Raw genomic sequence first — 136709 nt, 5'->3', positions numbered from 1 at the left:
AATTGTAAATTATGTCATATATTTTCTTTAAGATCTTTCAAGTTTGTTTGCAAGTGTGTTTCAATAAGAGTTTAAATTAATTTCCTTGTATATTTTATTTTAACATAAGTACCAGAGGAGATGATGATTAAAAAAATAACAGTAAAGAGATTGAATTTAGATGGTTATAAAGGTAGAGGAAGACCGAAGAAAGTATGAATGGATTTTATGGAAGAGGATTTGTCTAAGAAACAAGTGAATAGAGATATGACGGCTGATAGAGATATATGGAAGAGTAGTACATTGTACCTATCTCTCGTAGAGACAAGGGCAGGTTGATGATGATATTAAAAACCAGCGTAATATTTCGTATTGAAACTGCAAATCGTATAAATAAGAAAGGAAAATCTCATGTTGACAATTTATTGACTTTTATTTTACAAGAAGCCGCTGTTATTTATGCGCAGTCAGGTATTTCTATGTTAATATTGCTTGGTCGTCGCCTTTGATCTCCGAAGCACGCGGCGGCACTTCACCGATACTTGTCTCTGTTAAAAATAATAAATTTTGTTTTATAAATTAATTAAATTAAAATTTTCAAATTAGGTTAATTTATTTTAAATTACTTTATTCGAATCAATTGATAACAAATTATTAAAAATATTATTATACTTTACAGATCAAGAAAGCTTTTTAAAATCTTAAGAAAATAGAATTTTTAATAAGTGCCAGGAGTTGTCAGCGACTTTTTTATCGCTCAATTAAAAAATCTAATAATAAACATAACCTATGTCACCCGGTTATAGTGTAGCTTCACAGCAGTGAAAGAATTTTTCAAATCGATTCAGTAGTTTCGAAGCAAATTCAATGCAAACAAACAATCAAATTCATTCTTTTTATAATATTAGTATAGACGAAAAATGCGACAATATGATTATTTCCTTTAATAATATAAACAACTAGCTGTCTCCGGCGACTCCGTCCACGCGGAAATAAAAAAATGTACAAGTAGCCTATGTGTTCTTCCAGACTATCTTCTACATCCGTGCCGTTTTTATCGAGATCCGTTGAGCCGTTCTGGAGATACCTTCTAACATCCATCCATCCATCTAAGCATTCGCATTTATAATATTAATAAGATTGAATCTGATAGACTCATGATTTCCTATATTGGTATTAATCCTACATGTGTATACTCAATTGTACCTTAAAGTCCATAAATATTGTGTTTTAACAATGACTAAGTTTAAGCAACAATTACTAATGACGAACTTAGATTATTCCGTTATATACTATTAAATTGTTGTATATTTTGTTAGCAGTTTACGGGACTTTACAATTCTAATAGCGCGGTGGTCACGACAGAATGCTATCATAAAACTAGTGGCCAAAGACGTGTGTTTTATGACGTTATAAACACGGTTTGTAGTCATAAATGATATTAAAATTATTTTGAAAACACTTATGTTTGTGTATCTTACTCGTATAAAAGTTAGGAAGATATTCGTAGAAATAACTTTAAACGATACTCATTATTTTATGATGTCTTTGAATGTTACGCATAAATAATATATAATCTAAACAACTTATGCCCCGGAGTATGTGGTACCTTTTCCCCGTGAACAAAAATAATACCCCGAACTCGTGCGAATATCGACTCTTTTTCTCTTTTGCTTTACATTTGAAGATTTTTTTGTTAATGAATATATGTATGTAATAAAAAGTGTTTTTATTAATTGAGAAGATTTAAGTCGTAAGATTTCCAGTCCATTTGTAGCAGTAAATCAAAATGTGTTGTTAAAAAACAAATCACAACCTTCATTACAAAATGACAGATATTAACGCTTATAAATTCAAAGTGTATCTAATATAAACATCATACCGCAAACACGGCACTTTAATAATACATATTTGATCAATGACTAAAGGATAATTCCGCTCATTTAATGCGTTTAACGATAAAAGGTGCGCTCGATTGTCGGTATAATGAATGCTTCATTGTCTGTCATTAGAACCTAAAGACTTACGTTCGAATAAACATTCCGCGGATATAAGATGCTGTTTACCGCATTTGATGTCGTGTTGCCAGTTTAAATATTTCACAAAAATATTTAGTTCATAATTCAGAAAGTTTTTTTTTTATTTAAAAGTTAAGTAATATAGAATAGGAATCGAATGAAACTTCACTCGTTAAAATTGTTTCCGTTTAGGTTACACAGCAATCACAATGGAAAATATACAAACCCACATATACTCAAACAAAAATACCCGCGGAATACTGCGAAGTTTGACTGGCAAATATTAGGTCCTTACATATGAAATTGGCGTTTTTCGTACTGGCCACTTTAATCACGAATTTCTCCTCTTTGGTAAGGAATTCCAAATTCAAATTTGTACAGCTATAGACTCATGTATTTGTGGTTCGATGACCGTCATTCATTTGTTTTTTTCTTCTGTTTTTTTCTGTTTGGGTCACTCATTTTGCAAAATGGAAAACTTAAAATATCGCATTATTTACGAGTACGAGTTCCGCCGTGGCACTAGTGCTGCGGAAACGACTCGAAGGGTGAATGATGTGTATGGCGGTCGTGTTGCAAAAGAAAACACAGTTCGTTTTTGGTTCCAATGTTTTCGTTCTGGAAATTTCGATCTGCAGAACAAGCCCCGTGGACGGCCTGAGACTCAAGTTGATAATGAAGAGTTGAAGGCTATTGTGGAAGCGGATCCATCGCAAACCACGTCCGAGTTAGCTGCAGGCTGCGATGTTAGTGATAAAACTGTTTTAATTCACTTGAAGCAAATTGGGAAGATTAAAAAGCTTGAAAGGTGGGTACCTCACGAATTGACTGAAGCAAACCGGCAAACGCGCGTCGACTGTTGCGTTACATTACTAAACCCGCACAATAATGAAGGTATTTTAAACCGAATCATTACCTGTGATGAAAAATGGGTTCTTTACGATAATCGGAAGCGCTCAGCGCAATGGTTGGATCCTGGCCAGCCAGCCAAATCCTGCCCCAAGCGAAAATTAACCGCAAAAAAGTTACTTGTAAGCGTTTGGTGGACTAGTGCCGGTATTGTTCATTACAGTTTTCTCAAATCTGGCCAGACTATTACGGCTGATGTCTATTGTCAGCAATTGCAAACCATGATGGAAAAGCTAGCGGATAAACAACCTAGGCTGGTCAATCGCTCCACGCCACTGCTGCTTCACGACAACGCTAGACCACACACTGCGCAACAGACGGCTACTAAATTAGAAGAGCTTCAATTGGAAAGTCTAAGACATCCTCCGTACTCCCCGGATCTTGCTCCAACAGATTACCATTTTTTTCGAAATTTGGATAACTTCTTGCAAGGGAAAAAATTCAACTCCGATGGGGCAGTCCAAATCGCCTCCAAAGATTTTATTGATTCCCGTCCGACTGGTTTTTTTAGTAAAGGGATCAATGAACTACCTATGAGATGGCAAAAGTGCATAGAAAATAATGGTTCATACTTTGATTAATTAAATATATTATATTAAAAAATGTTCGACTTTTTGTTCCTCCCATACAAAACGCCAATTTCATATGTAAGGACCTAATATATAGACATATATAAGGAAATCACTGATAAATTTTTGGTCATGAGAGAAACTCAAATTTAAGTAAAGTCTAATATTTGTTAACATACAATTATGTGATGGCATTATTTAACATAAAAGAAAAATTTGTAGGTAGTTATAAAACAAACGATACGCGCTTTTTACATATGTTTATACATCCAGTTGTATTTGTCTTTGCCATTAAAGTTAGGAGTAGTGTTTACTGATTTCACACCCATTTTTAATTAAATGTACATTAATTTAAACATTTTAGTTTAATTTCCTCTTATTTATGACACAGTTTATTATATTGATAAATATTTAAGTGTCCAGCGTATGGTCAATCTTTAATACAATTCTAAGTTATGAGGTCATGAAAATTATGTTAATAATTATAATTTCAAAACGAAATATTGGCAAAGCTTTCATAATTTTACAAATCCGAATTCAAATTAATGATCCGAGTTGAGATTATCTTTTGAAGGGGACACTGACATCGGACTTATTCAACCCTTAACATTGATTTTAGGGGTTGGTTAATGTCTACGATATGACATACGAAAAAACACCCTATCGATTTTATGAAATTACAACGACGTAGACATGGATTTTTAAAGTAACCTGTAAGTTTTTAGTACACACACTGCAAACTCAATATTTTAATATATAAAAGAATAGATAATAATTAAAGATATTGTTTCAAGTAAGTATTTAGTTGGGTATATAAAATGTTGAAGAATAATTGAATGGCTTTGTCAATTGGCTTTGTCAATTGTGTAAGCTTGTTTGACATTTCTCTTTTACAGTTAAATCGTAAAATTTACACACATATTCTAAAATTCGATATTATACTTTATCTGTATTGTTTTCGTTAAGATTAAAACGGCTTTGGACCACTTGGGAGTTTTACAATTCCATAACATGGCAACACAATGAATCATTTATGTTGCGCGATTGTGTTTACAGCAGATAGCTCGCAGCTACTGACACGCATCATTTTCTGTTATTATCAATTACCGCGCAAACGTATCCTCCATATTGGCTGGGAAACATTTGCGGCCTCTATCGGTGTTGCCAGAAGCATGATTACCCGCTACACGGGGAGAATGTCTGTGTTTTATTTCAACTATTTTCAAGCTTTCTTCGTGTTTGATTTTCTTTGTAGTTTTACATTGTTGCTTTTTAATGTAATGGTACATATTAGTAGTTATAACATATACAACAGGAAAAACACTCTATATTGTTTTCTATACATATTAATAAATTGGTATACATGATGATTAACCAATTTTGAAAATTTTGTCTGTCTGCCTGCAAGGTCGCGTTTGTTCCGCGTAATCTTAGACGGCTGGACCGATTTTGACGGGACTATAACACGAAGGTAGTTGATCCACGGGAATATTAACGGCTACTTTTTCACTCCCGCGGTGAAGAAGATGACTTTAGGTTTATATATGATTGGTACCGTAAGAATTCTGCTTAAATTATTTTATCACTTGCAAATATGTTTATTGACTAGGCCTTGCCATCGAGCTTAATGAGGTTAAGTTCAACAGCAATGTGTTACTTTATTCAAGTTTAAAGTCTACTTATTAAGTTTCCAATAAAATAATAGCATCATAGAAATTAAAGGACTTTAAAATGTTAAAGAAAATGTTCGAAATTTCTGTCTTAAAAATATGGCAATTGTTCTCCGTTAAATGTCAGTTCCAGTAAAGAGACTTATCAGTAATTTGTATTAGTAATTATAGCTTTTACCCGCGACTCCGTCCGCGCGGAATAAAAAAAAAAAGAAAAAGAAAACGGGGTAAAAATTATCCTATGTCCTATTCCTGGTCCTAAGCTACCTGCCCACCAATTTTCAGTCAAATCGATTCAGCCGTTCTTGAGTTATAAATGGTGTAACTAACACAACTTTCTTTTATATATATAGATTAACAAACTAAATTGTTTACTTCGGTCACTTAAAAGTGTATTACTGTTTGCTAATAACCGCTAATTTCATATCATTTAATTACCATTAATAAAATTAATTATATTAGTAGACCACACTAGTAGCGCTATGTTGACTTTACAATGTAAACAAACACTGATGTACTTTGTGATAAATTTAAATTAAATTTTCTTTTTTTAAAAGTAATGAAAATTACTCTAATATGAACATATAGAAAAAGATAAAACACATTTATAAATTAGCAATTAAACTTCGATTCTAATTTCATGAACTAAACCGTTGGTTTATAACTTCAGACTTTCGTGGTTTTCACTAATATAATGTTCGTAAGAAACGGGATTCTTACTACGATTAGGCTGTTTGAGCTCCCGATATTTCGGCACAGTTGCATGCGCCATGCTCGCGGGTTGACTGGTCAACCGTTGGTTTCTGAAACGATAATCTCAATATAAAACATATCGTCATCCCTGTCATTATTTTTGACAAAACAGAGATAATGATTAGTTTTTAATTCAGGATTTTAGTCTTAGAAACCCATGGTAAGAAACATTAATAAACTTATTTTATTAATATGTTTTTTATATGGTAACCCTTATTAATATCGAAAATTAAAAAGTTACACGGTCCGTTTCATTAGTGTGTTCTCATAAGGCCACGCTAATTGTACTAAAGTTTGTAGAGAGGCACGATGTGAGCACGATTTGAAATTTTTAGGGGGCAATATACAGGGGCTATAAATCAACGGAGGGTCGAACTCGAGATTTAAATTGGAACGCACACTGAACATGGAAAATATTGATCTACAATTATTTATACAAAAACAATATGAATTAAGTACATTTTTTTGTTTTCTTTCTGTCTTGTAAAATGCGGAAGCCATTTAAAAATACTAAACTAATTCCGCAATGTTAGAGTAAAAGTTACCGACAAAGCTTGGAAAATGGCAAAGTCACTTGATCCCAGCAATACTACGAAGACACAAAGGTAGGCGTGAAGTGGAAGTAGTTACGCGTTTAGGAAATTGTAGCAGGTTTTTGCTTTAATTTCAATTGTGGTAACAGCAGGACTTAGTCATAACTGGTTACCATATTAAAGAGTCATATCGATTCAGTTATCGCCAATCGCATAGTAAAAACTGTGCCTTCAATTAAGAGTTAAGATTTTTTCTATTGACTATCACATTTTGATAAGGTTGAGGTCTGAGCTCTATTAAACATAGTTACTCTGCTTAGTGTGCGACGATCCTAAATCAAATCCTATAAGGTTTATACTCTGTGGCGTAGTCCACAGATCGCTAATAGGGTCCGGTTGTTGTTACCGCGCTATGGTGTGCGGGCGCGGGCCCATCGAGCTCGAGGCGGGACCTCGTTAGCATGTGTATGCGACATTTCACATGGGCTAATTGCAAGCATTTAGCCATCTTAATAAATGCCCTTGCTGCACTGTGGCTCTGCATTTCGCAGATACGTTGACGCATCAAACAGGTCAAGAACTGGCACAAAAATTAAGGTAAATCCCGTAGCTAGCTTTAAACATTGGGTAATGTCCTCATTTAGATAGGGGTATCATAGACCTAGAATATGTCGAGATGAGATTATACGCAAATACGCATTATGTGCGAGATATATATCACCATCAGCTCACTATACGTCCCCACCGAGGGGCTCGGAGCCTACCCCAAGTTAGGGGAGACTAGGCCATAGTCAACCACGCTGGCCAAGTTCGGGTTGGTGGACTTCACACATCATACATCGTTCTTACGGTGAAGGAAAACATCGTGATGCAACCTGCATATATCTAAGAAGATATATATATATATATATATATATATATATATATATATATATATATATATATATATATATATATAAGGAAAGGTGAATTCACCTAGCTCTAGCATTTTAGTAACAGTATATATATATATATATATATATATATATATATATATATATATATATATATATATATATATATATATACTGTTACTAAAATGCTAGAGCTAGGTGAATTCACCTTTCAGAGTACAAATGGTAGATAGTTTATTCATAAACAACTTTTATTTCAATACCGCGGTCCATCGAATAAAATCAATAATTTTCACTTAATGCCTATTAGCGCGTCTGCAGTTAACCGTATCACCCGACTTGGTCTAGTATCTCGCGCATCGATTCCCTTCCATTAGCATCCTCATGCCCACTTGCTAAGCCCATTGATAATTGAAATACGGCCATAAACTTCGCTTCGTATGAACCGACTATTTACATTTATATTTTTATAGCTGCTAGTTCTTTCATTATTTGTTAATTTACTTATACCTTTTACAGGATGTTTCGTAATAGAAATGTGTATGTCTAATGAGTTTAATGCATTCACAACTGCGTCTTTTAGTATTCGATCCTTTTAAGTCACTTCTTAGTTGTGTAATGCGACTTCGCACTCTAGCATAGAGTATAGATTTAAAAGACGTGGACTTCTAATAATTTTACCTGTTTCTTTTGCACCTTACTTACCTTCACTTATTTTTCGTTAAAAAATAATTTGTCACAAAACATAACTCAGCCCTGTGTTTTCCATTTTTCTTATCTCTTAGTCACGCTTTCTTTTACTCTTCCAAAAAATCTAGCTATATTAAATTTTGTTACATGAAATCAGGATACCCATTTGTTTGTTGTCTTACTTTATAACCAGGATAAGGCCAATGCAAGTGTATAAAACATAAATAAAACTGATAAATCGTAGAAGTACGTCAATAGATTCCAACGATACGCAATGTGTCTCGAGCGTGTAGTCTACAATCAGACGAAGGCATTCGGGCCGTCAGCGAATGCCGCGCGTCAGTGATTTATGTTCCCTGCTCACATGCCGCGGAGGCCGCTTGTGCACTTTATTTAATTATCTTCTTTAACAGGCTACATTGCAGTTCAAACGTTATTAAATGAAGGATGTGTTTTTTATCTACTTAATATCATGGACATTTTTTTTCTTAAATGCCACGAATGCAAGTTTTGATAACGGGTACATACCCGTAACATATATGTTGTTTATGCAATACGTGAACATATTCCAATCTCTTATTAATCTAGTGCATTTCATTTAATTAATTTAAAGTTGGTTGCTTGCACGTTTACCTTAACAAGTTATACACTCGATGGGTTACGCTTAAGTTAAGGTTAAGATTTTATGTTACTTTTGTAGACAATAAGTTAAAAATGATTACTAATTACTCTATGCCTCGATTCATAGTACTTACGATGTGCGAAAATGCAAATGCGATTAGTCATTCAAGGAGTAGAAACCATTAACCGAATAAGCAATCAGTCTGAAACCGAAGTCGTCAAAGCGAAACGCAAACGCAATATCAATGGTAGGGATCTGTGGCCCATTGAAGCGGGTAGGGCGCCCGGCGTAATTTGTCAGTGGTACTGATCGTATCAATATCTCCACTCGTCGATGCTCCAATCGATACGTTTATCACGTTAATCGATCTAATTTCGTCAGTTCGCCCGGTGAGCGGTGAACGATGAGCGGTGAGCGATGAGTACGCTGGGAAAGCCACCGCGGGTGCGCAGTCATTCCATTTGCCTTAGATTAATTGAGATAGGCGTTCAAAATACTTTGTTTTACATTGCTGTTTTGGTCTTGTTAATTTTAAACTCTATATGTTACTTATTTTGTTATATCAAAATGGGACAAGCGAGAGATGGGTCCACCAATATTAATTCACCAGATTGTATCAATCCCAAAATTCCTTCACCTTTTAATTTGTTTTTTTCAATACCCACAAAGAACTTTTTTCAGAAATGACGGATATTTTTTAATTTTTAGTACAAGTTCTTCAAATTCATTAAATAATTTAGTCGAACATGTGAATCAATGTTTACCATTCATCGAGCTCATAAAATCAATCGACACTATCAAAATTTCTTTTTTTTCATAAATGTCATCTGAGAGACAACGCCATTGTGAGCATAAAATGACTCGGTGCAGGTCTATTTTGCTCTTTGCGCTTATTATAATATCGCGACCACCGTGAAGACATCCGCCTAGACACGAGAATATTTGGATTGTAGTTTAATTACCTCCTATTGTGGCAGTGATTCGACTCTATTGTGATTGTGTGCGATTCATTTCAACTTTATTATTCCATTTCATTTTATTGTTCATTGAACTTTGAAAAGTTTGAATCATCGAAATGCGTAATTAACTTTGTATAATTTGGAAATACACAGAATCAAGAATGCTTCAAATCAAATCAAACGAATACTTTGAATTCTATGAAATAACCTTTCAAGGTTGTTGTTGAAGATATTTCATCAAACAGAAATGTCAGGAACGTTCATAAAGACATTACTTTTAGTCTTTTACAGATTAAAAAACTCTTGAATTTATTTTACGAAACGCTTCGGGCCGAATTGTTTCGCGTCGAGTTATTTTGGAATTTGTAACATCGGAATTTGGAATGGAAAAACCGGGAAATGTTGTTCGTTGTGCTGGGAGGGGTAGAGGGGGGAAGGGCCAAGGGAGGTAGGCGTGGCGGGGGGCGGGGCGAGCCCTAGCGCACATATTCCACAGACTATAAAATAGATACTCTATGGTCGCGCCACAGATAATTAAATACCTATTAACTGGCCACTTAATGTTATTGTAATCTAAGGATTGTTGTAAATATAAACTTCCTACTTCTTAATTCTTGTCTTATGTGAACATTAAAAGAAGACAAACATAATCGTTAAATGAATAAACATTTTAAGTCATTATATGTAGTGACACATAAGAGTTTTTATTTATTTATTAATGACTCGCTTTAAATTAACTACAATTTACACACGGATATATTATGTATTCGTAAATAAAGATATGACGCGTCAAACTAGTCATATATTTCCATTATATGATAAATACTAATAATCTGATTGTTACGGAAGCAAAATAACGACGTATATTACGGTATTTCATTTCTTTAAGCTTAATACACCTTTGGCAAAACGGTATGTTACAATACTTTTATGTATCCCAATAAAATAACTAACTTAAAAGCCTTTGAGAAAAAATGTGTAGTCAAGTTTGACGAAGATAAGTTTTTTTTAATGTTTTAAGCCTTAAAATCATCGTCTTATTAAAATATCGGCAATGTCACGCAAATAATTAAGTTATGACATGTCAAAATCACTGTCTCATAGTCTGTGACGCTTGAAAATTGTGGTCTCACGGACCGATTCACTGATACGATCGCTTGATCTCGCACAAACTTTTAATCTGCTAGTGGACTCACCTTTATGTCCAAGTGTATAAAGTTTATTTTGTCTTTATTAGTTACTGTTTAAGTTTGTGATCGGTATATTAATGTGTCAATCGCTCCTCCTTCGAGACGTCCGATATTAATAATCATGTCAATCCGTTCGTGAGAACTCTCCGAAGTGACGCGGTAACTATTAATTTGGGTGGTATTACAACGATTATTGGGTAATTGTCGGTGTGGGTTTGCGTCCGTGTTATTAAATTTCATTAAATTTTTGTATTAGTCTGGGAGTCCGCTGAGTCACTGAGGTGTTTTACGCTCGCTTTTGTATTCACTTTGACGTTTCTTTTTATTCTGTCAATTTCTGTTGTGACTTTATTGTTTTAATTTTTTGTTCCACGGCTCCCTCGAGTTCTTTTAGTTAGATCAACAGAAATAAAATGATACACAAGAAAAGTAGCTTCAGATTTTTTTTCCAATTTTTGGATTAAACAATACACTCATTCCGATTCTTCGTAAATATCTATTTAAAAAATGATGTCATGATATATTTTGGATAAATATAAACAAACAAGCTGTTGCCCGCGACTCCGTCCGCGCGGAATTAAAAAAAAAACTTAAATGTAGCCTATGTGTTCTTCTAGACTATGTTCTACATCTGTGCTAAATTTTATCAAGATCCGTTGGGCCGTTCCGTAGATACCTTCAAACAAACATCCATCCATCCATCTTAACTTTCGCATTTATAATATTAGTAAAATTAATATATTGGCCATAGTGGCTAAACATAAGAAATAATGAAATTCTAAAAAAAAAACAAAAAAATTTAATCATGAAGCTGAAAGTGTAACTCACTTGGTTCATTAGTCGAGATAACATTTTAAAGCCCCAATAAAAAGTTCCAAATCAGCAGTATTATAATTGAAATAAAGCTAAAAAGTAACTTATTAATGTCGAAAACTAAGTAAAATGACTAATCGGTTAAGCCTTAATGATATCGATGACTAATTTAACACGATTTCACACTGAAGCTGTGTAAAATTCGCGCCAGTAAAATGCCGCTTTTATTACTCGGATGAATATTTTATTAACAACTAGCAGTTGCCCGCGAGTTCGTTCACGCTGAATTGAAATCTTACTAATATTATAAATGCGAATGCTTAGATAGATGGATGGATGTTCGTTTCAAGGTACCTCCAGAACGGCTCAACGGATCTTGATGAAATTTGGCACAGATGTAGAACATAGTCTGGAAAAACACATAGGCTACTTAATTTATAGTTTTATTTTTCTAATGCCGCGCGGACGGAGTCCCGGACGACAGCTAGTAAGTAATAAATGTAGCCTATCTCACCCGGGGATAGTGTAGCTTCCCAAAAATGTTTTTTTTTTTCATATCAGTTCAGTACTTTTAGAGCCTATTCAATGCAAACAAACAAACAAATAATTCTTCTTTACATAAATAGTATAAATTTACATGCATATATCTGACTTATTATGAAAATAATATATCCGTACCAGACCATAAGTGGGCATATTAATTTTCAAGGAAAAACTATATATTCACACCAGTGACTTACAGAGGTAGGCCGAGATCGCAGTATTACACAGCACAGCCCTGCCACACATTTCTCGTCTCTTCCATAATCGTATTGTCCTGGTGAAACACGATGCTTAAATTTTCTATTAGTGTAATTTTCATGATTCCTTTGCTGCGTTTATTGCATGCGAATAACGAAATAGATTAGCTGGTTAAAGTTATTGAAATGCAATTTGGAGCAAAAAAGGGTTTATAGATTTTCAATAGTTTAAGTGCTAAATTAACCGAACACGGATTTAAAAGTTACATTAATATCAAGTTTGTTTATTTAGGAGCACAATTTAATTGAGTTTTAAAAAGTTTAGCAGTATTTTAGTCGTCATTATGTTGGGCTATTAGCGATCCATTAGGTTGAAAATTATATCGATCCGCGTCGGACCGTTCGCATTCCGATGAAATTGTTAATGCGATAAGAATCTAGGGGTCGTTACCTAAAGCCCGCGTTAAGGCGAGACCTCCGATACGTGAGAGACAGGTGCGTTTTAATTTAATAAGTAAATTGCTTTATACGGGAGTGAGAATGCAAATTTTACACCCATTAAAAATGCATCGAAGTTGTAACTGCAATACATCTTAAAAAACTTAATACCCGTCATGTATATGATTATCAACTTACATGGTAATAATACTCTAATTAGCTTATTCTAGCTTCTTTGATATTGTGATTCGATTACAATACTGATGTATTCCACCGACAAACATCTGTAGACAAACATATATTTGTCCTATTTATTCCCTTTGAAAAAACAGAGATGTCAATATTATTTTGTTCTGGTATTTCTATAAAAAAAAAAAAAAAAAACTGTCAAATGACGCAGAACATTGTGTATATAAAGGTAGAGACGTAAGGCGATCAACTCTCTTGTGTCGATGGGTCCTATGCATAAGGGCCAAAGTAACAAATTGATGATTTTTACTTTTTTATGTTAAAAGCTACGCCTTAGTCTAGTTAACAATAAAACACAAATACACATTTACAGGTGTAAACGTGATTTTTTTGTTGAAGTAAAAGGGCCTATGCTGCCTATTTTCCTATATGGTTAAAACTTTGAGAACCTCTCCTGATTGAAAAGTTGTCTATTTGGCAAGATTGGCCCTTATTCGTAGGTGCCATCGATGTAGTTGTAGTTGTTCATCGCAACGACAGACGTTGTTCATCATCAGTTTAGTTTAGTCTAGTTCTGTATCTTTATTATTTTTATCACTTGACACCTCATCCTTGCGCCAGTAATCACGCACTAAACCTACAAGATTTACTTTCAAAGTCACATTAACGTCAGACGTGCTTCGGAACTTCTGCTTTGTGTAAAGTGCATTGATAATCTAAGCCATTCTTAGGCGAGCGGGATGGAGATGTTATTTGTTAGAAAACTGAGAAGGATGGATGATGTTGAATTGAACATCAAAATTTTACAGCGTTTTTATTACGCGCGATGGATCTCTGTGTTTACACAAGGCGTCCGGTGAGGCACGCGCCCGACGGGGTGTAGGAGTGCTTGTTATTCTAGTTATTTTTTTAATTTAATACAAAATAAATTTCACGTCCAATTTAAGTTCGCAGAATTTTAAAGATGTTTATAAAGTACGTTAGAATGTACAGGCCCATTAGTCTTTAGTGCTAGATATAATTTGTCTAATTTAAATTGATCTATACAAAAGAGAAAGATTACTACAAATAGGCCTTCAAAGAAAATACGTTCATTAGTAAGTCCTTTTTAAGCTTTCACTTAAAATAAGCATGTTGTCTCCATTTTCGTTCAAGATAAGTAGTACTTACAATTATTTATTGAGTGTTCTCTATCTTAATTATTTTTCTGTCATGTCCAATTTTATTTCTCAGTGTCTAGAGTCTAGAGTGCAGTAAAATACATCTAAAAAATTCAAGCATTGCACACAAGCACTGCTGGTGTAGTGGTATCATGCAAGATTCCCATTCTTGCGACCCGGGTTCGATTCCCGGGCAGTGCAAACTTTTTTGTAGTTTTTTGTACCTCTTTTATCTGACTTAATATTTTGACATAAATGAAACCTATCTTCTTAACTTCTTTTTTTTTTTTTTTTGGAAAATTTATTCATTATGATCTTTACGAGTGACCTAAGCTAAAATAACATGGTTGGATACCAATCATTCTTATACCGTGTGAATGCGGTAGGTGACATCAGAACGAAGCGCCAACCGAACTTACGAAGCCAAGGATTCCTGCGGCCATGGGAATGAAACAAATTAAAAGAATTCCCACATAAATTCCAACAAAATTCATTCGCTTAGTCATCCGTTAATTGTATACCAATTTATAGGTAATTCTTTGTGCTAAAATAAGAGATAAGAGTAATGTCTTATATTAAAAATTATAAAAAGAAAAAACGGATAAAAAGAAGTTCGGTTAGTAACAAGATATTTCGTTAGCGTAAGCGCAACAAAATTACTCAAGAAGAGATAAAGAAAAAAAAGAAAGACAAGATATGAATTAGCTTTTTTTAAATGAAGTAATAGCAAAGATAGTAATCGAGAAATATAATTTCCTTAGGTATATCCACATTTTGATATAGCAACGTAAGCGTTTCATTTTATTTAATTAGCCGCGCGTAAAGCAAAGCACGCTCAATGGGTCAACCACCATTGTTTAAACACAACTAATTAACTAACTCATTTCACCGCGAACTGGCACTAATAAAATATTATTTTGCGTTATTAAGAAATTATTGGTTAGCTTTTGTAGCACCGTTGTTTTAACGCGCTTGTACCTTACCGCTGTCGTTAGAATAATATGGATGTGACTTTTTATTTATTGAAATCTAGCCTTTTCTCAATATAAGGTCAATTGATGTTCAATTATTTATCTTATAGTGACTGTCAATAAGGCTATTGAAGGTATAGTTAATATAAGGCCACAAAATATTAGAAGAAGGTAGAGCCTTGTAACGTGGGACAACAAAAATTACAGAACTTAACTTACTTCAAACAAGGGCCATGAATTTGTTGACGAACAGAATAGTAAAGTAATATATAGACCGTTAATTAATTAATTACACAAGTTCATAATTTAACGTTATCTATATACTATATCCTGTCTTATTTACGATAAAAGAAACTAGTCTAGTTATTGTCACCTTTAATATTTAAACATTAAACACATATAGATGAAATATAATTCTAATTGCGTTGAAATATACGAATCGGATTAAATAGCGGTAATTTAAATATAATCTGTGCCATATATTTAATGAAGCGTTCACGGTGAGATGCAACAGGTACGAGTGTACTCGATGTCCACACAAGATTATTATTACTCTAGGCATATTGCCAGACGTTTAACTCTCGTTTGTAGATCTAAATTTGGTTCATAATAAAAAACAACTGCAACAGATACAGTTAAATCATGAGAAGAAGAAGTAGTTAAACTGAGTAACCTGGTGCTAACGGGAAATTAGAACTTCTACGCCTAAAATGACTAAATTTTCTGTTTTCGAATAGATTTCTTTTAGTTAACTATATTTTCACTTTTTTCACATTAAAACCCACAAAGCACTAACAACTGTAAGATTTCGTTTGAATTCGCTAAGTCGTGAGTGAAAAAGAATTATTAGAAGGAAGCTCCACATGTTTCTTTCGTTACATCAACGAACAATAACTCGTAAATATTTATCACGCGTAGTAAATGAGTATTTTTAAGGGGGCACTAATTATTTCACAATTCAATCCGATCGAGACGGCCGTAAAAACAATTTACTTTTCATTATAGTGCACCAAGTTTATTGTAACGCCGGGTAATTCATTGTACAGTCAAGTATACTATGATAGTTGAAGAAAACTTGTCATAAATACGGAAACATTGATTAAGAATTTATTAATTTTATATATTACCTATTAAGAAATGTGCCTACAAGATTATTTTTAATATAAACCCTACTTTACTAAACCAACCTACTTAACATGATAATAAATATCAAAGGAGATATTACAATAGGCAAAACGATTCTTAACACCTAATTAGTGCAATTTCAAATATTAAATTTAAAGTGCATGTTATAAGAGAAAAATATAATGTTATCGCTATGATAAAGTAAACAGATGTTTAGTTTTGCCCATTGTAACATCTCTTTTGATCTTCAATAACATGTTAAATAGGTCGCCAAACGGATTTTGTTATCGGTTACTCTCATTCGCTACCTAACAGTAATTGCTTATCGGAACTTACGTTACATATCTCTAAATATTTTATATGATAGGTCAAAGCCCAGTTGGACATTTCGTGTACAACTTATTCTAGAGAAAAAGCTCAACTTCCTGTTATATACTTATCGATACCTACCTTGTAACAAAATAGCAATTTTCATTTGCATACACAAGATATAGTTTCATTATATGGTGCAATGACAGCTTAACTATAGATAGTGAACAAGACGTATACTTAGTACAAAACACAATCAATTGACGCGCAAGTATTTAAATATTATAAAGAAATAAAACACACCATAGCTCTGATCACATCTCTACTATCCTTCCATTAGACTGTCCGCAGTCAATATCCTTTCTACACGCGTCATTATAAGTCACAATTCATTAAATTTTTCGTCAAGCTTACAATTTCAATAGGGCTGTCGGGTGTTCGCCGGCGAGACATATCGACATCGAGATCTCAGATCGCTATCGATACCCATTCCCGCACAGTCACTTGACCGGGGTGGCATCATGTCTCATTGTGTTACAGCTATCTAGTACCATATTAAGCGTCTAATGTATGGAATTTAATATCAAGATCCTGAACCGATCCGTAAGCGTATAATGTTTTAAGTTCATTTTAGCATTGAAACGGTCTTTCTCAGATCACAGATTATGACATAGCTCGTAAGTTGAAAGCTAATCAAAATGTTTTAATCGATGATGAGATAACATTAGTGTTGTACTCTGACCTCGGAACTAAATATCGATAAATTAACGTTCAATCACAAGAAGATGAGCATAACATTTTATGTGTTATACTTATCTTGATTAATATAAATTTCACATGATACGGGATTGTTTTTTACTTAAAATCTTTTCTTGATGGTTTAGACTACGTTGATGTTACAATTAATTTGTTACTTGTACTTATAATTGTACACTTTTATATAAGTAAAAAATAATTCTCATAATCAATATGTTTACTGTAAAAATAATGATCGTTTTATAACACTAAGTAAGGTGACATAAACTAACGTAATGTAATACTAAATTTTTTCATACAATTTTTTTATATCGATAGGATTGAAACTACATCGATGTAATAATTTTTAAATCCAGATACTTCACTAAAGGTGAATGAATTCTTTGCATTACTTTAATTGATTTGTGGGATATTTTTAGTTGAATGAGACGCCATTAATTGTGATGTTTATACAACTTATTATTTCGTACATCGGGACGCTCTAAGGTTGAGTGACATTAGCCATATAAAGATTTATTGTAATTTTTGTTTCTTATTTAGGATAATGTCGAACTTGACTTCAAAATAAATTGGAAAAACAAAGTTTGAACCAGAAAAAAGACATAAGATTGAGAGACTCTGTATGACACTAGTGTTGTACCTAATATCGACACATGATATACAAATGTTTTAAAAATTATTATTAAAATATAATATTGTAAGATATTTGATGCAAAAGTATTTTAAAAGAATTAAACTAACAGCGAAATAATGAATTTAACTCTACTTCATAATAATCCTCGCTGTAGTATAAACTCAAACCGAACGTAAACAAACAAAAATGTCAGACGTTCCGCAATGACCGATGGAAAGAGACTGCCTCGAGCAGCAGCGCATACTTCCTTATAAAACCTTTTTTTTTGTGTGGCTACCCTCAACAGTCCTAACACGGCCTCTCCTGACTGGAGGACGTCCTCGTCCTCCTGTACTTCTTTGCAACTTTGCGAACCATAGGCACGACGTTTGCATAGTTCGTTTACAACAACATAGTGAACCATAGGCACGACGTTTGCATAGTTCGTTTACAACAACATAGTGAACCATAGGCACGACGTTTGCATAGTTCGTTTACAACAACATAGTGAACCATAGGCACGACGTTTGCATAGTTCGTTTACAACAACATAGTGAACCATAGGCACGACGTTTGCATAGTTCATCTACACAGCACATGACATAGGCACGACGTTCGCATATCATGTGTCATCTACATGTGCATAACATAGGCACGACGTTCGCTTATTACACACATGTCAGATACATAACTACTCGTATAACATAGGCACGACGTTCGCTTATTATACGCAAGTAGTATCACACAATCGTTCGTATAACATAGGCACGACGTTTGCGTGTCATACGAACATAAGATGTCTCAACGTTAAAAAAAAAACAGAGCATGTCTCGGGAGTCCACTCCCCTCACCGTGGCACCATGTAGGGCAAGCGTCCCGCAGTCCGTCCTCTACATGATGTTAATGGCAACCCGCAGTTTGTCAGTCCTGAAAATACACTAGAAGCATCTCCTGATACAGAACGTCTCACATTCCGTTCACAATCACACTTCTGCAGTAGGGTATCCCGCAGTCTACGCAACGCAGAGCATCTCGACAATACATGGACAAAGCAAACTCAACTGATAAAGGGCATCAATGACTATTATGACATAATGACATACGTCTGACTCAGGTAATGGCTTAACACGCTCAGGGCAACCGACTAGCCTTACAAGTTCACTTTAAAATGAAAAAATCATGTTGGCATGTAACGTGTTAAATCTTGCCACGACTCGGCTTTACCTGACCCTCACTAATAAACTGATCGAGGTATTCAAATTCAGTATTTAATAAAGAACACATCTTTAAATTAACTGAAAAGTCTGATGTTGACTTATTTGGCATCAAAACTTGAAATATAAAAATATTGGTTCGATCTTACCGCAGTACAAATTGAATAGATCGCGTCCACAATCCTTTCTGCTGTGAAATACACAGACAGCGGGTGAGCCTCACTACTCACATATTCCCATGCAGAATACACGGCTTGGTCCACGCTACCCTTGTTTCGCGAACACTGGTACGACTTTGATATCGACTCAACTTGCTACGACTACAACAATTATCACGGTAACGATCTGACATTTTTCTCTTTGCATTTATTTTTTACGAAAATGCAAACACAAACACAGAGTGAGCAAAGTGGATAGAATCACGCGGATCCTATCCCACTTCTGATGTAAGATATTTGATGCAAAAGTATTTTAAAAGAATTAAACTAACAGCGAAATAATGAATTTAACTCTACTTCATAATAATCCTCGCTGTAGTATAAACTCAAACCGAACGTAAACAAACAAAAATGTCAGACGTTCCGCAATGACCGATGGAAAGAGACTGCCTCGAGCAGCAGCGCATACTTCCTTATAAAACCTTTTTTTTTGTGTGGCTACCCTCAACAGTCCTAACAATATTATATTACAGTGGGATTTCAATTGGCTAGGGTTATCAACCATTACTTTAACTTATTTTTACTCAAATTCTAGTCTAATAGTTTAGCTATGATGTCATTGCCAGGTGGGCTACTTAAATACATATATCAATCGATTTGTTAGCTTTACGGTCAAGTGGCAAAAAAGTCGATGCGTTGACTCGGACATCGGAATCGTTTTAACTGGAGAGCACTCGAGGCGTTTTGTTAGCTCGAGAGTGTTAGCCCTTTGCATTCTAGAGCCGAGTACCAGAGAGGGCTTATTTAGTTTACCGTGACAAGAGCACGTAGCATTGTATGAAGACTCGCTTCTAAAAACGAAAAATATAATCAAAAACAAATCATTGCTTATCACCATTTGCATGGTGATTGATTTTATAGTAATAAAGTTTTTAAATAAATTTGTTAAACAAATATACTTCTTGATTTAAATAAACGTTTGACAGACATTACACAATACAAAAGATATTGTAGCTACCGACAAGTTTAGATATTGTAATTAATTATATCCTTCCAATAATTATGGTCTATCTTTACACGAAAATAAACTTTAAAATATTTTTCTCACTTTACTGTTTTAAGTTTTTTAAACTATTAGAAACTTGCTTTTACCCGCGACTCCGTCCGCGCGGAATAAGAAATAGAAAACGGGGTAAAAACTATCCTATGTCCGTTTCCTGGTTCTAAGCTACCTGCCCACCAATTTTCAGTCAAATCGATTCTGCCGTTCTTGAGTTATAAATAGTGTAACTAACACAACTTTCTTTTATATATATACAGTGAAACTTGGTTAAGTGGGACCTGGATAAGTGAGAAACCTCCATAACTGGAACTCATGCTGAGGTCCCAACACTTTGGCACTGAATTACCTCTGTTAGTGGGACGAGGTAAACCTCTATATCTGGGATTTGTTCTTTCGATTTATCATCATAGTTACCTCTATAACTGAGACAGCGAGTAAATTTTATATGCATAAACCTCTGTAACTGAGATAACATTGTTTGTTTACTCATTCTTATTCTACACACAAATTCCACACGTAATTCCAAGTACGTAAGTACAAATTTTGAGCTTCAATTACCTTCAGTTTTAGTTTCGCTTTACTATCATACAGATGTTTATTTGAAAAATGTCAAAACGAAAGCTACAATCGCTATCTCGTATAACTGAAATAACCTGTATTCTCACCTCTATTAATGGAACCCTCTGTAAATGAGACAGATATTTATTTATACCTGTATATCTGAGACACTGGGTAAGTGGAATACCTCTATAAGTGAAACGACATTGCAGGTCCCTTGATGTCTCACTTAACCAGGTTTCACTGTATAGATAATAAAAGACATCTCTCTCTCTCTACTCTTTGGGAATACATTATCATCAGCTCACTATACGTCCCCAATGAGGGGTTCGGAGCCTTCCCTAAGTTAGGGGTGGCTAGGCCATGGTCAACCACGCTGGCCCAGTGCGGGTTGACTTCACACATATCATTAAATTTCTTCTCAGATATGTGTGCAGGTTGCATCGATGTTTTCCGTCACCACAAGAACGTCAGATAGATGTACATATGTAAATCGAAAAATACATTGGTACATGGCGAGATTCGAACCCAGGACCTACAGATTATAAGTCAAGTGCTTAACCCCTGAGCCACCGACGCTCTTGCGGGAATATAGTTAGGGCAAAATAATATAACTTGTACGTAATGTTCAAGGCGGTGTGAAAATATCCTTTGTCGAATTCTTGTCAAACAATGCTTTGTAGTAATCATTCTTTGATGTTGCTTAAAGAAGCGATATGTACGTAACCTGAAATATTCCTTTGAAAACTGTTTACAAAATGTAAACAATATTATTTCATAACTTTTATTCTATCCCAAATATTCGTGTTTATATAATTTTTTTGATTAACATTTTCTGCAATTTTTAAACACTGAATTTAATATTAATTTGTTTATTACATACTTTAGTAATAAGATTACCTATTGAAATAGTAAAAACTCAAAAATTTCGTGATTTTATAAAAATAAATATAATTTTTCAAAAACAAAAAATTAAATATAATAGCAATTTTATCACTTAAAAGGGGAAAAATTGAAATTGCTTTATAAGACAAATACTTTAAACCTGACAACAATGATAGAGTAACTTTTTGCTAGTTAAGGCCCTTCATACACAAAGCAATGTATCTTCGAAACCATGCGAGTTTAGTCGCCAAGCAACTTAAGCAATGCAATGTCGCAACCCGTTTTGTCACGATCGCTGCAATTTTCGATGCAAAGATGTCGGAGCAAAACTATACAGTTGACATGATGACACGTCCTGTATCAACCGAATACACGAGTCATGTCCATAATACGAGTACAACGTTGTGTGTACGGAGCGCGTGCAACGCTGCTCTCGCGACACAACCATACAGTATTAGTTTCGATGATTTAGGTTACCTTGTGTACGAAGGACCTTACAGTTATTGCGTGACATTTAAATAAACTACTTATAAGTAGTAATAATAGTCTTGGTAAGACTTATCGTTGGTTTCTGATCTAAGAACATACACAAGAACCGGTGGCCTAATTTTAGTCCTCTTTCCCTTCCCACCCTTTTCTTATTAGTAAAGGATGGGAAGGGGAAGTGGATTTGGCGGAAGAGGGGAAGCATAGGAAGGAGAAATATTCTCTTTCTGTTGCGTTCCCTTCTCTGTTGATTAAAGGTAGGCAACGCATCTGCATTTGCGGATGTCTATGGGCAACGGTCGCCTCGCTATTGCGGCGAATCAAGGTGGCCGTTTGCTCGTTTGCCTCCGTATGATATAAAAAAAACATGTTCGTTCCCTCTCGTTATCTTTGACAAAAGGGAAATAACAATATGTTTATACATGGATTACGGTCTCAGAAACCAACAATAAATCTGCTATTGCATAATGTTATTATAACTTTCGATAAAAAGGTGTAATAACTTAAGTAAATATTATGTTAAGTTATGCGAAAAGTGTTTAGGCAATAAAACGGCCAATCGATGTAAATAAAGCCGTCTTGGAAACGCTGAATGACTGAAAAAAAAGTATATTCAATGCAGGCGATTTCGCTACACATTTGTGGCCTCATAAATATATAATGTTTACAAGCAACATCGCTTTTGACGTTAACAATTCAATAAAATACATTTATCACTTTAATGGCTGTTTTAGCAGCATTTTAAACCCCACCTTATTTTATGTTTGAATTTTTCATTTCATCTATCTGACATTTGTTATGAAAATATATATTTTATATGAGAATCTTGATCGGAGAGTTATTGCTTGGAAATAAATTATAGCACGCTTAATTCTCTTCTAAGATACTTAAATCTTTTTATGAAAGTGTTGAGTGAAAAATGATCAGTTAATGTAATTTTTATTTTATTAGAGACTAAGCAAATTTGTACTGCATTATACTCGTATGTAGACAAAATTTCATAATTGAAATAAAGTTGTAGCAAATTAAACAAGTTTATCACTCAACTATTTAACTTTTATATCTAATAATTATAGGTACATAGCCACTGAACGATTGTATGATTCCTTTTTAAAGACAATCACAAACAAACATATGACCCACTAGCTGTCGTTCGCGACTCCGTCCGTGCGAATGAAAAAAAATAACTTAATAAGTGGCCTATGTGTTCTTCCAGACTATGTTCTACATATAGATGTAGAACAAACCAAAATTCATCAAGATCCATTGAGCCGTTCCGGAGATACTTTCAAACAAACATCCATCCATCCATCTATACATTCGCATTTATAATATTAGTAAGATTTGATTACTTAACATTTTAGCATTTCGTATGAAATAAATTCTGTTAAATGTGAAAGCAGACGCTAGACATATTGCTACCTCTGTTTATTCCCTGATTATTAGGTCGTGAAGATTTTATTTTAATTTTTTAAATGTTACATTTGTCGCGTCTCTCGTCCAGTCGTCGGTTCAAATCGGTGGCGTCAGGTGCATGTACACGCGATTGTTTGTTTAACACAATTAGCGTTTCGCACGTGTTTTCTATTAATAGATGTGTATCGTACACCTCACTGTCCATCACTCGTTCCCATTCAGAGAGTGTCTGTTTTGTATTACTATTACCGTACTGAAAGCCGAAGGGCTGCACCAATAACCATGCATATCCGTACACACCATTCAATCAACCGTCAAACCATCAACGATCTATTAACAAACTTATTCGAATGCAATTAGAACTATTATCGCGTGCGGACGCGACCTAAACTTCATCACACATATCCACTAATTGTTATTTATGCAAAATTTTTATATCAATTTTAGCCCACGGCCCCGATATAAATGCCAAATATAGCCGCGGGACTGATAATTAACAAAATTTAGAAGTTCGATCAGTTTTAAATTGGTATTACAAACATGAGTTTTAAAAAGACCAACAAGTCGCGTATTTAATTATACCCCGTCTCGATTATTGGGGCCCCGTTTGTGGATTGATCGTAAGTTTTAAAAAATATCGCCTACACTATTCCTTATATTATATAGTTTATCAGGCTTTAGATATGTTTAAAAGTAGAGGTTAATCTGTTAAATATTAGTCAAAATAGCGCGAAAATCGTTTTGCGGTGCGCGTGCGCCGGCCGGGGTGGGCGCAGGTGAACGTCAGTCTGCTCTGGGAGCTCCCGCCGGCTGGGATCCACTCACGCAACGCCGCGAAATTCGGTACTGTTTTTCGAAGTACATCGAACGAGAACTTTAAGAATTATCGCGAGATATTGAGCATTGTTATAGGACTGGTATGTGTTCAATAAGGATTAGAGAGGCGATAGCTGGGGGAGGGGTGGTCGGCCAGTGATGTCCGTCGAGCGATGCGGCCGGTGGTCATCGCCGCATGTTTGCTGCTGCTAGCGCCCATCACCGACTCCTGGTGGTGAGTTAACGATGACTACAAGCTTAATTAAATTCCAAAAAAGGTTTTTTTTAAGTAATTACTGATTATCAACAGCCTCTAAAAGGTTATGTCTATTTTCAGAAGCTTGTAAGTTTGTAATTTTATTCAACTATAAAAACCTATTTAATTTTAATAACTTCAAATGTATGGACATAAGTATTTAATTATATGAAATCGTTAAACGTGATTTTATCATTACTTGACTTGTAAACATTGCTCTGTGAACATTGCCCTTTATGAGAAAGAAAAGTAAAAGTTTCAAGTTAAAGCTTAACACGTACGGATTTTGTTTGGTTTCGTTTTCCTTTCATTGCCTTTTGTATATAAATACAGCTCTTTTGCTAATGTTTTAGTATATTCTAAGCGTAGTATGGATTTAAAATATTAGATGATTTCATGCCATATACAACGCAGACTTGTAAATTACAATTCACTATCGCTTTCAAACGACTCGACGATGAAAACGTTATAGGCATGGTCTATAAATTATTTTTCAAATGTTATTATTTTATAGATTGTTTAATATATTACATGCATAATATTAAAATACTTGTTGTGTTTTTATTCTTAATACCAAGATATCATACTTAATTCTCTACCCAACTTATTAGTGAAAAGACTAAGATTTTTTTTTTAAGCCAAGTCAAAAATTCATCAATGTATTCAGTGTTATTAAAGCATTGTTCTGTAACTTAAAAAAATATATATATCTAAGTGCAACTTATATAATCTGAGACCAGAATTAAGATTAAAAGTGACCCGAACAATCAAGCCTATTGCCGTTTTGATAGCCCAAAATTTATTTTAGTTTTATTGCATCCAGATGACGTAAAAAATCTCAAACCCGTCGATCAAGTTTCGTTTCGAAATCACAAAATTTGTTTGATGCGTAACAATCATATGAGTATTGTTACAATTTCGATTTCGCTTTACATTATGTTAAATCATGAATAATTGTTTAACTTAATGCATACAATTATAAAAAAAAAAACATATTTCCTATCGTGTATTTTTATTACGTAATTTATATTTCGCTTAGTTTAAGAATTAGTGGTCTAACATTGAATTTATATAGTGAATCAAATTCTGTTATTGAAAATGAATTTTCGCACGGCTATAGGTACTTGTACTGGTATTAATACTGAGAATTGGAGCTTTAGCAGTAGGTGGCGAGGCTCCAAAGTAAACTTCTTGCTCAATGAGCCAAATTTCTCTGAACATAGTTCTGTAACAAATAACAATCATTAAAACAAAATAGAATCGTCTGTGGTAATTTTTATCATCGTTCAGTCGAAATTAGACATTCAAATCTTTACAATTTTGCACAACTTAATGATAATGTTTGAAATCTATATGAAGAAATATGAAAGGAATCTTTAACCTTTTATCAATATTGGAAGTGAATAAAACCTAATTTGCACATTAGTAATATAATTATGCACATATGCAAATAATAAAATTTAAATTAAAATGAATTGGTGATCTTGTTCTATTGAAGTCTTTTGTGCTTCATTTTTTCCTGCTTTTGCTTTCTTTTGTTTCCTTGTGGTTTCTTTTGTTTTGCATTTAAATTATTTAAACATTTAAATGACATACTCTAAAAAGTTTTTACTAAACAAAACTTCAAAATGCACTATGGCGGTAGAAATACACCTTCAGTTAGAATACAGTCAACATAGAGGAACATCATCATCATCAGCTCACTGTACGTCTCCACAGAGGGGCTTGGAGTCTGCTCTAAGTTACGGGTAACTAGGCAACCACGCTGGACCAGTGCCGGTTGGTTGACTTTACACATATCTTTGAGTTTTCTCTCAGATATTGCATTGCATCACGATGTTTTCCTTCAGCTACACGAATATACAAATAAATTAAAATAGTTTGTTCTTTATAAAATTTCCAACCATTAAACGGGTTACAACAACCAGTAACAAATAGCTATTCTGGTATAAAAAAAAGGAATATATAATGGAGTAGCCGATATAATTACACGATGAGATTTATGACGAGGAAGTGTAATTAAGGTGATTTTCAACGGACTTTATTCGCGTCTGCCTTTATTTGCACGTGCCAAATGTGGAGCTTAGTGGGTCTTTATTAATGAACAGCTGAGTTGTATTGTTAATTAACATGTGTGACGAATAGATACAATAGTTGATAGATTGATGTTCAGTGGTAATTAGAAAACGAAATGATGTAGTCGTTAACTCTTTTTATTATGACTATTATTTGAGGTATATGCAATTTTTTAGTTTTTTTATAAACTCCACCAGTTAATAATGCCTTTCTTAAAAGTTTACTTTTTACAATTTCGAATTTGTTTGCTCCATGATTATATCGGTTCATTGAATAAGCGATGCTCATCAATGATGGAAGGTGATGTGATTAGGTCATGTATCATAATCCATATAAAGTTAGTTAGGTACCTATAACATTTAGTCAAAGTTAATTCGGATATTTATCGCTTTGAAATACTGATTATACGCACTTACAGGTTTTCAAATTATATTAAAGTTGCATTTATTGTAAAAAAATCCGTTTCAAAATTCATTGTGCTTTTACCATAGTATGCAGACACAATAACGTTAAGTTATGTTGGCTTTGGTATAAAAATCAATTTAAGTGCATTACAGAGATAATTTCATTTCATATTAAAGTATCAGATGTTGTCTGCGAACGGATCGATTTCTTTTGTTAGAAGTATTATTAACTAGCTGTCAGCCGCGACTCTGTCCGCGTGGCCTTGTAACTTATTAAATAAACTATGTGTTCTTCCAGACTATGTTCTGTGACAAATTTCATCAGGATCCGTGGAGCCGTTCCGAAGATACCTTCAAACAAACATCCATCAATCCTTCTAAACATACGCATTTATAATATTAGTAAGATGAAAGTAAAGTATAGACCAATGTTTGTAGCGATTCTTACGAAGGCTCAGTAAAGAACTTCTTTTTAGCAATAATGACATTTTTATTAAAATACGAGTTGGTTATATGAGATATTGTTATACGTTAATCCGTATGTAATTTTCCTCGGTCCGCATTTGATAATAATAAATTCAAAATCCCGATGCATAAATCTTTAAGCTTGAAATTCAATAAAGTCATACCGACTGGCGAACCACCGCAGAGGGCAGTTTAATTTGCAATTAATCAAGTGCGGGCTTAAATTAGGCGATTCGAGCACGATCAACAAAAATTGATGTTGCGCCTAAAGGTCCGGGCAGTACGTTCAGAAACGTGTTCCAGCACTTTACGGTTAACTTATAAAGATAACAGGACGATATTTTTTTTTTCATTATTTTAATTATTGATTGAATTTCTTTTTCATTTCACAGGAGGACCTAAAGCTCCTAATCATAAATGAGGTAGAGGTGGTAATGTAGAGTTTTAAAAAGCTATACATTTGTACGTCGGGGAAGGGCAGCGCGATGACGATTTGTAGAGCTATGATTAGTTGAATCTGTGAAAATGGCAATGATTTAAAATTTCTGCACAAATAGTATTATTGAAGGCCTTTAAATTAAAAAAAAACAAATGCGTTAAGTTCTAGAAAGTCTTAAAAGCTCTCGCAAAGCTTTTTTAGTAAATACGACTGTGTTGTAGGATTTCTTATACGAAGTTGGAAAATTCAATGGCTTGCAATTTGACAGCCAAATTCGCTGATGTCACTTGAAGCGTCGTTTTTATATAGAATAATAAGTCATTTCGACAAGTTTGCGTCTGACACGTGATAGATTGATTCGGACGACGGGACTCGTAATTTAAGAGTGATTACTGTCATTAATGATTCTTGAACCTTTATACGAAATAAATAATGTTGTTTTGATTGTACGATGTCTTTGACCCGTCTAAAGTATTTGGTAATTAGCAAATTATAAGGCAGAAAACATACATAAAAAAACTTATTTCAAAGTAATTATATCTGCATATTTATCTTAATTGTCGCATTATTAAATTGATTATCATTAAACTTACACATTTTATCCATTACATATATTACACTATATTTTATATACTATCAACTGATTTAAATTTATTAGAACGACTATCTATGCAAGAGAGCAGGGGTGTCCAACCGACCAATGATCAGTCTATCAAAGCAACGCCAAAAATCCGTAAAACTACGCAAGATACTCAGATGTAATTCTCACATTAAAGTATATACAATAAACAGTAGGTTTCTGGTCTGTTGAAGTTGGCTACCCCTGCAATTGTAGGGTTTTTTTACACAGGTTACAATAATAATACCTATTTAACACGCTTTTGTCGTAAGTTGTAAGTATGTCTTACGAATATGTTGAATAATTTGGCACGCAATAATGCGGTCACGTAAATTTTCAAAAAGATAAGTCGAGCTAAAGATAATATCCAAGGCACAGACTATAACGGATATGATTTGCCGACGTGATAATGCGTATATCTTCAGAAATTTAATGGAATCTCCAACTATATGAGCGACATTCTTGGACACATTCGCTTAAGTCATTTGTGAAAATGTACCGCCAAGATTGTAACATATTATACCAGTTTAAGAAGCCAAAGGAGCTGCTACGAGAGAACAGTATTTAAATTCTCACAATCGTACGTACATATATTTAAATTTAGTATTACTTCAGTTAGTTTCATTTAAATAAATATATTATCTAACACAAAGTTAGTTAGAACGAAATAGGTTTAGCTGATAAAAATCTATGTTTATTCATAAATAACATTCGTTTAGTTTCGTTTCCAGAGAATAAAATTACACTACTGCATTTCAAGTTCAACTTTATAAAACATACCAGACAAGATGCTAACAAAGAACATTTTTTTAAACATATTACAAGAACCAGGAATTAAATCAAAATTAAATTAACACAAACTAGTCTATCGTACTGCAACTTACTATGTTTGTTATCTGTCCGTCTATTACGATTGAAACGAGGGAATACATTTTCCAGAAGCGATCCGAAGTATATACGCATAGAGACATCGACTGGCTAAAGTTATAAAAAAACTGACAAACTGACCTTGATTTTATATTTTAGTAGCGGAATAGCATAATACGTAACTCAATCATTACTAATCAAGAAATTGATTGAAATGATTGCCCATAAAAGTTGATGACAGATGTAGGCGCGGCCGGTCCATGCGCCCACGGCGTCGTTTCTAACTAAAGCATCGATTAGCTAATTAACTACGTTTTTATTTTAATGTCTAAACTATAGATAAGTAAACGTGTTGACCGATCAGGTGGTTTGAGTTGCAGCTTTATTGAGGAACTAGTTTTTGCCATTTCACATTTCATTAACAGATTAAAATGTAATAGTTTGATAATTAAATTTGATCAAGATTCTTCCGTTCATTCACGGCTTTCTAGAGATTTAAAAATATTTATTAGTATTATTTTATATACGTTCTATAACATGGAAATTATAATGTTCACGTGATGTATAGTTATTTTTTTTTTATTTTCGTAATTTGTCTTTAAACGTAACATTTTTTTTTATTTACCCAAAAAGGTTTTATTTCTTAGTTTTGAAAAAAAAAAGAAAAAATTAAAAAAAAGTTTCACTATCTTTCCAGTGTGGATCAACATTAATGTCATCAAGGTGTATGTGAAATAAGTTGAGATAAAGTCAAACAAAATTATTTACGCTCCTCAAGATTGAATTCAATTAATTTGTTTGAAATGTTTCATTAATTTGTGTATCTGTATCAGAATTGTAATTAAAATACCTCGGAAATATTTTAACATTAATTTGTGACTGCGATTAGAGTTTGCTGACATTTTATTTTAATTAACAAGGAATACGAATTTAAAGTGTCACTATATTTTTTTGTAAGAAATTAAATGCGACTCCATTTGGTAACAGTTACTTACACTTATTTGGATTATTATAATCACCGTGAAAATCGACTTTTTTAGACTAGAAGAGGACAAACGAGCAGCGGATCGCCCAATAGTAGTTGAACCAACATCCATAGATTTCCGCAACACCAGAAGCGCAGATAAAATATAACTCATTGCTAATTGGTTACTTTGTTAAAGGAGCGAATTTTGTCACATTGCAAGAAACAAGAACACCGCGAAATTCCCTGACTGTACGCTCTTTTCTTGAAGGCCCTTAAGTTGTATCGGTTTGGAAATACCGACTGCCGTAATGTAATAAACACAAATGTGTGCAAACTTATTACTTCTGATTTTTCAAAGAGAATAAAGTTAAAACAATATGTTTATAGACATGTGTTTTAACAGTGGAAACCATTAGTATAATACCATCGTAATACGTCATTTTATATAATTTACCGTTGAATATATAAAGTGAAACGGTCAGAGTAACTGACTCAATCATTTTCCAGTTTAACTTCCGTTTTCCCTGAACTTCAAATGATTTTGATTCTATTATTAGAAATGATTAAAATACTTCACAGATGTTAACTTCTTAGATTTTTTATTAAGTAGTAAGAAGTGGGCTGATGAATCATTTTTTTCAATTCCAACTAAATATGAATTATGTATTCTTTTGTTTAACATAATAAAAGTTGTAATTTTATAATCATTACGGTCCATTTACATAACAAGTATAAGATTTAATCAGACATAATTTAAGAGAAAACATCAATGTATGTTTTTTATAATACGGTACAGGTGGTCATTACGTTTTAATTCCATTTTCTGACGACAATAAAACTTAATAAAATTAGAGGCACCATTTCTCTTTTCACATCTAAGTAATAGGGAATTTATGCCCGTATCCTTTGAGATACGGCGCTGTCTGATTTGTTTATAAGCTTTAACAAACTACGTGTTAATGGAATCTTAAATAAAAACAATAAAAGTTAATTTAAAATATAAATTACTGTAGTTTGTGATGGATTTTGGTTAGTAACACTCAAGTCTCAATATTTCAATCCTTAGTTATATATTTTTGTAGTTTAGTAAATTAAAAATTTTCCTTTACATTGATAGAGTTTCTTATTGCTATCAGTCATAGAAGGTAGGTGTAAAATGAAGATTTTATGCACTTTCCATGAATTACATATTCCATTTTTTTTCCATTCCCCTTGTCCTCGAAGTTCTTCCATATCTTTTTTATATAATAACCGACATTAATGTATGTACTATTTACAATTGCACTGATGAATCAATTAACACTCGTGCTAATACAGAGACACTACGTGTGTAGTGTCTTAGGCTGAAATTTATAGTCGGTACTCGGACTTAGCTCCGACTTGACTTAGGTTTATCTTATGGCAAACTCATCTAAGCATTTGCTTAAAGTTATCTCAGATTCGAATTTATAGTCGTTCTGGGCTGAGATTTTGTCAGTGTTGCCAATTTAGCATATTTTATGCAAAATTTGGCAGAATTTTAGATCATTTAGCACATTTTTCTTCATTTAGCATATATCAATATTTTTTATACCATATTAACTTATATAGATATAAATGAAATTTAAAAATGAACATGATGCATTTTAGGCGTATTCAAAAAATCACAAGGTAATCATTATATATTTTTTAATATAATTTAGTTCGGCATTCATAACAACGAGTATAGCAGATCCACTTTAATAGGCCACATTTAATACTTGGAGGACTTTTTAAAAAGATAGTATATTTAGGCATATTATAACAGGTCTTTATGCACATTTTGAAGTAGCCGAGGTGGCAACAGTGATTTTGCTAAGCAAGAGAGTTTGACAAAGTTTCTATTTGCACAATATCTTCTTGGTACTTCTCAGTATTTAGAAAAAATATATTTAAAATACATGATCCATATATCATTTAACTTATTGATTTAATCGAATCATTATATTTATTTATAATTTGCTAGCGAAATTATAAGCAAAACGACGAAATTAACATTTTTAAATTAACACTTTTGTAAAATTATGGTTACGTATACGGTAGAACGGAACAAGACTATTTGACTTGTCAAAGTAAATGACAACGTCAAACCCATAACAACAAAATAAAATAGATTTTGTTATTGTTGAGGTTAATATCTTTTCTATCATATTATGCATTTCTTCTGGAATTTGGATTATCTACCTGGACATATAAAGATTCCATCCTTTGATGTTTACCCTGGACCCGTATTCTTACTGACTTTCCATACTTTATCTTTAATTTGGATTTGACTAACGAACTAACAAAGATTTTCGAATGGATTTTATTGAACGGACAAATTGGATATTGTCTCGATTAGATAAAATGGACAAGCTTGGAACCCAATATTTGTTACATTTACACCATAGATCTTTACCTACGAGTATATCAGCTAAACGTGAATACACGAGAGCCCCGTATAAAATACGTATGGACAATGTTCATTAACTCTGTACTAATTTTCTCCTTTCTGTTGTAGACTGTTTGTGGTGATTTACCAGGCTTAAGCCAACCTACACTGTACATCATCATAAATAAAGTTTCAAGAAAATTGAGTCAACTTCTACCGCAATTTTATACGTTTCCCTATCCACCTACATACGCAATTCGAAGAATTGGGTAGCACCAACAACCTGCATGGCCTGAACAATATTTTTCTTAATAAATAAATATTAATAAATATATTTCTTCGTAAATGTTCAGAATATGGTTTTTGTTTGTTTATTTTATTGTAGCAATCCATGTCGTAAGCAAAATTGAAATCCTTTGAAGCGAGTAAGAAGTATTTGTAAGAGTAGGCAGGTACAAAATCCTTGGAAACGGAGTGGTCATCAGGTGAATCCAAAATATATAAAAAACACAAAACAACAATATCTTTTGCACGAATGGGTCGGCTCGCCCGGTGAAATACCACGACCACACAGAAGACAGGCGGAAATGGAAGTAATTCCTAGTTTCGTCTGACGAATGGACATGCCGGAGGCCTAAGTTTAGTCCTCTTCATTATTCCACCCTTTTCTTATAAGGAAAGGATGGGAAGGGGAAGCGGATTTGACGAAGGAGTGGACGCCTAGGAAGGGGAAATATACCCTTTCTGTCCCTCCATCGATTATATGTAGGCAACGTATCTGCAATTATGGATGTATATAAGCGGCGGTCGCTTCGCTATTTCAACGAATTTAAATGGTCACCTGCTCATTTGCCACCTTATCGTATAAAAAGTAGTCGAGAAACGTGTAAGATTTCGCTAAGTCGTCGATTTTGGTGACTTAGCATTTGCTAAGCAAACGTCTAAGGTAAGCTTAGCATATGACTATAAATTTCAAACTCGTAAGATAAGTCTAAGCAAAGTCCGAGTACCGACTATAAATTTCAGCCTTAGTCTACTTCCACCATAACGAAAATCCATTTTTTTAAATTATTTTCTGTCACTTCGCAAATCCGCATTTGTTCCGGGGTTTCCAGAACGACTGGACCGATTGTATGTGGACTCACTATATGTTAGTTTTTTCTTAATTTTGCGCTGACAAAGTCTCAGGCGATCGCTAGTATCTTAATAAATCTATTAACTTAAAAACTTCATAAGATATCTGTTACTAATCGTTACGAATGTCCATGTGCAGCAACACTTGCTCAGTTACCATGTTTTAGAAAAGTGCGTAATAAGAACTTTATTATAGCTATTTGTAAAACATCAAAAGTTACTTCAAGTACATTTTAAATATCTACTGCGGTGGGAAGATTGTAAAACTGGAACGTTCAAAGAAAACGTTTCAAATGGGAGCTTTATATAGCATTCACCATCGCCGGTGTAATTAAGCCATAAAATCGTGTTTATATTTGTTACCAAACAATCTGGTATTTGTGGGACAGATTGAAATGTAGATGGGTATTAAAATTTTATTACATTCACGATTTCTGTACGGGCGCGTAGGCGATCAATTAAATCAGGTTTAGTTATCGGCTTTCCTATCCGATGTGTGCTAATTTTTTATCTCTTTTTATCGATTCCATAATTACTCGATACGTTTCTTTACTCGTTAATAGTTCTAGCTTTTACTTTTGACTCGTTAAAATAATAAACTATCGATATACATATTTGTTACTATGACCGCGTATATTTCGCTAGCCACTAATTAAAATGCTACAAACTGTAATATTTTTTATACTGTTAACTTTTCTGTTGTCAGTTTTGGTCCGGTTTCTATAAATAATTAAAAAATAGGTTCTACCTATTAGTTAGGCCCTGCGTACACAAGGCAACTTAAATTTCAGAAACTCAGATTGTTTAGTCGCTAAGCGATGCAGCAAAACGATGTCAGAGAGGTACGTACATTGCGCGCGTCGCCGATATTGCTGTCATCAGCAAAGTCAGTCGCCCGCAACCTAGCACGAATATTTGTGGCAATCGCCTTCGTATCGTCATCTTTCATTATGTCAAAATTAGGCACGAGACAAAATTAGTTAACGAGGCACAAATTTTAATACGAATTTTGTCGATGACGATACGATACCGATTGTCACAAATATTCGTGCAAACAGTGGACCACAGTTCGACAAGATTGTCGTGAGAAAAGTTGCTACAATTTTTAAGATGGCTGAGCAAAACTATATTGTTAACACGTAGTCGTATACGAAGGGCCTTAGTATATACATATTTAGTCAATTCTCAAAGATTAGAACAAAACAGACTGTTACACTAACCTTATTACTACCTATCTATAATCTATATCCGGCCGACATAGTTTTTTTTTTTTTTCAACAAGACGTCGAAGAATTTGTCGGTGATAGTCTGTGCTCCATACATATCTGTCGAGTGATGAGTGGCCAGTATAGTGGAACTAGTTCATTTAGCACCGGCAGTGGTGCGATGGCGTGTCGCACGCGGGCGGCCGCCCGCGCTGTTTGCGGTGCGCTTAGCGGGGCCACGCTAACCAGCGCTGTCGTTGCATTACAGAACAATCATGTAGACACACCAAGAGGTATTCCATGCTCAATTTTTAAAAATATAATCTTTCTTCTTTGTGTCTTTTCTGTTCCCACTTATTAGCCTCTGGTATGTCTCTGTCAGTGTTGTATAATGTTTTATTTCTATACATGAGAATAGTGAAGCCAAATAAAATTATATTCTTCAAAATTAATCAAGACATGAAAGTTAGAAATAAAAAATGCTGTTCTTTTATAAACTATACCAAATTGCATACCACCTTGGTGTTGTCTAGTCAAGCAGTAATGAACAAAGATTTCTGTTTGCGAATTGATGTTTGTACATCGCTTAATTCAGATTTAAAAGAACATTTAACATTCTTGGACAGAAATAATAATTTGAAACCTCATATATTAAAGTGATATAAGTATTCTATAATTTTAAAATTGCTTTTGTACCTATGAGCTACTGCTTAATCTTTGAGACGGTAACATTTCGTGTACAGAGCGAGTTATTATGCGTAGAACTTCACCAATTATCGCATCTCGCACCCATTATGGTCACAGATCTTGGTGGCGCTAAAACCTCATGTCATAACAAATCGCTCTATAAGGTAATATTTCTTAATCTTTTAATTTCTAAAGTGTACAACCTCAAACTCAATGACGGACTTGTACCTGTAGCATTACTGAACACAAGTTAGCGGTGAAAACTTTAGCAGACAATAAAAAGGAATAAATATTCCTATTGTTTGCTCACAATAACACTTGGAAATCATTCAAATTGCTAATTAAAATTCCTTCAATTTTGAACGGATAATAATTATTATGCTGAGAATTTAACAACTTAAACTTCTAGAATAATTTACTGGTAATAAAAAAAATTATAAAAACATTTCTATAATCGTTTTTCTGAAATATTTTTTTTTTCATAAATTCATGTTAATTCCTATATTTTATTAACTAAATTCTCACAGCTTTATTGGCTTTATGGGAATGGGAAGTTGACAATAATAAATATAGACGGGTGCAAATGTTACGTGACGCCACAAGTGAATTTCAATGGCCACTAATGGTAGTAACACATCTCAACACGCTTACGAAAGCCAAGAAAAACTTAACAATAAAGACGCGAACGTCTCAAACCCAATTCGAAACGACATAGCAAACACGGGCAGAGGTCGGAGCCGGCATGAACGCGCATGATGCGTCCACTAAAACCTTGTGACAACACCGCTCATCGTCACATAAACTTTTAAAAGTGTTTGCTCACATATACTGTGACAGAGCGATCTAGTCTGGCGACCAATGTTGACAGACGCGACCGGCCATTTTGTATCTGCGTTCGAATCGACGCCTATATCCACGGAGCAGCGTCGAAAACGGGAGTGAGCATTGAATACGTTTTACGCTAAACGAGTAATGGTAATGATGTTTACAGTTAAGTCGTCATGTGGTCGCTAATCGCGTCGAAGTCGCGCGTTAGCGCCTCGCCCGGTGTCCGCAAACAGCGTCATTCATTGTCACCCGTTCAATGAGGCTCCTTCCTCCTTCTACCTCCTTGCTGCTCGCTGTATGCTCTCACATTCCTTACACATACAGGGGGTGGCCAAAACGGGGAATCATGGTGTACATACGAGTACCTACGTACTTGCAATATGCAGCTGTAGTTTAATATTTAAAAAAAATTAAGGAAAAGTCGATAAGAAACTAAAAGACGCATAGTTAGGAGAAATGTTTTCTTTTTTTGTGTCTTCAGAACCCAATCCACTAGCACATCCTATCCTTTCCTTATAAGAAAAGGGTGAGAAGAAAAAAGGATTGAATCAGTTATAACAATGCATTAACCTTTTGTAAGTGCTATTAATAAAGCATCATTTAGTTGAAACTACATTATACTAGACATAAATATATGTGAGTGGGCCAATATAATTTTCTATTGTACTGTTGCCAAGTGTAACGTATTGTTGACATAGGTCAGGGCCACTGTGACACTTTGCGTGCACTTTCGATGACAATTATAAATGTGACTTTTAAAAGCCTCGTTGTCCTACGGCGAACTCGAGAATAATCTGGATTTAAATCGGCTAAACTAAATAATGTGATAACTCATCTGTACCTTATATAATCCTCATGACACAGGCTTAGCCTAGTATGAGGGTTATAGGAAATAGAAATTTTAGAAATAAGTAAACTTTGTTAATCTATGTCGCCAAATCTAAACTGTAAATAATTTTTGTCAATAAATCTTTTTCATTTTTTTTAAATGTGTACACAAAAGAGAAACTTTCAAAGGGAAATGTAGACAAATAATAGATTGATTTATTTGTTATCTTCTTTTAAGTTATTTTAATTGTATTCTTCTTAATTAAACATAGAAAATAACAAGTAAATCTTTAAACATATTTTGACAGCTATACATAAAAAAATAGTCAATTAAAGTAATATAATTACTAAAACTTTAACAGAGACATGTCGAACAATTTAAAGTTACGAATTTTTTTATACCATAAGATGCCAAACCAGTTGAATTCGCCGATATAGCGAAGGGACCGATGCCCATAGACATCCGCAGTTGCAGACGCATATCATACCTCAGATTGACGGAGTATAGGATGCACAGAAAGAAAATATTTCCCCTTCCCCAACAAATCCAAACTCCACAGCTTGACCTCGTGTATAAAATTGGTATCTCTGTTTTTTCTAAAATCAAATTTTTTTTCATAGTTTTTATATAGATGTTTGCACAGTGACAACTCAATGTAAGGAAGCATCAAATCATTTCAAAATATCCCCGTCCATCGTTAAGGTGTTTCCTTTCTCGCTTAACCGACTTTCACACACATGGTGCTTTGAAGAATAATTAATTGACATACAACTTATCACAGCTAATTTATTCGTCTGGATGGACAGTAGTTTGTCACCAGTTTGGCAAAATTCCATCGCAGTATTCATAGTAACATCGGCTTTATTGCTTATGTTCAAAGTTCCTTATTGATCATGTCCAGTCATACGGGATTCTCTTAGATCACTGAAACGTTCCTGTCAGTAAGGTATAGTTAAATTGAAGCCAAAATAAACTGTACCCCTTCTAACGTATTTCGTAACACACCGGATGCGATATGTTACAATAATTATTATGATAAACATTTGCTTTTACGTATTTTGAAGTAAATCGACAATTACATATACTTTACCTTTATGACGAGGTTTATTAACATATTTAAAAATAATATATAGAATAAACAGTGTTTCCACAACTTTGTATCGTTTACAATAATAAAAATGAGTACCCGTTTCATTTTTGAGTAGTACTTTTATTTAACTTTTTTTTTAATTATGACCAAAGCTTTAAAAGGATCAAATCAGGTAATACATTCAACTACAAATTATAGTAACAATATAATAAAAAAGTTAAAGAGACAGTGGGATAAATATCTGTGACAACTTTCGTATTGTCATCGTTAATTATGTTAAAATTAGTATGAGTTTATATAGATAGTTAGATTTTGGTGTACTTTACATCATTTCATAAGCTTTAATACAAGCATTCATCATAACCTTTAATACAAAATTTGTCGACGACAATACGATGTCACTAATATTCGTGCTAGGCCCACTAGTTTTGAAATTTAAAGAACTCGTGTCCTTAGTAGCCAGAGTTTTGCATTGTTTGGCCAGCTGCGGCAATTGATTCAGCTAATGTAAGCGTACGTAATACAATGGTAACGATGAGAGTCCGATTCAATTTGCGCCAAAATTCTACATCTGGGCGTTACATTAATCCTAGACATAGTCCCAAGGCATTAATAAAAATACTAATAGTGGTTATGTTAAGTTATACTGAATCTTATAAAATGGCGATGTTGGATTCCATCCAATTGATGTTGATTATTGTTTAAATTATAAATATTTGAATCACATACCTTCACGTTTCGAAACGTTTTTATCAACTTATTTTCTGTTCGTAATATAAAAACTATCTGTCGCCCACGAATCCGTCCGCGCAGAATTAAAAAAAAAACTCAAATGGTAACCTATGTGATCTTCCAGACTATGTTCTACATCTGTGGCAAATTTCATCAAGATCCGTTGAGCCGTTCCGGAGATACCTTCTAACAAACATCCATTCATCCATCTAATCTAAATCTTCGCATTTATAGTATTAGTTAGTTTTAAAAAGTAAGGAATACTATTAATATTAGGAAAATTACTATAATGTATTCAGTAAAAGGCTTATCTCCACTGAATACCAATTCACAAGAAATAAAAAAAATCTTACATACGATCAGGTACATTGTCTATAGTTTACCCTAATTGTTTAGCAGTTCAGAATCAGGAAAGCAGTTAAGCTTAAAGAAGAATAAAAAATGCAATATAAATAATTTGGCGGATGGTCCTTCAAGCAGAACACCTTATTAGGAAGGAAAAATCACTGATAAAGATCTCGATAAGTTCAAGTTCAAGCATACTCGAGTCAAGGTAAGACGAAGTGAACCACATTGTTGTTTTATTGGTCAACATCGCGGCTTCATCGTACAAACCGTTTTTTTTGGTATTCTCTCCAAATTTGACTTCGGCGTACCCAATAAATCGAATCGTAATTAATACTCACAATTAAAGTTCCTAAGGTCGGGTAACTGTACTCGTTAAGATTGGAAAAGAGTTCATTACTCCACATATTATTTCGGCGTAATCTTTGCGAAGATGTGAAGAAAATTATGTTAAAAATATACCCAAATATGATTATTTTACACTCAGTTATCCTAAGCCACGCAGATCGATAGTTACTTCTTGAAAAAAAAAGCGATGAGTCAAAAGAACAGCGAATTCCGGAGGTGCATTACGAAACAAACGCCGGTATTTCCTTGCAGTAAACATTGGCAGTGTTCGGGGGTTAATAAAATCATTTCATACGTTCGTTTCGCGCAACGCGGGCATGTTGTGGTCATAATTTAAGAGCATCTTGACTTTTACTGTTGTACTCGGCTTTTTAATGTTGTAGTAAAACCGTGAAGGCCAATCACTAGTCGATTTCATGAATTCAATACTTGTAGGAGAAGTTTTTTTTCTGTAAATTTCGATGTTATTTACGACGGCCGGGCTACATGCGGTTCCGCTATCAAATCGAACGATTTTAGCTACATAAAGTACTCCTAAATTATAGATTAATAAATTTTATACAAAAATTACGCTTTTATTAAAAACGGTAACATAGGAATCATCTAATGGTAGGACAGAGATAATCTCTGTTCTATATTTATTCTTTGAATTGTATTTTATCATTTACTAGCTGTCGCCCTCAACTTCGTCCGCGCGGAATTAAAAAATAAACTTAATAATTAGCCTATGTGTTCTTCCAGACTCTATTCTATATCTATACCAAATTTCATCCAGATCCGTTGAGGCGTTCTGGAGATACCTTCAAACAAACATCCATCCATCTAAACATTCGCATTTATAATATTAGTAAGATTTATCCGAATTAACATCGCTATGATTCACTTTATGTGTGTGGAAAAACTGCCTTCTTCTTCTATATGAAAATATTACAATAATTACATTAAGGTGAGGTAATATTAACCGTGAGAATTAAAGATACCATATACATTATATGAAAATTCTTACATTGTTTATTAATAACTTAATAATAATAAATCAAGTAAACCACGACTTTCTCGGTGAGTTATATAATAAAAAATTGGCTGGTAATTTTTATAAAAAATCAAGTTTTTACCGATTTACTGACAAGAGTTAACAGCTGTTGCATAAGAAGTGAAATTTTCATACTCGTATGAATCCTAAAGATTAATCGCCTCTGATAATAAAGGATATGTTATTATTAAGTTTATCTTAATAAGTTAACATTATGTACAATCAGGGAATCTCGTTGTGTTTTGCACATTAAGACGACGACGTGAAACAATAAACAATAGGACGCAGCCTTAAAATGTATCTAATGTACGAGAAAATGTTGGTCACTGGTACATCGCTAACTGCTTTTTGTTACAATCTCATCATTTGCGCAAATCACTGCTACAAACACAAAAGAAACAAATATACTTACAGGTCTAAAAAGTAAATTCTTTTTTATATATTTTGAAAAATGATCTTGTAACGAATATAATTAGATAAATTGATTGTTAGAAATAAAAATACACTAATCATTTAGTTAATCATAATAATTGCAAGAAGAGGCGGAGTTTATATTGTTCCAAGTAAAAAGGCAAATCTTCTATAAGTGTAACACCGCGGATTTCCACGACTGTACTTAAATAAATCATATTATGAGATTAGTAATTAGAAGCGAAACAAGTATGTCAGGAAGCTTCTGCCATCCATTCTAGGGTACGGACACTAGTTATGTTAAGTAAGTTTATCTATCTAGACATACTTTCACTTTTATCTTTGTTGTTACTTTTAATTTACTAACTGCAACACTCGGATTTTCAACTGGTTACTAAGGCAATGTTTGTTTATCTATGTCTCTAACTGAAACAACATGAAGGGACACAACTGAACGACTTTAAATACAGTAATTATGTAGTAGTGCATTATACATAGTATTACCTAATCGAAAAACAAATGTAATCTCAGTATCAAACGAGACCCAGTTCCCGGTAGTTCAGACAAAATCTAAATTTATTCGAAACTATCTTCGCACTCGATACTCTGACAATGAACTCTTATCGAGTAAACAATCGTTCAGTCAACGCGACCTGGCGCTCGTCTCTCGTCGCCCACAGCCGCCGTGGCCGATCGTAAATCGATATTTACCGGTTTCAAGTACAACACTAGTTGTAAGTGAGACGAATTTAACGACTGTTTCCTTAATTAATAGATTTAGACTGAAATCGATTCATGAACTATAAAAAAAAGCATAGATATGTTACCAAATTTAAGTAAAACAAGTATAATAAAATAAACATAATTAAAAAAACAAGTCAGTAATTGATGCGGTTACATTTTTTATGAAGTCTATTGAAATACACGACGACAATCTGGCTTAAGATGGCGAATGATCTAATTATTGAAGGTACTCGACTAATAATAGCAAAAACATTAAGCTAGAAAGCGGATCACCGCTACCTATAAATCAACAATACCAAATAAGTTAAAGGTCTCTTGACATTCGCAAAGCAAAGATTAAAGCTTTTTTTTATATAAACTTGTAAGTTGCATCTGTTCGGAAATATCGTTAGCGGTAGTTGATTTTTATCATTACCATCTCGTATCGCATTGTTGTAGGCTGCGCATACTACTTATAGTAACAAGTAATTGATTTGCTTGTCGCTTAATGATACATAATTATATGTACTTAAATTTGTAATTTGTTAAGCAAAAACTTTAAATCGTTGTATTCCTTTCTTAATTGAAGTCTTAAAATGACGATTGTGCAACTTTGGATGGAATATTTGTATCAGGACACCGATGAAAATTAGGTCGCTTCTACTAGAAGCGTATATAAAAAATTGCCTTATGAATTGATTGATTTATTTGTTAGAAGGGTCTCTAATGCTTCTTTATATATGTACAAAACCTCTCGAAGACTTTTGTCTTCCATTTAAGGACTCCCACTTCACAATTGATAGGTCATCTTGCTACCTTCATTTGATAACTTTATTTGTAAATCAATTACGTTCATTTCTTTATACCATTATCAAGATATACTTTTGATTTATCCAATACCCACATTATTAACTGCATTATGAGTCTCGTTGTTTAGAATATTGTGCCGGAATTCTAAAGTTATTGGATGGAATATAATTGCTATTTTTTTGTTTCCAGGGCGTCCGGCAGCGCAGTGATTCTCGACCCGCGAATGGTTTGCAAGAAAAATCGCCGAACGAAAGGACGTTTGGCGCAAATTTGCAAAAACGAAACGGGTTTGTTGAAGGAAATCACGAAGGGCGTTACGCTCGGGGCAACGGAGTGCGCCTTTCAGTTTAGAAACCGTCGGTGGAACTGCACCACACAGAGACGCAGCATGAGGAAAATATTATTGAGAGGTTAGTTTTCCTCATCTAAATTAAAACAATACGAATCGGTGCTGTCTCATTACTTATATTTTTCGCTACTAATCAACTATTATATTTTATCTTTTGAGTTGCAAGTTTATAGGAGTTTTGGCTTGATATTATCTATTAGCTTCTGATTTGTCATGGTCGAATTTTAAAAATAAACAAAATATTTTATTATAAATAAATTTAAGCAATACATTAACATTTCAATAACATTGTTGATCCCATATAAATCAAGCTAAAGTTAATTGGTTATAAAAAGACATTTAATTTAATAATATAAAAAAATCGTTAACACATTTTAGAAGGTATGAGGCGAACTTTAGTATTGCCTTTGCTCGAACATACCACCCGCTGCGTTAACCTTAATTTTCACCATATACGCATAACAAATTAAAATATATTACAACACATAAAAGCGTTGAGTCACGCAAGTTTGTTCTTTGGAATTATTTATTAAATCGAGAATTCTATTTACGAGCAATCAACACAAAAGTTCAACAATCAATAGATTTATCGAAATTACCTCGATGAGTTCATCAACATTTAAGATATTGTAAAATGTGGGCAAGGGTTTGCTACCTGCCACCTTTATTAGTCCATGCACAAAAGAATCCAAAACGTGTTAAATCGTACAGATGGATATCGAAGCCTAATTCGATTAGTCCAAAAGAGTTGATTTTTATGCGACCGCTCGTTTATCTAAATGCACCGTTTATAGAGATGTGCTTTGCGACCAATTATCGATATTTATACTTATGAAGTCATAAATTACTTAGAATGCATTTGGCACATACTTCAGCATATAAGAAGTTAATATAAATTTCTTCAATTTAATGCTATCATTTTATATAAACAATACATAGTGGTTGATACATATCATATATAGTAGTAGTTTGAGTCGTTAATACATATTTATAAGTATTATTTATTTTAGTTTAATGCAATTGTAATTTACCATAACTACATAAAACCAATTATAATAAAAAGTTAACAACAAAGTATTAAACATATTAAATTAATTAATAAATTTGGATCACTCGATATATCGATATATTATCGAGCTGTTATCAGTTGGGACAGCACTTAACGACTTAAGAACGACCGCAATATTTTGCCGAGATGCATTTATTTCAGACTAGCTGGCGCCCGCGACTCTGTCTACGCGGCATTCAAAAAAACTTTATAAGTAGCCTATGTGTTCTTCCAGACTATGTTCTACATCTGTGCCAAATATCATCAAGATCCGTTGAGCCGTTCTGGAGATACCTTCAAACATCCAAACATTCGCATTATTAATATTAGTAAGATTAATTTTTGTAAATTAAGTGGTATTAGTCAAAACTTCATTTGCAAGTACAAAATATTTATAAACTTTTAAGATCTTTTTTTCGGTAAGGTTTTCGTAGTGAATATATTCAACGAAAATATATATTTATATTTTTCATGTATTTTATTCGATGTCTCAGCATTTATTTTACGACTTTAATTTTGGGTTATCGCTACCAATTTGGCCAGTGTAAACGTGCATTAATTCAATATGTTATGGCTCAATAACTAATATCTTATCTCAAGGTATCTGGTTTTGGATGTTTTGTTTATTATTAAAAAAATGGACTTTGCCCTCTAATATTAATCCGTCAAATATACAATTAATATTAGTAACTATTTATAAAATATCATCAATGTAAATAAATATTTTGTACTTCATTAATTCAACTATACGAAGTCAAAAAATTTAATTTATATTAACTGGTTTTTACATTTTTACTAGCTGTCGCCCGCGACTCCGTCCGCGCGCAGTTAAAAAACTTAATAGGGATATGAAAAATAGATAGTAGCCGATTCTCAGACCTACTGAATACGCATATAAAATTTGGTAAAAATCAGTAAAGTTATCAATAAAATCGTTTCAGAGGAGTACGGTAACTGACAATGTGACATGGAAATTTTATATATAAGATTTCAAGCAATAAACATATTTACATTATTAGATAAAACCAGTTATAAAGTAAAGAAGCGTTGACAATGTATGTAATAAAATTCATTGAGCTTGTGACTGGAGTTGAAAGTAAATATTTTTTACTAGTTAAGATAAGTAGAGTGAGATGTGAAGCTTTAAATTGAAGGTAGAATAAGAAATTAGGTTAAAAGCTTATAATTCGAGTGCATTGGGTGGCGTAGGGCGACGCCATACAAAACCGAATTAGTCCCTGACTTTTATCACTTGGTGACAGGAATAAAACTTATACAGGATGTTTCAAAATATTTGTAAATTTTATTTATTATATAATTTGAATTCATCAGGTAAGAATGAATAAAATAAATATCCAATAACAATATAAAGAAAAATAACTAAGTATTAATCAAAAACAAACTATGAATTTACTGTAGTCAAAATTTATTTCATGGAAACAGTTACCTAAATATTTATTGCTTAATCTCTAATTTGTAATGCTTACTTTTTTAATTCTTCACCTTTTCTCTAATTAATATATTTTAATTCTAAGTAAAGTAATTCTTTTACAGAAATAGAAATCAATCTTTGTTTTTTATTAATAAAATAACATACTGTATCATTCAAGTCATGAGAAAAAATAATCATCGTTAATTGGTCCCCTTCATTAGTAAGTCGGTGCATTCTTAACTTTGTTGTTTTTCGGTGTCAAATCTTTATCAATGAAAAAAAGGTTTTTCATTCTTATTTAAAGAGCCTTATCAAAAAGGTACTTACTGTCCAGTGATTTTTGGCCTTTGGTAATATTTCATTTAATGAGCTCTTGTACTAAAATTGAATAAATTTTGATACTAAAAATGTGCATTGTTTTGAGCTTTAGTTGTCTATCAATTTATACAACAATAATCTTAATAATATTATAAATACGAATGATTAGATGGATGAATTGATATTTTTAGAAGGTATCTCCGGAACGGCTCAACGGATCTCGATGAAATTTGGCATGGTCTAGAAGAACATGTAGACTAATAATTAAGTTTTATTTTAACTTCGCGCGGACTGAGTCGCGGGCGACAGTTAGTTAATAATAAAATAAACTGTATTAAATAGTAAATAGTAAGTTCTCATAAACAGAAGACGTTATCTATTAAAACGCGAAGCATTAAAATCGATTTGAACAAAACGACTACATAAAACCCCGCAATCAAAGTCAGAGCTACGAGGTCGAGCCGTAAATAGCTCGACACCTTATCGGGCTAGACTGGACGCTGGTACCAATTTCCACTTATACAAAACAGCCTAATTAAGCTATAAACAAAGCCACAAACACGGGCTCCCAAAATATTGGGGTCTAAGGCCTTATACTAATCTCGGCGGGCCATTAAGTGTCGACAGGTCGCAGCGAGGGGTCTCCGGGGGCCCATAAAGATTACCACACGATAACCCGACTACTGCTGCATCGGGACCTCACACATGCTCCGAGATCCTCACATAAATACTCAAGAATGGCTTCATATCGACAAAAAACTCGGCGATAAATTTGGCGCCCCAAACACGTAAATGTTCTTAATTATAGTGTAATTTCCGGGGAGCATTCGGTTGTATCTAATCTTTTCACTCTTACGGCCGCTGTCCGACCACGTCGCCTCTCCTCTCCCGCCCGGTGCGGATAATGCTCGTAACTCTGGCCGTATCGATTATTGCTTTGGGTTCAGCCACTTATAATACTTAAGTTTTCGGTACCTACATCTTAATAAGTATTTCAATATGTAAATTACTCGCAGCGAACTGACCTGGAAATTCGATACGGACGGAGCTTTAATTTTAGGTTCATAAGATAATTTTATGCTTTGCTAAACGTCGAAGTTTGATATGATATTGAGCTAATAAACGTGTTATGATAAATGAGAAACAAGAGAAGCAAGAGAAGATTAAAGAACCTAAAACAAGAACCTTAAACAAAGTATGAAGAAGGAAACAAAAACAAAACAAGAATAAAAATAAAAAGTAACAAGATTAAGTTACTTTAATTGTAGTCACACTGTTCCAATTGATCGCTTTGTAATGCTACGTAGGTCTTTAAGAGTTTAGATTAATATTAGATTACGTTTTACAAAAACAGATTTTTAAGTTTCGTCAATTTATTTATGTTTTCGAGGTCTGACAAATAATTTGCAGATCGCCAAATAAAGCCAGCCTACATATTTATAAGTGCTCGATATAGCGGATGTCAGGATGGCTTACCGGAATAAACAATGGCCGGCTTGAGTTATTTGAAAGTCAAACATCAAGACTGGCGAGGAGTAATCGACGTCTCAAGCACGAAATTGTTGGCGGAGGCGATATCTCGCGACCATCTCTGTGGAATATCCAAGAGATTGTCGATGTGCGTCTTTTAATTCGACCTTCTTGCTCCGACATATGCTTACATCTATAATTTGTTCTCGCTCACTACCGTCGTCTGTTGTTTTTATTTTATTTTGTGAGGACAAACGGCCGTCTGTCCGTCACAGGGTGACAGGCGCGCGCGACGCTCCGTCCTCCAGCACTTATCACCGTCACTCACCTTTCTCCAATGGTAAATTAAGGGAAACACTACATAATATATACACTACATTTATACATGATATACGACAAAATCTTATGTTAAAAACCTTATGTTCAATAACTTAAATAATTACCTGAATAGCTCGAATTTTTATTCTTCGACATATGTAAGTGTTTATTGCATTCCACTGTTGGACAAAAAAGTTGTCGCCTTCTCTATAGATGATACGGAATATTATACGAGTAGAAACCTGTCACAATAAAACTCACGGAATAACAACGTAATTTTTTTTACACTTTCCTACTATGTAAAGATACTTGAAATTATCCACGAATTTACACATCTTACTATTATTATAAATTGGAAAGTTTTGATGAATGGATGGATGAATGTTTGTTGTGTCGTATATCTCCAAAACGGCTCCACGGATCTGGAACAATACATAGGTTACTAATTAAGTTTTCAGAGTCAAGAAAATTAAAGGAACAAGTCTTACTAATATTATAAATGCGAATGTTTGGATGGATGGATGTTTATAAGGTATCTCCAGAACGGTTCAACTGATCTTGATAAAATTTGGCATAGTTGTAGATCATTTTCTAGAAGAACACTGAGGCTACTTACAAAGTTTTTTAATACCGTGCAGAAAGAGTCACGGGCGGCAGCTAGTATGAAAATAAGTCTAATAATCCATTCCAACATCACCTACCAAAATTTATAAATACTTAAAAAGACAATTTATAATTTAGTATCTAATGTTAATTGGTTGGCTCATGGGCTTTTCATAGATATTAGTACTAACACCTTATTAATTCTGACTTAGCTTAAATACTTCTCAAATCTAAAACACCAAACAAGCGTTTGCGTCTTAAACAATTCTGTAATACTTATATAGGCAAGGTCGCAGTAACGGCTTTAAATCTTACTCATTTTTTGTAGAGAAACCAATCTTCTACAGTTACAAGAAAAATAATTATTGTACCGTGTCCAGTGTAGCTGGATTCACTTTTTCGTTGGGTAATAAATGAAATTAAGGTAACATTTAACTTCTTCCATGTGCATTGGCTTGTGGAATGCGCTTACTCGGTAGCATTGCGCTGGCTAATTGCACTGGATAATTACCCATACTTTTGGAATAATTGATTTGCTTTGGATTGCATTTATTTTTTTTAACCTAATTAAGCGTCGATGATGACAGCGATCATCTTGCATTTGTTTTCGGCCCTAATTGATATAAAAGGTCCTGACCAAATGTTATACACTTCTGTATTTTTTGTCATACGGTAACACTGTCATGTTTTAATTTTAAACTTACAAAAAAGTAACAAACACAAAGACTTATAAAAGTATTGTACACACGACATGCTGAAAGTTATAGCTTAGACCGTCGTAATTTTGAAATAGATTTCGTATTTAATTTAAAATGTTATGATATGGTTTTATTATCGAACTACATGTGTTGGAAACTTAATTTGTTAAGCATTTCACTACAAGAAAACCATAAATTTTTACCTACAATGAACCAAAAACTTGTAAACAAAAAGTGACCATGTGACTTATGATGAAGACACAGTGTGGTGGCCAGGCCGAGCACATAATGCAGTAGCCTAATTATTCTCATTTAATGGGCACGACTCATTCAATTTAGCCATCGGACGTACGTTGAATAAAGTATTCGCGTTTTGTACGCGGCTGAATGACGCTCGGCCTTTTCCGGTGGGTGGCTGCTGTCACAACACGCATGCGCGTCGCGGACCGCACTCCGCACTCCGCACAGCGCGCATAATGAGACGTTTACTCGCATTAGCTAAAGAAATTGACAAGTGAACAATAGCAGCCCCGAGGCCAAATAAAAGAACGAACGCGAAAACGACAGAAAGAGCCGGACAGTGTCGTATCGTATTACCCGACGTAAAATATCTGGGGGAACGGAATGAGAAACGATCCTTCCATTTAAATACGGCCGAGGGACGAGAAAGAGTTCGCGTGCGTTCGGTAGCGTGAGAATGCGCTTTATTCGGGCGGCGACAGCACGTCCCGCGCGGCAAGTCCCGGGATGTCGATAAATCAGGAGCACGGTAGCAGCGAGACACTCATATATCGGCCACGGGGCCCACAATGGCCCCTCGCTGACACTGTCACACTGACGCAATTGGTCGCATACGCCGTGCCTCGTCCGCTGTCCGCCGCCGTCACTGCTGACGGCCCTGACAACGTTACGAGTCGCGCAATGAATACCAGGGGTACAAAACTTGAATGCACTAATTACCCGAATGTGAATATTCGTCACACAGAAAAGACTTAACTTTGATTAGGAAAGATGAGAATGTAGAATACGTTTTAGTATAGAGGAGATAAAAAATTTAATAATTCCAATATATAGTTATTACTCTCAATGCGTAGCTTGGATCAAGCTGCTTAAGTCTTTAAACGGATGAGTACAACCGAAATATAAGAATATGCCTGTCGCCCGCGAATAAAAATAATATATAAACATAAGTAGCATATGTGTTCTTCTCGGCTACGCCAAATTTCAGAGAGATCCATGCAACCGTTTTGGAGATACCTTCTAACAAACATCCATCCAACCATCCACGCATAAGCATTTATAATATAACTAAGATTTCTTGAATTACATTCACTTTATGTATTATTTACAATTCTGGTGTTAGTGCAAAACTTCTTAATTAACGGATCCACAGCATTAATTCACGCGGTATTTCGTCCGATTGAAATTGCTTAAATGGTTCGTGATCTCTGACCGTGTCCATACTTCATAGTGAGTCCGCAACACCGCATTTATTGCGTTAAATATTTGAATTAATCGTACGAGATAAACGTTCGTATTCGTCGCAGCATTCCGTAGCGGTCGCGTTGACAGCGGGATGTATTGTCCTCGCATTAAACTGATCCAAGTTTAAAGAAGTCATTCGTCCTCTTTTTGCGCAACTCCGCTTATTCAACCAATATAATTTACTATACTGCTTTGATGCATTTAATTTATAGTTATCAATAGGTTTTACGTATCGCATAACAAGGTTTGATTTCTCAGAAGTTTAGAATATATTTTCCTTACTTCATAAAGTTATAAAGAAGGAAACTTTCAATTGAGTACTAGGCAACTTATTTCCCAGACGTCGAAAAATTTCTAATCGTATTAAAAAAAACACGGTTGTTTTGTGCTGTAGATCGAAAAGAGGTGGAATAAGAGACAATGTTAGCTTAAATCTGGTCTAATTTTAATAGTTATTCATCTTGTCTAGTAAATAATAATTAATTAAATAATGATAATAAGTATTGCCTCATTTTAATCTTCTGATTTGACAAATAAAGGCACACAATCCATATTCACATATGAACTCTGACACTTGGATTCCTACACGTACTCCAACCCCATTCCTTATAAGAGTGAATGATGTGAAGTCCCGTTTGCCAAGTATCAAGTGTCCCGCGAACTCGTGTCTCATAAACACACGTGTCTCACTCGCCTACGTAACTTCACTCACTCGTAAAAATATCATAACTTGTTACCGTGTATTACAAACGGAGAGATATTTGTATACGAACACTATTGGTATCTTTGTTTTTTTTTAAATAAAATGAAAGTGATAGCAATAATGTCGTAATACAGGTGTTATGATAGTTGATCATGGTTAAAATTAAATTGTATAATGTTGGTATTATTTCAAGTTATTAGCATTTATTTAATAATATCAATAATTACGGGGATTAATATAATTTTTAATAATTAAAATGTATTTAAAAATAAAAATAAATCTGTGTTATTTAGAAATAATATTACCTAAATTATTATTTGTTTTGGTTATTCCATTTGCCACATTAATTCGCTCGGTCGATGACCTTTTAGTTCCAATTTAATTTGCTTATCCGATTTGTAGATTATTAATAAGTTTTACATAAGAAAATATTTTGTATGTTATTATTACAAAAAAAAATATTTTTTTGAATGTTCGAGTTCATTTAATTTACATAATTCATTAATTCAATTATCATTTCATATCTAATTTATAATGTTTAATGCCAAACGCGCGTGTTAATTACGCATGCATTTTTTTAAAACATTTATCGACTTCGCATAAAAGAGGTTTTAATGGAAACATAATTTCATTCAATTAGTAGTCGAATATTTTTTTCCTTTTAAAATTTCGACCAGATAACAGGTATAGTTTAGTTGACCAGTTCTCATAATTTTTACTCACATTAACGTAGTTTATTTATTATACAAATAACAACTTCCTTCTTTTTAGCGTTAACAACCTACTACTTTATTAACTATTTATATAACTATTTGCTAATAACCAGTACATAATTTATTGAATGTCATTTCGAATGCTTGAACCTACATATGTGTTATATTAACCGTTGGTTTCTGAGACCAAAATCTCTGTATGAAACATATCGTCATCCCTGTCATTATCTGTGATGAAACAGTGATAACAATATGTTTTAAACGGGAACGAGCTGGTCTGAAATTTATGTTTAACTCTATATAATTAGTCTAGTGAAAGCTCGACATTCTCAATAATAATTCAAAGAAAATTTTTAAATTCTGTGAGAAAATCTAGTATTAGTTTTGAAGGAAGAATAGACATTTACAGTTAAGAGTGGTCTTAAAGATTATCAGTATTAGTGTGACGTAGCATTTATATCAAATCTAAAATTCCTGAACGGTTAAATTAAAGTCGACTCAGACGAGCGAATGCGACTGCGATCTGTATCGCAGAAGCGAGTTCATTTTATCAGTTTCTAGCGGGAACGTCCCCCCGATACCTGTTGTGGTCCAAAAACTACATCTTACGTTTCATTTACGTCTTGCTGTTAACTTTATACTACATGCACTGACGTGAAGAGGTATGTATGTGTAACAAAATAATCAAATATTGCAAATACAGAGCACATTTTTAAATTTTATCCCATGAAAATTGAATTTCAAGTTGTGAAGTGCCCAAAAAGATAAGAAGGGTCCTACTACTTCAATTTTAATAAATATTTGGTAGACTGTACCACATTGTGAAATGTTGATTACACATTACTAATGTGTCATCGCTAGACAGATACGAATGTATGATATAACTTCTTTAAAAAAATCCCAATATGTGTACCTACCTAATGTTACATTAAATAAATAAATAAATGAAAAAATATATAATTCAACTTTATTCTTAACTCCTTAAGATGACAATTCACACAAAGTTTTAGTACCTAACATTATGCGACATTTAATCAAAATCACTTAAGTTAAGCTTAACAAACTTATCGTAGGGTTCTGAGATCAAAATCTGTGTATAAAACAAATTGACTTCCTTGCAATTATCTTAGAGATAACAACATTTTTTAAACGGGGATTTTTGGCTCAGAAACTACGGTTAATAAAATAGAATTAAGTGTTCATTTATAATCTTTACTATTGAACTCGTATCGCTTATGCCTTGAAATGAAACCTTATAAATAAAAATTAAAATTGCAAAATCTTCAACAATTTCACATATGGTCAGCGTGCGAGATGATCTCCGTACGTCGCGGCGTCTTATCGCGTCAATTTGACGCTTCACGGAGCGTTCGCAACTGCGCTTTGTATCGAAATAATTTATGTCGCCACCGCACTTGATTAATGTTCTAATAGTTCGCATACTACGTGCTGAGAATATTATATTATGTTATTCTCGATTCATCTACGATAGTTTAAACAAAACCGCAAAAACTCAATAATTGAATGAAATACTTCAGATATAAAATACTTTGTATTGATAAAATTTGCTCATGATAATGAATTTCCTTTTCAAATTCCACTAAAAAATCTGCGAGCATATTGAGTAAAAAATATTTATACTGTTATAGAATAAAACTGGTAATGTCCACTTTTATATAAATGGCACGAGTTAAAGGACAAACAATTCCCATGTATTAAGACGTATGCTCTCGATGTTGCCAGTCTAGTTGTCGCAACAGCTGATCGGTAATGACATTTCCGACAAGAACTGGTTCTAAGGTTGCTCCTACTATTCTTTAAGTAGGCACTCGCGGGAGGCCACCTTCAATTATCCAGTTCAAGAAAAGCTCGACAGCATTTTCACGAGTTCCCCGCACGCGCTCCCATGATTGATTGGGTGTGAACAGAAACGACTTCGAAGTATTTTGTGAGCGCAAAAACACGAGACCTCGGACGCATTATGGAAGCCATACGGCTTACAAGTGTGAATCGATTTGATTCCATCGGTTTTATTGATCGATTGAAAATTTCGATGAATTATTCAGTGGACACGATCGTCGACATACCGCAGTCGCTCGTGGCATTACGAAACAAAAAGCGTTTGCCATGAGCCCCTAAAATGATCGGCCGAGGACGTCGTGGGAAGTGGCCGCATGTCGGATTCGTATCGTTCTGAGTGGAATGGGAAAAAATACTAAAGTTCGGTGATGAGAACGTCATGTCGCTCGTTTCCGACGACATATTTGCGAGTCGGAGCCGAGTTTTGTGGTAATTACAGCGCATAACGCGAGCGGAATGCCCCGCTCTGAGCGCGCCGCCATCGCCACGGATTTATAATGACGGCCGAGTGTCGCGGCCGCGCCGGCCGCCGCCCTATCGACGGCCCGCCGCGCGCCTTGAAAAAGCGCGGCGTGCGAGGAATCCGCGCGGGGCGGACGTATTCCCATGCCTCCCCGCTCCGCACCCCGAACCCGCGGCCTCCACCTCGCCACTTTTTTACCCCTAAACGACTAGCAAAATATCTCGAAATTGACATTCCTTTCATAATTCCGACCGAGGACGCATCCTTGGCTTCTCTGCTCTCTTGCAAAATTTAATCGCTGTCTGATAAAAATGCCTACATGTATCGCGGACGAGGAGCGGTGACGCGGTGTAATTACCGGCTGAATTCTGCGTCGGATGTGTGTGCACTCTCGCTTTTTTGTCGCACGTCAATTATATAAATTGTTTGTGCAATAAATTTCCCTGTATCTCCTCGGACGGGTGGCGGAATGCGAGGACGATACGGCGTCGTCGCGCGGCACACGGGCCCAATTAGCATGGGATCGATCGAGCGCCCGATTCGATCTCCTGTCGTCTGCCTTGCATTGCGTAAGAGTCACGGTTATCTAATCTGCACTTAATGAATGCCTCCGTACTATCGCCATGCCGAGTTAACCTCTAGAATGTGCTTGTGATATTAAACAACTGCTTTAATTTAATTCATGACAAGAATTTCACTCACATTATTTAAAATTTTTTTGGTATTAAGGATCAAAACAGATTACATTTTTAATATTATTTTTAACTGTTCGTCAGAATAATCCTACATCAGATCGGACATAAACATTTAAAACACCAGTTTTATCAAAGAACACGTCCCATTTCGTTACTTGCTTTGACATGGATTTATGCCTATATAATCGCTTAGCATTAGCATTCGTTGTCAAAGTATAAGCAAGATAATAAAGTGATAGGTCGAGTCTATAAGCGTGCATGCAATTATAGCGATCGACGGAGCGGGAAGGACGCGTTAGAGACAATTGACACAATCGACGTGGAGTTAGCGACACGGAGTGACCGACGCATAGTGACCGACACATAGTTACCGACTCATTACACTATGAACGTTTGATCTCTCTAATGACACTGCTCAATCATCTCCGTAGATAAACTAGTCAATCTAACCATAAAAGGAAAGTGGCTAACAATTTGCCCTTGTTACTTTTTTAGTATAACGGAAGGATATATTATAGCGTGAAATTTTACACTTTATTTGTAATTATAACCTGGTATTTGTAATAGTGCAGTCTTCTAAGAGTAGGGATAACATTGTTTATTGAAGTTGCTTACTCACAGTTTTGAAAGGTAGTATCGAACATACTCATGTTCTAACCTCCTTGAAAATCCAGCTAGAGGTCAAACTGGGCCTTGAGATTGAGGTTTCACTTTTTAGTATATTAAAAAAAAAACTTCTATTTTTTTTAATCGTTCGTTCTCAGAGGGGTGAATGTAATAATTCATTTTAAAAAGTGAAAGGTTGTCTACAAAAACCTGCTGGCTTAGTTAAAAAGGAAATGTGTCAGTCATTTAAATTCTATCCAGTAACTGAAGAATAATTGAATACATCCAAATTTCTTTACAGAACAATTCTTTTGCAATGTTTCTCTCCCTCAATCATGAGGGAGCTCAATATAAAATGGTCGGTTTAAATCTCCACGGATATTTTACAATTTTCTTTAACAGTCTATTTGAGGAATTGCAAAAAGCGAAAAGTGTCGCCGAAAACACTAACAGAACAAGAAAACCCAACAAGTCAATCCCCTTAATAAAGTTTATATTTTGAAACAGTGAAAGTCTATTAACGATGCAGTTAATGTTAATTACAAATTAGTCTTTTAGTAATAAAGCAAAACTACAAACTTTAAAATTACATCTTCAAACCTTACGTAAAGTCTTATTCACAAAATTGTTAATAGATCAAATTAGCAAAACAATATTCAACGATGACCATTGAATAAATTGTACTCATCCCACAGATCTTTACATCAATAAGCTAAAATAGAAGAAATAACTTAAAAGCTATAAATGTTACGTAAAACCAATCAAACGGTTGTAAATCAAAGCAAAGAAAGCACGCCTATCAAAGAGCTAAATCAAGTTTATACGAAACTAATCCCCGAGCAATATAATTGAAAGCCATCAATATGAAGTCATCGACCTAAACAAAAACAGAGTCCATTCAGTTGATGTCCGGCGCATATTCAGTAGATTACTGGCGCAGCAATTTTCACATTATTCATGCCGTCTGAATATTCATCCAACATCGTTTGACCTGCCATTAATTGTTATAGCCAGGTGCCGGTGTTCGACTCATTGACGCCAACGCCAGAACGACTATTAATGCTGAATTACAGCTTGTTAAAACATAACTACAAGTACTAGATTTAACGATTCTTTGTCTTTAAATGTTTTTAGTTGATAGACTTGTATTTTGTTTTCAATTTTACGTAACATTAACTCGACGTCTTTTTGTTTTATTAAATTTTATACACGTGACATCTACAATAGAACACATGTTTTATTGTGTTCTGAATTAAAAATGAATGATGTTCCAATGTTTACTTCTGATATCGTTTGTTTTGGATTATCTATCGTTTTTTTTTTTAATTAGATAATATTATGTTCAGTTTTGTTAAGCCAGGTGTATGAGCTTAATTTTTTGCAAGTTCAGTTTTGACCATTTAAACATTTAATTTGGCTTCCTTGTACATATTCATCATTTAGGTTCGACGAACCAGACGGCCGTGTCTCACGCCTAAATGTTTTATGGATGGAACCTTCGATTCGTAAAGCTCATCGATGTTTATTACAAGACTCGTGTGAATATTGATTTTTGGGTCAACAGCTTCACTTTGTATCATTGTGTAGGTGCTTTATGTGTCGTCTTTTGCATTTTATTTCTATACCCCGAGGCGTACCAATGACCACTGAGAATACGCACTCAAACTATTTATTGCGTGTTAAATTGCATGTGACATAACAAATGCTTATCTTGAGAAATAAAACTGTGGTATTTCTACCTTATAAAACTGAATCATTTAGAATTAATTTAAATGCTTGTCGCGTTTGTAGTCTTTGCACAACGTTTACTTTATTATTCGTCATGAAAATTTATAATATTGCAATTTTCAACAAGATTTTACCACTTCAAATGCTGTTGAACTGTGTGAATTTAAAATTGATTTCGTGTTTAGAATAACTTTAATAAATTTAAGACATTTCTAGGTAAATAAATACAATTATCCAACAATCGTAAACTTAATAAATATGCCGTGCCTGTGATTTAAATTTGAATTATTATAAACACCATACCGTATCTAAATAAGACCTCAAAATTATTAAAATATTGCTTGGTTAGAAAACATTTCCTTACCTTATATGTTTTACCTGTCTTACCTTAAATGACTTTACTTTACTTTGGTTCCTTAATCGGTGTTTATTCTTCTTACTATACTGTACAGTTATGGAAGATAATCACAAATATCTTATTCTCGCTATGAAAATCTCCTTTCTTTACTTTATATAAATTATTTTGGTACCAGATACTCGAGAAACGGGCTTCGTGAATGCGATCACCGCCGCTGGGGTGACATACGCCATCACACGAGCCTGCACTGCGGGAGCCTTGCTAGAGTGTTCTTGTGAAAAGGTAACATACAAAATATCATGTCTTACCATACATTAGAAGTGGTAAAAATCACAGATTTCTTTAATTTTTAAAGTGGTGTATTCGTATAAAATAAAAACAATTAACATATTTTTCAGGAAGTACCCAAACCACGTCGTGGAAAGGTTACGCCGGTACCCATTCCTCCTTCCCCGGTGGAAACGGAGCGATGGCAATGGGGAGGCTGCAGTGATAACATACGCTTCGGCCTGATGAAGTCCAGGGAATTTATGGACAGTCGTTACAAAAAACGAAGTGATAACATAAAGACTTTGATAAAACTCCACAACCATAACGCTGGGAGGTTGGTTAGTAACTATTCGTTTACTTAACGTAAAATCTGTTAGTTGCATGGACTCATCATCTCCTTTTCCTTATTTCATGCCCGTAAATAGTGATGCAACGGATGTCTGTTTCCGTTTCCGCAAGTGCGGAAGTTCCGCATGCTTTTCAATATCCGTTTCTGCTTCTGTTTCCGCAACTTTTATAACGGAGATAAAAACTTTACGACGGCTGAGAGATCCAAATGCGCGGCGCGAGACGCGCAGTCCGTGCGCGGCCTTTCGGCACTTGTCGCATTTGTTTGTTTACGTACTATTTTGTGAATTTAAGCGCGTAATATTTTCTGCTGCTGTTTGAAACAATCAGTTTCTCTTGCTGGAGTGAACCGTCTAGTTGTTGCCCATATAAAATTTGACAACTGGCAAAATGTGACTATTTCATACTTACGAGTTATTAAATGTACTTTTGAATAAGTGATAACCATGTAATATATCATCATCATTATTATCATCAGCTCACTATGCATCCCCACTGAGGGGCTCGGAGCCTACCCCTAATTAGGGGTGACTAGGCTATAGTCTACCACGCTGGCCCAGAGCGGGTTGACTTCACACATATCATTGAATTTTTTCTCAGATAAGTGCAGGCAGCATCACTACGTTTTCCTTCACCGTAAGAACGTCGGATAAATGTACATATGTAAATCGAAAAACACATTGCGGGACATGGCGGGATTCGAACCCAGGCCCTGCAGATTGCAAGTCAAGTGCCACGAGCCACCGACGCCTAATAATTATATCTTTTTCTAATCTAGATTTGGTGCATTTGATACTTAACACATTCACTGTTTACAAAATAAAAAAAATGTAACAGCTGGGAGCCAAAACTTTTTATGATGAATTTTTATTTAGTATCTGGGAATGTTGAACATATAGATAAATTAATAATGTTATTATAATTATTTCAATAAAAAAACACATTTTTTGCGTTTGAGCGCTAGGGATCATCATCACACATATACACACACACACACACACACATACAGGACATACATATATTTAAAAAATACACATACATAACATAAAGTTCAGCCTTAGCTTCATGTGATACAAGATATTTTTATGTGTGCCTCCGTACGAACGTGGTACTAATCACTACAACACTGTAAGAATGAAACTAGTACTCTTTTTCGTTAGTTGACAATATTGTCAGAGTGGCCACACAAAGCAACATGGACTCGCTTCAAACGCCGGCGGCTTACTGGCTACTACAAAGTGAACGGGCTCCTCGCTCGGATCCGAGTGGTCAGCAGTGAATGTATTAATAAAGAAAGAAATATATTTGTCGTTTGTCAACACGAGTGGTTTGGCGAACATTAATTTGTAAATAGTGTAATTTTGTTTCCTGAAAATAAATAAAAAAACGCGTATTTTAACTTATTGCAGCGCAGTAAAAATACATACATTGAAGGCTAAAGGACACCGATATCCAATGCCTTAATAAATTAAAAACGAATACAAACTGTTTTTACCCAAAAAATATTTTTGTAAATATGTTTTTTATTATTATTTACACTTCTGTTTCCGCATCCGTTTCCGTTTCCGTTTCTGCTAAAATTTATTTTTGACATCTGTTTCCGTTTCTGGTTCCGGTAAGACACTTCCGTTGCATCACTACCCGTAAACTGTTGTTTTTACATTTAAGAAACACAGGCAGACGTTTTCTGTTGTAATGAGATTGATTATTAGACTTTTAGGTTAAACTGTTGCCCAATTTCTGAATCAATACAAAGTACTGTACGGATAACTTGAGTTGTTAAGTTCGATCACTTATTTGTCAATAATTTCGTTGATGTTAGTATTGTTTTGTTTCCAGGCGATCAAAAATAACATGAGGGTAGAATGCAAATGTCATGGACTGTCAGGTTCATGTACTCTCCGCACCTGCTGGTGGAGAATGCCTGCTTTTAGGGAAATTGGAAATCGACTCCGTGACAGATTTGAAGGAGCTTCAAAGGTAACTTAGAAAACAATAAACAAATGATCGTTTAAACAATGAAGATTGATTAGTCTAAGCACTTCAGTTGATACAAAGTAAATTCTACACTTAACTAGCGTAAATTACTATAATTAGTTAGTAATGTTTATGTTGAAAATTGTAATGTCAAAACTGTATTTTATACTAATTTTTGTTTCTTTCACAGGTAATATCGAACAACAATGGGGAAGGTTTTATGCCAGAGAGTCCCAACCTAAAGAGTCCTGGCAAGAAAGATATAATTTACTCCGAGGAATCGCCAGATTTTTGTACACCTAACATGAAGACTGGATCTTTAGGTACAGAAGGTCGTCAGTGCAACATCAGTTCTGCCGGAACGGATAGCTGTGACCAACTTTGTTGCAGACGAGGCTACAAACAAACTACAGTAAAAGAGTCAGAAAACTGTAATTGCCAATTTAAATGGTGTTGCGAAGTAATTTGTCAAACTTGTTACATTAAGCGAGATATACAAACGTGCCTATAATGTGATAGATTATATTTGTTTTTTATTAAACATAGCAATCATTTTGTTTTTTTATATTATCCTTTCATCTTGGTAAATATTCTTTGCAATGTCCTTGTTGTTTCCCAAGATTCAAAATCAGAAATATCACGGAATGGATCACTTGACTTTTTGAGAACGTGCTTTAGTTGTATAATTTTGCTATGTTGGTTTACTTCTTTTTCATGCGATTCGTCATTTGCTTTAATTAAGTATTTCTTTATAGTATTTTCTTTTATTAACTTTTTCTTTGTACCATTTCCTATTTCATTCTCTTTTTTCCCGTCAAAGTCGTTATCGTCAGATTTCATTTTCTCTTCTTCATTTTTATCTTTATTATCATCAGTATCCAAGTCTTTTTCAGCTTCTAGTTCCTTATCATCAGATTCATTATCTTCTATAGGTTGATCTTCAGCAAGTCCTAAATATTTATTAGGCTTCTTCCTGGGTTCGATCGTATCTTCTATTGTTGGTTTATAGTTACTAAAGTTAGCACCAAGTTCAAAAAGCTTAATACAATCGGAAGCTTTTATGGAATAAGCTTTCCTCCTTGAATTATAATTATAAAGCATCCTTATTTTCCAAATGTCATTATAACTAAATCCTTTACTTTCTCCAGGAAGAATGTTAATTTGTTTCTAAAAAAAGAATAAGTATATTCTCACCCACTTATTTTAATTTAAATACAAGGGAAAAGCGAAAAAGAAATATGAAATCTTACTAATATTATAAATGTGAATGTTTAGATGGATGGATGAATAGATGGATATTTATTTGAGAGTACTTCCGGAAAAGGTAAGTGGAAGGCGAAATTTGGAACAGATGTAGAACATAGTTTGGAAGAACACATAGGCTCCTGATAATGTTTTTTTTAATTCTGCGCGGACTGAGTCACGGGCGACAGTTAGTATAAATAAATACTTCCTGTCATCATTCATTATGCTAAACGTGTTAAACAAATGTTAAATTTAATTGGCAAGCTTTATATTTAGGTCTACAAAGGTCAATGTGAACAATTCTATGAAATTATCAAGTGTTATGAGTAACACACCTTTAATTCAATAGTAGCAAAACCGTTTTTGGTATATTTATGAAAGCTGTAGTGGCCAGCACTACTGTAATCGTAAGGTATATCGTGAAACAACCATTCATTGTCCTGGACAGCTTTGAATAAATGCTCTTTTTCTGAAAATTAGATGAAAACATAAACAACTTTAAAAAAATACTATCACTGATATAAATGCAAAAATAATTTACAACGCACTTATTTTTAAGGCCTTCGAAACATCGAAAATAAAACTCTTAGCGTGAAATTGTGAAACAAAATACCTGGCAAAATATTTTCATGATTTATCGTAATGTATTTATTGCGGTCGGGAGCATTATGCTGGGGTGGTACCCCAACCAAGGCAAGTATGGCCTCTGCAAGTTCTCCACCGGTAACTAAGCAATCATATCCCAAAATTACTTTCTGTGAAGAAAGACATAAAATCCATAATATTTACTTTACATTTTTAAACCAGAATTTAGTCTTACAATAACTACCTGTAATCCTTCGTTAGTAAAATCTTTAATAGAGTGATCAGCGCAATTAAGCAAGCCTTGACGATTTACAAAAAGCACCCATCTGGTTTTCTCATCAGTGGGTGGTTTCGGCAGCTCCATGAATTTCAATCCAGTTACGCGGTTTGTAAGGTCAATGTAATTACGAATTCTATCCCGGAGTACTTTATCTACAAGAAGGACGATCGGCACTAGTTAAAAAAATACTAGTCTAAAGTCTAAAAGTACAAGGAGTAACAGTAACTTGCAATAAAGTTTGTTATTAACGTCTTTAAAACAGCACAAAAGACAAACACAGTAAGTATTACCAAAAGAGAAATCATCAATGTAATACGGAATATTTCCCTGTGGCCAAATTTTAAATTTCCTCATTTCATCTTCGGTGAGATCGAACCCAGGTTCGGCGTCTTCGAGTCCGCTCGGTAAATTGGCGTTGTCTCTAATAACTCTCATATCCCTCCTCGATGGTAAGTTAACTTTACGTAAAGAAGATCTTCCGTACGTGTCATATAAGTGACTATATCTTGAAGCATTTATTAAATTTTGATAATCTAAAAAAGTAAAAAAAATCTGACAGATGTCAAACTATTGAGGAAACACAGAATTACTTGGAAGAAGAATGTCAGGACTAATAAAAGCAACTTTAAAATTTAGTCCCACGAAACTGTGAAAGATATTTATATGTTTAATAATGAAGAATTTCGTACGTCTAAAATTAATGTCGGAAGATTTTTCATTACCAGTCTTCATTAACAGTAAATCGGTATAAAAATAATTAATTATATTGATTTTTAATGTCAATCGCATACATACTTCCTTAAATTTGTAATTAAATTGATCTTAATTACATTGTAATACATTAATTTTTAATTTCAACCATTAATTTTTAAAGCAAGTTACACATTTAATTATTGATTTAAATAATTAAATTAACCCTACTTAAGTGTTTATAACTTCTAATAGAATACATAACGGAACATAATCGCCTATTTTATTCTATCTTTTTATTACAATTGCTACAAAAAATATGAAACAAGTGGAATATTACAAAACTTATATGTAAAATAAGTAAAATTAATCAATAACCAAATAATAATTAGGAAAATTTAAAATCCAAATAAGCTGATTAATCAGATAAGGTACAAATTAATTAAACAAGATAACATTACGGGTCAGCGTACTTTGGAATTGTTTCAAGGTAAAAGATTTAAAAGTGTTTAGAATTGCCACAGGCGGTCTCGCTTCCTACTGCGTATGAATAAAGAAAGATCTTTCATTGGAAAAAGGCGTATGGATCTGAACATGTTATCTGTCATTTTTTACATTCAATGCAGGTTCCCGTGGGATACGACGTTTTGTATAATTACAAGTAAATCAGGAGCTGTCACGAATTAATTCTGAAATTTTTGGCTAACATTTTGGTATCTCATTTGCAATAATGTTCCATAACACTATTTCAAAGCATTTTTCTCTTAATAAGTATGTTCATATTTAAAATATTTAACTACGTTATCTACTCATTTTTTGTAATAATATATTTTCTAGATTTTCAATGGAAAAAAAATTCAATTCAATTCAATGGAGATGAATTGAGAACCTCCTCCTTTTTGAAGTTGGTTAATAAAGAAGCAAAACCAAAATTTTTAATAATGAAAACATTGCATATATGGCCTTTAGTAAATAATAAAGTAGTGCAAATACTATGAGAGACAGATTAATAAAACCAGTAACGACATTAATTTTAAAAAGTCACTTAAAAGTACAGAAATAGTAACTCAACAGTAATATGAAACATAAATAACTTACTCATTATCAGACAAATAAATAATAACCAAATAAAAAGAAAACATTTCTGCGACAAACGTCGACGCATGTCCAAATACGTGTGCAAATATCAAAATCCACTGCGTCGACTTTATTGCGAAAATATCAGCGAGGTACGGCGAGATTTAAAATGTAACTTTAATAAGGTATGATTTGAAATGGCCGTAACTTTAAAGTGTGCGTGTGGGAATGTGTAATAAGTTAAAACGTAAACAAAATAATCGTCAAATAAATACGATCGAGAATAATTAACGCGCAAGTAATTTTTCTTAGGAAAAATTCTATCCACAGACTTCTATATCGGGATCCTTATGAAAAATTATTCACGCTATTTCAGATTCAGGTACGCTGTACGTATCTCTTATGACAGATTTCTCAGTTCATAACCATAAATTTTCCAGTGTGCAAGATACTCGTGGGAACAAGCCTCGGGCCTCGTCGACCACCAACACCGATCGACTTTTCACTTTCAACAACAGCTCGGACAAAAATATACCTTATTACTCACTGATAGAGTTTATTTTATGTTAATATTGTTTAATCTTTGTTAAGAAAATAAAGCCGTTTCAGAAAATTGCGCACTATCAAATGATACGATACTTGTTCTAGTAATAAAATAAAATACTTACGCGTTGCCTTTAAATGTACGTATTCGTACATTTTGAAATAAAAGCAGCATTTTGTTCAATCTAAATTTAAATTACTTATTCGACAGAAATGAAATTTTCATTCTGAGACCAAATTCTTCATGTAAAATATATTTATATTTTGTCAAAGATAAAGTGAGGGATGACGATATGTTTTATACAGAGATTTTGATCTCAGAAATCAAAGATTAGCAATAATAATATAGACCAAAAGCGTGCAAATGTCATCATCAATTTAATGTTTTTTTTTCTTTCAACGAATTCTTTCTAGTAATGTATTATAACAAATTTTACCAGCATCTTCGTAATAACCAGTGGTGATGGATGGAAATAATGATCTAAGACTTCATTAAGTATCTTATCTATATATATATAAAAGAAAGTCGTGTTAGTTACACTATTTATAGCTCAAGAACGGCTGAATCGATTTGACTGAAAATTGGTGGGCAGGTAGCTTAAAACCAGGAAACGGACATAGAATTTTTACCCCGTTTTCTATTTTTTATTCCGCGCGGACGGAATCGCGGGTAAAAGCTAGTTAGTAATAAAATCACAAATAGTAGGTAACTATGTAATCCTCCAATAGTAATCTTGGGGTAATTAGTGTTCCATATTTAAAATTATGGGTAGGACAAAATTATTCGTCACAGAGCTTGTCTTTTGAAGTGTCTACCTCACGAACCTCTATTTAATGGACAGGCTAGTCCTACGGCGCGCCTACTACGCTAAGGCGTAGTATTTTGTGCCTATTTGATTTTCACTATTTTGGCATTGTTCGTTGCAGTTGTTAGCGGTGGTGGGGATTCGAACTAATAATATACATATAATTAACTATCAGGAATATCAACAGGTTTGTTTATGTCAGAACAAAGCAAAGCTGTTATTTCTAATCAATCCACGAGTATATATAGAATCTAGAAATCAATGGTCTACCCTCATAACTATAATAGTTTGAACGCAGTGTTTTTAGTTTGTTAGTAAAAAAAATTGTGGACTGTTTGTTGATTTATTGAGTTAGTGCAAAAAAAGTTAATGGTAAGTTTTCAGTATATTTTCTTAGAAATGTTTATTTAGTAAAAACTTATTAGACGAGGAAAATGGAAATTTTCATATAAGTTTTAAGAGTTGATTTATAAATTTGTATTTTATTTTATATTAACATTTAGTAATTAATTTATTAATTTAATTTAATATTTATTTTATAAAATTAATCTTACTAATATCATGAATGCGAATGTTTGGATAGATGGATCGATGTGTGCCCAACTTCTTGGATCTTGATGAAATTTGGTATAGATGAACGTAGTCTGGAAGAATAAGTAGTCTACTATTTTTTTAAGTTCTTTTTAATTAATTCCTTGCGGACGAAGTCTCAGACGAAAGTTAGTATAAATCACGATGAAAACTGTGGACCTGCTTTAGGCAAAAAACTTACGGTCAAAAACTGTAAAAGGTTGCAATAAAAAACATATAGTTTGATCAATTTTGTATTTTTAGTAACAACTATTCAATATTTTAATCATAAATAGATAATGCTAATGTAAAATCAATATCAATACAATGTGTCAACCTGAAGCGGTCACTGGACGAAATAGTTTCAAGTTATGTATTCACTACATAATAGTTTTTTTATGAGATTCAGATTTGTTCAGCTGATTTCAATCGTATTTTTTTAACTTAAATTTACAATTATAATAATAAATTCACATAAATAACTTAAAAAATAATAATCGAAATAAACACACTATTTACATGCATAAAATTATTACCAATGGTATTTATATAAGGCAAGGTTTATTTAAAAACGCTGTCAAATTTAAAAGGATTTCTTTTTCGAAATTAAAAGAAAAAATGGCACTAATATCGGAATTGAAAGAAGACGTGTTAAAATACATTAAAATACTTTTTATCACATTAGCTCTCGCTTTAAAAAAAAAAAGTAAAACGAATTATGGTTTTATCGATCCAGTCATGGATATAAACTACGATTAAAAACACCTCAGTCTTTTAACTCCAACATGGTATAATACTTTAAAACATAAATTATGTAATAGTTCTAATTATTACATAATCTGTGTTACATTACACAAGTAACAACATTTAAAAATGCCTTTTGTTAAAAAAAATCACCGATGCGATATCGGGTTATATTGAAATTAAAATCAAATTTCCACTCTAAAAATTAATTTAGAGTAAGGTATGGTATAATTTAATTAAAATGATTTAAAATAAATATCTTAATAAAATACGTGGATTGATTTACGAAATACATATTATACATTTGTAAAGCATTCTAACTGCCCTAATCTAATTTTATATCACATTTGAAATATCATTCTTCATCGCACATTAATTAATAAAGCTTCTTTTGCAAACTGTCGACTTGGTTTGTCATTTTTTTATTGATAAATAAATAAAGCTATTTTTGAAAGAATGTCAAAATGTCCCATTTATTTTAGAGAGATTTTTTATGTTTTATTTCACTGTATTTGTGGTCAACAGTTCGCAGTTCTTACTAATGAAGTAATTAAACTATATTACAATAGGAAAACGACGTATTTAAACATGCTTCTGTACAGTAAGAATAATTTTATAAGAACGGTAATTTAAAATGAGCACAATGCGTCATCTGACAACATATTGCTTTATCTAGATGTATCGGACGCAATATGCATGCACTATTATATGTATAATACTGATTATTTAATTCGCTTAATATTTAATTAAAATTCTCGAGAGCGTTTATCTCGTAATGTGGGACACTTTTACGATGGCGCTACTTACTGACCGATAAGGGCCGAACGCAGCTTCGGGCGTCGAACACCCAAGAAGTCACTTTATGCAAATGAATTTAAGTCACAGAATCCATTAACTCGCCAAATAATTAATATAAAATTATAATTACAAGATCATTTCGCTCCCGAGCCTTAAAACAGTTATTGCGATCGTGCACCCGACGCATGCGTCGATAAAACAAAAAATATTTATAAAAGCGATATTATTATTGCTGTCGTAACATAACGGCAAATATCTCCATTACTATTAAACTTTGAAATGATATTAACTAATACCATTTAAAGTAGTCTTCGATACTTAATGTGATTTCACTCGTTTCTCCGGAACATCAAGATCTTGTCAGCGCGATAACTAGAATCAATAATTTTGACAGCTGCCATGCCGGGTAAGGAAACCAACAAGTCCAATTTCGTATGTGAGCAAGTAGGTAGGACTGACAGAAATAAATCTTCGTAAAACTGGCCTCATTAATATCCTAACGCCAGCGTATACAAAAGTTACCTTCCTAGATCACATGTTCGCACTTAATAGCCAAATAAATTAACTAAACGAGCAATCGTTTATATTCATTTTAGGTCCGATCATTTACAAGTGTATAAAAAATCAATAGTAGCATAGAAAGAACTATTTACATAAATCTTCCGAAGAGGAATAAATGACGGGATTATATACACCGTTTGTTATCTGCTCACCATGAAACAGGTCCACTCTCGCGTCCGTCGCGACCGAGGCACCGCCGACACGCGGCGCGGTTTCTCTCGGTGATCGCACACGTGTACACAACATTAGCGTTCGACTATCTATAAACATGTATGGACCACTTTTTCCGTACGACACGTTTTACATTTAACTTCACAGCACCAGTGAAAGGTACAATTGCACCTCTCCACCACAAACTTGGTCTCGGTTTTGTAGCCGCGGCCGCAGCACATAAGGTCGCAACCGTCAACGCCAATGCTCGTGTCATTGCAGGCGCGCCCATGCGTGCCGGGAATGCCCAGCCGAGGATTCTTCTCGCAGAAGCCCGGCGAGGACTCCAAATACACGAGATCTTTCGCACCTGGGGCTTTGTGGTCGGGGTTATACGGCCGGAGTTGGAATCTGTATCGATCCCTTCTCGGCATCCTGTGCGCTCCAGGATCATTCCTTAGTACGGGAGTTTCGACATCAGAGTTGCTCATCAAAACTCTTGATGCACCATCGAAACGGTCTTTTAACGCATCGCCAACGGAACGGAAACTCGGTAAGCGCATCCAGCAAGTCTTCACTGTGCACGATCCAGACATTCCATGGCACTTACATTCTTGACGCATCTCTGACTGGACATGCTGCAACAAAAAAAAAACACATAAATAAAGGATGAAATATTGAAATCTTAATTAGTTTTGTCTCGCGTGGAGCTCTGTAATGATGTCCAAATATCTATAAATTCCTTCGATAACAGTCGAAACGTGATCGATGGTTTACAAAGCTCACTCCATCGATCGCATCTTACGATCGAGCAAATTGTTACAAATCGTGGAGTGGTGGGCCAGTCGTCACCGCGCGAACGAACACCATAAATCATACTCTAGGGACATTCATCATTCTTAGAAGGTAGATAAATGACGCGGGGTTGAAGACTGTAAATATTTTACAAGGGCCGCGCGCAGGCGCTTCTTAGAAAGCAGACGGTATTTATTCATTCACATGTAGATAGCCGAGCCTGAGTACGCTCTAGTGTCCAAATATACGTTAAACAATTGATGGAATGCCGTGAATATTCATCGCACGGACACCCAGCGCGAGTGTCGTGACAGGAATTAAGCGAAACAGTTAACGACGCGCCTGGGTGACTCGAGGGATCCTTTTTGATGAATTTTAGGCAGGAACGGACAGTGTGTATGCAAATGTGGGTGTGAGGTGGGAGGGAGAAGCGCGAGCGCAACGAATGGGTGCCCGGTGCACGTCGCCACGCGATGGGCCGAGCGACCGCCGCAGCCGCCTGGCGCATAATTAATTTTAGACTTAAGCGACATGTCAAGTGACTGACAATCGATCGTCACCCGTAATGGTAATGTAAACACGAAGCGGCGACATGTCCGAGTGCGATTGTTTTATGGATGTTTATAAACGGCTCCCGTTCAAGTGGCGATTGGACGAAGAGTGTCGACCGATCGGTGCGCTGGCATCCAATCATCACTCACAAACTTTTACCCGTTGATTGCCTCGTTTTTGTCACAGACGTGACTTGACTGGATATAATGGATGTCGAACCGGATTCATTACTAACTTTCTCGATTAATAACGTCGCTTTAGAGTCTTTTACCGAGCCTACGACTATCCAGCAATGGACTTACTGTACTTACGTTAATGTTCGTTAATATTCTAGGACTATTAAACCACCTTATTAGAAAACGAGAACCAGCGTTTCTAATATAGCACGTTAAGGCTTTATGTTAATGTCATTTCTCATGTGTTAGAACATAATTATTTAAGCTAAAATGGCTAGGAATAGCTGGACTGTCAACTTACCGCTCTGCCGGCTTCGTTATTGTGCAGGTTCATCTTTTCCCTCAAGGTCTTGCCGCGCTCGCCGGTATCGACGAACTCCCGACTGAACCTGAAGCCGAAGCCGATATTGTCGCTGCAGCCGCCCCACTTCCAGACGCGGACATTGGCGGCAGCGGCGGCGCGGGTGCGATGCGGCGTGCGCTCCAAGTGCGAGTAGTCGCACGTGCACGACTCGATGGAGCCCTCGGCGCAGGCGCGCGACACCGCGTGCGTCACCCCGGCGCTCGTTATGGCGTATATGAACGCCGTCTCACGGCATCCTATCAACAAATGTGTGTTGATCAAATATCTTGTCATATACTTACAAACCTATGATAATAAATCTAATAATCATCTAATAGTTAAAAAAGTAATTTATAAAAATAAAAAAGAAAGGTTGATTTACTCAATTCACAGTACCGTTAATAAAATATTTAATAAATCATCAAAATATTATGGCACAAAAGCTAATAAAATCTTAATTATCTACTTAAGAATATCAAATAAGTTTTTGTTAAGAGCGAATTGAAGAATGCACGCGTGGGCACGTAATGAAACAACCTCCTACATTAATATTGTTGTTTTGATAATAACAACGGATTGTTTATGACATTTCTCACATAGGCATGTGCGGTATTTTCATAATTAATTTATACCAAAAAATAAGAGGGTCCTGTATTTTAATCAAATTTTATTATTGCTCGAGGCATGCGAGCAAAAAAAACTCATATCGTTAACTCGGGTAAGTATCGAATTTTCTAAATTCAAAACATTGGAGCTCATCAGCAAATTGCAGCGGCTATGCCGAGGGTCCCTTATGTTCGCTCGATCGGTATTTAACAAATTGTTTTCCTCTTTATTATCCTTATTTATATATTTATTAATATCTCGTCCCTATATTTAAAAACAAAAGAACACATCGTCTAAAATAAAATGTGCCCAAATTCACACAACAATTTAATAAATTAATATAAAATAAAATTCATCCATCTTTCAACACAATAATCCAACTACTCGTCCCATATCGAATACTATAAATAATTAATGGCTCGGTATTAGAATCAAATACTCATAAAATACAATTAAAAGAAAGAGGGTATATCTCGAAGATTGAAAATAAAAGAAGTGCTTACCTACACGGGAGATTATAAATTTGATCGTTACAAGTGGTGGGGCGCGCATCGAGTTCTCTCTCTTAATATCGATTTAATAGCCTGCGTACTTTTTAATGATTAATATTCGATATCCACGGTCTATGTGTACGATACCAACAATAAGATAATGTGTTAACAAAAGAACGAATTTAAAATATGAAACTTTTTTTAATATTTACGCATTTGACTGTCCATAACAATTTAAAAGTTTCTCTAAAGTTACATTGTCACGTTATTTATGTTCGCATTATAATTAAACTTATGCCTTATGTTAAAGTACCAATGGATGTTAAAATAACATCAATTAAAATTAATATTCTGATATCGCTCTTGGTGGTCCGATTGGCAGATCGTTAAACGTTTACAAATTCAGAAGTCTCATGTAATAAAATAAGTAAAAAATGTACTTGTGTTCAATAACATAAAAAACCACTTTAATAAACCAACATTATTAAAATATATTCATGTCGTACTATATTAAAAAAGTGTTCAAGGTTAAATATACTGCGCAAAAAAAATTATGATTCATATGTATTATAATTAGCCGTCAAAATTATTAATTCCAATCACCCTTGGTGGTCCCGGTAGTTCATGTGTCCACCCGTTCAGTAGTAAGGAATGTTATCACAACAATAAACTTATACATATTTATAAATGTTTAACTAACAATATGTGGAAAGAGCGAGGTTGAGCGTTATTAAGGACTCAATAAGCAAATGAAATCATTTTTTTATTGAGTTGTCATCGTGGGCCCGATATAAATTACGGCAAGCGCACACCGGCGCAGCTCTCCGCTTCGGTTTCGCTTTTTGTGCTTTCATTTTGAATGTTACACAAAAGTATTTTATTCAGCAATTACTTGAGATGTTCGAGCGGGAATTTTAATGTCAATTTCGCCATCATTCAATGCTCGGACGAAATTAATTCAAGGCGCAGAATCCGAATGCGAACGGTCGCGGAGTCGAGCATTTATCTTCTGTAATGAGTTGGAAACGTTCCTTCGCATTAAATATAACAAATAGGCACGGGCCAATTAAATATGGCACACGTAAATAACGCTCGTAAAATAATAGCTTTCGGCTAATCCTATTTACTGTTGACATCTTAACGGACGAATAAAAGTTGTAGTTGTTTGGACAGGGTCATAATTATGTCTGCTGATTGCGACACCTTTCTTCACTTATCTTAAATAACACCAGTTATATCTTTTAATTCCACATTCTATAGTATAAATCACTATAACCTTCACCGTTATTCTTTAAAAAATGTACATATTTTTTGCACCTTTAATGACTTAATAATTTAATTTCAATGTTTATCAAAATACAATCAACTTGATCATGTCACCTTTCACATTATATTTTCTCAAGTCTTATATACTTAACTCTAAAATCAGCTACAGACGTTCACTTTTAACTGAATAGAACTTAAGCAACATTTTTGCGAAGTTCTAGATTGTAAAAATCCTTCTCTAATTCTAACATTCATGTCAGGATATATCAAATAGGGCCATAGAAAATCCTTTATTTTACGGGTGGCTTGTACCACGTGCTGGGAGTTAATATAATTACAACGTATACAGAAACTGATAATATCTAGGACTGATAAAATGAATGCCCGCTGGGAATTTAATGTTGATATTTTAATTTAATATGCATACAAGATATGAGATAACGCAATTTTATTACTTAATATGGAATTTAAACAGCGTTATAGACATCATATTGATATTCATCGCGATATTTTAAAGTTTGTTAATTGATGAATCATTGACTAGACTCAACTTGTTTTACGTAATTTATTACCTATTTGAACCGTCGACATCAGATATACCGTATATCTGTTATTACTCGAAGAAACTAAAAAGATTAAGTTTTTATGGTTTTAAATAATTAAGTTAAATACTAAGAGCCTTACTATAAAAAACAGTGTTGCAATTAGCTTGAAACATACATCAACGTACGATATTAGACACACACAACCCACGCCTGTATCACAGAAGGGTAGGCAGAGATCACGGACCTTCATTTGGCGTGGCCAAACGAGCCTCCCCAATCTGCTTTTTGTAATTTCAGGAAACGTAACGTGATGGGTGACGAGCCGCGTCGCCGTCTTTTTCTCTCTTGAATTCACACATGTCTTTGAAATTTATTTTTGCTGATATGTGCGGGTTGCATTGCCTTGTTTTCCTTCACCGAAGATCGTCGAATAAATGTACATATGGCGGGATTCGAACCCAGGACCCGCAGATGACAAGTCAAGTGCTTAACCCCTGAGCCACCGACGCTCTTTTGATATTAGACATTATCAGAAATCATGATTATGCGTAGTATGCGTAGACTTCAGAAATGCGATATTGACGAAAAATAAATAAAGTACTTTTACCGGAAGCAGTTTTAGTGATACATATTAAAGGAGAAACATACTCTCTTACAACGTTGACGTCGATAATAACATTCAGCGGCGGTAAAAGTGTTAAAACATCTGTTTAACTAAACACCGTCAGACGAGATAGAATTTATTGGAATAATTCTAAATGTATAACTAGCTTAAAAACTAATATATTTTAATAAAAGAAAACATCAAAATTATTTATGTGATTATAAAAATTTTAAAAAATTCAATATTTTATTTTGCAGTGCGGTCGACCATCGATTTTCCCTGACCACAAAGCCGATTGTCGCATTTTGCAAATAAATCGCGACGTAGAAAAATTATGACAGATGTAAAGGTGTTCCATCGGAGACGGTACATTAGTCACGGCATTTAATTAAATGAAAACGGATTTACTTTACCTATAGACTTAAATTAACCAACAAATGTGACACAAACTAGACTATTAACATCAATTACGAGTACATATTTGATCGACAAAACTAATATAAGACTTATTAAAAACCGGATTTTTTACGGGTATTATTTTATTAAGACATTCTCGCTCCCATCAAGACGGAGTCAAATAAGAACAAATATGATTAATGTGAACCAATAAAAGTAAATTATTATTATAACTGATAATAAAGTGCTGTCGGTGGATTATCTGAGCGGATAATAAATGGTTTTGGAGTCATTTTACAACGCGACCGAGCACCGAGCGATAATTCCCGGCCGCTCGATTGGCAGTTAAGGAGAGGCGTTAAAGATTTATAAAAGTCAAAAAGTCGTAAATCCATAAGCCCATGTCCGTTGGCCTGAGTTAAAGAAGACTTAATCAATGTTGACAATTGACGAACGCCCCGACCATTAAATGTGCTGTGAAATAATTCAAAATTAACGGACTAATTAAATCTTTTCCCGTCAGCGTTAAGTCGGTGTGTTCCGGTGAGATTAATTCTAAAGATTGACTTATGATGGTTTCGCGCCTCGGAACGCTCTTACCTTATTTATGGCGATTCAACTTATTCAAATTTGATGTGACGTGATTATTCAAAACAGCCATAAATCACCCGTTTGGCTTTTATACCGTCGAGGACCGTTGCATCGGACACGATGACCTCATAATAAAGATTGCTTATTTGCTTTTAAACTTAAACGATAATTTAATGACTTTAATCTACTATATAATAAATTTATTTTAATGAAGTCATAGTAAACTAAACCTTTTTGTATTCGATTACATTGTTATGAAAGTCAAAGTGATAATTATGCCTGTAACTATAATTGTTCTATTTCGAGAGGTTTGTTACAAACTTTAAACTTATTTAGTCGTGAAGAAGGTGCACTTGTCTTATAATAATCTCTCTTTTTCTTTTTAATGGACAGTTGGATACTTTAAGAGAATTTTTATCGTAAAAGGACGACTAGAATAGGAGTAATAAAGTGCTGTAATTCATTTTCGTTATGCCATGTTATGGGTGATAATTTAACATTGAATCTCGGGACGGAGGCATTCCTGTGACAATTTAGAATTACGTCGCTCATATATCACTCATTGTGCTCGGTACAAAGCCCTCGGCTACCACTCGCTACCACCTACCACTCGCTCGCCATTCATACGCAGCACAAAGACATTTGTTTTCAAACTACCAACAAAAAAAAAAAAAACACACCGAATATAATTAGTCTTTAAGTGAGCTATCTCGGAAAGGAATGCAACCGTTCATAAAAAAAAGATGGAGCAAAAATGACAAAGAATATTTGCGTCGATCGATAAAATCGCATTAACATCAACCCATTTCGGAATCACAAATCGCTCGTATCTCGAAAACAATTCAAACGCCACCAACCTAAAAGTCTTATCTAATTGAGCATTAAATATTTCATCGAGGGCATTTTATATCCGTTTTATTTTGGATGCGGATCGTTTTGTACGTTTTATCCACCCACGATGAGGACGGGACATCGGAAGACACGAGATACCTTCAGAAGGGGAAATATTCGAGCAAGGTCGTTTTATTGGGCGAGTTACCTGCTATAAGGAGCGGCTATAGGTGTAAACGTCGCTTCCGTGGTGCGTGCAGGCGTCGCTAAACTGCGCGGCGGGCGGCCCGCAGCGGGCATCCGGACCCTATGGCTCTATTCTCGGCTCGACAATGACCCTTCCTACAAAGGACGGACCTTTATACAGTTGTCATCGTCCGTGTTAATACGATCCTTGAGGTTTGCTACAATGATGAAGACGTCACGACCGTCAATGGCCTGTCTACGTCTAACATTACTGATGATTTTGTTCCGCCCTAGAGTGCTTTGTACTAACGAGCGATAATTACTAAAACGGAACCCTATTCAGATATTGTGAACGACGATGAACTGCGAAAACGTGAAATCAAATATACGACCTTTTTTTCATAAATAAGTAGCGTTGTGACGGGCTCCTGCAGAGTTCGCATGTCCGTTTTTATGCGTTTCACAAATGGACGTAATTTCAATGTATTAAAAATGTTTATAGTGTATATTTGCGTGGGACCTGTTACAACTCCGCATGGCTCGCCCGCCCCGACCGCCCTTCACAAAGCTATATGCTCTAAATGCATCAGCATACAGCATATATTTTTTAATCTCATGTTCTTTTTATCAATTTAAATAACGACGGTGGTCTGTAACCCCGCGTACTGTGTCTGGATTTTAATTTAGAATGTTAGTCTACTTTTATAGTTTATTGGCTATTGAATAAAATTACTATATTTATTTTTGCTCTAGGCGCTCTTCGACGCGACGTGTATAACTGTGTGGAGGCGTACTTTCTCTAATCGATTACAAATCTTTGATTAATAATTAAACTATGAATCAATGAACAGTTACGATAAAGTTAAATGTTTCTTAAGATTTAGAGTCGAAATTTGATAAGCGAGAGTCCAAAGGACCGCGATCTTTTCTCACCTATAGAGGTTTCTCTCTAACTCCAATTTTTTGTTTATGGAAGTGGACCGTCGGGTTGGAACAATGAATCTCGCTTATAGATGTTCCTCACTTATCCAGGTTCGATTGTACAAGGTTAAGTTTTACTTCTAGTACTTTTTAAATTAAATTTTTCTACTTTTGGACTAATCGTTGCAAAGATGAAGATCCATATGCCAATAGAGTGGACATTAATTTTAAAGAGATCATTACGTCACACATGAGATACCAATTTCTAACTAATAGTGACCAATTAGGTGATTTGACCTAGTTCTATGCTAGCGGAAGTCATTACCACTAAATGTTGTTCGTTAAACGATACTAAGGCAACAAGTAAAGAGAGAGTCAAGTTTTAATACCGAAGGTCAGTATGTTAATAGTCGAGTCTGATAAAGGTCCCTATTCTGTGGCCGAGAGACATTTCGGAGTGAAGGCTAATAGAAACATCGTTTACCCAAAACGTTTGCGCGTGTCATTAACGTAAGAAGCTTTTGGGTCAATAACCGGACCGCACCGGTCACTACGATCCCGATATCTTGCATACCGATTTCGAAATGTGATCGAATTAGACCGAGATACGGGAGTGAATGCTCTTAATTTTGAAGATAACCCCCTAATGCGAGCTGAACCCCGGTCTATGCCTTTTAGTGTTATGCACTTTTATCGATTAGATCGGATTCATTTCTCATCTGTTTTTGGTCAATGTGTTTTATTATGTGAACGATTTAGGTCAAATTATATCCTGAATAATAAACAATTTAATTTAACTGCGCATATCAGAAATTGTAAAAAGGAGCGAGTTACCAAGGAACTTTGCGTTCGCGAATTCGACTCGTCTTCTTTCACTTGGACTTTGTTAAAATTTATTACTTTTTAATTTTATAGTACCAAAAAAAAAAATACACAAAAATTGATTGCCTGGTCTGGCCTTTTTGCTGTAATAATGAATAAATGCGATGTACGAACCAGATGTTCGCGAGACCATAATAAGGTGTATCGCATACAAAGCATCGAAATCGGACACCGGAGATAGAGCAGACCTGACCCACATGACAAATTTATTCAAACATCCACATAAGTCAGAGACAATCTAACTTCAACCTTATAGTTAAAGCAATAAGCAACGTATTATAAGTTCACGGTAGTAAATAGGAATACGGACAAGTTGTTGTAAACATTTTAATTTTCGTGAGTGCTTTATGAATTAATCTCGCCTTTCTTATTGCGTTCCGATTCTTGAGCGTTACAGAAAATAAATATACGACCGTTCCCTTTTCGCCGAGGAGACAGGGCATTCAATTTTGTAGTCTAACCTTTATTGTATGGCTAATGGTGAGCTTTTTGCAGATTTTTATCTATAGATAACATCTAATGCTGTTGAATAGACGCAATGGAAACGACCGGCGCAATTGTGAACCGGTGTTAAGAGCATGAAACACGTTTTGGCTTATTCTCTATAGTGCATCGAAGCGGAATTGATGCAGATTAAGATCAGAGACTTAGATCATATCCTATAACTATTTAGGTTGATTACATCTGAAGACATCTGAATGAACAATTATAAAAATACTGTCTATTTTTAACATTACAATGTGAGATAAATTATATAAAAATAGCTCCAAAAAATTTTTTTAGATTAAAAATTACAACTAATTGTTAATGAAATCTCAAACATACAAGCCAAAAGAAATAATGTTAATGTTTTAAAAAAAATACATTCGAAATCCAAATAAAAAGCGACATCGATAAACGGGAATCCGAACGTCACTCGGTCGTATGTAATTGATCCGGGATGTTTTATCTTGATGAGCCCTTTATATGTGCCCCCGACGCGCTACCCTCCCCATGAATACAGATAAAATCTTTTAAAAGGGTTGCCAACTAAAGATATCACTTAATTTGTAGCTACTCTTTGTTACCGGGATTAGGGGGAGACTTGTTATAAAAAAACAACAGTTTTTTGCCGTTTACTTTTTTAACAAAGTACGAATTTTAGATTTGGCGACAAGTTATCGATTTCATTTTTTAAAAGATTATAACTAAAGCACGAAAATCGAGGATGTATTTCTTAAGTATTTTGCAAAAGGTTTAAAGACTTATCTTCTTATGTCGAGTTTTGTTTTGTTTAGCTTTGTTTCGATATAATAAAATTGAAACAAACGAACGACGCGTGATGCTAAAATCTCAAATTAAGCCTTGTTTTTTTTATTGTCCGCTTATTTTTTAAATATCGGAGCGAGGAACGTGAGCCAGGTATTAAATTGTCAGGCCAGATCAACGTTAGGTCCTAATTAAGATTCTAATAAATAATTTTAATATTCAGTTTCCATTATGCTTATCTTATAATTTGCTGGAGTTGTTCGCTTAAGAGACTTATGGAATGACTAATAAATCTTAAATCGACATATCGTTTCAAAATATTAAAAGGTTTGTTGTACACTATTGAAAATATTTTGATATTATATCCTTTTAATTAATGTTTTGTATAGCATAAACATAGCGTAACATACTTATAATGCTTAAGTTATCAGTTGTCGAATCCTGGAATATCTCTTATAACTTTCAATGATATAATTCAAATAATATTAATCTGTCTACCATTACAGATAAATACGAGTACCTATAGTTAAAAATATTGAAAATTAATATATGACTTACCTCTATCAACAATTTTTCCAAATAAATTCTTCCCTCTTAAGAAATTCCTCGTGGTGCAGTTCCATCTTCTATATTTGAACTGATGTTGGCACTCAGCGACCGCCATGTTGGCGCCTTTCGCGACAGCTGTTAACACTCCCGGATTCTCTTTGGCGAGCCGCCGCTGCTTCCGCCTCAATGTGGAGTGGACCCCAGCGTCCATGTATAGGACGCCAGGTGACATCGGAGATATGTTGTTTGGCTCCCCTGCTTTCGCTATGCCCCTGTGAATAACGTTGCTAACATTAGTCGAATGCGTATTTTAATCTGAGAACATCATATTATTTCCCAAATCCATTCATAATTATCAAGGATTGATCCAGTAAAGTAATCATACATTATAATAATCGAGAGTTGTTTTATGTAAGCTATATCTGCTCATTTAATTTTAAGATTCCTTTTTGTCACCACAGTGAAAGACAATGCCGAGATCGTCACCCAAAACAAGCGAGACCGAGGATTGTGAAGGAGGGAAGAAAAAAACAAAACAAACAAAACCCGAACGCCACTTAAGGCAATGGGTGCAACTCGAAATGAAATGCTCATTTGAGAAGGTAAAGACAACAAACAATTGACGACCGAAACGTCAATCCGCAGACGTTTAGATAAATATTTGCGTCGCGCATTAATCGTCGAGGGCCCAGCGAGTAAACATAGGCTGTGAGCGATCGACATCTCGGCCCTGTCGACGTCCGCCCCACTCGAGGATATATCGCTCGAAGACTAAACAAAAGCATCATACATTCACAGCTTTCGAACGGCATCTCTTATTTCACGCTAACAGAACAATCCATGTATCTGTTAAATCATTTCCCGACCGAGGTTTTCGTTTCTTGATAAAGATGTGGAACTAAAATTACGTGAGGTCGCGCACAGCGGTGCCTCGGCGCTCTAGAAATCGTATTACTTTTCTATTTGCCCTTCTTTGTAGTCGAGAGTAACGTAAATATGAACAACTTGTCGGTAATTCTCATTTCCTTCGAGAATTCATAGAGACGACAATGCGGCGTTTTTTGACGCTTAATGCGGCTATTTAAAAACTATGATAGGGTTTTGTGAGATTCTATGAAAGGCGTGTTGACCAGAATAATGCTTGGTAAACTTGATAAGGTGATAAATGAAGTGGATTTATTGGAATTTATTATTTTATTTTACTCAATAATACTGGTTACAAATAAATGTACGAAACAGAATAACCAACTAATTTGTTATTGACTAGCAGTCGGGTGCAACTCCATCCGCGGGGAATTAATTAAAATTTAATTAGTAGCCTATGTGTTCTTCCAGACTATGTTCTACATCTATTCCAAATTTCATCAACACCCGTTAAGCCGTTCTGAAGATACCTTGCAACAAACATACATCCATCCGTCATCATTAGTAAGAAACACATTTTATAAAATTAATTCGATTATCGTCCTAAAATTTTCACGTATAAATTGAATGATAAAAAAACAGATTAATTTAACTACCAATTCTATTACTAGTTTACTATTAATTAAGTTCAGACTAAACACAGTTATTCCATGAAAACATACAACTCTTTAAATCTTTAAAATACTTCATGGTCATAAGTTATATACTTAAAACTCAAATACACTTTATAAAATGCTTAGTATAAAGTAAAAAAAAAAAGTGTCAAAGTGAAATAGAAGTATTATTTGATGTCTGGGAACGGTCGAAGGGATGTCCATATTTGTCCGGCTATGAGTAAAGTCCTTTACACTTGTCACATTGGTAGGAAACCAAATACAAGCGACGAGATGGCCGGGAAAAAATCGTGAATGGCTTTCACAAGTAAACGTGATGTTTGCACAAAGATAAAGCCTGTGTGAATGTGTCAAAATAACAAATATTGTCTTTGGGGGCTTGCGGCACTTGCTATTCAGGTCATTAAGGCCTTTTGCCACTTTATAATGCATAACACTATTACTATATTGTGTAATTTTATAGAATAGAAATCAATTTAATTATTAAGGACTGTTTATAGAGATTAATCAACTTAATTAAAAGAATATTTCAAATTAAAATAATTTAATCAAAAGAAGAGGTCAAAAACATTTTCTAGTTAGAAGCGGTTAACTTTTGAAATTGCATTTTTTTTTTCTAAAAAATTTTACATTTTATTTTTTTGAAAAGGGGTGCAAGTAAAAAATTAATATTGTTTCTTTTATTTAAACATTCAACCCAAAATGTAGTGTTTTTGTAAAAAAACAGCAGTGAAAACCCACGGTAACATTTACATCTAGAATTCATGGGATATGTACACTTATGTCTACAACATACTATCGCAAAAGCGGCTTATCATATTTAACTTTGTCTATTTCCATTTTTAGATTATTTGTTTAACATTATTGTAAGTTCCTTTAATGATAAATGTGTTTATTTATAATATTATATACTTCTTATCTATACATATATACAAAGCGTTTAGCTTCCCCTTAAAAGTTTTTCATTGACTCATCGTACGTATTTCGCATACAAATTAACCCTTTATTATTTAATTTGTTGGCATCTTACAAGGCGTCAAAATATCGTACTGGGCCGTCCAGATTACTAAGATCTCTTCTGTCTTGAATTTTGTACTTTAATTCTATGTAGTAAAGATGTATAAAACAGGCTTGTGGGTCAATTTAGATTTGTAGCTGTTATCATTTCTATCGTGACGCCGGCACGCGATTTTGTACGTAATGTAATATGGACAACGCCTGATGAATACGAATTAACTGAGGTGTGGCAGTTTTTTATTTGCGATACCGAAATACCGAACGATTTAAAATGGCCAGAAGTATACTGCATTAAAATCGTCTCGTTAATTTGACATCTCACTTAATTTGTTGAAAACGTACTTGTCACAATATTAGAGACCCCTTTTTTATATTAAAAACTTTACATGAAAATGCTTTTATTTTAAATGGAATACTTTAAAGAAATTTCTCGCAAAGTTTTTACAGGCTAACAATTTTTGTTGACATAGTAAGCGTATTTTATTGCAATGTAAAGAACAATCTAGGCTAGTGGAATTTCTAGAAGGATAACGGTTGAAAATAACAGAACTCAAGTATTCTATTGTTTGAAAATATTGTATTTTTAAATAGATATTGAGTACAACAAGGTAATAAGCGTTGTCGTAACAATTTAATACAACGTATCCTTGTATAAAATTCTTGTAAGGAGAGTTAGATGGACTTTACTCAACGCTGCACCCTTTGACTTTTCCTTTGATTGATATTATTACAATATGTTTCTTTTCAAGTATTCCCAGAGTTTAAATTCCTATTATCTCGTCCGTAATAACAGTTTGCAAAACAATTACTTAATTTTCAATCATGTATCTTAATTAAATGTTCATTTAGTTAAAATACATAAAAACAATTAATTTGTTTGGTTGATATCGTGACTGCGACGACGACGCTTTGAATATTCAGAAGCGTGTGGTTCAGCTTTCAACGGGGCAAAGAACTACGAAATATCTGCCCTTGATGAATGATAGCTTAGTATTGTTAAACTTTGATAGACGTATTTTTACTAGTAACCAAAATTAAAGATGTATAAATAATTAAGGTTATATGATCACTATTAGGACATTTTTTCTAAAGTTATGCAATTATGATAAGGTTAAGTCAGATGCGTTATTATAATTATAATAGGAGTAGCTGTGGCACGCGACTCTGTCAGCGTGGAATTAAAAAAACTAAATAAGTAGCCTATTTGTTCTTCCAGACTATGTTCTACATGTGTGCCAAATCTCATCAATCCGTTTCGGAGATACCTTCAAACATCCATCCATCTAAACATTCGCATTTATAATATTAGTAAGATTAAAGAAACAATAACAATAAAAATGTTTAAAGAAACAATATTTATCTGCTTAAAATAATATGGTGTTCTTTTTGGTGCTCAATGATTTAAAACTCCGACAGATATTTAAATACTTAAATTTCACTAGTTTGATAAGAAGTATTATTAGATGTAGATGAGTATTGTACAATAAATTAAAAGTACTATTATATTGTACTAAAACTCCGTCATTGCGGCCATGAAAGTTGATTGTGTATACTAGTACGAATATGTTTGTTTAATGCAATGAGCACGAGCCACTTTGATACTGAGTGATAAGTGTGAGATAACATAGCGTTAAAAACATTTTAGATACGGCATTGAACTATTTAAAATCTCTCTGTATTTTAATATCTATTTATAAGACTATGAACTATGTTAAAAAATACTGAAACGCATGACAAGTTTTATCATATCCAAATATTACTAAATTAAGTTATAAATATGACATAGTTATAACTGCGATATAATTCGTGTCAGGCCGATAATAATTTATAACTACCTTTTGTTAGAATTTATTTTTAAAAGTCTTTAAGTAAAAGCGCATGCGCATCTCACTATTTATTAGTATTAAAAAACTATTTACATTTTCGAATGTACATTTCTGAATATAAATTTAATTTAAACAATAAGTAAGTTGTTTAATAAAAATATTTTTTTCTTAATTTATTACTTTTTTAAATTAAAACTATAAAAAATTAAAATAAATTATAGTTTTACATAATTCTACCATAAAATTAAATTTCTTAAGTAATTTTAAACGCAATAATAATTACTAAATAATATAAACAATCAAAGGCTAGCGCCGCCGACGGCACGGCGGCTCCAAAATGTTTTAATTTTGTAAAATAAATTACAATAATTACGTTTTAATTTTAATGTTTTTGAATAAGTATTCTGTTAAAAATTTAATTTACAAATTTCAGCTATTAATAATTAAAATATAGTGCAATAGAAATATTAATTTATTTTAAAATAAATTTATAATTTTTAAATAAAACCTGCATAAAATGTACCCTATTTAATTCAATGATAATTATGTAAATTGTAACGTGTTAAAATTATTAATTAATATTTTAAATTCATGTAAATTGATCATTCATTAATTCAATCATTTTTAAAAATGCATATATTGAAAAACTTTGAATAATTCTGCTGAAGCAAATATAGGTTAATCTTATGACCTAGAATTTCATTGCCCTACTGTAATTTTAATTAGGTCAGTAGTCCGCAATGTATTTTACCTCTTGTATACTATGACAATCATCACAAGTGTATAATTAAACAATAAATTTATGTTTTGTTCGCAACAATATAGGTAATAAAAATTATATTCCTAATGAAAGAATGTCTTTTATTCGGTTTTTTAAAAGTACAACCTTAAAAATAAATTCGATTAAGAAAATATATGATTATTGTCAAGTACATTCAAGTTTAAGCATTTAAATGATTTTATAGCGAACATCAATTAAGTTAAAACATACATTGGCAAGTTACTTTGATTTTAACGATTTTCTCAAATTATATGTAATTGCGCATATTTTTAAATGTTCATAATAAATTATAAGTGAAAGAACTTTTACGACTGTTTTATTTATTTAATCTTTAAAGCTTTTATTCAATAAAAATTGCATTAAATTTGTCATAAACGTATTTACATCCCTATATTACCTAAATGTACTAAAGACTTAACTCTTAACTTGGTTATTCGCTGAGCTTACATAACTTGAATTAAGTACTATTTAATTATTAAAGTTACGAGACACTTCTGTGAAACGATAAAATGTTACTTGAAATTATTTATTCGAATTAAACAGACCTCAAACTATCTCAAATGACATTTAAAATTTCACAAAAAAATACAATTTAACTTTGTTTTTAAATGTAAGAAAATGTGATGTGAAAAACATGTCTAGTAGATTGCGAAGTCTTTACAATAGGGATTAGGCAGGTCGCATACCGGGAGCGAAGTGATAGTAAACGTAAATATGTATAAAGTTGACACTCCCGTCCGTCACGGGCGACGTGTGTACAGAGCTTTACACTGCCACTTTTATTTATGATCTAAAGAAAAAATGTATAACTAACACTAATTTAATAAAACTAGAAAAATGTCTATTCATTTCAATTTATTTTGCCACAAAATTTGACTTTTTGTTAACAATATTAATGTCATATTACTACAAACTAATATTTTAATATTGGTAATAATAATTATTATACGAGTACAATTCTATTATTATTTATCATGTATAATAAATAAATTTGATTTGAAGTCAGTCCTCTTTTAAATACATTATCTACTAACACAATAACCCTTTATTAGTTTATAGAAAAATAAAGCTAACAAATTTTAACACTCAGTCTTGTTGTTAATGTTTAAGAGTAACTTGTTGAATGGACAGTATTATAACTTTGTTAGAAAATAGTGAGCAGCGCATGTGCGTTAAAACTCTGTGTAATGATTCTCTAAGTTCTCTGACTTCGTATCACAGAATTATTCTACAAAGACATAGGAAGACATTTTAGTAGAATATACACATATGTTAATTCTAATGCCTATAAGTTTTACGTTAAGTTACATCTAAGTTTGGCAATTTCATCTTTCAAAACATCTATAAGATTGTTTCAACAACATAAAATGTATGAAGAAGGTTAGTGTTAAACTGGCACTTCAGATGTACGAGATGAAAACATTAAAACTGTACATTGAAAAATAGACTATCAATATATGGGGGTAAAGTCAAAATTGCAAAAAATATGGTACTGAGACGGTAAAAGAACTTACCACCACATACTGCCGCGTCCTCTCCTTGGCTTGTTGGCGGCTTCGCACCGAGTACACAGAACAATGAGCACAAACAACCACAGACACTTCATTCTGCGATGGGCGGGCGCAAGCCTTCACATGAGCGCGGCCGTTCGAGGCACGTTGACGTCTGCCGGCCGAAACGATGCCCGAGGCGGAGTCGCTGTGGTGGGAGGCCGTACCTGCCTCACCGCCCGATTGGTCTCACACTTATAGTTTTTTTTTTGTAATCTTTGTCGTGTTTGGGTCATTAGGTTGGTTATGCAATTCTGTATCGTGTTAGATAATGTGACGTTATCGGATCACAATGCTTTGTAATTGACTTTTGTGATTCTATTCATAGAAATTTTCATTCATAAGCTCACACATTGATTTTCCTTATTGCATTGACTTAATACGTTTAATTGACTTAAGATTTATGAATTATTTACTTAAGTTTTCATTGAATATGTTCGTATTGGTTCATGCTATGGCTATCTAATGAGATGTCTTAGTAAATTATATTTATTTAATCAGAAATAATATTACCTGTCATTGGCTCATACATTTGACTTAAATGTCTGCGAAAATAGATCAAAGGTATTTGATAAATCTTATCTATATTGTCTGTAATCGGTTTGAACGTGAGCGTAGGTCGATGCGCGTGCGCGTGCGCCAGTAGGAGGGGCGACGGCGACGGCCAATGGCGGCCTGCCTGTGCCCGCGCGCCTGCCGACCCGGCGCACTGCCACGTGCTTACACAACGATATAAGTCACTAAGTTAAATTAAATTACATGAAAAAAAATATTACTTCTTTAAATATTATCATTTAAAGGTAGCTTAGCATTATAATTTAGCTATGTTAAGCTTTTGCCTGACTTGAATCCACAACCCTATGCATGTCATTCCTTTATAGTTAAGATATTTATTTATTAGATTTTTTTTATTAAAAACAAGAGAGTATTTACAATTAATGGTAAAAAAATATAGATTGTTGTACTTTTAGACTATAATCTGTATTAAAAACATAATGTTTTACATAAACATTAACATAAAAATTTTGTCACGTTTCGTATATTGAAACAAAATTTTTAACATCTCATTACAATAATTTGAAAATCCTTAAGCCAAATATATAAATTAACGTCACCAATTTCAATTAAATTAAATTATAACCAAAACTTATACTAAAATTGAAACCAATATTGAAACATATAGCAAACGAACAACATTATCTGATAATTGTAGCTTGTAAATATCATTAATACGAACAGTTCGCTACGTCGTCGGTCGTACTACAGAATATAGCTGCATACGAAAGATTTCAACGCGGGCGGTCTCTCTTACATCCAGTCACTTCCACTACAAGCGTTTTATTATTTGAAAATTAAACTTAATAAATAGGTATAAATCCATTTCGGTTATTTAAATGTGTTTAAAATAATTTATAGTAGTTTGATGATACTTAAATATTTGTTTATTTTAATAAAAGAATTGTGAGTAATGATTTAATTTTACGAACATAATACTCTTATCTAGGAAAAAGAGTTTATCAACACGAAATAGTTTTTAATTAAAAAAGTATCTAAAAAACTTGTGAGCCGTCATGGGACGCCTGGCAGATGTGAAACATCGTGTGTGTACAAGTAATATGCATAAAATATGAAATATTATAATTAAATAAATAATAATGATAATGATAATAAAAAATATATTATTAAATATTTAATATTATTAAACTAAACACATAAAATATATATATGTATACCTCTGTATAGCTTGGCGACCCGTCGCCACGGCAAGCGTCGCCACGCCAACAATTCGGTTTACAAGTGATCCTATAGATGTTTTACACCAATAAATCAAAATTTTTTTAGGTTGTGTTAAAAAATAAAAACAGCAATTTATTTATTCAACAGTTTTTATTTATTAAACAATAAATTTCTCGTCTGCGTATTTTTTGCATCTCAATATTAAGTGGTTATACAAAAAACAGCGCGTGTCGTGCACATATGGTTGACATCTGACAATGAAATGTCTCGGTTAATTGAACATTCATGTAAGCACCTCTTATTGACAAAGAACGAGCAGATGTGTGACCCTAAGATTTCGTCAAAGTTTTTTCAATCAGTCATTGGATTTGCTACAAATAACTGTATATAGAAATCCAGTTTACTTAATTGTAAAGGTATCAAAGACTTAAAATTATCTAGTTAAGTATATTCTTAAATTTGTTTATTGCTAAAATTAACATAAAAGTTATCTTATTAATAAAGTTATTTATTTGATTGATTATAAAACCATGCAATGGTGTACTGCGTTAAATTATTTTTTCTGCTAAATTTTGGACTAATATTTGCTATTCCTTTGCCTAAAATTCATGTTCGGTGTCCATATTGTACAGATAAGAATAAAGTTACAATCATGACTATATTAGCAATTTTTATGACCACTGTTAAGTCAGAAAAATGTCATAAATTAACTTGCATTATATCATAACTTCCCATGGAATTTCTTACCACAAGTTAATTGTTCTAAATTAAAAGCATGAAAAGATACAAAGAACACTCATATCGCAATACAAATAAAGGCGAAAATCCAATACATTTAACACAAAACATCCATTAAACAGAAGTCCGTAATAAAAGGGCAGCGTAAAAATTCGACCAGTGAAAGTGAAAAGCCACATCATGACCACATTTACCATTAAAGGACTTTTTAATTTTTTTGATCAAATTTCAGTTTTAACTTAAGTGAATAAAGGCACATTTTTGAGTGACAAATTTGATACAGTTGCAAATTTCGTCATGCTCCACTAAAGTCCGTCAATAATTAACAATTGTGTTTAAGTTTTGTCCCAGCAGCTTGAAGCAATAAAAGTTTTCAATACATTCAGTCCTAATAATTTTCGATTGTGTTCGAGAATTTAGCTAAAAGTAAAGTAATATAACTATTCTATTTATCACTAGATTAGGAAATATAGCTTTACTTATCGTAGTTTGTACGGTCTACAGAATAAATTCATTACTGATTCTATAGGCGGTTGGTTTGACAGGACAATGCTCGCTCAGGCCTCAAACAATATTATTTTACATGTCAGTTTCAGGCTTTTGTCAATAATGGATACTAAGGAACGATAATTAGCAACCCTGTTTGCGTTAAACTACTAAGAAATACAAGAAACAACTCACTGCTAAAAATAAACAGGCATAAAAAAAGGCCCGAATGAATCACTTCTCATCGTACCCGCTTTCCCATCCCCGGCTTATCTCAGCTATTACGAAACGCAAATATCACTCCTCTAAGACAATACGCAACTTTACAAATAAGTTCTATAAACGGACAACGAGAATCGACTAGAGACGCTCCAACATACACAACCTAAAATCTACTTTTTCAACATAAAAACAAAGTCAGTTTTCCCTTGGTTCTGAAAAGGAAAAACGAGCAATGGATAACATTTTACAGTACTTGCTCATTGTATCTTTATTGCTTAGAGTGAGCGTAAATATTAAGTTTTATTATGTTTACGGATAGGCGCGGTCGAGCATAGAAACTTCGGAGTCAGTGTGGTCGCCTCCCAGTGAGAGATCGATTGAAAAAAGAATCTTCCGCCCCTTACAATCGTTTTATGAGGATGACAACTATATAAGTAGCCGGTATCCCTCCGAATTGTTAAGGCAACGCCAAATTCAACACTTCTGATGTACGGGAGCTGATGATTTATGTATGACGGGGCAGGTTTATGTATTATATTGTGTGAGGACGGCCGCAAGTCGGGGGACGAATTGTAGCTAGTCATCTTTACTTATTCCGTTTGTTATTTCACGCACCGTTGAATTTTCTGATCATAAATGTGGTACTAACGCAAGTTCATTAAATGAATAAATTAAATATTAAATGTATTTTTATTCTTTTTTTTTGTACATTACGTTCACAGGAAATATATATATTTTTTTAAATCTAACAGCCTTATATATGGAACAAGCGTAATGCATCACAAACTGTAGACATTCTAAACTATAAATTTACATTTTAATATAAAAAGTATGTTTTATATATGACAAACGTAAGTGTAATAAGTTTTGGGGGGTCTATTCTGATGTCTCACTGACCATCTCACACCGTGAGACACTGACCGCTCGCACATAAACAATCAGAAAACATCGCGGTATCGAATTCATTTCGCATTGATACATCCGTCTGACCTGTTAATAGCCAACATTGTTTTCGGTTCGGCAAAATGAATATAAAAAAAATTGAGACATCGAAATTCTTGTTCGCATTTAGCCAAGATAAAATCACCGCCCTCGAATGATATATCGCTCGACCATCTAGCCTAATAGCGTTTTAATATCATGGCTTAGTCATTTAAATTTAGTAACAAAAACTCAACTGTTATTAGTAAAAAAAAATGCTCAAACCACAATGAGCAGGCGTCGAATTTGACAACTTATAACGCGCATATATTTTTTAAATAAATTAACGACCTAATATTTAACTTGGTCGGTACAAGATTGATTAATGTTTAGAAACCCGGATGGGACTGTAATGAATGGAGCGTAATTAAAAAGAAACACACACTGGACATCATTGGAAATACATCGTTAAGTGTTAATTTTTATAGATAATTGAAATTATTTTTTAAAATCAAAAGAAAAAACAATCGTCTATTAAGATGTTGTTGAAAAAAAGACTAAAAATTTTAAAAAGGCAAACTACTCGTCAAGTCGATTCAAACAAGCATAAACTTGATGAGGTTGAGTCTTTCCATTTAAGTTCCTAAACCCACCTTCCAGTTCCATCATCAGATCATCACAATATTGCATTGTCACGCGATTTACATATGTATGCAAAATTTCAACTCAATCAGTAACTAGGAAGTGGCTCAAATTTAATTTGGAAAATTTAAAGACAAACATTAGGATAGCTAAATAAAAGCTTGTAATTAAAGCTCTCTATGTAATCTGTATTCTGATTAGGAACTTATACACGTTAACCTAAACGATTTCAAAACACAAAAAGAATTAATTATAAAGAGTTTTTGTCCTATTAACATTGAAGTCGATACAGTGCATATGCTTACATGTTCGCAAGCATTTCCTGTTGCCACACAAGTGGTACACGGATATACTGTTATAGTTTTTATAATAATTTTTGTCAAGAACTTTATGTCGTGGGGAGCTTTTGACATGTTCAAGACAGCCACTTTAATTCTGTATGTAGAAAAAATTTAATAGTAAGTTTTCACTGCCACAACACATGGTGGAAAATATATCATTATTTTTTTCAAATAAATTTGACATTACAGTTTTTATTAAAAATCATAGAGATTAGAAAAAGATGTAGAGTTACATAGAAATCTTTCCAATAACAGACAGCTTTCTCGATTCTTTATAGTTGGCTTTTTTTTGGATAAACCCATCCATTATTTGATGCCTCACTAATAATAAGTTATATGATTTTTAATGCAAATTTTAAAAGTAACTTACAAACTATTTTAGTCAAATGAAAACGAAACTTGAACTCATTTGGAGTCACGCGATACAAAAACTTCAAGAACTAGTTTAATATAATTGGTCTGAACACCTCTGGTCAAGGTCGGGGACGTTCATTTCTTAAATATGTTCTAAACGAATTAATTATTTAAAGGTTGAAAGACCTATAAGGGCCTTATTATGAAAAAAGCTTAGTGTTGCAAATACATTTTAGCTTAAACCGATGTCAACCTTTTTATACGGAGACTTTAGCGCCCGGCGTGGATTTTTAACAAATCGTGGCTTTTGAAATTCGCCGAAAGCATTCTGGTGTTCTGGTGGGTATTTATGGTGAAACTTATATATATACGTAGACGTCAATAATATGAAAAAGCGGCAGTCAAAGGGTTAAAAAACGTGTTCAATTAAACAGTGTCTAACAGTCTTTTTAAGATATATACAGAAAGAAATCTAAGTCTGCCATAAAAAACTGACTGCTGAGTTGACTTATATCAACGCGTAGATCTACAACTCCTAATGCATACTGGACTCCGTCTCCCTTAATTTTCTTTTACTTTTTAATATTTTGATCTTACCCTTTCTTCCATCTTCAACCTTGACGTTGACGAAATAAAACAAAGGGGTTCACTATTAATTAAAAGAAGAAGAACTCTTACAGCTTAAAGGACTTAACTAAACGGGAGTCATGCTTTTAAGACTTCATCAAGCTCGTGTAGTTTAGCATTTCGCATCTAAATGATAGACTTGTATACAACAAATAGCGCAACTAAATATCTTAATGTATACATTTACCTTAATAATATACCACTTTGAGTGTATTGCGCGAAATATTCAGCATGTTTAACCGGAGGCCTGTTGTAAAACCACACTCCACATGCAGGGTTATCAACTGGAAACATTGTAAGGTTATCTAACCTTAGCAAAAATAATGAATTCACGATTCAATTAATAAATTTAAGACTTTTGTAATTTTTTTTTTTGGGATACAAAAGAATTTCTTGGAATATTATCTATCAAGATTTCTTTTTGGTAGACAGTCTATGGAATGCGATCACTTAATGTTAAATTGATAATCATTTAAATTCACAACAATCACTTAGAAAGTTGAAAATTCAGCAAAGGTTTAGAAAAGTTTCGGCGTCATTTTTTCCATACAAAAATTATATAACAACGTCCAATATTTCGAACAAATCACCATATAGCATGAGGTGGAAACATAACCAAGCGCTACTTTATTAATAATAAAACTTATTTAGTTCTACTTATCCTTGTGAATCGTGGACGAAAAACTTCAATGCTGAGTTGAAAGTAATAATGAAAGTACTGCTTTTGAAATGTACGCGTACAAAAAACAATATCTCCTCAGCCTTAAATAAACGCGAATCGTTTAATACAAACATGGTTATGTAATCATTATACGGCTGTACTTTAACAGCTATCAGAAATTAACTCAAGTGGATAATTGAACGGGGTTTTATTGCAGATTTAGCAATCAATTACGACTCTATTAAGTGGCATTAACAAGTTGTTAGCGGATGCTAACGGTTAACTGTTCTTTGTAACTGCTTTACGATTTATCGCACTATCAATTAACTTCTAAGCACAACGTGGTGCTGATAATTTTATGGCTTTTTAAACATCGATTCCAGAAATATCTTTTTTTTTTTTTATAAGAGAAGGGGGCAAACGAGCAGCGGGAATTAATATCTATTTATTTATAAAGGTACTAGTTTTTGCTAGTGAATCCATCCGCGCGGAATTAAAAAAAAGTAATAAGTAGCGTATGAGTTCTTCCAGACTATGTTCTACATCTGTGCCAAATTTCATTAAAATTCGTTCAGCCGTTTCGGAGATACCTACTAATAACCTTCTAACAAATATCCATCCATCGCATTTATAATATTAGTAAGATAAATAAACGACGATTTTTTACAAGCCATACGATCATTTATGCTGAATAGTATAGTGCATACTTATATGTTATTATATGTTTTAAATTATGCGTTGTACATTGTAATATCACTGTTAATTAATTTTCACTGTCAATTGGTTGACAATATATTTTGAAATCATCTTCATAATTTTTAAATTTAAATGATCAACAAATTAATTGTTCAATATTAGCTTTATTCTTTTATCACCCAACATTCTTGCAAGACACATTTACGTAAACACCAAAAATGTTAGTCACTTGTCAATTTGCATAAATATTATCATTTAAATTGTAATATTTGACAGCCCTGATATAGGGCTTAAGGGCTGACCGGCGTGGCGAGGCGCGGGAAGGCCCCGACCAATATAAAGTAATTGATCCGTCAAGCGTTGGGCCCGCGGCGGACCACACAACGCTCCCCGCTATAAACACGCTATTTTGCGATATTACCCCACTAGTAAACATAAATATAGTGCAGAGGTGTATACGTAAATTGGCCTTATTATACATAGAAATGATTTACTAGACTACCTATCGACTTAAATGGTAACAAGAAAAAGATTACTTTAACACTAAAATATGCAAACGAATGAGAACCTTCTCTCTTTGAAAGTCAGTCAATTTTTAAAGTATAAGGAAAAAACTATATTGTCGTTATGTCGGTTGAGTGTAAAAAAGGTTGCTTACTACCTAAATGGAAAACATTCCAAAGAATAAATCTAGAAAAGATATCTAATATTATGGTCAGCTGAATGTGTGACTTGTTGAAAAGAAACACATTTTAATATAATTAAGACGGGCTTACGCGCCCACGCTCGACACAATTCATTTTATACAGCCTTTAGCACCCGTAAGGTTAAAATGATACAACCTTATGCCTGCCATAGAGGCTAATGTATCCCATTTTATTTTAAAACAACTTATGGTGAGATAACTTAAAAAATATCGTAGCACATTGAGATTTTCAGGTTCCTAAATCATAAACATTTAGTATTAATGACAATTACTACTTTATTATTGTACAATCTAGAAAAAAAAAATTGGCTACTTAAAAGAACATGTTACTTAAGATAGAATTGAACCTTCGTCACGCAAAGTACCACCCAACGATATAAACGAACATTTGCGGTATTTCCGATTATCGAAATTCATTAATCGAGAGTCCGTAAACTCATCTGATCGTATTAGCATAAATATCAACTTTATCTGCGTCGGGGACCGAAATTAGGTGGGCATTAATTGTTCTTGTGACCGAGTAAAAAAGGAATTCCTGACACTAATTTGGGGCCCAGCAATTATATCAAGAGTGACCCTTACTTCGAATTCGAATATGTGGCTTATCGAATTCATCGCTAATATTCAATTGTTAGTTAATTTATACAAATGGTATCGAAGTTATTTCGAAATTATCGAATCATCAATCGCTTTCTCAAAGTTCTATGGCATTAAAGCCGGATGATATCTTAAAGTAAACTTGAAAATGGTAGTGACAACATCTCACTTTTGAGCGTGTGAATCTTTGTCTTCGGTGCGGTGAAAAAAAAAGATGGCCGCCATTGATGAAACGTATCGAACTGTGAGAGCGGGCGCCACTGTATCCATTTTATGATGATATTTAACTTTTTTTTATGTTTCTGTAGACGATGTATTAGTTAAGTACCGAAGATTACTTTACTCTTTGAATTTTTTACATAAAATACGATACAGTTTATACGATAATTTTATTTCAAATATCCAGTAGGTACATTATAACATAAGAGAAAAAGAAATTCTAAGCAATACAAAAACTACACTTTGCTTTCTGAAAACAAAATTCTTTAAAATGTAAAAAAACAGAGCATACACCTATTGTTATAAATTTCAGTGAAGACGTCATAACAATGTAACCCTTAACATTTCACCTAAAAATAACCGGTTTAACAAAAAGCACAAAAGCGCTTCACAGCGCTAATCTGATAAGCGGTCGTATAATGTAACATTTTGTGCTAATGAAACAATAGCGCTTTAGGAAATGCCTTTCAAATATTACCGATATCGGTAACTATACGTTTGTTTGAAAAGACACCGCTTATCATTTTACTGCGCGCTAACTAACTTAACTTTTGAATGCAATTTTAAACTAAAAAGATGTTATACAAATTTGTTTCTTAGGAAACGTTAATGTATCGCGGGAGTATATTAGGAACGTGCAAAATAAACATCTTTTGTTATATCAAAAAAGTGAAAATCTTTTTATTTTTATAATTTATTCTAAACTATTGAGTAAGGAACAATATTTTTTTGTAATTACCATCTGGTTTTGAACACACACCTGTTAAATGGCATTTTATTACGTCATAAACACGTCAATCTTCTTAATTTCAAAACAAATCTATGCTAAATTTATGAATATCATAAAAATAATAATATTTTACTATAACTGCAGCTGCCTGTTGTAAATAGATAATTCCGTACAATAAATCGAGTTTCTCCACATTAAACTAGCTTCTTTACATAATGATTATTAGCTCAAATGATCAAATGTAATATTTAGAGGTTATACAATATTTTCCTCTAAATAAGACAATTGTGTTGTTGTTTTTTTTTTATATTGAAAAAGTTAGCGCTTGACCACAATCTCACCCGATGAAGTGAAGATGTGGTCTTAAGATGGTACGCGCTAGCATTGTAGGTGCCTTTGCCTTTGTTATTATAGACTAGCTTTTGCCCGAGACTCCGTCCGCTCGGAATAAAAAAAAATCTTAGTAGCCTGTGTGTTCTTCCAGACTATGTTCTCCATCTATACAAAATTTCAGTAAGATCCGTTATGCAGTTCTGGAGATACATTGTAAAAAACATCCATCCATTCATCCATTCGCGTTTATAATATTAGTAAGATTATGAAATCAGATGACAAACAACTAATTTAATTTGTCGTTTATTCTCACTAGAAGTTGTTGCTTCATCTTAGACCGTTACTTACCAAATCAATTCCAACCGTTTCGCGACGAAACCTGTATCATTAAGTAGGAAGTTACAAGTACTACAAGTTGTTTAAAACTTGTTAAAAATACAAAAATCAGATGTGAACGTTCAAGCGAGAATCAAACCGTTACCTTTTTATTGCGCATAGTAAAAGTTAAGTCATAAAATTTACAGCGCGGGTTACCATTGTGGTACATTTCTACTGAATACCAGAATTCAAGTTTGTACTTGTTTCGGTCAAATAAACAATAGACTGCGATAAACACGCTTATCAGTGTACTTTTGTTCGACCACACCATTGACCCATATGGTCAAAGGATGGCTATTTCTAGGAAAGCTCACTTTGTGCTAGTCACGAGTCGCAAATTCCGCTAAACCTCTAATTCAATTTGTTTGCAAAACAACAGATAATCCTTTTTATTGCCCCACGTTTTTATTGCAGTTGTAATTTTGGCGCGCTCACTTTTTGCCAATCATTGTTCAGTAGTAACCATTTATTTTCTGGTTACACATTTAAAAAACTAAAAAGCCTTTCACTCTTGTTTAGGAATAATAAAAAATACCAGAAAGTTAGTAGAAGTCTCTTAAGAAAAGCTTTGACAAGTTTCCTTGTTGGTTTTTACCAAACGTTAATATTCCTAATGAAAGTTTATTCTAATATATTTTCTAAAAACTACACTATACTCTTCTAAGTTCCAATTACATAATTAGAAATGCCAGTACAATTTGATGTTATAAACGTAGACGCTTATGACTTCGAACATCCATGTTTTATTTCATTCATTAACACTGCGTGTGAAAGGGATAGTTGAGAGTGAAATAAATTAAAACATCACCCACGGTGCGTTCATTAGCCACGTGTGAGTCCGGCCACTCTTTCACGCCGTAAACGAAACCCGCTGTTAAACGTAACCATAATAAAACCAGCAATCATTACTTACTTTTGTTTACACTTAATTAGAAACCATTTGATTATTTTCTAATAGTCTTACAGTTTAATTAAGCTGTATTAATACTAATATATCATTTCATTTCTACTTTTATTTATGTGTACCTCTATAATCCAAAACGATATCTCGGCCATGACTTCAAAAACTTTGAACATTTTCAAAAAAAACTTTTTTTTTTCAGTAATCACAAATATAAAGTTTAAGAAGCACCAAAAACATTAAAGTGCTAAGCAAGTGAGATCTCTTAAATATTTCACGCTTAATTAATAATTTTTGGAAAAAAAAAAGTTGCTCAGACTTATTTTAAAAAAGGAGTACGGTTCTTGACCATTTTCCCATGTCATTGAGTGAATATAAGACTATATTTCAAGTTATTTTGTTGCATTATAACGGCGATATCCTGTCCATTGATTGTCAAAAATTAGGAATTTCGGCAATTACGTCTCACCTCCCACGTGAACAGATAAAAAAATCTCGCACCAGGCGCATCCAAATTTTCTTAAAAGACCCGACACGGCTTTCATTGCGTGTGGTACAAGTTATAAAACAAGAGCGTGACATTTTCATGTAACCTAATTTTTCACATTTGATATTTCGTAATTGTATTTTAAAAGACTTTTAGCAGTTTAACGACAAAACAACACTTATGCATACTGTATACATTATAAGACCTCACTTAGGTTTCATTGTTATTCGTTATTAAATATTGAAAATCAATATAACATATTATGTGTCTCTTGAAAGAGTTAATTACCCTTTATAATTAAAAGTGTAGTATTGAACCTCAACATGGTAGTTATATCATAAGATCAATTCCCTCTGTCATTTTGTGACATAGACCATGACGGAGCGAACAATTTTTTTCTTATTTTTCCCTTTGTTCCCTTTGTGCGAGACTAGCGCCGGCACGAAAGGTACCTTAAAAGGTGTTCTAAGGCGTATCTCCACGTAATGGGCGTCGGTTACATATTTATTTCGTGTTGTGCATTCTTGTCTTGACGTAAATAAATTAATATGTTAGACTGTTGTTATGAAATTTCGCGCTCTCATGGTGGCAAGGAGGCAGACCCTATACCAAGCCAGTATGTACATAATTTAAAAAGGGACTGTTTTGTTTGAATAATAAGATACTTGAACTGTTTAAAATATTTTATTATTGTTGTTTTTTTGTTAAGAAAAATATTAAATATTTTTATAAAAAATAAAATAAAATAAAATAACATTTAATCCTTCCCGCCATTACAACGCAATAAAAAACTAACATATTACAAAATAATTATAAATACATAAAACAGAATAAAATTAAAATTACACTAGCATAAAGAAACATTTATAATTAACGTTGCAATGCTGACCGGATAGGGTCCTCCCTCAGCTTTGTATGCTGGGTGCTCCTCTCTGGAACACTCAGCGCTGATCTTCCGCGATCTTTTATGGACTTGTAATTTTATACATTTTTTGACGGCCAGTTTTTTAATTATTTTTTATTCTCTCTTATTTAAATAATACCAAACTAAGTGTATTTCTTACCACCAACGTAGTTTCGACCTGACGACCATGTATCTATGAATGAAATACTTTATTGACACTAATTCCTATAATGGGCGAAATGGGAGAGTTGTGAATGAAACACCAGAAAGAACAATGGTCCAGGAAATGGCTCTGCTTGGCTTGTTACCGACTTTGGCGCCACTTTGATTGCATAATACAGTTGTAGACGGACTTTACCTAACTGTTACTGATAACGATTCTGATACCTGAATTCCTTAAACTAGTTATAAGTATAGTTTTTAAAAGGTTAACGAGTCGCATTTTATTGCACTTGATTCTTAATTTATGTGAACAGAAGAAGCAATCCCTTTAAAGTGATAGATCCTCAGTTTTCTGTATTGTGGTTTGGAAATTCCCTAAAAACATAAAGGAACAGCCAAGAAATTATAGTTAATTAAATTAACAATAATTTCAAAAGTTCATTCTCAATGTAAAAAAAACTTCGTAATGTCACAGAATTTTTCAATACATATTTCATGCGACCAAGATTTAATCTCTCATTTTAAGATAAACGATCAAGTAGCCTCGTTCGAAACGAAAATATTTAAATTGCCATCAGCTGACGAAACGGAGTCTTATCGAATGTAAAGTTTATCATCAGAATCGGCGGGTCCGCGGCGAATGGCGGGTGACCGGCGGCGGTCGACTCGCGAACGAAATTAAATCGGACGGGTCTTTGGGATCGATGAAATATTTTCACATGGAACGGTGATTGCAAAATGTGTTGGCAAAAATTACAAAATGAATTGGCTCATTCAGGATTTGAACAAATGTAACCCTTTTTTTTTTTCAATTTTATTTCTTATATTAATTTACTTATTTTCATTACAACTTTCTTGACAACATAATGTGTTATGATTATTTAAGTAAATAAAATTGAAAATTTATGCTACATAAAATGAACTGCGAACTAAAGCAATACTGGCACTCTTTATTTCGTCTTTTATCCTACATTTATACTAGATACTAAATGATAGGATATTTCACTACCCTTTTGAAATACGTGACAAAACTGATCTTTACTAGATTTATTTATCCACAATTATCGGACATATTCGATGCATAAAACATTGATACGATCAAATTTAAAATTCCAAACAAAATACACGTACATAAAAATTACTCTATGATTTGTATCAGTGTGGAGACCATAAATAAAGTTAACACCACATGCACTAGATCTTTTAATTAACGTTTCTCTCATACATTCGATTCTGTTTTTTTTTTTTTTTTTTAATTTATAATGTTCAGTAGGTCCGCGATTAACTCGAAGCGTGTTCGCGTGTTATACTCATGCCTGCACCTCCACTTGATTCTTATCATTTTCGAATGAATGCAAAAAAAGTTTCAATGTGAATGAATGCAATGGGTAATAACAAAAACTTACTCACTTACTTAACACTCTTTACTTGTAAAAAGTATAAGTATTTATGCACAAACAGACCTTTAAGGTTCATTTAGACATAAGGTGGAATCGTACGAATAATCCGCGGCAGTCGCTTCAGACACAAACGTGTGGGAAATACATACGTTTGTCTCGTTCTGTAGCGACTGCGGAGCTTTTCGCACGATTCTGGCTTATGTCTAAATGAACCTTTACAACTATAACTCATACTAAAGATATACATTATGTAATAATTAAACAAAAACAAACACATGACAAGTTAAAGAGGCACTTTAAGATATTTATTCTTTATAATAAACAACTCGTACATTTAACACTTAAAACAAAAACCGTTTAATGTAAATCTCTTTATTGTAAACAGTACGTACTTTCAGGGAATTTTAACCTGTCCAGTCTGTCAATCCAACCTATGTCACCAATGAAAAAAGCTATACAAAACCGTTTGGCGTAATATACAAAAAGTTAGCGTTTAAAAGACGATCGTAATATTTTACTTTGTCTTAAAAGTGACAAAGAAACTATAAGTTCCCTTTTAAGTTCCCTTATTGACAACTCTGAGTACGTCAGTTGATTGTGTATTCTCAATTAAAAATATATCGCCAGTCAGTTCACGTTCCGAGTTTTATTAATTCAAGAGGAACTTAATCCCTAGGGAACTTAGTGGTCACGGTTGTCCATTGCAGACAGATGACGACGAGACATAAATGGAAAACGTCAAACTACTTTTTATTTTGAAGATTTACTGAAGCATTTACTAACTGACGTTGCATTCGCTACAATCCCAGTGATAGAAAATGGCGATTATATTGATAATGTCTATTCGGATCCTGTCCTAAATATTTCCTTACTATGACTTATGTAACTGCTGTAATGCGCATTATTTTTAATTCATAATAAGCACTAATTTGTTATTTAATACCACAAAAACAATTATACGATTCCTTTATTAGCTAGATTGTCTTTTGTTTTGTCAAGAGCGATTCTAGTGAAATCAACTTATGGTCTTGAAATCTCATAAAATTTAGCATCGTTACTGGGATACGGATACGTTAGGATATAGATTCTATAATAACTCGACAGAATCCCTAGTCGGAATCTATCTTACCAGGGTTAATTGGATTTAGCCAAATTCAATAATGAAATGATAGGAGCTAAATTCCAGTGACTTTGAAAATTAGTAAGCAGTTTATTTATTGTTATTTATACATATAATGTCATCTTATTACACATTACACGCTTGTAGGTTATAACTTAAGACAAACTAGAATGGTAAAGTCACCGCGGGGTGCCTGCAAAGAAATGTGTTGAAAGCGAAACTTCGCTATGTGTTAAATAAAACATTGATGTTGTCATGCATAATTGATTTAAAAGATACAATGGTCTTGCACGGCCTCGGATTTTGTAGCCCAACGTATTTTTGCAGTGATACAAAAAGTTTTTACATTAAGATTAGGACAAAATGTTACAACATTCATAAAACAAAATACACAGAATCATTAATCAGTTATATAAAAAATATTTTATCAATCTTACTCTATTGGCGACGCTCATCTTGTTGCAAGAAAAGAACGGAAAGAAAGCAAGAAGAAAGAATAAAAAATCAAACAATGTTTTATAGCTTTATGTTTGGTGATTTAAAAAATCTCCCACGTTCATTTCAATAAATTAAAACACGATAAATTTATTTAAAGATATGTTTGCTTTTGATCAACGTGTTAATAACTGAACTATGTTGAGAAAATTACGTTAATTAAAAACGATTGCTTAAATAAAGACGTTTAATGTAACAATAATTAATTTGCTTTTAGCGAGTAAACATTCTAAAAGTAATGTAAACTGATATCGCTTTAAACAAATCTTTAGCAGTTAAAATAGCTAACAACATATACAAATAATTTAACTTTATTCATATTTATTTAATTAATAATACGTTTGTTTGTTTTGATAATAATCAATAGAATTCGATTTGTTAATTTTATCACTGCTAAATGTTTTACACAATGACAATGTTGTTTTATCTATTGTTAATTTATATAAGGACATACAAATGGATGTAAAAATATGTGAACAAGGTTTTTTATTTCGGTTTCTTCATGACGAAATTAACGTAAGTTTATTTGATTTCGTCAACATTCTTTATGGGAATTATTTCTCAGCGGGTATTGAAGCACAGAAATATATCTAAAGCTGTTTTTTAATTCGATATTAATTTAAACATTATCTTTTATATTTTCAAATTGAACTTCAAAATTAAAACCATGTTTAGCACTTATAAATTACTAGCTTTTACCCGCGACTCCGTCCGCGCGGAATAAAAAATAGAAAACGGGTAAAAATTATCCTATGTCCGTTTCCTGGTTCTAAGCTACCTGCTCACCAATTTTCAGTCAAATCGATTCAGCCGTTCTTGAGTTATAAATAGTATAACTAACACGACTGTCTTTTATATATATAAAGATATTATCTTTTATATTTTCAACTTGAACTTCAAAATTAAGACCATGTTTAGCACTTATAAATTATTTTTATGAGCTTTAATTATATTTTACATAACTCAATATTTATATAACAGTTGTGAACCGTTTCACACTATTAATACATTTCAAATTGTAATTAGTTAAATGATCCAGAATTCAATCCAGTTTATTATAATAGGATACAAGTTAAAGCGGTACACAACATTCAAACTATGAGCTTAATAGAATCAAGTTCTGATGACTCAACCCGTCCTTCGAGCTTCGTATAAAGAGATTAAAATTATTAACGCAACTACACGAGACCTCGGACCAGCCGAACGTCATTCCTGATTATCAACGGGCTTCAAAACGGAGCCTTTTCGGCCAGTCTTAATTAAATAATGAAAACCATCGACTTTTGCTTTTAAAGCTCGCTCGCTAGATCATTTCGATTTCGGCAATAAAATAAAAAAAAAACATGCTATCGAACATATTCGTTTTTTTTAATATTTATAATCTGTTAAAGAGTTATATGTATATACAAAAGTCTTACTGATACATTTTCTTTTCATTTCCATAAATTTCTTAATTTTTAATTTTTTCTGTGTTTTAAATGGCAGATAATATTCGTACTTAATCTTTAAAAACGTATATCCGAGGTAAACCTTCATTGTTCAACTCGAATCATACGCGCTGAAGATCACGAAAGGAAAAACGTAACTGTAATTTCTGTCACGAACAAATATTTGACCGTTTATAGATTCTTGCGCTTTTGTGTGAATCTCAAATGAACACATTCACCATTCAAGAGGCAGGTAAGTGAGCGAATGTGCGTAAAGTACACTTTTTTTTAGTAAAGTGCTTATCCAAATAATTGGCAGGATTCGCTCTGGCGAGGGTTGATATAATCTCTTTTGAAACGCACCCGGCTTGCGTCCCGATTTTACTCCTTTGTTTTGCTGTATTTCGATTTAATAACATTGTAATATCCTTGATTCTAAACAAATTGAACGAATAAAATCTCGAATTCTCTCGTATTGTAATTGTTAAATCAGAGAACAGAATATGCTTTTAAACTATACCTGATACCTTCTAGAAGATTTTAACTGAAATTAAAGTCGTTTGGGGTTAATTTTTTATAATCTTTAGTATTTAAGAATAGTTGTTAAGAAAGCGAATCTGTTAAAAAATTTACATTTTTATATTTTTTTGTTTATCGAAACATTTGGTTCTATTTTGAAATTCTCATAAATGCTTATTCAACCCTCTCAAAGAAATATTAAAGTGGACGGGATTTTACGATTGAGCAACTTTTCAATAATAACTCAATGTCTGCACAAGTATCGACTACCGAAAAAATAGCAATGTGTGAGGTTGTAGAGGCCCCTAATTATCTATAGCTGTGTTATTTCAACTGTTAAACTTTTGTCAATTTATTCTAAATAGTTGTTGAAGAATGATCGTTTTGTTTTCTAATCCGTAGAGTTACTTGTTAATATATAAAAGTTTTTAATCTTCCCATTAAGTATCCTTTTAAGGGTTAAATCTATTGAATGTTTGGAAAATTGCGCGTCTCCTTTTATGTTATTTTGCAACTAAATAACTCTGAAGATAATACTAATTGTTAATATTCTTTCAATATTTGTGGGTGGTAGTGATACTTTCCCTTTCTTTTGTTACAACAAAGGAAATAAGAAGAGAGAAATACTAGAAATGAAATAGCATTTTATAAAAACAAACTTCTAGCATAATTAGCTCTTATACTTTTCAAATATAAATGAAAAGGCGAATTCTATTCCAATATAACTATTAAATAATTACTTCTTCTTTGGCTTAGTTAACCTATCTGTTGACCATTTAACTGCTGGTATCATAACAGTCATCTAAAAAGTAAAGAAATTTTCCACAAAAGTATTCTTAACTTTGAAAGGCAGTCAACATAGTATCAGAGTTATCGATCCATATGATGTGATACGCTTAATATCGCATTATTTTACATAATTAATTATTCGATGCGAGCTCAACAGACAGACGGACAAAACGAAGAGCAAAGTATTTTACGTCTTCATGCGTCATATCAACGTGCTCATCGGTTAAAGGGAACATAAATAATGCGTCTCGACGTACGATTTCCGTCCGATACTGCAGTATCGGCAGCCGCCTCTTGTTTGATAATGTTACTTTCATCTAATGAACTTCTACTGTTTTTGGTACTTAATTGATTAAAGGTTTTATTAAGTATTGAGAACCTTACTTTTTTATTAGTTACTAGCTGTCGCCCGCGACTCCGTCCGCGCGCAGTTAAAAAAAAATGAAAAATAGATGTTGGCTGATTCTCAGACCTCATGCTCACAAAATTTCATGAGAATCGGTCAAGCCGTTTCGGAGGAGTACGGTGACGAAAACTGTGACACGAGAATTTTATATATTAGATGGAGGATGAAAATGTTTTTTTTACACTGGCAGCCAATTCAGGCTTCGCAAGATCGGATATTTTTTTATAAAACTTATGACAATATTAAATATAGTGTTGTTACTTTTTTATCATGCTAATGGTGTGAATTGATAAACAGAAGTTGACAAGAAAAAGAATAGGATGGGAAAGAATTTAAATCATAAGAGAGACACTGTTCTTAACTGTGGGTCGAGGACGAATATTTGTAAAAATCACCTTCGTATCGTCATCGTTAATTCTCGTATTAATTACGACAGAATTAACGATGGTGGCGTAAGTACATTTTTGGTGTATTTTACGCCCAGGGCGCGGCTCAAAATTTAATAAAAAATGTTCGATGACGATACGATGGCTATGATGGCAACTAAATTAATATTAAAATAAATAAAAATATGTTACCAATTGCGGATTAAATAAATTAAATTGAACAGATGGAGTTGAAATATTGCTCGTATACCATCAAGAATGTAGAAAGTTAAACGACCAGACAAAGAAACCAAAACAAGCAAAGGACGTAAGAAAAACGGACAGTTTAAGTTACGGTATATTTTATCTTCATATTAAACCTTTAAGGTAGACTTTAATACACTATTTATTTGGTGAACAATAAAACGTTTACCTTTTCAAGTAAGACTTATTAATATTAACCTGTTATTATTCATTCAAAAACAAAATTCAATTAAAGGGATCGTAATGAAAAAAATGTTCCTAATGAATTAAAAATACTGTCCACAAATAAAGAAAAAAAAACTTGTATTAAATTTAACAGCGGACCTGAGGATTACATTAGGCAATAAAAGGCTTTGTTTAATAGCCAGTAATTGGTTGGGATAACATAATTTTTATTGGCATTGTCTCGGCTAGCTCTCGACGACCTTTACTAATGTAACTCGATTTTCGATTAATTTTTTAATGCGACGAATCACAACTCTAAAATCAACTTTTGTCATAGGATGGACTGAATACCTCGAATTTTATGTTTCTACTTAATAATTTGTTATATTATAATATGTTGTGTTCCTGTAAGCAATTGAAATTTTTATTCGTTTCGTATACTCCAGTGAATTTAGTTGAAAAATGTACATCTAGATTCTTTGTAATATATTAAAGCTTATATTTTATATCACCTGAATGATTCTGAACATACATTAAATTAAAAAAAAAAACGAAGTTAATACGCGACCGTATTATTAACACAAAAAAATCTTTATTCGACAAAGAATCGAGTCGGGACGATAGTAGGGGCCATCTTCGCTGCGAGGTCAATAAATAAATAAATCTCAACGCTGCCGTTTTTTAGTTTTTTACATTAATAACGTTCTCGTAATTATGTGAGTTGGCATCGAAAACAAACCGCAATTTTGTGGTGAGCCTTAATGGTTTATGGGTCAATTATAGGCGTCATAATAATTATGTAGACCCGATCTTTAGACTAGTAATACAGTCAGGCTGTGAAGTGATCATTAATTTTCTTGATATTATTAAAAGTAGAATGTCTTTTTGGGAGTCGGAATTGGTTTTATAGTAAACTAGCTATCGTCCGCGACTCCGTCCGCGCATTATAAAAACATAATAAGCAGAATATGTGTTCTTCCAGATTATGTGTATAGCCAAATATCATTGAGATCTGTTGAGCCGTTCTGGAGATACCTTCAAACAAACAAACATCCATCCATCCAAACATTCGAATTTGTAATATTAGTAGGATACTTCTTCTTCTTCTTGTTCTTCGTACTCTTCATTACTGAAGGTCGTGCTCATCTTATCTAGTAGGATACATTTGAAGAAAATTCTATCTACGTACTTGCAACTTCAACTACCACTACCATTTCAAGTATAATGCACAATAGGTGAATTACTTTTTTCTAGGACGAGATGAAAAAAGTCCTAACACCTAGTGTACATAAATCTAGATATAGTAGTTGAAAGAAAGATACAATTATGGTCTCGAATGTGACGTAATAATCAAAATGTGCTGACCTTTAAGATGAAACGCACAGCTGGCAGCTGGTAACCATTAAAGCATTAAATTCAAGCAAGAAAATATTTAGCTTATTTCGCGATGATGTTTTCCACGCGTATAAGATTTCGCGTTCTACACGAATTAAGTCGATCTTATCGGTTGTATCTTCATTCGCGCGATGCAGCTAAATAATATGAGAAATCGAATTAAACTCGACTGAATAACAGGAATTCCACCTTAAAGGTAATGCGTATTGACTTCAGAGCTGAGATTTTATTTAGGTGGATGAATATTTTAAATTAAAAATATCAAATATCTTCGTCTCAATTAACATAACATATGTGTATAAAAATGTGACAATCAGCACCATCTAGTGGAAGCTATACAAAAACAATTTAAAATAGCCGCTGTACACTGCCATCTATTAAAAAATAAATAAATTAAACAAGTTGGAACATTGAAACAACAAATTGTACCTTAATAGGTCGAACTTTTATTGGTAGATGGCGTTTGATTTATTCGGTATGATTAAATAAAGTGTTACCAAGTATCGTAAGTGAACCAATGATTTTTGAAGCGGTCAAGTTTGTCTCAACAACATTTTTAAAAATCATTGAAATTAAATATAAATTGAAATCCATACGATGTTTGTAGAATATCGGGAACTTTGGACTTATATATAAAATACTAGCTGTCGCCCGCGACGCTGTCCGCGCGACATTAAAAAATACCTTATAAGTAGCCTATGTGTTCTTGCAGGCTATGTTCTACAACCGTGCCAAAGTTGATAAAGTAATATACATCCATGCATCCATCCATCAAAACATTCGCATTTATAATATAAGTAAGAAAGTAAATAAAACCAATTGGAACTAATAGGAATTAAAACAAGACCAGTTCATAATTTAATTGCCAAATATAAATCGTATAGATTTCTTCTCCGAATAAAGTAAATTATCACAGAATAATTTAACATAACGAGTCATATACATTTCAACTCTCAAAATTTACAACTTTTTAATGACTAACATTTTCATAATAAAAAAATCGAAATAACAACATTAATCACTTAGAATATAATCATATTTTTAAATACAAACCAATATACAAGTAAAATTTAATAGAATATTATGTACGGTCGTTATTTACATGTAAAAACGTCTATGTCTTCTACACACGTATCGCATGTGACCAAACAACACTTCGCCATCTTACATCTGCATTTGGTTTTAATAGACTTCTTAGAAATAGTAAAACCTCTTCCACAGCACAAAGTGGCACAGTTGTTTCTATCCTTACAAACCCTTCCTTTAGTGCTTACACATAAATTTGGAGTACGCTGTAAGTACACCAATTTATCAAAATCCAGCATATTTTTAGTTACAGGCTGACCGATTGTGACATTAACAATTTTCTTTCTAATTGCATGATGATAATGTTTCTTCAACAAACCCATTGCAGAGTTGAAAGGCCCAAGTCTCCTCCAGCAAGTCTTTGTTGTACACGACCCAGAAAATCCGTGGCATTTGCAAACTTCCTTCAGATGTTGCTTAATAGAATTAACACCAATAAGAACATCTTGCTTTAGAATATTTGCTATTTGATCGTTACCAGTTTCTTTAAGACCGAGAAAATTTCTAATTAACCTTTTTCCATATTTAAAATCATCCCCACATCCAGCTCCTTTCCAATGGGTTGTATTATTTCTTCTTCTTAAACATGAACATCTATATAAGTCCCCGGAAGCACATCCTTTAGCAACAGCGTGAGTCAACGAAGCTGCAACTAACGCGTGGACAAATGCAGTTTCTCTATAAATTTTCTTAAATATACTTTTCTTCGCTTTTCTATTATAAAACAAAGAACAATTCCATCGATCGTATTGAAAATTTTGTTCGCACGCATCGATCGCTTGAGACCTTGCGTTTGCCAACACTATCTGTAATCCTGGATCTTTCCTGCAAATTTTTATTTGTCGCGCTGTTGAATTGAGTACTTTGCACGCGCCAGGGTATATAGTTTTAGATCTGTCATTAAAAATGGCTTCTACTGTTTTTTGCAATACTGGTTTTGTTCTGAAATAATACAATTATGATTATATTTATTAATACATATGTATATTAATCGAATGATTGGAAAATATTTCCTTGGAAATAAAGAAAAAGTAAAACGTATTGAAAATTTATTAACATATTAGCTGTCGCCCGCGACTCCGTCCGCGCGCAATTAAAAAATGGGGGTGGGGTATGAAAAATAGATGTTGGCCGATTCTCAGACCTACTCAATATGCTCACAAAATTTCATGAGAATCGGTCAAGCCGTTTCGGAGGAGTACGGTGACGAAAACTGTGACACGAGAATTCTATATATTAGATAAGAAAAGTTAAGGAATTAATTATATGAGAGCCAAATAAAAAAAAATTGATTGTTAATTTTAAAGAATCTTAACCCTAGAAGAACTCACCCTGTAACTGAGTCAAAAACAAACAGAGCCAACAATGAAAAATTTAAAAATAATAATATTAACCAGGACATGGTGATTTCATATTTAGAATACTGTGGGAGGTTTAACTAATACGATTATCACATTGTTGAATGCAGTTCTAAAATGAAGTCGCAGGTCATACTTAGCAGAAGACAATGCCGTTATCGATGACAACTTTATCGGCATATAGGTGGGTCTAGCCTTATAAGGTGTCGGCAAACCCAGACATCAGTACCCATATCTTAGTGTCAGCAAGTAAATAATGACATTGGTACAAAAGACTAGACTAACTAAAAATAATAAAAAATTAAATATAGTTTATTTCTAGATTTACAGACCTCACAAATGTTTTTTTCTTTGTTCAACGATTAAATCGTCACAGCTAAAAACACAGAAATAAAATTAAACAAATTCTAAATTAAAACTCAAAGTTTATTACAATGTTTTAACATGTCCTTGAATTTGTAAGAAGTTGACCTTTACTTAGGTAACATAAAATTTAGATTAAAATATACTAAAGTTGTGTAAATATCGTCGGGGTAGTAGTGGTAGTGACACTGGACACTAATTGTCTGTCTTGTCTCTTGGGCGTCGTGGTCTCGAAAGCTTAATTAATTATAACATTCTATATGCCGTAGTACGTAATGTATAATGAACCTATTTCGTTGGTTTATTATGTTTTTCAAGTAACATATACTCGTATTTCTCATTAAAGCAATAATTGCGCATTCAGTGTCGTTAAGTGGTCACAAAGGGATACTTACTGTGTGACTGTTTACCTTACCAGTTATAAGACTGATGGTAATTTTTTTTATAAGAGATGGGGGCAAACGAGCAGCGGGAACACCAAGGTGTTCATCGACGCCCATGGACATCTGCAATACCAGAGGAATCGCAAATGCGTTGCCGGCCTTTGAGATGGTGATACGCTCGCTTCTTGAAGGACCCTAAGTCGTACTGGTTTGGAAATACCGCCGAGGACAGACCATTCCACAACGCGGCCGTGCGCAGCAAGAAATTTCGCGAGAACCGCACTGTTGTGGAATGCCAGCCGTCCAGATGGTATGGATGGTACCTGACTGATGGTAATAGTGACTGAAAACAAATTTTATGAATTATACTAACTGTTTCTAATGTTTTTTGAGTCTGTATCATAGATGGAGTTGGTATGTTAACATACGAATGGACGATCACCTTCACTTGTATCCTAATTAAAAATTAACAAAGAGTGTAGTTTATCTTATTGAAAAATTACCATATTTATTTGATGTAAGATTATTTCATTTCAGTCAGGTAATGTTGATTGTTAATAATGTTTAAATATTCCAAAAGAAATAGTCAATCCTCTGGAATCTTCTAGCTACATTGCTTGAGGTGGCATTTGTTCCTGTGTATAGCCAGAGTGTTCATGTCAAGTTTATTTACATAGTCCGTTGTGTTTGCGAAGTCATGTCACGGAATTGAACGCTAACGCCTATCGGAAACGTGTGAGCAAACTAACTCGGATGAGTACCACGCGCCAAGGATCCATAAACTTAAACTACTATTTAATTTATTGAATAGTTACAAGCATAACTTTTTCTAGGAAGCATATTTTTTTCTAGGAAGTCAAGTAAAAGGCAGTTGAATACCTAAAAGTCATTGTTTCGATTGGCTCCAAGAGTCTGAGGCGATTGGTACCTTATCATTAAACCCCATGACCAAAAAAGGGATACTTTTTTATTTTATTTTATTATCCATTATTGCTTTAAATATGTTAGTAAGGGAGCAATGTATCTCTAACTAAATTAGCACTAAGAATGGCTATTCCTATGACCGATGCAGTAAGTATATTTTAATTTATAAAATTGCCGTATCCATTATAAAAACCTTCGTGCATTAACGTATAGCGGCGCAGATCGATAGCACACGGCGCGACGCTGCGTCCCTTTTAATCTCCTCCCAGCGCCCAGCCCGCAGCAGAAACTATGTGAGAGAATTCGTACAAAATTATCATTGTTAAAAAAGCTATAGATAAATCAAACTATTCTGATAGACATGCTGTAAAAATAAAGAGGGATCCGAAAGCAGTAGGCCAGAACTACTGACTAGGGAATACAAAATTAAAGACAATTAAAGATTTTTTTTTAAATTCAACACCTAAGCGAATCAAAATATATGATAACTACAAAAAGTTTAAATCTTACAGGATATGAGGAAATTTTAAGCTATTTGAGCGGATAAGCATTTGGTAGCACGTTGAGAGGTAACTCGTAGCCCAGTTGGCACCGCGCCGAGGGTCAATACCCTCTGGGGAGATTTGTCTGTACCAACATGATGCAGTTTGCTCAACTTTACCATCACTATTGTTGAAAATTAATCTTAACATGGTTAGAAGACAGAAATATGTCTGTTTAGAGAAATAGATATTAGTAATAATGATATAGATTTTACTTTCTTTGTGCAGTGTGCAGTGTGCTACTGACCTAGAGACAAAGAAAGTAAAATCTTTTAAAAGGTCAACCAATACAAATCAATGTTACTTATAAAATCAATGCTATTGAAGTCGATAGATAAAAGTCAAGGTATAAACTAAGACCTGAAGGGCTAGATAACTTAATCTATATATCGACGCTGGAAAGACATAAACGCTGTAACCCTTGAAATCGCGAATATGTTTTTCACACGTTAATAATTTCAACCATTATCAAACGATTATAATTTTATTATAGGTTAGCACAAACTACACAACATTGCTAAATACCGCATGCTTGTAGGCGTATCAGCTCACGAGTTATAATTTTTTGGCTCTCCTGTTAAGTTCATACTTTCGGGGTTACAGCGTTTACGCTTCCAGCTATATATATATATTCATATATATATTACTGGTAATCAAAAAATATATATAATTACCATTTTGTTACTATTTCTCAAAATAAAAAAAGTTCTTCGTTACAAGACACATCATTCATCAATCAATTAGAAGTTGAGAGTGTAAGCTGCTCGCAAGCCGAAATCGTCGATACTAGCGCATAGTCTTGAATACGATTCTACCATCCGACTAGACACTGAGACAGGCAATGCCCTCCACCCGTATAAACTGTCTCGCTAAGGTCGTGACAGGTAGCGATATAAAAAGATAAGGCAGAAAATCTTGATAACAGAAAAGATACATTATTTCCAAATGTATCTTTCTTCTATTTGAATTAGCTTATCGAAAATACAAAATAAAGCTCGTGGAAAATAAAATAAAGTTAAAAAAGTTAAAAATATCGTATGTGAAATTAATTTTAACGATGAATGAAATAACTTTAAATAGTTCAAGGAAATAACACAAGACCTAACTATGATGACGTAACAGTAGTAAGCGATTTACTGGTTACTATCAAACTTTAAGCAAAGTTACACAATTTAAAAGAGACCATAACTTCAGATAACGATCGGTTAAAGAGAAATTAAGTAAACGTTTTTTTTATAAGTATAAGCGATGAAACTAAAAAAGTTCCTAATTTTCTCAACGAAATTTGAAGCTATACTCAAAATCTACTAGTCTTCTAGTTATTAAAAAAAAATGGGACCCATCTGCAAACACTACATAAAAATACAGTCGAATTGATAACCTCCTTCTTTTTGAAGTCGGCTAAAAATGGTTAAGCTTTTTCGCAGAATATCAGTCAGTGTTGAAAGCGGGAGAATGGCTAAGTTGTCCGCTCCCCCCTACACCCCTACACAGTTTGATGTCCAGTGTACCAATTACTCTTTTCGGCAATTACGTATGATAAATGGTCGACGGCTTCACCATCAATCTTTTTAATTTAGTTACCGAAAATTGTTATACATAGATAAATAATTTAATATCTTTTGCCCACTCTATTATAAAATTAGTAATGTGACTAGCGTTGCTTAGGTAGGCTTTTTGATTGCGTCTCCGGCCAAAATAAACGGTTTTCCGGCTTTTGTTAGGCTTTTTACATTTCCCAAACGAGAGTGTTCCTATTAATACTGAGACAAAATCCTAAATAATATAGGGTGTCCGACCTTTCTACCCAAATGTTCGGCCAAACTGGCTGGTTGGTCCGGCTAGTAGGTTTGGCGTCCTGGCAACCCTAAATATGACTATAATCACATTTTAGGTTATCTATTGATTCAGCTAATTTTTGTCTTTATGCTGTATCTGAGATTCTCTAGATATTAGTGCTTGTAAATTATTTTTACGATAAACGAAAATTATTAATCCATAGCTTTTCATTGTAGTTTTTTACTATACCAAGATAAATCTGTATGATTCATAAAACTATGAGTTAAAGTTTGTTATTTACTAATAAAAGTTTTTGTGAAGATTATATACTTAGTTATGTATGTATTATATACTTTTATGTATTATATTATAGACATATTTTATTTATACATGAATTTAGTTATTTTACGTGTTACAAGTCGTAAAAATTGAAGTAACTTTACTTTGAATCTCTAAAATAAGGTATTTTACAAATACAACACGTACATTTAGAATACTTAATAGAAAGTCTTTTAAAAGCATTTTCATCTAAAAGCTTTTCTAGTATTTCAAAAGGCCGCCGCGTGAACACGCCGCGAACCTATAATGGATATCGCTGGCTGTTCAATAGCAATTCCTCTTACCATAAGTTTCCACTAGCAAAAAACATATATGAAAACATACTATTATCACCTTCATTCTCTTACAAATAAATAGAGATAGCAATATGTTTTTATACACATGTTTCAGCTGTGGAAAGTCAGTATTATAATCGTAGTTGAATGTTTAGGGGTTGCTGCGCATGTGCGAAGTCAGCGTCAAACAACCGCCCTTTGCCGGCCAGACGATAGCTGTCGCTGTACTGGGCGACCGGCTTGACTCCGCTAACCGCGAAAAAAATATTTCATCCAATTAATAAATAGTTTGAGTAAACTTAAATCAATTAACTTTTTTGTTATGGTGAATTAATACGTGGGTAAAATAATTATTAATAATTGTGAATTAAGATCTAAAGAGACAGAATATAGTAGTATTTAATTGTTTGCTGATGCTTGTCGATTGATTCGGTGAGTGCCCTTTTGTTTTTTCTAAAACTTAATGTAATTTCAGCTTAAAGAACGACTTAATTTTAAGTGACTGTTATTGAATTAACACTATCGCTCTATTCGTCGTTTATTTTAATTCTCTTTTACTATTGTAATAAACATCATATATGAATGAATGATAATAGATAAAAGTTAAACATCTGGTACCTCTAAAAAGCATCGGACATTCACCTTTCAATGTCAAATACTGATCCAACTATTTTATATTTAAACATGTTTCAAGTCTCAGTACGAATAATTTTAATTTATTTTTGGTATTGGATGGTAAGATAACTATTTTTTTTTTAATTATAATTATTTGTACTTGAATTATTTACCTAGGACGAGGAAGGCCGACACCAAATAATTGGAAAAAGTCATAGACAGAAGTTATTTATCTAGCATTCATTGTATACGATGTTAAAACGCCCAAAAGAATAAAAAGCGATGGTATTTTTGTTTTTTTTTTTGTATTAATATGTTTTTAACCTTTAACGGTTGAAATTACTCTTTATGGCCGGTGAGTACACGACCACTTTATAATTGCAACCAAAAATTAGGTACTGCGTTATAAAATGCGAAAGTTTCGATGGATGGATGGATGTTTGTTAGAAGGTATCTCCGGAACGGTTCAACAGATCTTTATGAAATTTGGCACAGATGTAGAACATAGTCTGATTCTTATTATTTTTTTCCTTCGGTGCGGACGGGATCGCGAGCGACAATTAGTATGTAATATTAGTAAAGTACGCACAGTGATATGTTTATTGCAATCGTCCAACAATGAAATAATTATTCTATTTTGCTTTGTTTTTTTTTATACCTTAAATATGTTCAGTATCGGCAACTGGTAGCGCTATTTTCAAATGGTAGTACTAAAATAGTGGTATATTAGTGATTGTTGTATGAAAAGAATGAATGAATTGTATGTCAGGATATGCCATATTTTTCAATTTAAAATATCATACAGCAAAATATGGCAACATTAGCCGTTTTTCAGTATTGTTGATATCGAGGCTTATTTCTGCTGCAAAATGTGCAACAATCTTCTTTTTTTTTGTTCAAAATATAATTTCTTTTATTAATTAACACTAGTATTTATATGCGTTTTTTGCCCACATTGAATTATTAAATTATTGAATTATTAAGTTAATTAAAATTTGATCAATTATATTATGTAAAGAAGAGTACTTAAATGTTTAAATTAAAATGAAAATCCCTTAATACGAACAAATGTAGAATACGACGACGTTTTACGACGGCACGTGTACATGTACCTTAATATCTGAGCGGAAAGTTGTTTGAGTAGGGACCCTTATTAACACCGCTGAAAATTTATGACGCTGTAAACTCTGTGATGAAAATCTGACTAAAGACAAATATAAACAGAAATGTTTTATGTTAAAAATATGTACCCAAAGATTATTGCCCGTCTGGTAGCAGGGTTTTATTGGCAGGTATGGAAATTACTTACGTTGGTAAATTGGGTGGGTTTGTCCGTTCGTGACAGCTTGTAACTTAAACGACGTGACTGATTTTGGAATCTAAAAGTCTATCATGAATGTATACCTGACAGTTACGAGAATGTATTCGTAACGTCCTCGACAATATTTGTATGAGATTTGTTAATTTGTACTCTACACCCGGTAGAAGTGCTGCTCAAATTACAATACAAATTTTGTCGATGAAGACGAATATTCGTGCTAGGCCCAATAACATGTTCGATTTGTATTCGTCCCCGGATTGTTTTAAGAATAAAGACTTCTTGGTTCTTTAACTAATTCATCTTACTAATTATAAATGCGAATGTTTGGATGGATGGATATTACAAGGTATCTCCAGAACGGCTGAACGGATCTCGATGAAATTTGGTATAGATGTAGAACATAGTCTGGAAGAATACATAGGCTACTAATTAAGTTTGACACCTAGTAATATATATGCTAACATTTTAATCAAAGGTTTTCATTTTAATTTACAAAAGTAATGAAACAGTAGATTCCATCTTATTATTCTTTACAGAACTATAAATAATTGAGTACAGTTACGTGGAACAGTAGCGCATTGTCTGACTTATGTCGCCTGAATGCCCTACAATGACATGAGCATAATTCTGTACGCGCGTGTAAAAAGAAATATGTCACTGAAATTAGTACATTATATATAGTTGTATTATATTTACGTGACACTGATAATAAGTTAAAAGTATGAGTTATTCAAATCAAACAGTATTTTGATATTATGCCATTACTTCTATATTCAATCATAGCTGTCGTCCGCAACTTCATCCGCGCGGAATTAAAAAAAAAAACTTAATTGATAGCCTATGTGTTCTTCCAGATTGTCTACTACATCTGTACCAAATTTCAATAAGATCCGTTTAGCAGTTCTAGAGATACCTTCTAACAAACATCCACGTCCAACATACGCAATTATAAAATTAGTAAGATTTAGATTTTTTAGTATAAAATGAATTTTGCTATTTCTAGTAAATTATTTTTTAAAGGTATATTGATTCAACTGTATTTCCATAACCTTCACAGAAGCCGATAAAGTACAAGGAAGCCTTGTTTAGAATTTGTTTTGCGGCACATAATGTACTCGGATAAATCCATTGTTCATGGATCTATCTTTATACGATTTGTATCGATCTCACCTTCACTACGAATGTACAATCACGGTCAAAGCCGTGAATGGAAACACATTTTAATGTAATACTCTTAATGAAATTAAACGAAACACAGATGAGTTACGGTAAAATTCTACTGGTATTAATAAAAATAACAGTTGGGTTAAGGGCCTGATACAAAAGGCAGTTATTAAAGAAACCGCGCGCATAGTGACGAGGTTCCTGTCTCTGTAATCCTCACCACTGGTTGCTGGAGTCATGGGTCATGATGTCATGAGTCACTTTTGATATAATATATTTTGTTATTTTTTGTATTAATAAAACTTTTATTGCAGACACATAGTCAATACAAAATCCAATTAGAGATTAAATAAAATTATAATACATGTAGACATGTCCACATGGCTAATACGGGACAGTCCAAACCCGCTTTATCGTTGTTTTTTTTTAAAGAAAATATGGGAGCTGACGACATAATTTATGCATGTTTTTGACAATGGAAATCCATGGGCGTAGATGAACACCTTGGTGTTTCTCCTGCTCGTTTGCTCCCTTCTCTTATAAAAGAAATAGTTAACTATATCCTAATGTTCATCGTAAGATAATTAAATAATACATAAAAATAACACCTTATCTTCCTTCATCAATGTAATGAAACGCTTCCAAAATAGGCTCTATTAGAAATATATACTATGCCTTTTAACCTAGTTACCGAGGATTATTAGGGTGACCCATTTTTACAAAGTCCAAGGGACACTTAAAGAAATAGGATTATTTCCTTAATTGTCATAATCAACTTAACTTCTATACTTATAAAGGGGAAAAATTTGATTGTTTTTTTTTTTGCACTGAATAGACTCCGAAACTACTGAATCGATTTGAAAAATTCTTTCACTGTTGGGAAGCTTCACTATCTCTGGGTGATATAGGCGATACTAATTACTATTTTTTTATACAGCGATTTAACTTCGGATGAATAGGCGTTCAAGGCATCAATGTTTCTGTGTTTACATTGGTGTGAACACACGAAAAAGCATATTTCACGCTTGGTGTAGTACTTATCAAGTGTTAGCACAAAAGAGCTCGATACGAACGTAGACTTTGAGGCTATAATCCTCATTGACATGTTTTCCGCTGACATTGTATGCTGAAGGCGAGTCTAATGCCGATATAAGTCACCTTGACAGCAAGAGTAGACGTTTAAACAGTACTTTAATTAGAAAATTGACATCTGACAAGGCTATGTTGTCTCTTAAAGTATATTAACTCTAAATGTTTTAATAGCCTTATAGTTTTATGTACAGATTACCGAATTCATTGTATTGGTTTCGAAATCGAATTCATTTGACTATTTTGTGTACGTTATCCCTGCAATAATTTAACTTCTTTGAAATCACCACAAAATATATTGCTATATTTTTGCATTTAACAAAAAAATGTTTGTACCTTTTGTTCGTAGAGCTTCATAGAGCTCTTTTATGGTACTATGAGTAGTGGTACTCCGCTACTACCAGTCGCGTCGCTCCGCCCGTGTCAAATTTTACTCGTATGCCCGCGCCCTAAAAGGTAATGGAACTGCGCGGGCGTAGACAATTTCCGGCTTCTAATTCGAATAACAAAGAGTTATTTCCCAAACGTAGTAGCAGAACATTGACATTTTGTATTCATATAGTTTTGTAATAATCATCACTTTATAACGTAAAAAAAAGAAATACTTTTTTTTGCTATAAACTCAAATTTCAACTGTCATAGCACCTGTGTGATAACATATTTGTTATCCCTGTTTCAATGGGGATGAAAGAGATGGAATTAGTATTATGTTATAACATTTTTGTAAAGGTTTTGGACCAGTTCATAAAATGTGAGTTGGAGTAAATTTAATAATTAAATATGACTATATGACCAAAAAATTTTTGTTTTTTAAGATTATTATATTTACCTTTAATGTTAATTTTATTAAGCGTTTAATTATATTCTCTCACTTACATAAGTTTATACGCGGCGTCGGATTTTATAAAAAGCAAAAATTATAATTTCTCAAACACCTGAGCTAAATACAAAAGCGGGAAAAACTGCGCAGTTGAAGCTATACCTACGTCGAATGCATTTAAAGCCTTATATTGTTTAACTTTAGAGTATAATTCACTTAATATAAGATTTTAAAACAATTCTAAAAATAATCTCTCAACCTTAAGAGAAGAAAAACGAAATACCATTAAAAGCTGACGGTTTTCATTCAAATCATGTTTTTCTGTTTAAGTCGGCAAAGCAGCTTTTAAGGAATACATTTAGGCGTGTTTACTTTCACAATTATGTTACAGTTTTTACTTTTTCCATGTCAAAATATATTCTGTATTCGATTATTTATCTGTTTCTTTTTTTTTTTAAATATTTCTAGTCTAGTTTTGCTGTTGGAAATTTTTAAGGGTATTTTCTTATGTCTTCGAGAACTTAAAATAAAATCTTAAGTAATTTAAATAAAATTAGAATATTTATCTGACTTTCTTTTGAATTGAATTTTCGTTAATTAATTCCTTTGATATCATTTAATGTTGAAAATTCAAAAAATACTTTTAACAATACAACTTTTTTTAAAGTGTTTCTAAGATAAATGTGAACATAAATAAAGTTTTAAAGCTTCAGAAAATCCTTTTATATCGCGATGTCAGAATTAATTAGCTGTATTCATATTATTTCAGTATTCATTAAAATAACTTTGATTTAATCCTTGTTCGTTACTTCGCATAATATAATGAATAAAGTTATTTAACGTTGTTTTATTCGATATTCAAAAATAGATGTTTATGAAATCGATAAAGTTTTTTTGTTGTGTTTTATTTCCACTCAAGGTATAGTTATTTAGTAACAAATAGAGACTCTTAGGGATGATTTATTACGAGTAATACACTAAGGCAGTGTTTAAGTAACAATTAAACGCCTTATGGTAGATAATTAATTAAAAAAAATAATTCTTTTACAAAAAATAAACTTTAGATTATAGTTTAATTTTCTTACATAAGCTTTATTCATGAAAATAACGCAAGATAAGATGAGATAATGGCGAACATTGCTTAAGATTTCAGAACCTTTATTTAAATCGTGTGAACATTTACTAAGGTGTGAATGTTTAAATGGATGGATGGATGGATGTTTATTTGAAGGGATCTCCGGAACAGCTGAACGGATCTTGATGAAATTTGGTACAAATGTAGAACATAGTCTGGAAGAACACATAGGCTACTTATTAAGTTTTTGTAATTCCGCGTGGACGGAATCGCGGGCGACAGCTAGTTGCTAATAAATATTAGCTATGATTCTTATTTTATATCAGGATTTTTTTTTTCATATAACAAATTGTTGTTACATTTTGTTTTTTTTTTCTATTAAATTTAAAGTAAAACTTTTTTCTATAGTGTTCTTTTGTTTTGTTACGACGAACAAAAGACAGCAGCTGTTTTAAATTGCGCACTAAATTAAAAATAAATTGTAACATTACTCTTCTATAACGTTTTATATATTGGTCTTACATTTACATATCTAATGTTTTGTGTTGTATCAACAAGTATATATGTATTTGTACTGTATATGTTGTAATTCTTATTTTTAATTACATCTTAATAATGTTAACTTATGAGACTATCTTAGAGCAAAATGTGGAAGAAAACACATTAAGTTTTTTTTAGTTCTGCGCGGACGGAGTCGCGGGAGACAGCTACTTGATATTAAAAGGTTTTCGAAATTTAAACCTTTACCGTAATTGCCAAAATATGTGAAAACAAAACGTATCTTTGTCTACCTATATTTATCTACCGCTGTCTTTATTTCATAAAAATTAAATCTTAATAATTACCACAAATCTGATGAAACATGTTAATAAAATATAGCAATTAAAAGCAACCTTTTTAACTATGTATTCGTAATTTTTATGTAAACCTTGTCGGCGATCGTTCGTTTATAAAAAATGCACGAACTACGAATTGCAGAGTGAATTGAAACCGTCCCACTAGTGGATTATTCATAGGGCACATTCATGCACATATTCTATTCATTACTTATGCATGTGTTACGTTGACGTGAAATAAATTAGTTAAACTTGATTGTCAGTTAATAATATATCAATTCATTAAAAGACTAATTGTACAGCAAAAACTAAAAGATTTTCAATAATTTATAAAGCAATAATTTATCAAGGAAATGAATATAATAAACATTATCTAGCTTGTTTTGCTTCAGCTAACAGAATGTTCGGTAATTCAATAAAAAAAAATCAGTGTATTAACCAAAAACAAAACAAATTACACTTATAAAAAGATATCAATTAAAGAAAAAAAAATAGTTCTTGGCTAATGGGAAGAGGTTCAGCTGATGCTGCCTCCAGCTTGTCACTGAAGGCCGCGCTGGTTTTCAGCCTCCCCGTAATTACTCTAACAAGGGGCAGATAATCTATATATATATAAAAGAAAGTCGTGTTAGTTACACTATTTATTACTCAAGAACGGCTGATTCGATTTGACTGAAAATTGTTTGGCAGGTAGCTTAGAGCCGGAGCCAGGAAACGGACATATAGGATAATTTTTACCCCGTTTTCTATTTTTATTCCGCGCGGACGGAGTCGCGGGTAAAAGCTAGTTTAGTATAAAGATAGTAAAATATTGTCAGCCTTTAAAAATCAAATAGGGTTCAAATAGTCAAGTAGGACTTTTCACTTGACCTATAGAAGAAAGTTGATGTGAAAAGAGGTGTGAAACGTTACTTCTTTGAAAACACGAAGGGCATTTCGTTTGTTTTGTATTTTATTGAATGCCGTCTTGTTTTGTCGCAGAGAGCAAAATGGACGTGAGAGCGGACGAGGACGAGGCCCCTCCAGATCCGGCGGCGCGGAAGTACAAGCATCATGATTACACCGAACAAGATTTTGAAGGTACAAATGTGTTTTTTTTATTTTATAAATATTACAAATAACTTTTTACAAACGGACTCATTATATAAAAAGCTTTTAAGAAATAGAGCAAGCAATTGCCCAATTTTTTAAAGCATAACAAAATTATGCTTTAAAAAACATTTTTTTTATCTTGAAAATTAGTTTTTATTCATTCTCAAAGTAACAAATTACACAATCATATATTCACGGTTCTTTCCATATTTATAGGTAACTTTTAAATGAATATTTCGATTTCGCTTGAACAATTTTACTTCTTTTGGTAGTACTTTTTTCATTAAAGAACATCTTTAGATATCACATTTCCGCAGGTCATCGAGCACACACTGTGTTCGTGGGAGTGCACGTACCGGCTCGACGACACTCCCACCGAAAGCATAAGCATCATCATCGCAACAACGATAAAGATAACGATAAACCTGGTAAGATAAATCTTTCTAAATGCTTAAGAAAGTGTACTATTTATTTGTCTAATGCCCGACAATTCTAGATACAAAACAATCAAAGAGTTGAATAAATATCTATTTAAAACAAAAGAGAAATTTAGGAGATAGTACAAAAAGAATATAAAAAACACCAAAGGTGCAAGTAGTAATTAACACGAATTTAATTTTTCTTGCAAAATTAGCATCTAAATTCCGATTCGTAGGGTCAGCGCTATTGTCTCGAGTCAGAAGACTGAGCGTCACAGATGATGGAGAAACATGTAAGAACAAAAATCACCACCCCATCTCTTCATTGACCACATTAGAGATCTAATTCTTGTACAATTAGTACTTCGTTCTTCATTCTACCATCTTAGAGCATGTTTCATACTTAAAACTAAGTGTTAATTAAATAACGTCTAAATCTGGGGTAAATTTACTATATGTGCATGGTTATCAGTTCTTACAATTTATTTCGACTCAACTGAATTTTTCTTACCTCTCGACCCAAAACCAGTAATTAATTAACGTTCATATTTAAAGTTAAATCTAATTGAAAACATTGTTTTTAGTAACACCACCCGCACAAAGGGTACAATTCATACTTGGGGAAGATGTTGACGATGCTTCATTCGAATCCCATCCACTTTTCTCTGAGATGGAAGAACTAGTTAAAGATGGGGACGAACTTGAATGGAAAGAGACAGCGCGATGGATTAAGTTTGAAGAGGATGTGGAAGAAGGTGGTAATCGCTGGTCGAAACCACACGTCGCAACATTATCTTTACATTCTCTTTTTGAACTCCGAAGCCTACTATTAAACGGTGCAGTCATATTAGATATGGATGCTAATTCTTTAGATCAAGTAGCTGAAAATGTTTTGGATTATATGGTAGGAGATGGATCTCTAGGTTATGATTGTAGAGAAAAAGTGAAAGATGCCCTTTTAAGAAGACATCGGCACCAGCATGAGAAACGAAATCATAACAATATGTCAAAACTTCCCTTAATCCGATCTTTAGCGGACATCGGAAGAAATCATTCATCTTGCAAAAGTGAGTATGAGTCTCTTTTAGACAATTTATGTCGAAAACATAGAAATAAGTATAGTAATGAATAGTCATGGGGATATACTGGGAATATCCTATTAGATTTCCAGGAAACTGGGTCTCGGCGTACAAGCGCAAGGAATAGTAACACTTCGTCACCTCAGACGGCATTACTACATGCGCCAGATGCCAGAGGCTCTTATCTAGCTGTTCCAGGTTAGACAATCTTGAGAGACTGTAAAAAGTGTGAACATGAACTCACAACTATCACAGCCTAAGTCTTATTTTCACGATGACCTGCACGGCACTGGACTTGCTAAATTCTTATAAATTATACTTATAGAGGTTAAAGTATAAAATTACCGTTGTAATATTCTGGAACCTTGAGTGTAATGTGACATTATTTAATGATACGAGGGATCGAATTTTTATCCATAATTTCGTTCAAAAAAGGCAATTTAATCCTTCAACCTCTGAATTTATGTGTGTATGTATATGTTCATGGCTCACCTTATTTCAAGAATTTTGAGTGCGTAAAAATTAGATTAGATATATAAATTGGCGTTCTAAATTGCAGTGGAAGAAAGCAGTACCGGTGGACATTCTCAGAAGGGAGATTTGAGTCGTTTCCTAGGAATACCTAGCGCGGGTAACCGCTAATCCTTAAGATGTTTAATAAATGTTTTCTTCACCATTTAACACCAAATTCTTATTTATTTTATACATCGTCAATATTCATCGGTCTCGTATTTATTTATAGGCTACATTCACACCGTTTTTAGTTTGTTTTGACATTCTTTTTAGCTTTGGCTCTTGCTTGTAATCGTTACTACTATACTTTTATGGTACTACTAAGTACACTTTTACCTATATTTCTTTCTCATCCAATTTGTCTCATCGATGTTTCTGATAACAATTTATTTGTGTAAATGGACAAAATCCAACTCTATGTTACGTAGCTTAGCAACATTGCAACTACAGTCATTTTACAATTATAAATGTTCTTAATTTCGTAGTTATATCTATGTTATTTGCTCTTCTCACAAAGCACGTATTTTCAGGTGGAGCTCCTGATGAATGCATGGTAAAAAGCCCGAGTAACATTTCAATGCCACGCAATCATAGTTCCAGTGATCTTCCTGTTAATGGTGATATTAATCATAAAAGCAACACAAATTTTATGCGCAAAATACCACCAGGTGCTGAAGCATCTAATATCCTAGTCGGTGAAGTAGATTTTCTAGAAAAGACGCTATCAGCATTCGTAAGGTTGAAGACAGGTACAATTATGGGAGATCTTACCGAAGTACCAGTACCCACTAGATTCATGTTCGTTTTATTAGGACCGCCAAACAGTAACTCAAGCTTTCATGAAATCGGTCGAGCTATGGCTACTCTTATGTCCGATGAAATTTTTCATGAAGTAGCATACAGAGCCAAGAAAAGAGATCATTTACTGGCTGGAATAGATGAGTTTCTCGACGCAGTTACAGTATTACCCCCTGGAGAATGGGATCCTGCAATTCGTATCGAGCCACCGGCTGCAATCCCGTCGCAAGATATTCGTAAAAGACCTAATGATAGTATTCAAAAAGAAGAACCAGACGAAGAAGAAGAAGAGCAAAGACAAAGGGAAGAATCAGGTTTAGCTAGAACTGGACGGTTATTTGGAGGTTTAATTAATGATCTGAAAAGAAAAAGGCCTTGGTATTGGTCAGATTTTAAAGATGCTTTTGCACTTCAATGTGTAGCATCGTGGATTTTCTTATATTTCGCGTGTTTGTCACCAATAATAACTTTTGGAGGCTTACTAGGAGAAGCTACTGGGAAAAATATGGCTGCTATGGAGTCACTCGTATCTGGATTTGTTTGTGGTATGGGCTACGGCTTTTTCTCCGGACAACCATTGACAATCTTGGGATCGACCGGTCCAGTATTAGTATTTGAGACAATTGTGTTTGAATTTTGCAAACAGATTGGCTGGAATTATATGTCTTTCAGATTCTGTATTGGTACCTGGACTACCATAATATTAATTACTTTAGTCGCAATCGATGCCAGTGCATTTGTTTGCTATATAACACGATTTACTGAAGAAAATTTCGCAACACTTATAGCATTTATTTTTATTTACAAGGTAAAATATTTTCAGCACAAATTAATAATTTTCGAATCTCCCTCACATTTTTATTTCAAATCTATCAAATTATCTTCTAGGCTGTTGAAAATGTTATATCTATTGGTAAAAAGTTTCCACTGAGGACGCACGCAGCAGAAGTTCTTAATTATGAATGTTACTGTTCACCAAGTAATTATTCTAAAGTTCCAGAGGAGTTTAATTGGACGACCGTTGAAAAAGAGTCTTGCCAGGTACTTCGTGAACTTTAACCACAGTTACAATCACATTTATTTTTAATATATTTCTAATTTTGTGTCATTTTTTTAGCTTTACAATGGAACTTTGATCGGTGCTGGATGCGAAACAAAAGTATATGTTCCAGATGTTTTTCTGATGTCAATAATATTATTCCTGGGTACATTTACAATTTCGATAATTTTAAAAGATTTTAAAAATTCCTTATTCTTTCCATCTAAGGTAATTTCATCAATAAATCTTTAATAAAACAAATCGTCATATTTAATGATTTTCTGAAAATTATAAATATTTTATATTTTGACTTTAGGTGAGGCAAATAATAAGCGACTTTTCAGTAATCATAGCGATTCTGTCAATGTCTTTCTTGGATTATAAAGTGGGAGTCAAAACGCCGAAGCTTGAAGTACCTTCAGAGTTTAAGCCAACGCTGCCAACCAGAAATTGGGTCATTACCCCATTCAATGGAAATCCCATCTGGTCTGCCTTAGTAGCAATTTTGCCTGCACTTCTGGGTACAATTCTGATATTTATGGATCAACAAATAACAGCTGTAATTGTTAACCGGAAAGAGAATAAGCTGAAGAAGGGATGCGGATATCACTTAGACTTGTTTGTATTGGCTATATTGATACAAGTGTGCTCAGTTATGGGACTGCCTTGGTTTGTGGCTGCCACAGTTCTCAGTATCAATCACGTCAATTCACTAAAAGTTGAATCGGAATGTGCTGCGCCCGGTGAGAAACCGCAATTTTTAGGAGTCAGAGAACAAAGGATGACACACATTATGATATTCTTAACAATCGGTTGCTCCGTTGTTCTGACACCAGTTTTAAGACATATACCTATGCCTGTACTATTTGGAGTATTTCTGTATATGGGTGTCGCATCCCTGAAAGGCTTACAATTCTTTGACAGGATTCTAATAATGTTTATGCCACAGAAGTATCAACCAGATCACATGTTCCTGAGACAGGTTAGTTCTGATATAACCTCTTATATGAATTAAACAATCATTCATAAGAAACTTACGCTATTGATAATTTCAGGTGCCAATTCGTCGGGTACATTTATTCACAGCAATACAATTAACGTGCTTGGTGTGTCTTTGGGTAATAAAGTCATTCTCAATGACGTCTATACTGTTTCCATTGATGCTTGTGGTCATGATCGGGATTCGGAAGATGTTAGATTTGTTCTTTACTCAAAGAGAAATGAAGATATTGGATGACGTAATGCCGGAGATGTCACGGCGGAATCAAGATGAACTCCATGAGCTTGGAGACGCAGAGGTACGAGAGAAATAAATAGTACTAAAAAAGATAAAAATAATTTGAGTTTTATAATGTCGTCTCAAAATCGAACTCTTAATAATTTACTGTAGTCTATTTTGACTTATTCTATCTATTTTCTAATAATTATTAAGTTTATCCTTAAGTGTATAAATTTTAGGTACCTAATAAGAGTAACCCACCTCCATATCAAGAAAATTTACAAATACCTCTTATAAATGGAAATATTATGAATATACCGTTGACTTCAATAAATATATCTGAGGAGGTAAATAAGACGGGCATTTGGAAGCAAGTGAACAGTAGCAATAAAATGGCTCCAACAAGTGATACTAAAGATTTTAAAGTGAAATCAGGGAAGAAAAAGTTAGTACTGATTAATTTTTGCATGAGAAACCTATTTTTAAGAAAATTGCGCTATTGAAAGAACATGAGACTTAGCTAATGTTAACGTGAAGGAGTGAACGAAGCTATTTATATTTAAAAGAAAATTCTTTCATTGCGAATAACGATCGAAATTTTAATCAATGGACGATCTAGTGTAACTCATTAAATGGTAACTTTCTATGTTTATTTTCGTTAGATTACTTAAAAGAGATTTTAACTTCCAGTAATAAACACAAGAAACTAATGTCAAAAAACGCACAATCAGAAATCGAAAGGAGACTATCAACTATGGACGAAGTTGAGGAAGACGATCCAATATCGAAGGTGTGCATTGATGACACGAAATTTTGAACAGGCATGCCATCCCATGAGTAGACAGGAGGATCACAGCATGGCAGCATGAAGCACGGTACCCTGACTCCCACGTGCATGGTCTTATACTATTTAAACATTATTCGGCAATTGACCAAATAATTACGAAAACATCCAAATAATAACTCCAAACAAGGCTAAATTACAACTAAAAAAATTTACAAAAAATATAAATTTTATACTTTTCCAAAATAGATATCTAATAATAATAATAACAAAATAAAATAATAATTTTATCGCCGATTAATGTTTGACATTTGTAGCCAAATGTAGAATGTAGAATTTTTTTGTTATCTATTATGTTAATTGCAATAAAATCAGTATTAATTTGTATTGGTTTTTATATTTATCACCTTAATTTTCAATTGAAAATTTTGATACATCACTGAGGACGATTGCTGGCAAAAATAATACTCTGCGATTTTAAGATGACCGCTGATTAGACCATACATTGTATAGCAATTTCATAAGTATTTTACTTTAAAATCATAAGCAAAGGTAGCGTAGCACTATGCTTTCGTAACATATAAACAAAATGTCCTATTCGCACACCGCTAGATATATAAGATCAGTTTTTATTTATTTATTTGTTTAACACATTTTGTAATTACACTGAACATCAAATAACAATTATGACAGTTCTATATTACGATTTTCTGATTTCGTAGTTTATAACATCATATTCACACAGATAAAAAAAAAAACTTGAGAGGTGTCAAGGGACACCCGGATGGAACGAAGTTCCTTTCAATTAATTAGTGAAGGAACCAATGTTTATTCTATGAATAAAAAACTTAAGTCTTCACAAGAAGTACATTTTATTTCTATGAATTTTCGTTATATATTGTCACGTCGTTGCCATGGTGAAGTAGCGCTCATTCGTCGTTAACATACTTACTATAGCAAAAAGTGTCGTGACAACTTTTCGTAAGAATTTTTTCCGTCTAGCCCCCTTTCACAACGCGCGATAAGGAACTTCGTTCCAAAACTTGTTACCTCCATTCAAATTCAAGCTTGGATGTTGTGCTAAAATACATCAGCACCGCTTTTGTAAATAAACATTGATAATATTAATTAGTATGTACTAAATAGCTAAAGTTCAACATGTTATGTAAAATGTAATATTTATTACATAACTAGAGATAGTTTATATAAATATTACCATTATGTTTTAATGTATATAAGTTTGCGTGTATATACATAGCAAAGGTAAGATTATCAACATCTACATAAAATAACTATTTATATTATTTACTTACAGTGGTTTTCTAAGGTAACAATCTTAGTTTAAAACATATTCTTATCTCTGTTTTGATGACAGGGATGACGATATTTTTATAATGAGATTTTGGTCTCAGAGATGTCTCGCTTAGTGTCATATCAAGAACTTTATTTTATTTTATCTAAATGTTTTACAGAGTGACATGTTAAGGAGGTTGGATTCTTGGAGTGGTGGAAAGAAATGCGACCCAAGAAGAAATAGTACCTCCACTGAAACATCCGTGTAAAATATTACTAACCGTGGACTTCCACTGTTCTACTTGTACGAAAACATATTGTTAACTCTCTCGATACACGATATGAATTTGTAAGAATGATGTGAATCATGTGTATCATTCAGATATGAACTTATATAACTTACTTATATGAACGATATGAAATTATAAGGTTTCTGGTCAGTCAGGTGTCTGTTTCTAAAGATTATTAGAAGTATTCTTTAAAGTTATTACAGAATTAATTCTGACAACTTTGTAAGTTTAGGCGATAATTTTGTTAATCAAATGATAGCCTTCATTGTGTTTTAGACGATTAGAAATAGCACAAAGTTATTTGAATGTGGGACTGAGATAAGTAAAGCTTTGTAACCTTTGGTAATGCTTTCTAGTAAACTTTATTAATAATAATTTTAACGTTTAAACGAGTGTGAAACTTAAATGTGGTATTTTAAATGTTTTGTAGTCGTACTAAAGTACTAAACTAATGTCGTACTAAAGTACTAAACTAATGTCGTACTAAAAAAGAAGACTAGATTCAATTATACACAATTGTAAAACAAGTGCCAATAGAATAAACACCAATATCTTAGATACATTGTTTTTGAGACAGTCTTTTAAAATATTACCGTTGGTTATCACTGACGAAACATATATGAAAAAAAAAATGTTATTCCTTTCAAAATGAAGTGGGAAAACAAAATGTTTTATTTCACTTGTTACATCAGTGGAAACCTAGCTTAATCATTCGAATGTTATCAAATTAATTTGAAATAATTTCGATATAGTGCTTAAGAAAAATCGTATTACTATGTTGTATTTTGTGAGTGAACGAAGACTGTTTTTTGATGTGAAATTCCATCTCAGTCAATTTCTTTAGTCTGTAATAGTACCGTGATATAAATAGTTACCAATTCTATAAAAATAGTACATTCAATATACAATTTAAATAGTGAAACTTTTTCGTACACATAAAAGTGTTTCAAAGTCAGTTGTAACATTTTTAGATGATCAATATACGTAATAGATAAAATAATTTTTTAAAGTATTAAGAACGTTAGATTAGTAAAAATACTATAGGATAAGAAAGTAAGTGTTATTTTATTCATTTATTTTAATTTAAATATTATCTTTAATTTCTTACGGTGAAGGAAAATATCGTGATGTAATTTGCACATACCGGAGAAGAAATTCAAAGATGTGAAGTCAACTGTGTGAAGTCAACCAACCAGCATTGGGCCTGCGTGGTTTACTATAGCCTAGTCACCTCTGACCTCGGTGAGGACTATGTCTTTTATTTGATATCTCTGAAAAATGATTTTTTTTTTTTTAAAGTTTATGTTAAACAAATGTTACATTAAAGCCTAAATTAGCGAATTTGTAAACAACGTAGGTTTTACTTACATGTGTATTTTAGGTATATTATGTATTATTATATAAATATATAAGTAATAATAATGTACGTGATGGGATATGTTTGTTATATGAATTTGCATCATTTTTGAGACCTTTGTGGAGTGTTATGAATAAATGATTTTTTTGTAAATATGTGCATAAATTAATTTTAATTATATAAAAAAACCCCAATCCAAATGAAAAAATTGAGTTTTATAAAAAAAAAACGTAAAAAGTCATACACAGTAGCCATTACTCTAATTCAAATTTATACTTTCATTTGTTTATAGGTAAACTTCGAATCTAAAGTCAGACTTAATGTCTTAGTCGAAAATCTTACTTAATACTATAAATGCGAATATTTGTATGGATGGATGGATATTTGTTAGAAAGTATCTCCAGATCGGCTGCATGGATCTAGCTGAAATTTGGCATAGGTGTAGAACATATTCTGGAAGAACACATAAGCTACTAATTAAGCCTCTTTTAACTCCGCTCAGACGGAGTTGCGGACGACAGCTAATAGGGTAATATAAAAAGGTGATCCTGCTTTTTTATGGCGCAATTCTCGAAGTCAATTACTTGATTTTTAACTACTCTCCTAAGTTAACTTTTTATTTTAAAAATTGACATGAATTTTAAAAGTTTATTTAGTTAATAGTAGAGGTTTGTACCACGGGTACCGAATCTTAACCTCCAGCGCTTATTTTGCGTGAATCACTCCAACCCGTCTCACCAAAATACCCCAGCAACCCTTATTACTAGTGATTTCTGGGAGTGATCACGACGAGCCTAACCTAACACGTCGGACGGACGTCGGACTCTACGAGACAAAAAAAAAACACGTTGGACGGACGTCGGACTCTACCAGACAGTATTGTATGAGACACTGTTTCTGTTTCTGACGGCTATCAACCGCATAGAAACAATATAAAGTCCCTAGTGACGTTTCTTTGATTCATAGTAATGTATACACTTAATTCGTTTAATAAATCATGCTAATAATAATTGGTCACAGAAACGTTCAGATTAATTAATCTGCTTACACAATCCATTGGACTGTGTAAGCAGATACAGTTGAGTGGCACTTGAATTCATTGATCTAGTGTAACAGTTTAGATGATAATGATTTAAGATAGAGGCCTAATATGTAACGCTGTTGGTTCGAATCCCGATCAGATTATTTTCGTGAACTAACTCCAAACAAATGTTTAAGCTAAAAACATTAACCAATACAAAATATTAATATTTTGTGCTATATAAAAACAATCGTTAATGAGATCCAAGAGAATCTGCTTATAGCTAAAGTTAGTCGTTACAATGTCTAATTTAATGAACGTTTTATTTTAAAATCTTAGCTGAAAGTAAGGATAATAAAGAAAAAAATGTCTGTTACAGCAAAAAAAACGGCCGCCATCAAATAATAAGCGTCCTTGAAAACGATATTCCACATTATTCGGAACTCAAAGCTCTACGCCAATCGGATTGTGTTCACTCAGTGAATAAGTAATTTGAGTTAGAGTCCGTCAAACTTTACTTACTTTTATTATAATATATTTTTTATAACATTAGCAGATTCTACTTATTTTTTATATTATATGGTGAAGTAAGCAGCCACCTGAATACGCTGTAATAGCGAAGCTACCGCTACCCATAGACATCCACAAGAAAGATAATATTTCCCCTTCCTAGACGTCCCCTCCTGCATAAAATTCCCATCCTCTTCCCATCCTTTCCTTATAGGAAAATATTTATAAATGTGGAACTTAATGAATATTATAAGGAAAAGAATTTTTAACATTGTCCCATAGATCTATCCTATAGTGTAATAAATAACATCTATATTAACGCAGAACATAGCCATCACCCATTACGACAAAGTACAGCCAACAGTACAACTCATAAAATAATCCTATATTTGTTTTTATTTATTAAGAAAAGATTTTATTAAAATTTCTTAAGTTAAACAAAGTCGTGATTGAAGCTTACGCCTGAAACCCAGTTTATTAAACGTAAACAAGGATAAAATACCTCTAACCTTTATTTTCTGAGACCAAAATCTCTGTATAAAAAATATCGTCATCCCTGTCATTATCTTTGACAAAAGAGAGATAACAATATGTTTAAACGGAGATTTTAGTCTTAGAAACCTACTGTAAATATATGAGGAAAATCTGTTCCAATTTTACGGGTAAATGTTTCTGTTCATATTTTATAACATAACATATTATATTATTATAATATGTAAATAAATAATAAGATTATTTTTACTCAACTATAGGTTGATAATATAATTTTATAAATGTTTCTAATTTATTCAATAAAATGAAAAAAGTAGGATAATAAATACAGTAGTATATAGGTACATGTTGTTACAATACATGTTGATCTTTATCAATTGATGTTAAACCAAGTGTTTCTAATACGACAAAATTTAGAAAATATGTTAAAAGATATCGATTTAAATATACTCGAGTTCAATGGTAAAAAGGCTTATGACATTCTATTGATAAGGGTCGCGGAAAATATATGTTCACTTTCATGTAAAGGGCACACTGATGTATGTTTGAGTGCCTTTATATCACATTCAATGTTCACAGATGTTCATTTGAGTTCAAATAGAATTTTTAAAAATTTGTGAATTTCCACTGAAGAAATACACGTACAAAATTATTATCTTACTAATATTATAAAATGCGAATGTTTAGATGGATGTTTCTTTGAAGTTATCTCCGGAACGGCTCAACAGATCTTGATGAAATTTAGCATGGATATAGAATGTATTCTGTAAGAACACATAGGTTACTAATTAAGTTTTTATTTAAATCGCGCGGACGGAGTCGCAGGCGACAGCTAGTACTTTAATAAAAACAATAAAAGGGTTGCCAATATTTTGATAACAGTAACGATACTCAAATATTAAAGTTTGAGCAAATTCAAAACATAACTCAATAGCAATTTCCGTTATATGAAATTACGGAAGTTGTAATTAACGAGTTTCAAAACTCTTAGATGTATTTAATTAATTTGCAATATTATACCTTATTCATCATCATCAGCTCACTATACGTCCTCACTGAGAGGCCTCGGAGCCGCGGAGTTAGGGGGTGACTAGGCCATAGTTAACCACGCTGACCCAGTGAGAGTTGATTGACTTCATACATATTCTTGAGTTTCTTCGCAGATATGTACAGACTGCATCACGATGTTTTCCTTTAACGTAAAACGTCGGATACATGTTGATATGTAAATCGAACATCGAAAAACACATTGTGTATCCATTTCTTCGTCTTTTCAGACACATAACGCCCACTGCTGGGCTTAGGCGGAGGCCTATAGGGGAGCTTTAAGATCACTACGATGATAGGTCCTATGCTATCCGCATCCAGGATACCGAAATTGCGTACTCAGAATTAAATGTTAACATTTAATTTAGAAAATTATACTTACGAGTGTAATTGAAAATTTTATTAAAAATACTCTTATTTTAACATTTTCGTTAATTATTTTATACCCAAATGGAAAGAGTTTTTATGAAGAAGATAAAAAAATAACAAATAGGTAATTGCGTTTCATAAAAGACGCCTTTTTAGTATGCTATTTTACAAGATTACTTTCAGAAACTTGCTTAATGAACTGTTTCCAGCTTCTTTTGAATGAACATAACAAGATCTTTGTATACAGTCTGGCGACCTTAATTTTGTATATAAAATGAGTTGTTATTTATATGATTTATATAACTTCCTAAGTATATACTCTCACGGTCAACATCTTACTTTATATATACTGAAATATCTGTATCAAATTATGATCTTTTCAATCTGTATAATTGACAAAACTTTATCTCTAATCGTTCTAGACCAAAAGTTGAGTAAATTTATTAATTATACAAAGGTAAAAACTGATAAATTTTGATTTATTTACATCAGGGATTCCTAAAGTGATCGATATCAACCTCAAAGGGTAAATTGCTAATTCTCACTCTGTCTTCTTCTATTGACCTAAGTCGGAATTAAAAATAATAATAATTGATAGTACGTAATTTGGCAACGGGGGTCTGAGGTAACAGTTCATTTTGGAAAAGGGGTCACCTGTCCAAAGATCCCTGATTTACATCAAACAAACCGCTAACTGTTGTTTATGTATTGGAATAACTATCATTAAAATAAATTCAGTAGAAAAGTAAGTATCCATCTAAACTAAATTACAAAATTACAGATGAAATAGCTCTCAATATGTCTGCAAAAATAAATGCTTGGATATGTTTTAGGATAATTACATTTGGATTGTGTTTTCGCAAGCAATAACAACTTTGACGATAACATATCGATTCACGTTCATATAAGTTCTGGAAAGTTTTCTCTCTGAAAGAATACAGCCAAAGTAATAATTACGATATCTATTTTCACCGCAGAAAATAGTTATAGTGGCTTCTAAATTAAAATTATTACATACATAAATACTAATATTCATGATACATCTAGAGCTAGACGTACTGAATGAAAAGAACATAGCATTTAAAATTAAAAAAAAACTTATTTGAGTCCGTATCACATTATGAATTGACAAAGTCAAAAGTATACGCTTGGGACAAGAAGAAGACTTGATTATAACAAAAACTTTTCGTGCCTTCAGCAAATTTCTGAAGTTTTTTTACCGTGAAAAACATGTGAAAAAGTATTCAGTCCCCTAAATTAATGTTCTTGTTTGTGGCAAGGAATTTGTCATTCCTTCGAACTACAGTTTTGATTTATGCCCAAACTAAACTGTTAAAGTAGGTCAAAGGTGGGAAGTGACTGTCGCAGTAAACGAGTTTCAATTATTTTTGTTAGGAAGCGGAAAAACTTCACATTGTTTTTTAATAACTTAACCTGAAATGTTGATGTGTGCATTTACGATTCATAATAAAAAATAAACACAGCTCTTTTTACACTAACTTTCATATTAAAACCTTTTCGCAGCGAAAACACGACCTTTCAGACTCAAGGTTAAAAGTCCGCTGAAATTGTTCAAAGGACTGCCTTCAAAAGGATGGTAACGAGATATTTGTGTTTCTCTCAATAGAAATAATTTCACTAACACGAGAATGCTTTCTAATTAATTTGGTTTAAGGCGAATAAAAATAAAATAATTACATCGTGTTGGTTTTATTTGGAAACTAGCCTAGCCTAGCCCGCAACTCCGCCTGCGCGGAATTAAAAAAGATGTAATAAGTAGCCTTTGTGTTCTTCCAGATTATGTTCTGTGCCAAATTTCATCAAGATCCATTGAACCATTCCAGATATACCTTCAAACAAACATCCATCCATCCATCTAAACATTCGTATTTAT

At 33.3% G+C, this 136709-nt stretch overlaps 5 protein-coding genes and 1 non-coding gene across 12 annotated transcripts; 3 read left to right on the top strand and 3 right to left on the bottom strand.

Annotated features, from left to right (window-relative positions):
- The first annotated feature begins 14255 nt into the window (after window positions 1–14255).
- On the top strand, window positions 14256–14326 carry Trnag-ccc. Its single transcript has one exon. It is a non-coding gene; the product is annotated as a tRNA-Gly (tRNA).
- Window positions 14327–24481: 10155 nt separating this feature from the next.
- LOC106714253 (protein Wnt-6) lies at window positions 24482–61105 on the top strand. Its single transcript, XM_045678092.1, has 6 exons — window positions 24482–24730; window positions 43342–43562; window positions 58175–58281; window positions 58398–58607; window positions 60457–60597; window positions 60785–61105. The coding sequence occupies exons 1-6, from the start codon at window positions 24669–24671 to the stop codon at window positions 61103–61105; spliced, it is 1062 nt and encodes a 353-aa protein (XP_045534048.1). The 5' UTR covers window positions 24482–24668.
- A 56-nt stretch (window positions 61106–61161) lies between these two features.
- Window positions 61162–63223, bottom strand: LOC106714181 (nematocyst expressed protein 6). Its single transcript, XM_045679895.1, has 6 exons — window positions 62995–63223; window positions 62669–62856; window positions 62453–62594; window positions 62175–62308; window positions 61380–61632; window positions 61162–61325 (listed from the first exon to the last, which is right to left on the bottom strand). The coding sequence occupies exons 1-6, from the start codon at window positions 63137–63139 to the stop codon at window positions 61162–61164; spliced, it is 1026 nt and encodes a 341-aa protein (XP_045535851.1). The 5' UTR covers window positions 63140–63223.
- Window positions 63224–67463: 4240 nt separating this feature from the next.
- On the bottom strand, window positions 67464–86438 carry LOC106714251 (protein Wnt-1). The gene is made up of 4 exons (XM_014507234.2): window positions 86302–86438; window positions 79635–79897; window positions 70468–70766; window positions 67464–69281 (listed from the first exon to the last, which is right to left on the bottom strand). Exons 1-4 carry the CDS (start codon window positions 86391–86393, stop codon window positions 68754–68756), a joined length of 1182 nt encoding a protein of 393 aa, XP_014362720.2. The 5' UTR covers window positions 86394–86438; the 3' UTR covers window positions 67464–68753.
- A 22180-nt stretch (window positions 86439–108618) lies between these two features.
- On the bottom strand, window positions 108619–110201 carry LOC123721371 (protein Wnt-4). The gene is made up of 3 exons (XM_045679891.1): window positions 110198–110201; window positions 109942–109948; window positions 108619–109552 (listed from the first exon to the last, which is right to left on the bottom strand). Exons 1-3 carry the CDS (start codon window positions 110199–110201, stop codon window positions 108619–108621), a joined length of 945 nt encoding a protein of 314 aa, XP_045535847.1.
- Window positions 110202–114890: 4689 nt separating this feature from the next.
- LOC106714290 (sodium bicarbonate cotransporter 3) lies at window positions 114891–130021 on the top strand. Of its 7 annotated transcripts, none has more exons than XR_001357164.2 (15): window positions 114891–115005; window positions 122475–122573; window positions 122903–123013; window positions 123241–123297; window positions 123589–124071; window positions 124168–124281; window positions 124643–124714; window positions 125127–126202; window positions 126283–126435; window positions 126512–126661; window positions 126750–127415; window positions 127489–127731; window positions 127892–128097; window positions 128343–128527; window positions 129909–130021. XR_001357164.2 is itself a non-coding variant. In XM_014507297.2 (15 exons), the coding sequence occupies exons 2-15, from the start codon at window positions 122483–122485 to the stop codon at window positions 129996–129998; spliced, it is 3612 nt and encodes a 1203-aa protein (XP_014362783.2). In that variant the 5' UTR covers window positions 114891–115005; window positions 122475–122482; the 3' UTR covers window positions 129999–130021. The 7 variants fall into 7 exon arrangements, 6 of the variants coding, with proteins under 6 accessions (XP_014362783.2, XP_045536037.1, XP_045536110.1 ...); XM_014507297.2 differs by having other exon boundaries at window positions 128343–128442; XM_045680081.1 differs by lacking the exon at window positions 129909–130021 and having other exon boundaries at window positions 128343–128609.
- The last annotated feature ends 6688 nt before the right edge of the window (window positions 130022–136709 follow it).

This window comes from Papilio machaon, chromosome 1 (assembly GCF_912999745.1).
Source record: "Papilio machaon chromosome 1, ilPapMach1.1, whole genome shotgun sequence".
Taxonomy (NCBI): Eukaryota; Metazoa; Arthropoda; class Insecta; order Lepidoptera; family Papilionidae; genus Papilio; species Papilio machaon.
The sequence above is the reverse complement of the archived record's forward strand: the minus strand, read 5'-3'. Positions and strand labels throughout refer to the sequence as shown.

Bases quoted from the DNA above. Each gene is read 5' to 3' on its own strand.
- LOC106714251 (XM_014507234.2), bottom strand. From the start codon at position 86,393: ATGAAGTGTCTGTGGTTGTTTGTGCTCATTGTTCTGTGTACTCGGTGC. The intron at 70,767-79,634 runs GTAAGTCATATA...ATTTGTTGATAG, and splicing joins TGGAAAAATTGTTGATAGAG to GATGCCGTGAGACGGCGTTC. The intron at 69,282-70,467 runs GTAAGTTGACAG...TTTTTGTTGCAG, and splicing joins ATAACGAAGCCGGCAGAGCG to CATGTCCAGTCAGAGATGCG.
- LOC106714290 (XM_014507297.2), top strand. From the start codon at position 122,483: ATGGACGTGAGAGCGGACGAGGACGAGGCCCCTCCAGATCCGGCGGCG. The intron at 123,014-123,240 runs GTAAGATAAATC...TCCGATTCGTAG, and splicing joins TAAAGATAACGATAAACCTG to GGTCAGCGCTATTGTCTCGA. The intron at 124,072-124,167 runs GTGAGTATGAGT...ATATCCTATTAG, and splicing joins AAATCATTCATCTTGCAAAA to ATTTCCAGGAAACTGGGTCT.
- LOC106714181 (XM_045679895.1), bottom strand. From the start codon at position 63,139: ATGAGAGTTATTAGAGACAACGCCAATTTACCGAGCGGACTCGAAGAC. The intron at 61,633-62,174 runs GTGTGTTACTCA...GATTGTATTAAG, and splicing joins TTGCTACTATTGAATTAAAG to CTTTTTGAACTTGGTGCTAA. The intron at 61,326-61,379 runs GTACAAAGAAAA...ACTTAATTAAAG, and splicing joins AGAGAATGAAATAGGAAATG to CAAATGACGAATCGCATGAA.
- LOC106714253 (XM_045678092.1), top strand. From the start codon at position 24,669: ATGCGGCCGGTGGTCATCGCCGCATGTTTGCTGCTGCTAGCGCCCATC. The intron at 24,731-43,341 runs GTGAGTTAACGA...TTTTGTTTCCAG, and splicing joins CCCATCACCGACTCCTGGTG to GGCGTCCGGCAGCGCAGTGA. The intron at 58,282-58,397 runs GTAACATACAAA...CATATTTTTCAG, and splicing joins TAGAGTGTTCTTGTGAAAAG to GAAGTACCCAAACCACGTCG.